Source organism: Triturus cristatus, chromosome 8 (assembly GCF_964204655.1).
Source record: "Triturus cristatus chromosome 8, aTriCri1.1, whole genome shotgun sequence".
NCBI classification, from domain to species: Eukaryota; Metazoa; Chordata; class Amphibia; order Caudata; family Salamandridae; genus Triturus; species Triturus cristatus.
Window position 1 is genome coordinate 694,046,262 of NC_140591.1, and position 144,179 is coordinate 694,190,440.

A 144,179-nucleotide genomic window follows, 5' to 3' on the forward strand; every position below is an offset into this window, starting at 1 on the left:
TTTATTATTAGTTGTTAATAGTAAGTGTTTTATTATTTTAGAGTTTAATTTAGGTGTGTGCTGTGGATATCATAGGGTTAAAGTGTGTGTAGTCAATTAATGTTTATTTAGTTTTATTAATAATATTTTTTAAATTGATTAGTAATTATGTTAATTTTTGGGAACACATTAATTACAAATGTTGAATTGTTTTGTTATTTTTGTGCTGTTATAGGCTAGGAAATACAATACATACATTTAGGTATTAATTAATTTACCTGTTTGTAAATATTTTCTAGTTTAAAATATGTTTTTAATAAATGCATTTAGTATTTTATACTGTATATTATTTGTAGGTTGTTTATATGTAATTAATATTATAATATTTTTTCTTTTTATATATTTAATATATATTTGATTTTTCATTTCTAAATATTGTTCATTTATTTTTATGATTTTTTAAATTTTTTAATGTTTTTTGTTTTTGTTTTAACTGTTGGAGTGTGAAAAAGTAATTTTTGTCTCTTCGCTATCCAACGCTTTCCCAATTGTTGCACTCAGTGGAGTGGGAATAGTTATTTTAACCTCACCGCTATCCAACACTTTCCCTCTTGTTGCACTCACTGGAGTGGAAGTAGTCATTTTTACCCCTCTGCTATCCAAAACTTTCCCTACTGTTGCACTCACTGGAGTTGGAATAGTAATTTTTATACCTCCGCTATCCAACACTTTCTCTACTGTTGCACTCGCTGGAGTGGGAGTAGTAATTTTTACCCCTCCGCTATCCAACACTTTCTCTACTGTTGCACTCACTGGAGTGGAAATTGTAATTTTAACCTCACCGCTATCCAACACTTTCCCTCTTGTTACACTCACTGGAGTGGAAGTAGTCATTTTTACCCCTCCGCTATCCAACACTTTCCCTGCTGTTGCACTCACTGGAGTTGGAATAGTAATGTTTACACCTCCGCTATGCAACACTTTTCATACTGTGGCACTCACTGGAGTGGGAATAGTAATTTTTACCCCTCCGCTATCCAACACTTTCCCTACTGTTTCACTCACTGGAGTTGGAATAGTAATTTTTTACCTCTCTGCTATCCAACACTTTCCCTACTGTTGCATTAACTGGAGTGGGAATAAAAAAAATGTACTCCTCTGCTATCCAACAGTTATTCTACTGTTGCATTCAGTGGAGTGGGAATAGTAATTTTTATCCCTTCGCTATCTTACACTTTCCCTACTGTTGCACTCTTTGGAGTAGGGATTGTAATTTGTTTCCCTCCCCTATCCAACACATTCCCTACTGTTGCTCTCACTGGAGTGGAAATAGTAATTTTTACTCTTCCGCTATCCAACACTTTCCCTACTGTTACAATGTTTAGAGTGGGAATAGTAATTTTTACCACTCCGCTATCCAACACTTTCCCTACTGTTGCACTCACCGGAGTTGGAATAGTAATTTTTATACCTCCGCTATCCAACACTTTCTCTACTGTTGCACTCGCTGGAGTGGGAGTAGTAATTTTTACCCCTCCGCTATCCAACACTTTCTCTACTGTTGCACTCACTGGAGTGGAAATTGTAATTTTAACCTCACCGCGATCCAACACTTTCCCTCTTGTTGCACTCACTGGAGTGGAAGTAGTCATTTTTACCCCTCCGCTATCCAACACTTTCCCTGCTGTTGCACTCACTGGAGTTGGAATAGTAATGTTTACACCTCCGCTATGCAACACTTTTCATACTGTGGCACTCACTGGAGTGGGAATAGTAATTTTTACCCCTCCGCTATCCAACACTTTCCCTACTGTTTCACTCACTGGAGTTGGAATAGTAATTTTTACCTCTCCGCTATCCAACACTTTCCCTACTGTTGCATTAACTGGAGTGGGAATAAAAAAAATTTACTCCTCTGCTATCCAACAGTTATTCTACTGTTGCATTCAGTGGAGTGGGAATAGTAATTTTTATCCCTTCGCTATCTCACACTTTCCCTACTGTTGCACTCTTTGGAGTAGGGATTGTAATTTGTTTCCCTCCCCTATCCAACACATTCCCTACTGTTGCTCTCACTGGAGTGGAAATAGTTATTTTTACCCTTCCGCTATCCAACACTTTCCCTACTGTTACACTGTTTAGAGTGGGAATAGTAATTTTTACCACTCCGCTATCCAACACTTTCCCTACTGTTGCACTCTATGGAGTGGGATTTACTCCTCTGCTATCCAACACTTTTCCTGCTGTTGCATTATTTGGAGTGGGAATAGTATTTCTTTCACCTCCACTATCCAAGACTTTCCCTACTGTTGCTCTCACAGGAGTGGGAATAGTAATTTTTACCCCTCCATTATCCAACACTTTCCCTTCTGTTGCACTCACAGAGTTAGAATAGTAAATTTAATTATTTTGCTATCCAGCACTTTCCCTACTGCTGCACTGATTGTATTGGGAAATGTAAGTTTAAACATTTTTTTAACAGTTTAGGTGCCAATTCCGATCCGGGTCGGAAAGCACTCTGACCGAGCCGGATCCGGAGTGTTTTCCGACCGAGCCGGAGTCCTGCAGTCCGACCGAGCGAGTACGATGCGGCCGTATGCTGCCGGTCTCGGTTCGGTCGGACTCCCCTAGAAGTCAATGGGAGCCGGTCATGCGACGCGTACATGGGCTCCCATTGACTGAATGGGTACGTCACGGACAAGTTCTCCCCTACAGTGGGTATGCGTCGGTGCCATCTGCACCGTACATGCCTTTGTTGGGGAGACCCATGGGTCTCCCCCTGCGTCAGAGTCGTAGGGCTGCGGGTGACAGGGGGTCCGACACGGACCCCCAAAGGCAACCACCCGGACGATTTGCGAGCCGGACACTCCGGCTCGCACAGGCTGTCGGACGCGTGCATCGTACTGGCTCGGTCGTGAATCGCATCCATTGCACGCCACGGTTAGCTTACGACCGAGACGTACGGAGCGGTTTGGACCCGGAAACGACTCGGTCGGTGAATTTCATGTAGCTCGCATGGTACTAGCTCGCTCGTACAGCTGTACGAGTCGGCCGGAAAACACACGTACGGCTCGTAGTTTTTCCGGCCGGATCGCGTTCGGTGCCCTTCCGACCCGGAACGGAATCGGCCCCAAAATGTTTACATTTATTATAGATTTTTTTAATATTTGAAATTATTGATATATATATTTTTTTATTTTTATATAATTTTAAAGTTTTAAAATAAATTAGATAATAGTTTATTAATTATTTTAAAGTAAAAATATATATATATGTATACATTATTATGTATGTGTGCATATCTTTTTTTAATTACATTTATTTGTTATATTTTGTTAAAATGTATATTAAATTTAATTTTATTTGTTACAATATTAATATTTAATATATTTATATTATTTTATTTTATGTAAATATATTTAAATCAATCTTTTTTACATCTATATTTTTTACATTGATATTTTTGATTCAATATTTTTGTACTTACCTGTGTAGGTATGGGAGTCGATATTTTTGTAGTCTATATATTTTTCGATATTTTTAACATCAATGTTTTTGTCATCGATATTCTATCAGTGAACCCTGTGAGTAGCATTCTTCCTATAAGGTGAATTGCTTGGTACTGTTATGTGTGTTGGGTCTGGACCTAAGTTTACGGTCTAATTCTGTTGTCAGCCACAGATGCACACCATACAGCGATTTACTTCTTGTCTTGGGACTGAAAACGAGCAGTTATGTTGCCATTTATTTATCTCCTTAGACATGCACAGCCTAGTGGTGTGTGATAGTGTTACAAAAACTTGAATTGGTGCCAGGTAGCATACTACAGCCCTTCCAAATGCAGATCATAACTCAGACCAACAAAACAGATAGGCACATTGAGACGTCACACAGAGAGTCCTTTAGCCTTTAAAACAGTTGGCAGTTTGCCCAAAGACTACATTGGTGACTCGCTAGCGAGGACTGGGTTTCTTCCTTGCCATTTGGCAAGTTGGCAACATTGTATGCTTGCGCAAGCATCGCACAGAGAGCCATCCCTTGATCACAGAGGATAATTCATCTGAGGATGGACGATCAACAGTCCTGAATAATTTAAGCTCTCATGTTCCTGATTCGATCGTCATCAGTGTATGTGCTGGCTAGCTTGCAAAGCCATACCTCGAAGGAATCAATCCTTTTGCATCTCTTTGTGATGCTTGCTGTGGTTTGGAAAATGTATAGTCTGAGTTGTACTGTAGACTGAAGTGTGGATCATGATCAAGATCAGATATGGCCCTCTTGTAGGTGTTCTGGAAGACATTGAATACATTATTGCCTGAAAAATGCAGAAGTAGTGAGCGTTTCACTGTGGTGTTGGATTTCCTGGTGCATAGGCATAATTTGCCTACTCACCCCGATATACCACTTTGTGTCAGCAGAGGCTCGAGCAGTGAGTTCACTAAATGGTGGTAGGGGCAGATTGAGGATCCTGTGTGTGGAAAGGCAGGCCCTTGTTTTACTTGATCTCCTCTCCTGGGATAGCGGCTCCTGAACCGCAGCGTATCCACCAGCAGCATTATGGGCTTCATCCGCTGTAAATCAGCAGACACTGTCTATTGGGATATTGGATTGTGTTCGGAACAAAGCAGGTGAATTATTATTTAGTCCCAGTTGAGTACTTCTTATTGTCCTAATCTAGTTAACAGTGATAGCGCGGATTGGAGCCAAAATTAAATACTATGGTTCAACCTTTCTATAACCATCATTTGCAGGGTCCTGCACTGTTCCTGCGCTGGTTTCTCCTTGCCTCAGGTGATGGATCTTTGCCACTGTATTTTGATACAAAGAGCTATTTCAGCATCACAAATAAATTTCACATACAATTCCAAGGTCACTCAAAAATGATAGTTTGAATACATTTTGAAAGCTTTATTCTCATTAAGAAATTAGTAAGTGTCTTTCTATATTTTTTATTCAAATTAGTCAATAAATCTTTAGTAAGTTTACAGAGATCTCATAAAAGGTTTGGCCAGTTCCCACTCGCTACATTAGTAAGTACAGAAGTGGCTGACCTCCCCGCAAGGGAGTTCCGATGGAAGTGTGATCATTTCCGCTATCTAGGAATCCAGGTGGCGCTCTCAGCTGATATGCAACAAGCATTGAATATGGGGGTAGTAATTACAGGTTTACAGCCATCCATTAGTTTCTGGAATCACCTCCCTCTTTCTATCATGGGTCGAGTGGCCCTGGCTCGCACTGTGCTCCTACCATGCTGCCTGTACACCCCACAGAATTCCTTCTGCATTATCCTCAGATCTACCTTTGAGACTATTAATAGCCTCCTACTATCACTGGTTTAGGGTGGAAAGCGCACCAGGGTAAAATTGGAGATTCTTAAACTGGATATGAAACGGGGGCTGGGCCTCCTGAACCAACATCTTTACTATCCCACCGACCTTCTCCAATATGCGGTGCTCTGGTGTGCGGAGGGCCCCAATGTAGAGAAGGACCTCCTGGCAGATTGGGGACGGGAGAATAGTCTACCGAGATGTCTCACGATTGGAACTCGGACACCTCGGAGTATTCTTTTGTGGTTCATCAGTTCGCGGGAGCTTGGGAACGGGTGGTCACATTGGTGCAGCGAACTGCGTCATATGCACGAACTCTACCATTGCAATGGCTGCGCAATTTTTGCCATATACAAACCATAATGAACTTGACAGGGTGGTTTGAGGAAGGGTGCCTTACCGCAGGTGATCTATATTGTAATGGGTCTTTTCTCTCATTTGCCAACATGTGGTAATGCTTCCCGATCCCAATGGGACATTTTTTACAATATGCACAAATCTCATGCACAACAAAGGAGATATGGACTTTTTCCCCGACGAACCTACAGAGTCCCACTCATTGCTGGAAAATCTTGACCCAGGCACCCATAGGGGATTGATCTCGCTCTTATACCAAGCACTCAAGGCCGACCACAGCAAGACTTGAAACTGGAATGGTCTCATGGGAGAAAATGGCAATCATGGCACTAATAAGATTCTGGCAATGCCTAGGTTGTGAAGAGGTGCAAAAAGTCTCCTTTTGGTGTAAATGTGAGTTCCTACAGAGTGAAATGAAGTTGGCAAAGGGGGTCAGAGAAACAGTGACTATGGTGTTTAGGGTACTGAGGGCTGATGTATGGCAGCAGAACTCTCACCCGACTATAAGTAAGACGGAACTCAGGACAGCAAGGAAAGAAATATCATGGGACATGGATAGGCATTACTTGGAAGGGAAAAGATCTGTATGCTTTATGATGAAACCTTGGCAAAAAGGTCAACAATTCCCATACATGGATATTCTTCCCAATCGCTGGTTAAGGAGAGAATTATTAACAATAAGGATTGGGATTAATCCATGTTATGAGAGTGATAGGATTAAGAGGGCTGTGATTGACCCAGAAGGGAAGTGTACCTGTAATATAGGGACAAAATGCAATATTGTGCACATCTTATTGGACATCTTGATGCACGAAAATTGTGGCTACGTCCAATCTTCCTAAAATATGAGGTTAGGAATCGTGACCAGGCAGGAGATCTGTTATTTGATATACACGCATTAGATGTAGCACGGGCAATAGGAAAGTTTATGCTTGCAGTTAAAAATGTTCTTAAAAATGTGTAGAGTGGATGTTTTAGCACCAGTACGTATTTCATGAAAAACACACCAGTTTTTATTATCATTGCTGGCAATTGCTGGCAAATCTTGACCCAGGCACCCATAGGGGATTGATCTCTCTCTTATACCGAGCACTCAAGGTCGACCACAGCAACGACGTTTCCTGCATTTGGGATAGGTGGTCGACAGACCTACCGATACCACTCACAGACAGTGAATGGAAAAAAGCATTTGCACAGGTCCTGGAAGTGGCAAGCAAAGCTCGCTTCAAACATATACAATTTCATTATCTACACCACACATACGTAACCCACCTGAGATTAGCACGCTTCAATGTGACGCGCTCCCCAGAATGTTCCCGCTGTGTGGCCGAACCGGCTACATTCTGCCACATGACGTGGGATTGATCTCAGCTTGGGTCCTACTGGTCAGGAGTGCGGGAGACACTTCGAGAGGTGACGGGCCTTCAGATCGGGTGAACGATTAAGCACTGTCTTCTCGGGGTCCTACTGACCCAATGTAAATTTGCGAACTTGGGACTGGTGCTTGCTAGGTGCCGCATAGCGATACACTGAACACAGCTCATGCCCCCTTAACTGCTCAGATGGACAGCAGATATGTGTGAATGGGGGGTGGCCGCGAAGCGATGTCTGCACATAGTTCGCACAGATGGAATGCCGAACAAGATTTGGAGACATAGGTATTATTGCTGGAGAAGCTGCGGACCTTCGGGCAGACTGTTGTAGGAGCTGACAGCCTCTCACAGACTGAGACCTCTGGCACACGGAAGGGGGGTGGGAGAGCTCCTAACAGACCGCATAATACCAACTGACATGGGAGTTTTAGGTTTCTTAAGGTGACAAGGGATCTTGATTGGTTATTGCAGGCAGAGGAGATCTGTGGTCGTACTTTGTTGGTGAGCAGGTCACCCCTACTGCCTAGGATGCCACCCAGCTACACAATGCAGGAAATACATAGGGGCAAGGCCTCAGTACTTCACTACCAAATACACTAAAGATCTAAATAACCTAAAGGTCAATCACATCGGTCCCTGTTGTTAGAAGATATATGAGAAGTGCTATTCTGCCAACCGCTGCCCAGTTTTCTCTTTCCTCTTTTTAATGGTTACATGTTTATTGATAACTGTTTCGCTGTTACTTATTTTCCTAAAAATAGGCATGTGCAGCTCGTTTAGCATTTTGACTGTAATACATGCTCTGGCAAGCACTTGCCAAACGTTTGCAACTACAAATATGTACTGTATATATGATGTATATGCTCGTACTGTATACTGCTGCTGTGTGTATCCCGAAATAAAAACAAGTTTAAAAATAATTTTTAAAAGGTTTGGTCAGAACAAATAATCAAATAATGTATCAACCTCGTTCCATAAAGGAATAAAACCCTATTCTAAAGAACAGGACCACAATTTCAAAGTTAGCAGAACTCATGAAGAGTTCAAGTTCAAAGGAAAAAGAGTGAGATAAAAGGAGTATTAAGCTCAAAGCCAAATTAAAGCGGCAGAACATCCCTTAAAGAGTAGTTCATGTAACTCAGTGAGTCTCGGTAGTACAAGCAAAAGATCATACAGTTGCAGTAACAATCTGTAAAAAATAAAGCAGCAAAATGAAGTAAGGTGGAACAGAAGGAGCAGCACCCACAACCATCAGTCTAGTACAACAAGGTAGGTTGAAAACTATTGAAATTAACCAGGAACATGCACTAATATAAAAGAAGTGAATGCATGTTGCAGACATTGTAGTAGGCTTATACCTCTTTGGACCAATCGGATGTCAGCACTCATTTTGAGTAGGTTCAGCTCTTCCTTTCCCACAAAAATACATGTGGCTTGCAAAGCTTTATCACAATTTAGCTGCAGATATTCTTACATAGTTAATTTCAAGAAACATAAGCCTCAGTTCCATAGGCATCGAACACAGGTTGGCCTTCTAAATGTTAAATGTTTCACTGTGTACACAGTGAACTATGCTAAAGAAGAGAAACGTCAACTTGCAAATACTGTTTAGTAATGCATTTCATTTATACGAACAAGAAATATTGTTTCAAATGTGCAACTATTCTATTCAAGCATTATGTATATGGTGAGAATCGGAATTTAATCATTACAAATCATATGTTGCTTAGTAAAATAATACATTTATTAAAACCGGAACATTCTGCAGTTATGACGAACATTTCTAAGAATGTCACATTAAGGTCAGACTTCTAAATTACTTTTGTGCACATTTCAGCAATATTAGGTTTACCTCTAATGAAAGGAAACTTACTTCTTAGCATTTCTATGGCCTATACAAATAGCTATGACTGCCTATTGCAGTTTACACATTTTAAATGTGTCAGCTTTTAATTTTTCATTAATCATTGCACACTTTAACTGCTAATCTAAATAATTTGCATTTTACTTAGTGACTACTTCCTCCAAGTACGCTGAACAGCGTCAGAGCAGGGCCAATTGTATGGTGAGTGGCTTAATTTTTTATACTGGGCCCAGAGAGTATGGACAAGTGTCACTAACCATTCAACCAAATGTACCAGCCAAGTCTTGAGCGCCATAACAAAGATTTGTCTTGGCAGCACCCAGCAGATGGCTTTTGCAGACACCTGCAAGCAGACGAAGATAAACATATGGTACAACTCCATTAATCCTATGTTGCAATGTGTGTAGTCCTGGACCTTGGGTTTAGGGCTAAAAAAAACCACTATCAACCACAAATACACACCACACAGTGGATTACTATCTCGGAACTGGCCATGGACGGTCATGTCTGTTTTCCCAGTCAAGGGTCAGAACTGCTTCCTTTGGAACTAGGAAACCAGGTTGGCTCAACATATACTTGGGCATAATCTTCCCATACCTATAAATAACGAATCTGGCCTTGTGTGAAACAATCTGGTGCGTGTGTAAAGCACTATAGGGCACATGTACAAAGTTTGTGCTATATAAAACTGCACTAATAAAAATATTAAATGGTGTACAATACACATGGCACTTAAATAAGATATTCTGGCCACAACCCATGACCGTCCAGCTCTCCCATACCACGATGGGGATCCCCACTGATCAAATATATATTGGGAACTTTCTCGTTAAAGTTTTTAAGACATTTTAACTTTTACCAATCGTAAGTCAATAAAATAATTTCCATTTCATTATAGAAACTACACTTGTAAAATATGCATTAACGAAACACAACACCAAAAATATTTTATTCATTTCATCCAGGCAGCAATCTAGGATTTTTTGTAAATTACAGGTTCCATTCCAGAAGCATGTTGCGCACACAGCTGCCCATCGTTCGCCACCCTCCTGATGCAGAGTTAGCACTCTGACTTTACAATTACAATTATGTGATTTTTAGGTCTCGCCTACGCAGCGCACATGCACTGATTAGGAATAAGACCCTTAGCCATTAATTCCCTTTTTGAGGCAAAAACGTGCACGCGTTGCATTGCTTTGAATGGCAACACGTGCACGTTTGGCGATTCCCTTGCGGGAGCGAGCGGCGCCATCTGGTAGCAATTATCGCGCTTGCTCCCGCAAGGGAAACGCTGCGCATCCCTGCTCTCGGCTGCACTCCCCCCACTTGTGAGTGCGAGGCGCGCAAGCTTGTTTTCGAGTAATGCCGCCATGCTGTCTGCTTTCAAGAACTTTGTCATTAAGTAAGGTGAGTCCCCAGTCTTCACATGAGTTAGTCATGCTTGAGAACAACATGGTGTCATTTGAAGTAAATTAGGTACATTATTTCAGCTTCTCTGCATGCGCAGTACAATATAAACGGGGTAGAACCATGCTTAATCATTTTCAGGATTTCATAGAGTGGCTTGGCGGTGGTATTACAGGAGGAGTACTACTGAAATATACACACGTTCATACTTACTTTGACCAAATGCTGATGCTGAAGGTGCTTTGAAGTTAGGAGTAGGCCTATGTCACGTGACACACCTGCACTGGAACCCGGGGCTCCAGTTGTCTCAACTGGAAGATGTATTTCAAAGAAGACTAACTCAGAAAGGGCTTTCACTTCTTTCCTCCCAGGAAATAAGTGATTTGCGCAGAGTCACAGGATCCGTCGTGTCGATGGCAGGATTCAAACCTGTTTCCTAGTTCCAAAGTCTATAATTTTGCAATTTTGGACACCGGTGGGCCGCAGTAAACACAGGAACGACAGCGCCCGCCTCCATCTTTACAGGTACCAAGTGTATTTAGCCTTAAGGTTTCAATTACAAATTCAAAATAGCTAATTTTCCCCGCAGCATTTTTCTTTTAAAAAATATGACCCACTACAAAGAATCCCAATTTAAAGAAACCCCTTGTTTAGTTTTCTTACATAGTTACAGTTTTTTGTAGTTTCATATAGAGCGAACTCAACCCGAAGGTATTGGAGCACTTTAGATGAGCACAGGTTACATTACATCAGGTTACATTTCACAAGGACACATTCATTTTTGTAGCCACGGGGAGGTTACGAGATTTACCCAGAATCACAGAACGTTGAGCCGACACCGAAACGAATGAATTCTTCTATTTGTGTGGTAACTTAAAACCTAAAACTCCGAGGCCGAGACGAGAGCCTGGTTCCCCAGCTCCAAAGTCGGCAGATTTTGGTCTGCCACTCTTTTAATATTCAAAAATCTATATCACCTCAATAGACGGTTCACTGAGTATGCGGCTAAAATTTGAAACTAGCGTTTCTTTGAGTGCTTATGCGTGATCTGCTCACTCCGGGTGGTTAGTGATTCCTGCTCTGCGCATGCATAGAGGGTTGACAAGAGTCTAATTCATCTGCTCCACTTCCGCCTCTGCACAGGGAGTGGACCGTGTGATGTCCGGGGTCCGGTGTCCGTATCCTCCATCCTCTCTTCCTTGACAGGACAGCACAGTCCACCAGTGGGAGCACAGTGTTCAGGAAAGAAAGGATGGCTCGGCACTCAACAGAGAAGGTGAGTTGTGATGCTGCATGCCTTAGAATTCTGGCTAATGGCCCCTCATAGCTAGTCCTGATTTTCCAGTCAGTTTGGGGTTGCATTCTGGGATTTGTAGTTCGTGTTTCCCTAGTAGAAGTTTAGGTTTAGAAGTCCCGGTGTGCAAAATCAGGTCGGTAAATAGGTCATCCATAGCAAGTGGTGTATCAGACTGCACTGTCCATGTGTCGGATATGAATACATGCATTAATGAAGGTCCCATAGACTGTTATCGTGGCTCAGTGTGTTAATGATTCTGCCCGAGGGGCCCGTTGGGACCATCTCCAGAGCCCCCCCAAGTGGCTCCAGGTCTTCTGGTATTTTCTGTCAGTAGTGGCATTTTATCCAGTACCATTAGGCATGCTGGCGTCTTCAGGCCCTGTTTACAGTGTCAAAAACGGGACTACAAGTTCCACAATTCAATATTTGTGGAGGGAAAAAGCTAGGCGTAAGTGAAGAGGCCACACATGCGTTGCCACTGGACACCTTGTCTTTGGTGTAGATGGTAGTCCTGCAGGGTAGGCTCAGACATGTATCACTCTAAGGCTGCTAAAATGACTAGCGTTGGAGCCAGCAATTGTCATGTGATGGACAAAGGACCATGAAGATTTTGAGAGTGCCTTGTGATTTTTTTTTTACTATGTGAGAAGACGTGACCCCGGGACGTACATTATAAAGATATATCAAGACGTCAAAGAATACTTTCCTTTTTAGGTCATAGAACTTCAGGTAACTTGTAATACTCAGTAAGGTGAGGTGGCAGTATTTTATTTATTACACCACAGGGTCACACCTTCACTCAGACCCCCTTTGCTTTATGAGATCCTTGGTCTCTTTAACTTATCTTGTCAAAAGCAGGTCTGGTTGCAGATAACCTGTAATGCACGTGTTGGATGCACTGTGAATATAAGCACACCCAGGGCTTTAAGTGGGATGAAAAAACTGGCGTGGCTTAAAACACGTAAGTTAAAAATCTGTGCTTAGCATAGTGTGCCGTCCGACTTGCATTTTGCTGTTTCTGTCACTGCATCCAGATATATGATACAAGCAACACTACACCTTCAACAAACCAGGACTATTGGCTTTGTCAATGGTTGTTAGTTGCATATAATAAATAAGCAACGACTATGGCTTGTATATAATATTGAGAAATCTTCCACTTACAGTCCTGTGACACCACGACAATGTTGCTGCTCCTGAGTTTCAAAAAGAGAAGGGAAATCCAGAGAGAAAATGACTCTTTAAAGGATTTTCCTTCCCTCCAACGCTCACCTGGCATGACTTCATGTCGTAACTTCTCCACTAGTGAGAAGTGAGCAGTGTGAGGACGCGCACATTGATGTGCCTGTTGTCACTGCAGTCGGAAACAAGCATTGGCATAGCCAATAGGTCTCGCTTTTGGGACCTTATAAGTATTTAGTTATGCAGCACAATATCCATGGTGCAACAACATCAACTGTTGCATGGCTAAACCCTTATAAGGTCCTAAAGGCGAGACCTATTGGCTATGCCAATGCTTGTTATTGAGTGACACTCGTTAGCCGGATTAGGTATCGGGAGACCAGGGAAAGGGCGGCACAACGGTGCAATGCAATATTACGTAAATCCCAAACACTATAATCACCGGGCGTGCAAGGTACGTGGGCGATAGGAACATTGGGAGACGTCAACTATACTGAGGATGTGGCCTTGCGGACAGAGCTGCAGCCCTTGGAGCTGCTGAACCCGGTTAAAGCCTCGGTGTGGGTTCAGCATCCTATGACTTTGAGCAAACCACTTAATCTCCCCATGAATGTGTCCTTCTGTAACGTAACTGGCGATCATGTAAAGCGCTCCAACACCTTCGGGTGGAGTTCGCGTAATATAAATCTGCAAAATAAAATGGGTAGCTTGTGCGGTCAACGTAGACTCGTCCAGTGGTTTCTGTTCACCAATGAAAACGGTTACTGCTACCCTGTCAAGCTTCAAAACTTACAGATGGAGTGTAGGAGGTGACGAACGCATTGTTGCTAAGGCTACAGCTAAAAGGCGGGGCGTAAGGATCACTGTCAAAGAAGCCTAACTACAGAACATGATCACCGCAGAAGGGGAAAAGTAATAGCGGCAGCCATCTTCTTGTCAGGCAAATGTCATTTAGGGCTGTAAGAAAAATACGTGGTACCAGTACATCAGAGAACTAATTTGGCTGACCGCAACATGGCGTCGCTCAGTATCCCTTGTGCGCATGCGTAATTGGATCTTCTCTTTCGTCGGGGAGCTTTAACATTCGATTGCCTGCTGTCTTTTTCGTGAGCGCGCTTGGTTGCGCTGGAGCGCGCCGCTCGTCCGGGGAAGGACCGGCCGGCGCACGCGCACACCAGCAGCACCGGCGCGCGGTTCATCATTCGTTGTGTGCAGCAGTAGCCGCAGCCGCGGGGGGGTCCGTAGGGCCCGCCCATGCCGCCTGGGGGCGCCGCTGCTGCTCCGCGGTGGCGGGGGGCGGGGAAGGTGTGAGTGCATGCCGCGGGAGGCGAGGGAGGGGGCGCGGGGCTGGGGCCGGCGGTGGTGGTGGTGGCGGCGGGGGGACCATGCGCGAGTACAAGGTGGTGGTGCTGGGCAGCGGCGGTGTGGGCAAGTCCGCGCTGACCGTGCAGTTTGTGACGGGCACCTTCATCGAGAAGTACGACCCCACCATCGAGGACTTTTACCGCAAAGAGATCGAGGTGGACTCGTCGCCCTCGGTGTTGGAAATCCTGGACACGGCCGGTACCGAACAGTTCGCCTCCATGCGCGACCTGTACATAAAGAATGGCCAGGGCTTCATCTTGGTCTACAGCATGGTGAACCAGCAGAGCTTCCAGGACATCAAGCCCATGCGAGACCAGATCATCCGTGTCAAGCGGTAAGCAGACTAGGGAGCCCAGACCGACCATTGGGAGAAAGGAGGGGGAACTAACCAAGTACATAAAAGGAGAAAGACCATATCAAACCACCTATTGGGCGTAGTGGAGCATCCAACTATAGGTTGTGGTGTAGATGCAGGAAGGTTTTGGTCAACCACCTCTAGTTGAAATGGAGATCAGATTAATCTTGTGGTGGTTGACGAGCTCAGATGGAGGGAGACCAGGTCCACAGCCAGTAGAGGCGTTTGGTCAGACCAGTTATTGTTTTTAGGTGTAGGCCCTAGTCAACAGCTTGCATTTAGGTGGAAAGGTTAATTAGACTAAGTGTATGCAAAGCAGTGGTTGTGTAGAAGTTGAGACCAACCCCCTCGTGAGGGTGGTGAGTGAGCACTCCCAACCACGTAGTGGGTAGACTCAACCATAACATCCTCTAATGGAGATTGGTCTACTGGTATGCATTACCTTCAGTGAGTGTGGCACACAGATGATGCTGGCATTCAAGACAGGTACACAGAGACAACCAGTAGTAGAGGAAGTGAGAGGTGTGGGCACCAGCTGTCTAAGGGAACACAGGAACAGAGATGGGCACCATCCCTTAGATGTTCTGATAAATCAAAGCTAGATGGAGCCCTTCACAGGAGCCAGGTTTGGATGGATGGATAACTGTTAACAATATGTGGATGAAGAGTACCTATTTAAGTGTTGGTTCTCTTGGTGTTTGGTTATTGTAGAAACAATCTAGTCCTTGGTACAGTATGATTGACAGTGCAGCACCGTTAATACCATAGATGGCACATTCAACCTCGTTGTAACAACCTAGGTGCAGAACAAAATAGCAAGAGAACAGTATAGTATGACGCTAATGGTATTGTAGAATTTACATAGTTCTTTACACCCTCGATGAAGTCACAAACATTCAGACTTTTCGGAGTGCCCTTTTGGAGTGTATGATTTGAAGGATGTAGTATGTCCTGTGTGGGACTGTTTGGGTAAAGGATATCCTGTTTAAAGATTGCAACATGGTGCTCTGTGCATCCATACGCATAAATAAGCATGAAACTTTGCAGGGAAAATTATAATAGGCGCATTTTTGCATATTTGCTTTTCAGCTTGCAGTTTATCCGTATCCTGTGGTTACGGGAATGGGAAAATTATTGTTTTTAGTACTATTCAGAATTCAATGTGATTGTCCAGTTATCTTATTTCTGTAGAGATAAAGTTTCAGAGCTTTCCTGTCTGTATAGAGGGTGAGCCTCTGTCAGTTTGCAACTGTTTGAAGAGTGGGCTTGTCTTGTGGAGCCAACCTGGGCTTGTCTTGTGGAGCCAACCTTGAACATACTGGTCCTATTTGAAAATAGCTGATGCATTTCTGTTGAAGGGAGAGAGGTGCACTCCATTAGACTACAAGAAGAGCAGTACTTTGAAGGTGATATATTTGGACATTTACTGCCAGTGCAGTGATGTGGTGCCTGGTGTGATGCAAGTCCAGATCTGTGGTTTTTGAGGCTGTGGTAGCTGCATTCTGAATTCTCTGTAATTTTCAAAGTATTATCGGACCTTCTTTCAGGAATATTTTTATGGCATAGATAAGGTAGAAGATTATAACGGCAGTAAGTAGTAGTCTGAATTTGTTTTGAGAGAAACCAATTTATGGAAATATTCGCTGAAGGCATCTATCTATTCGTGTAGATGTTTCTTTTGGAGGCTTAATTTACTTGCAGTATTAGCAGGAGATTGGTGTCCATAATTGCAAGCAAGTTGCTCACTTCAGCTAGTGGTGGCCCTAAATGTTGTGCCCAAATCTTTTACTGGTGATAGCTGATCCATTTGCAGCATTATAGTATATTGGTTTTTGTGTTTTTTTTTTTTTTTTTTTTTTTTTTTTTTTTTTTGGCATGAGGTGGTAAACTGATTGGCAGGGCGCAATTATCTCTATGCATTGTTTAATGGTACTTGAGCCAAGAGCCGATTGATTTTCCATCTTTAGTAGGACTTGAATGCCATAGGCACAGTTGTGGCAATTAAAATTATGTGAATGGAGAAGCTCGAGTAGAGGGCAGATTTAAACATTGAACAAAATAGGGGAAAAAATCAGTCTCTGGGTATGTCAGCTGTTGGTGTGAATGGTGCTGCTAAGGGGGTGAAGTCAGGTGATGAATCGGGTAAGAGGCAATCTGTTTTAGGACAGTTCCTTTTATTCCTCTGTTGTCAAGACCTCATTGGGAGGATAGGATGATGAACGGTGTCCAAGGGTATTGAAGTGTCAAGTAGGAGAAATACCGCTACTCTATTTGAGTCTTGATCGCTTTTTTCTAATCCGTTGTGGCTATCAGTGCTGTTTCATTAGCACAACCAGAGTGCAGTCTAGATTGATTGTCCAAAAGAGGGTTGTTTTATTTTATGAAGGCAGGTACTCAATTGAAAGCAGTTGGTGAGTTTACCAAGGAATGGGCCTGTAGCTATGTCCTATCTTGGTGGCCAATCATGGGGCCTTTTGAATGAATCTTTGTCAGTCCACTGTTCCTAACTTTTGGGAAAAAGCTAAGTGAATTCCGGTGCTGAAAAAACCTTTGGCCGATATGTATATCCTGGGCAATTACAGGCCTATTTCACTACTTCCAGCTGTCTCAAAGATTCTTGAGAACCTGATTAATGTCCAAATACCTGAACTCCAACCAGTTGCTGCATTCTTCTCAATCGGCCTTTCGCCCGCTATATACCTCCTGAATCTACTTTGGTACAGTTCTCTGACCTCATCAAACTGGTTGTGGAGCAAGGGAAGCAAGTTGCCCTATTGCTTCTACAATAATAAGCGGCGTTAGATACTTTCCCATCCTATCCTCATTCAGCGTCTGAGGGACATTGAAATTGGTGGAGCTGTTTTGGCCTGATTTGGATCTTTTCTTTCGAACAGATGTCAATCTGTATGGATGCTTCCTTATGCATCTGATTCCAGATTTCTAAAATTTGGTGTTCCCCAGGGATCTGCCTTTAGTTCAGTGCTGTTTAATGTCTATATGACTCCTTTGGCATGTAGCTGGTATTGTACGCTGACCACATGCAGATCCTTCTTATCTAGATAAAATTTGCTACAGCAGTGTAGGTCCTAACATCGCACTAGTGTGTCATAGTGAAAAATATCTCCAGTATTCCTACGCTCAACTCTCTGTGGCCCCACTGCCTTGAAGCCACAATCCACCAGAAACCCCCAAAAATATATTGAAAAGGTGCGTAATTATATCAGAAAAAGTTTCTTTTATATAGATATTCTATTCCAAGCACATATTGTCAACAGAATCACCAAAAAGTCTAAAAATCAGTCCAACATATGGAATTTCACAGAACCAATCCTCCAGGAGTCTTATGAATATGTACAGAATCCAATTTAATTTATGGTCCCAATATACAGTGCAGAGGCACATGTGGACAAGTAACTGACCACCATCAGCTTGAAATTAGTAGTGAAGTCAGTATTCTACTGCAGATTACGTTGCAGAAAGAGGCTTATTTGCAATCTTTACCTATCGAGCAACATATTTACAAATCTAATGCGTTGAAATAGTGGGTACAACACCATCCAGGAGAAGAATTGAGGATAATTAAGGAAATACAAGTTGAAGCTTCATTTCGCGCAAACAAAAAAACAATAGACAATCCAACCCTGATGAAGTTCTAAAGGGACGAAACATGCTGGCTTGGGCTGATTGGAAAATCTGTTTATCATGAATATCAATAAAACTGGATTCTGTACATATTCAAAAGATTCCTGGAGGATTGAGTCTGTGAAATTCATATGTTGGACTGATTTCTTTTTTTTTAGGTGGATGTTGGTAATTTGTGCTTCGAATAGAATACATGACAGAAACATTTTCTTTTGTAACTACGCTCCTTTGCAATATATTTTTTTGGCCTTCTTACCTGGGACAGTAATATTTCTTATGCCCAGAACAGATTTGAAGTATCTGTCAGCAGTATTTCAGTGGATGCAGTGGAGCAATCTCCATCTAAACTGAAATACTAGTGTTTGACATCCACCCCTCTTCTTGGGGCGATGTATTTTGGCCCAGCTCTGCTCCTTCTTGCGTAACTATATGTATTGTTTGGGTGAAGTTCAACAACAAATTGTCCTTCAGCTCCCAGGTGGACAGTGGGGTAGGTATGTAATTTGGCCTTATTAGATCCTCAAGAAAGTTTGTTCTTGCTTCCTTCACACTGCTGGGAGATGGTAATCCATGCTCTCATTGCATCCCGACTGGGCTTAGCCAATGTTCTGTATTGGGGTCTCCCACTGTACCAACTTTAAAGATTCCAGTTGGTGCAGATTGTGACAGCCCGGCTCCTCCTAAATACTCATACACAACTCATTTCATGCATACCTAAGGAATTGCATTGGTTGCCAGTTCGGAAGAGAGTTCATTTATAGTGGCTTGTGTTGGCCCATAGCGCATTTTTATAGATCAGGTCCTGCCTACCTGGCCAAAAGACTCGTACATTACCATCCAGCCAGTTGTCTGTGCTCCTCAGATGCTGATGGCTGTTGTTCCAAAGTTCAAGAAGAAGAACTGGGGAGGCACCTCTTTCTCTGTTCTTGCTGCCCCTGGCTGGAATGTTCTTCCTTTCTACCTCGGTTCCACTAAAAATAAAGGTTCTTTTAAACGGAGCCTAAAAAACTTGTTGTTCAATTCTGCCTTCTAATTTACTTTTTGGATAGATGTTCGATGAACCTTTAGTGCCTAGACACTCCGCAGAGTAGCTGTGCACTTGATTAACTCTGGCCTGCCATCGAAACCTAGTACATGATCCCTTTTGGACAGCATATCTTTTTAATCTATTAACTCAGGTTCCTTGCTGGACGCTTTACCATCTAGCATGCTCAGACAATTGGACTCTTGCCTGCTAACCATGATTTTGGATCTTCTTTATGCCTAGCTATGTGAGGTGTTTGTCCCTCAGAAGTGGAAACATTGCATGGCTTCCCACTCCTCAAAAAATCCAATGTGGACCTGGCCAATCTGTCAAGTTTCTATCCAATCTCTCTGCTACCCATCTTCTCCAAAGCTTTGGAGAAATCTGTTGATGGTTAACTGACCTTGTCCGTGGAGGCTCAAAACATTTCTCTGTTCATCCCAGTCTGGCTTTAGGGCTGGACATTTGACAGATTCTTTCCTTTTGGGTGTAGCTGAACACTTAAGGCAGCCCCTGGATGAGGGCGTTGCAGCCAAGGTCATTTTGTTAGACCACAGCGAGGCCTTCGATACCATGTCTCACTTCATCTTGGTGAAAAGACTGATGGCAGTATGACCTGGAAGGCCCAGCTTTGGAGAGGTTCAGATCTTTCCTAATGGATCGGTCCTTTTAAGACTTTTCTTCTAGTGCCAGGTCTGAGACACAAGCGGTAACCTCTGGAGTCCCACAGGGTTCTGTGCTGAGCCCGATGTTTAACATCTACATCCGTCCTCTGGCGGATGAAGTAGAGAGCATCGGCTTGACCCTTTTTTCTTATGTGGATGACACTCAGATTATCTTAACTTTGCCATCCCTTCATAATCATGGACCGTCTGATCTTATCCTGGGCATGAGTCACATCTCCTCATGGGGTGAATAAAAACTCACCCAAGCTCAAAGGAGTTAAAACTGAGGTCATGATTACGGGCAAGAATCCTGCTTTCTGGGCGCTGCAGCATTGGCCTGCTTCCCTAGAGGCTCTGCCTACTCCAGCCTCAAAGATTAAAAACTTGGGTTTCCCTGTGGATGATAGGTTATCTATCCTCCCTCAAGTTCACATGGCGGACACGTGTTTTGCAGTGCTTAAGTGGCTAAAAAAGATAATTTGGCTGATCCATGCTTCTGCACAAAGGACTGTGATTCAGGCCCTAATCCTCTCCAAATTAGACTACTGCAACGTGCTGTATTTAGGAGTCAACAAAGCCAGTGTCCATCGGCTGCAGCTAGCGCAGAACGCTGCTGCCAGGCTACTCTATTGGCTTCCCAAATATGCCTTGGTCTCGAATCTCTTCCAGGAGCTGCATTGGCTTATGATTTCTATTTGCTTCAAATTCAAAGCTTTGCACTACATGTTAAAGGCGAAAATGAGACTCGAGCCTCACTATATCCAGGATTTGGTGCTGCCATATCGTCCCTCTCCTTGAGATCCACACACCTTGCCTTGTTCACTGTGCCTAGGTTCCGCTTGTCTCGCATGAAAGGGCGCTCATTTGCTTATCTATGTCCAAAACTATGGAACTGCCTTCCTGATTATCCGCGGAACTGTTTGCCACTTATTGCCTTTCGCAAGGGTCTGAAAACCTGGCTTTTTAAATCTGTTGCTCCTATGCTCCCCTCCTATCTTCTCTGCGCCAGGGAACCCAGGGGTAGCTGTGCGCATTACCCATTTTTGAAATAATCATAAATACCACATGATTACTTGTATATTTATTTAGTTTTGGGAATAGCTTTTAAGTGAGCGGTTTGTATTTCACCTAGAAAGATTCTAGTCATCAGTGACAGATTGATGATGGCAGCAGAGCTTGTGAGGTGAATGTGTTTGATAATGAACCTGACTCTAGTCAGAAGGTTTCCAACTAAGGCACAGTCTTTTGTGGTATTGACGTTTTCAGAGGTTATGGGTTGTAACAGAGTAACTATGGGCCTTGACTTGCTTCCTGAGTCAAAGGTCTGATCGTGGGAGTTTGCTTATCCACTTAGTTTTTCAAAAAAAAAAAATTCTGCTCTTCTGCTCTGCCGCTTATGTAATGAAGTGATCAGCCAGAATATCTCATGGTTGTTGGAAGGCAGTCATGTTGGAGTCTGCATTACGGTTCTGGAATTCACTAATTTATGTAATTCTCTTGACATGCAAGTGGCTTTTAAGATTCGGTGTGGGTAGTACAATGTTTTTGGTTGGTTTGAGAGTTTGTAGTTTTCATTGCTTTAATATTTATTTGCAGGTGTCTTTTGTTTGATTTTTGATTTTTCTTCAGTGGCCAGGTATGTGTTTCTTAGTGGGTGCGACAGATTTGCCTGGGATAACCTTTTTGAGGGCACATGTCGGAGATCAAACTGTGTAACTTATTTATCTGCTGACTAAAAAAAGTGGATACCTGCGATTTAAAAAAAAAAAAGGTGCATACAGTATCATCTGAAAATTATTTCAAGCTTCGTGGGATTTACTCTGGAGTACAAGAACTCAGTTTATTGGGACCATAGTCCATTAAACTTGCAGCACAATATTAAAAATAAAAGCATATACATGAAATTACCAGAAATACTATGCAATTTATGATTTATCACAAACCAACTATATATATATATATATATCCTTTTAAAATGTTACCTATTTTTCATAGCCAGACATTTACATATCTGAAAATCCCCAAAAAGTGAACTAAAAGTAATTTCTTTCCTTCTTATTGTCTGTAGTATGCGCTGTTGGGAAGTTTTTGCATCAAACATATATCAAATAAAAAGCTTAATGTTACCTGACATTATTATTCAGTATACTTATTCAAAATTGGTCTTAAAATTCTTAGTCTTTCTACTTTAAAAAAAAAAAACAGTGCAATACTCAATGTGCACTCGAACATTTTACACTCAAATCACACTTGCAATGCCCCCTTGCGAAATTGGACAACATTGAGGTGGTAAATATAGGGATGATAATCCTAAATTTTAAGATCGAGCATCTCATTTAGTGGTCTGGTAGCGAGGACATAAAGGAAAACGTCTCATTAATTCAAGAGTTCATCAAATGGTATACCCAATTTGAATTTTTTTCCCCTGTAAATATTGTAAATCCTTTCCACTTGACAAATTGCTTTTTTCATATTTAGTTCTTATCGTGTAAATTTCAGCATCAGGAGTGGGAGAACGTAGCGAGATCAATTATTGCTTTTATCTGTCTACTAAGACTCACAGCCCATCTTGTTTAGTTAATCGAAAGTTTGTTTTAAAGTAATAAACTATTTTATCATCAGATGCTAATAATCTATTCCAAAAGTTTAACAAGAACGCTACTAATATAAAATACCAGGACACCAGTCTTGTTTCCTTTCTTATTGCATATATCATGAAGGTTTAGAAGAGTTTTAAACTCTACCCTCCGCTCTAGTCCAGTTCTTATACCTATAAAAGATTTCTTCTATTCTCATTCTTTCCAGAGACCATTCCTTCCTTTTCTTTTTATGGACAAAAAAGATTGTTTTTTTTTTTCTTCATATTTATCACAAGTTTTTTTTCCTTAAAGGTTATTAAAAAAAACACACATCCACTTTCCTTTGTAGACCAATTTGTGTTACAAACATAATCACCAGGTCATCCATATATATTAAGCAGGCCACATCTTCCTCCTACCTTAGGTTATTATATGCATGGGTGCTCCATAACCGAGAAGGTAAATCCCTTTGATGAAGAGCAAATTAGGCTGGTGCCAGAACACATCCATGGCATAATCTACTCTTTATTTTTTTGGAGCGCCACCTTGTGTTAATTCTAAGCTGGCCCAGTTCTCTCTATGGATTTCTCATATCTCTATCCGGGCTAGAGTAAAACAATAGTCAAGTGTTGAGTGACCTTTTTTTAAACCCACCTTGTTCCACTGAAATGGGGCATTCCCCACAGCTACATTTAATGTTAAGGTTGGGAAAAAAACTGTCCCCTCCGATCGCAATTGAACTTTGTTATCGCCGGGAGATTGTCAGTAGCTGCTGCTCTTTTAAGCCTAGTGACACTGTTACCGTCTTAATTACTTTCTTGGTCAAACACATCAAAAAATCTCATCACACTCAAACTCCACTAATAAGGTTTCACTATACTCTGTGCTATAGACCTCTTCCAGTTAATTTACACTCTGATCTTCCGGTACCATACAATGTCCTTCAACTAATTCACCTCCCACTCCAGATTAAAGTAATTTCCAAAATGTTACTCCTTTAACTGGATTACTGACAAAGTTTTACCAATTATTTTTAAAGTATTCATTTTTTTCCTATTATTCAAGAATTCTATTTAGGGTTTACCTTTACAATTTCTTCTTTAGTATTTTTACCAACCGTGTTTTTAATCCCCCTTAAGTTTCCTCAATTTGAATTTTAAAGCTGGACAATGATTATCAAACCATCCTATTTTTTTATTTTTTATTTTCTTTCTATCCCTTCAACTTCCCTTGTACCTTTTTATACATTCTGTTTTTTTTTTAAAGTTCTCCCTTCAAACAGTTCACAACATTCTGTACAACTTTATTATACCAGGTATTTAAATCATTCGGATTTTTTTTTATATTTTCAAAACCATTCTTCATTGAAATTCAGCAAGATGGCATATCTATTCTTCGCCCATGGGAATGACAGTTCTTGAACATTCTACCTGTAATGGGAAGGCTGTCTTTTTGTGACTCAACATATCCAGTCTCAATTAAGCGCTTATTGGGAAGTGGTCACTGCACCACTCCTTTAATACACTAAACTCCTCTATTAATTCAAAGTGCCAGAATGCAAGGTACATATAGTCTATTGGACATTGTTGCATTCCATATTTGAAAGTTGGAAAAGTATTGGTCATAAAACGGCCTATCAAATATACCAAGCCAGCATGTTTTCACAGCACAGGTAAATAAATCCCTGTCAAATTTTGAGAGCCTGCAAGTGAGAAAGTTCCCATGAGGGATATTATACACTGGTTTGATTTCGTCCGGGCAACTATTTTCTTTCGGGTGTAATTTTGTTTCAACACCCCCACCCTCAATGAAATAACTAAGCTGTTGTGTGATACGTTTAGAGTCCTCAAATCTTCTTTCAAATAATTCAAACTTTTTTTTTGTTAAACCTTTTTATTTGGGTTTACAATAATGAAAGGAGCATTACACATATACTCTAAGCGGAAGTGTAGAAATAACATGCAAGTTACATGTCTGACGTTGAAGCAACATTGCATGTAATGATCAAGTATCGAGTTCACAGATAACCATGGAACGCCTTAGGGGGGATGAGCCGCTCCCAGGAGAGGTGCGTCTACTGATGTGTATACCCAAAGGAATAAAGTTTGAGGAAAAACCTCATACTAATATAAAGTACTGAACCATGGTTTGTAGCTGTGCAGTGAGTGGTTGGCACTGTAAGCATAGGCGGGGGAAACCCTTAGTGAGTTTGTGGGGGGTTTCTGGCTAAGGGGGTTAGAGGGCGTTCGTGTGGGTCTCAGGAAGGCGGGGTGTCTGCGACCTCAAAGGGGGCTGCGGCTCGTAGAGATGCTGCAGGGGCATCCTTGTGACTGCGTGGGTGTGGTGTCTTGATCAACAGTTTGGTGAAAGCGCAGGACTAAGATGGCCCATTCAGGGGAGATGGGACGGCGACAGACTCTGCGCACCTCATATCGAAGCACATTTTCTTCTGTAGCGCACCACTTACGGACCACCCCAACCAAAACTGCTAGGGGGGGTCCCCTCAGGTGCACGCCAGTACATTGTGATTCCACGTTTGGCCAACAGGTGGGCTAGCGCTACGAAGCGCAATTGGACCTTGTAATGTTTGCGTCATTTAAATCCCAACAAGCAGGCTTCCAGGAAGAAATATCGGGGAGCTTGGTGACATCGTGCAGTGTGGTGTGTATAGTGTTCCAGTAGTGCTGCCGGGCAGGCCCAGAACATGTGTAGGAAGGTTGCTCTAGGGGTTTGGCAGCAGGAGCAGGCAAACTGTGACTCGGGGTATTGGCGCTGAAGCTGCGCTAGCATCCGATATGCGCAGTGCAATATATAAAATTGTATATTTTTGAAACGGGATTTCCGGAACACCTTCGGGAATTTCCAGGGTGCGTTCCCACTCTGTCATGTAGTGGCCTCTCAAACTCCTCCTCCCACTTATGTCGCAACTGGGCGTGTGGGGCAGGGGTCAGTTCCCGGATGGCTTTGTATATCCAGGTGATAAGGTATCGGCCAGGGCCCATAGTTAATACTGTATGAAGTACTGGATGGGTCACAGGTCCCAGGGGTGTTGGCAGTCGAGTATGATTCGCCAATGGAGCAGGAACTGCCCCAGAGGGAGCCCGTCCTCCTCCACCAGTTGGCCCTCGTAAAATAGGTAATCTATCTCCAGACGCGAGTGATCCATCTAGAACTGTAGCTCCCGGGCAGTGTAATAGCCCCTTTGGGGGCAAGCTGGCCAGCGGCAGCAGTGGGGTATAAAGTGGAGCTCCTTGGGACAGACTGTGAATGCGTAGCATACAGGCCATCGCAATAGTTACTTGTATGGGGTAGGTTATGGCTGGCCGGGGTCCTGGTAGGAGCAGGCGTCGGATTGCCAGCAGCGACCAAGGTCCGCTTTCGGAGCAGGCCTCTTAGATACCGACCCTCTGTCCAGCGAGATAACCACTGGATCTGCGAAGTATGCTTTAAACTATGGGGCTGCCAGACCCCCTTGATTCACGGGCAGGTGGAGCTTGACCAAAGCGACTCCTTCGGCCATTCCCCACAGATAAGGGAGCAAAGCAGTGTGTCGAGCTCCTTAAAGGAGGAGCTAGAAGGGATGACCATTTTTGCCAATGCCTTTTTCCCTTTAGGAGCCAGGAGAAGGGTTTTCTAGAAGCCCACCAATGAGCGTATGCCCACAAGCATTCTGCGGTGGTTACCTTCATAGAGATCCTGAGGGGTATGGTACAGGCGGACTCCCAGATAGCGTGGTGCCCCCTCGCGGCAGGAGAGCCTCGAGTTGCCAACATACACCCCCGTTAGGGGAGGTGAGGGCTGAGAGGGTAGACTGATTTCGCCCAATTAACTTTCGGCCCAGCTGCATCTGTGAAATCCAACAACTTGGCCCATAGAAGTCAGAGGTCGACCACGATGTTCCGCAGATGGAGATCATCTGCATATAAGGACCCACTGTGAATCTCTCTCGCAAGGTGAATTCCCCACTCTCTTCCTCCCCCGTCTCCCCCCCTGTAAGCATGCCGCCAGAGGTTCTATCGCCAGGGTGAAAACAGGTGAGAGAGCGGGTCCCCCTGACTAGTGCCCCGAGTCACAGAGAAGGGGGCCGAGATGTGACGCCCTAGGTGCACCCGTGAGATGGGGTTCAAGTATAGTAGCTTGGTGTAGGCTAGGAGTTTGGGTCCTACTCACAGGTGACTAAGCTTTGTGAATAGATAGGACTAGGACAGTATGTCAAACGCCTTCTCCAGATGCAGGATCAGGCAGGCGGCACCGGGGAAGAGGGCCTTCATCCTATCCTGAACGTGGAACAGGCGGCAGATGGTTTGAGACGTGCTCTTACCAGGCACAAAGCCGTTTTGGTCCTTGTGCACGAGAGCAGAAAGCACCTGGGCAAAGCAGTCCGCTAGTATTTTGCCAAGGATCTTGTAATCTGCTGTCAGGTGATCAATTGGTCTATAGTATGCCAGTATGGTGGGATCTGTCTGGCTTCGGAATTGAGACTAGAACGGACGCGTGGAGCGAATAGGATAGCTCATCTTTGTGGAGCACCGCTTCGTGCATTTCCGCTAGTCAGGACGGCAGCAGGTTGGAGAAAGTCTTGTAGTAATCAACAGCAGGCCATCCATCCCTTGGGTTTTGTTACGAGCCAGGTCTAGGATCGCCTGTTTAACATCTGCTGATGTGATCTCTGCATCCATGGAAGCCTTCATCTGAGAGGGGATCTGGGGATGAGTAAGAGTTGCGAGTAATTGGTTTATAAACTGCTAAGATTAGTGCCGTGGGGCCCTATAGGCGCAGCGTAATAGTTGTAGAAGGTCTGCAGAAAGTAGTTTCTGGGCATGGATCGCGACGGAGGATGTGGTCACTTCAGTTATGGGGCGAGCATCAGAATCCTGGCAGATAAGCCACACCAGGAGCGCTCCCAGCTTGTTCCCTTGTCGGTGCACCCTGGCAGAATATGCTTTGAAGTTGTATCATCGGAGGTCTGGTAGCACCGCCTCATGGGCGGTTTGTGCCTCTGCCAGTTGTGTCACAAGTGCTGGATTAGCGTCTGCCGCCTTGCTGAGAACAGCAAGCTTGTGCTCGCCCGCCTGCAGGTCTGGTTCGAGTGTACGTCCAACCCCTACTATCTGCCAGTCGCACGTCCCCCTGGTGACTACCTTAAAGGCGACCCATTCCAGCATTCTGGTGGACGCCATATGGGAATTTTCAGAAATTTTGTAGCAGATATGTGCCTCCTGCTTGTGTCCACACACCGGGTCTTCAAGGCAGTCACATGGCTGCCACCAAACGGGGTGGGGGGGGTGGCGCCATTGCAGGGCCTTGAGGTGTGTGCGTTGTGGTCTGACAGGACCCGCCCCATGTATTCCGCGCATTGGACTTGGGGGAGTATGGTGGGTGAGCACAAGAAGCGGTCAAGACGTACATAGAGGTTGTGTGGGATAGAGTGAAATAAGTATAGTTTAGCCTTGGGGTACCAGGTTCTCCAGGCATCTGCAAGCGTCCAGTGTTGCGCCCAGGCTTGGAAGCGCTCCGTCTGTACATAGGGTGTGGAATGAGGAATAGGCGAGGAGGTCTATCCAGGGAGAGCTCAAGCACACAATTATAATCTTCCCCCTAGTACTGATGGCAAGCCTGTAATTTGGGCCAAGACGCCCGACAAGTTGTCCCTGAATTTCCCTTGCTAGGTATTGGGCACATAAGACACTTCCTATAATCATCGACTGACCATCCATTAGTCCTTTGAGTAATGCATATCTCCCCATCTGTGTCAATCACCCTGAAATCCCCAGCTCCCTGAAATCCGCGGTAATTGTGCCCATTTTGAAAAAACCGGGGGCAGACCCTTCTGTCCCAGCCAATTTCCGCCCCATCTCCCTTTTGCCATTTTTGGCTAAAGTGCTCGAGCGCCACGTCACTCGCGCCCTGAGTTCCTTTGTGGAGAAGCACGGAGCCCTTGCCTCCCGCAAAGCTGGCTTCCGCCCCGCACACTCTACGGAGTCCGTGGTTATGTCGGTTCTAGACACCCTCAGGGAGGGCATGGATACTAATCAGCACCAGGCCCTTGTGCTCCTCGATCTCTCAGCCGCCTTTGATACAGTGGATCATGACATTCTACTCCCCCGTATCGGGGCGGCGGGGATCGGGGGGTCTGCCCTGGTCTGGCTATCCTCCTTCCTGAGTAACCGCACCCAGGCTGTCCGCCTGGGTGAATTCACAGTGGACATCCGGAAAGTTCAGTGCGGGGTCCCCCAAGGTTCCTCTCTCTCTCCCCTTCTGTTTAATTTGTATATTGCCCCTCTAATTTTTTCTCTTCAACAGATGGAGGTCACCGTTTTCAATTATGCGGATGACCTCCAGCTGGTCTTTAATCTCTCTTCTCCCTCTGCTGTTCTTAACTTCCAAACTGTCATGCTTCATATCAGGGACTGGATGAACCACAACCACCTGAAACTCAACCCTGATAAAACCGAGTTGGTGCTGACGGGCGGTTCATCCAGCCCCTGGTCCCCCCTCTTCTGGCCCCCCGCCCTTGGTCCCTCTCCTGCTCCCTCTTCCTCAGTTAAAACCTTGGGCATAAAACTTAATTCTCAACTCACCCTTCACTCCCAGGTCAGTTCTGTGGTATCCTCTTCTTTCCTCTCACTGCGCACTATACGCAGGGTGTCCCGCTTCTTCACTTTCTCTGCCCTCAAACTCATTATCTTGGCCATGGTGATGTCCCGCCTGGACTATGGGAACGCCCTGTATGCCGGTATCCCCGCATACAGTTTGCGTCGCCTACAACAGATTGAAGACCAGGCGAGCCGCCTGGTTTTCAATCTCCCTAAATGTCACCATTCCACCCCACTTCTGAATTCACTACATTGGCTCCCCGTGCGAGCTAGAATTCAATTCAAGCTCGCATCCATTACCTTTTTGGCCCGATCGGGCTTGGCGCCAGCCTTCATTTCTTCTGAAATTGCCTCATATATCCCCACCAGGACTTTACGTTCCTCCTCCCAGTCCCTCCTCACCATCCCACGCTTCCGGAGAAAGAAGTGGGGAGGATCTAAATTTGCTATTCTTGCCCCTACCCTCTGGAATTCCCTTCCCCTTGAACTTCGTTCCATCACCCTCTATTCACAGTTTCGCAAATGCCTTAAAACCCACTTATTCACAAAATCCCTTGTATAAACGCTCCCCCTTCCCTCCCTGTTCTTAACCTCAGTTTCCCGTCAGCCATAGCGCCAAGAAACCGCTGGTATACGTGCGCTCTATAAATACTTTCAAACTCAAACTCAGGTTTCCTGAAAGGTAGTACTAGGTCACAGCCATATTAATACCCCCGAGTTAGTGGTGGCACAGAAGGATCCCCGGCCATCGCTTGCCCAGAATAGCTTGTTCTCCAACCGTAAGGTGTGTCTCTTGCAGCAGAGCTATCTGTGCCTTGTGATGCTTGAGATAAGAGTACAAAGCAAACACAAGGAGATAGACTGAGCGTTGAAACTTTTCAGACACTCTCCCCCAGTCACAGATCTGGGTTGAGTCCATCGTACTTTAGCTCACTTTGCCACCCCAGTTCAGACCCACCCATATGCAAATCAGTCTTGACCATGTGCCTCATGGGAACAGTCCAGCCTGAACTGCCAAGCCAGATCTTCAATGGACCAGAAACGAGCACCCTGGGACTGGTTTTGAGGTAACACCCCTCATCAGTCAGACTAGCTTGAATCCAGTGGCAAAGTGAGAATGGGACCCATGTCTGGGCATACCCTGCCAACTTGGGGTGAACAAAGCAAAGAGTACACCATGTATTTCTTACAAGCAGTGTGCAGGCCCCGTATGTTCAGGGTGAGGAAACTGACATCAGCGGTATGGGTCATAATAAGATGAAAAGGATATGGTGGGGAATGCTGGGGTTGATGGCTCATTTGCAGCCTCTCCCCTGCCAAAAGGGTAACACCCCCCCCAAAGTATAGTGGCACCCGCCCGCCATGGTGTTGAAGTGGGAAGTATGAACATAACTGGGGAGGGACAGAGTCCCAACACTGGGGACCTACTGCAACTAGCAGTATGTCCAAACCAAGCATGGCGCAAGTACTTTAATGTAACAAGGGGGATCCGGTCGTGCGCAGTGTGCACGCGTTGTGTATGGCCCATGTGGATCCAGTAGAATTAAGAAGGTGGGGGCGCCTGAGGCAGTGGAATGTGTGGGATCAATAATGTCTGGATTTGCAGCTTATGGCGCTATCAGTTGTAAAAGAGAGGTGGGAGACTGAGCATGGGGCATAGATAGAGTTGTCCAGTCGGACACCCAGGTTTTTAGCCATGATCTTTGGGGTGGGGGTTAGGCCCAACTCTGCCGGCCACCAGTTGGGGGACCACTGCGTTTGAGCAGTGCCAAATAGCATAATCTCTGTTTTGGCTGCATTGATCTGGAGGAAAGTTTCTGTCATCCATCCGGAAATTGTTCGCATTCCCTCAGCAAAGAGTTTTGGTTGAGACTTTATCGTTATGGAACGATGAGGGGAGTTGGGTATCATCCGCATAGGAGTAGGGAGTTAACTCATGTTCTCTGATGATCTTAGCAAGGGGGCTTCTTAAACATGGGCGCCCCTCTCGTCCTCAGGCCGCTAAGTCCGCTGAGGCCTGTAGAAACGTCCGATGCTCGGCAGTAATTTATAATTTGCTCCAGATGGCAGACGTGAGGCCTGGGGACAAGGATCCGAAACCGGACGCTATTCCCCCCCCCCCCCCTCCTGTTTCGGGGTCCACAAAATCGCTGGATGTGACAAGTCTCTGAGTGCTTGAGTCTATTTGAGTGTTGGTCAGTCTAGTCCGACGCCTCAGCTTGGTCTGTGAAGGAGGTATCGCCTCAGAGTATCATCTTGAGGCGTGCTGGAAACAACAGTGAGTATTGCATTCCTATCTGTTTGAGGCATCGTTTGACTTTCGGGAAAGGTGCTGCTGAAGTTGCACAAACAGAGTGTAGGTGGGGAACAGCATGAATTGCTTGTCTTCTACTCTGAGACCCCCGCTCTGTCTGGATGCGCGAAGTATTGCATCTCTGTCTTGGAAGTGCAGGACTTTTTCCAGTAATGTTCGGGATGGGGGTGGAGCTTGTCGCAGGCGGCGTGCTGAGCCATGGTGCACGCTCTCATGGGGGAAGAAGGGTGTTAGGTCGGAGGCTGGGGCAAAGGATTTAAAACCAGGTCTCTAGGTAAGTGATGGTGTCTGGTCCCTCGGCTCCCTCTGGCAGCCCTAGTATGCATATATTGCTCCTCCGGTATCTGCCCTCCAAGTTGTCTGCCTGGCTTTCCAGTTGTGCCACATGACTGTGAGGTCACGCAGGGCTCCCCGGTGGTTGATCGTAAGTGGTCGAAGAGCTAAAAAGGATTTCTCTCCTTGAGTAACCCTATCTGCAAGCTTTCTGCTGTCATCCCATAGAAGATTAAGGTCCGTGGCCAGAGATCTGAATTTGCCCTCCATGGTGACCTTAGAGTGCTCTATAGCAGCTAGCACTTTATCCAGTTTCTCAAACATTGTGCGGGCAGCCATGACGTCCTCCTCCACCCGTGGGGCACCTGATGCCAAGGGAAATCTTTCCGTTGAGTTGGAAGCCTGGGCGCCGGTGTGAAAGCGGAGCCTCCCAATGCGGTAAGGGGGAGCGGTTTATGTTGGGCGTTAGCTGCGGCCTCCTCGCTGTAATCTCTGCTGTCCTATGAGCACTGGTACGCCCCCAGGCACGTCAGGTGGGGCTTTATCCCCCCCCTTGCATCTCGATTGTGAGGCCTGCGCAGCTGGGGGGTGCTCAAGGCCTCAGGCCTGAGGTGCCGCACCCGCCCAAGCACGGAAGTGGATCGGGAGCAGAGGGTAAACTCCAGTGAAAGGCCCCGGTTCGGAGAATGGCGTTGTAGTCCCTCTCCCCTAGCAGTCACAGCACCTGATTCCGCTTGGGCGTGGGCGGAAGGAGGATCCAGTGTATGGCCCGGCTGCAGGTCCAATGGGCGGGAGGACCACGACAGGGTAGCTAAAGTAGCAGCGCTCACTCTGTGCCTTCTGCAGCCCTTCCTCTGTATCTCAGTCCAGGTACTGATGTCATGGGCCCACAGCTGGGCTCTTAGCTAGTCTCTCATATGGGACTCCGATGTCCCCTCTCCTGCGCAGGTCTTAACTACCAGGTGTCGCCGCCACCTGCTGGCTCCGGTGATCAGTGTGCGCAGAGCAGCATCCACCTGAGCACAGCAGGCTCCTTGCATTGGGTCAGGAGCAGGGGCAGCAGCGGCTGGTGACAATTGGTGAGGCGTAAAACAATTGTCGTAGTACACTTTGGCGTGCGTAGGGAGCGAGCCTGAACCACCTAAGGGGGGGGGGGGGGTTCGTGGGGCCCCCAACCCCAAGGATAATTTTGAAAAAAGAGTGGGCAAATGGTGCATTTTCAAGCAGTAATGAGAAGAACAGACGGAATTGGTGATGAAAATAATGGAAACCAAAAATGAGATAAAGAGAAGGGATCAGGGTGAGGCCTGTAAGCGATGGACAGGTAATGTCAGGTCAGAGATCTACAAGTAGGGACTGAAGAAACTGTGTGATGGACGCAGGCAGGCAGGCACAGGGGTGATGGACCGACCTTGTGACCAGGCAGGTAGGTAAGTGATGTACATATCTCGTGTCATGTATTAGAACAGGAAGAGACAGATGGGTGATGGAGGTACAGTATTTGCCGGAATCAACAGTGTATCAGGCCCTTAGACTGTGGGTTGTAGATAGAGGGACTGACCGAACAGGCATGGGGTAATTGATGGACAGAACGCGTGTCAAGGTGTCAGGATAGGCAGACAGATGCTTTATACAGGGGATGTTGGTGATGGGCAGAGGGGGGGTCAGGACAAACAGGATGCGGGTGACATGAAAGTTCCAGAGTGTCCAAATAGAGAGCATTCAATGACAATACAAGTAAGGTCCAGTAATCACAACCTAACTATGCATTAATATTTCAGGTAGGGTGCAGTAATCGTAATGAATATGTTACACTGTCACTCTACCTCTTTGTGAAGATGTGAAAAGAGCACTAGAGTTGCAAATTTACACTGCTGTCCATAATTTCTATTCGAATCTCTCAGGCTCAATTAAATATCTATATTAAGTAAACAGAGAAATGGGTGAGCAGCGCTTCCGCACGTTATAAGAGTCGAACAGAGACTTTTAGTGCTACTGTATGGAAGGGAATGCACGCCTTTAGCATGTGCGAAGCCGGGCCTATGGGCTTTAGGGACCCACTGAACCCTAATTACGGCTGTTTTTGAACTAACAAATTAGCGGATGGTGGGCAGTGGCATTTCTGTGTTTGCACCAAGGCCCTTGGCATCCGTGCTCTGCTACCATGTCAAGGCAGGTCCTTAAATGAATAACTCGGCGTTCCCTGCCGCACGTGGTCCTTGAACTCCACAGAATAAACACATCTAAATATTGAGAGGAACCCTTGTATACGTTACAGGCACAGAAGAATGCGCATCGCGGCCTCACACACACACTGCCCTAATAACAAGGGACCACGAGATCTGGGCATCACAACCTTACAAACGCTGCCCCAATAACAGGGGCACAGCGGGCACTGGAGGAACAAGGGCTGGGAATCGCAGTTTCAAAACTGCACACTGTGCCAATAGCAAGGGCAGAGCAGGCACTGAAGGAACAAAAACCCAGGACATCACAACCTCCCAAATACTGCTCCATTAACAAGGGCAGAATGGGCACTGAATATATACTTCCCCTTGGCATTAAAACCTTAAAGAGGCGGTGCCTTTTATTAAGGATAGAGCATGCACACGAAAATTAATGACTTTTACATCCCACCTCACTCCCCCTGTCCCAATAATAAGGGTAGAGCAGGCACGGAAAAAACACGGGACCCACATCGACACCTCACAAACACTGCCCCAGTAACAAGGACGTGACAGGCACACAATGCCCGACTCGTGCTTTCCCAGCTGCACCATTCCCGGCCTAACCCTGTGGCGGAGGCCGCTTGACTGTCTGTGAATATTTTATGTGTTATCCACTTAATGGCCACATGTCCACGTCCCCGTTTTCTATTGGTTTACAGTCCACAGCATAAATCAAAAACCTGCCGAGGGAGAAGGCTTTTCAGAATGGTGTGATTAACTTCCACCGGGTACTGTCCCCCAGCACCGTTCACTTAGTGAGGGATATTAGCAAGATGAATGGCATTGGAGGCAGAGGAAAGGATTCTCCAGTCACGGCCGGCATGGCGGGTGGGGGGGTGGAAATGGGGTCGTTGCGTTTGGCTGGAGGTGTTTTAATGAAAAAAAAAAATAATAAAACTTACCGTCCTGCACCAGCTTCTGGATGGGTCCCAACTCCCGCCGTCCGGTCTGGACTCCCACGTTTTCCAATTCCGACTGGCTGCAGCTCTCCTCGTCATCGGGAAAGGCAGCCTCCCTTCCTCCCCTCTGCCAATCACAACACTGCAATGGCAGCGTTGTGATTGGTGAGGCGCAGCAGAGAGCGCCCTAGCCGGGCCGTTTTCTCTATATAGGCTGCTGAGAAAAAGGGAGAGTGGGCGATCCTGCTCGAGGACAAGGGGGGGGGGGGAGGGAATGGCTTGCCCAACTGTTTGGTCGGCCCCAGGACCGACCACACGTTCAGTATGCACCAGGGCCGACCAAACAGTCAGTATCCACAACAGTGGGCAAGCCACTCCCCCCTGCAGGGCGTAGTGCGCAGGGTGAAGACGATAAACCTCTGGGAAACTCCCTGTCCGACTGATTGAGCATGAGTTGGTCAGTTTGTGGCAGGCCAGGGCACGAACAGGGCGTGGGAGTCTGTGCAGGAATGAGGCAAATCAAGGGTGAAGACCCACAGCGTTCGTGATACAGAGAGAAGGTCAGTAATGAAGGGTGAAGCGCAAAATGGCGAAGCGAATGGCAATATAGCAGACCTACTTTTCCACACCAGGGCCGCCAGTTCCCATAACACGACTTCTGGTGCACAGTCCTAGCCTTACACTGCACACCCCATGGCTCCTTCTACACATTTCAAGGCTCCCTTAGCCCATCAAAAGTCTGCCACCGCAAAACCAAGGACTGCCAACGTCTATAACAAGGCTACCGGTGAGTTTCCCAGGCCTCCTAGCACCTATAACCGTGTTTCCAGCACAGCCGCTGGGCTAAGAGTGTAAGTCATAGGGCTCCGTGTGCCCATGAAAGGCCTGCCATTGCACATCCCAGGATGGCCAGCCTCTGTCACAGGGCTGCCAGTGCATGTTCCGAACCTGACCGTGCACATCCCATGGCTTCAAGGGAACATCTCAGGACTCTGTGTGCCTATTGGAGGGCTGCCAGTGCACGCCCTTGCCTAAAAGTGTGCATCCTAGTGCTCTTAGTGCTCAAAGGGACTTCAGTTCACACCACTGAATTGACAGTCCACATCCTATGACTCCTAGTTCATGTTCTAGGGCTGCCATTGCACATCCAAACCAGCATTGGCATAGCCAATAGGTCTCGCCTTTGGAACCTTATAAGTATTTAGTTATGCAGTACAATGTCCTCTGTGCAACAACATCAACTGTTGCATGGCTAAACACTTATAAGGTCCCAAATGCGAGACCTATTGGCTATGCCAATGCTTGTTTTTTTTTTTGGCAATGACCTCGTTTTTCGTCACTTTAAAAAAATGTAAGGGTTATGAATAGGAGCAGGGTAAGGAGTTGATTTAATGTATAGGGGTGCAGATTAGTAACGGGGTTAGGGCTGTTAAATACGTTTGTCATTTAAGTATGGGCAACCACTGTTTCTTATCACTGCAATGCTAAATGGATTTTTCGCCATAAAGGATTTGCCTCCATGGGTTTCTTATCCATTGCATCTTCAATATTCCATTCAGTGTTGCATGTACACCATGCAAAGATGCTGCAAGCGCAGTCCACGTCCTATAAGCGTGGCAAATTTAGCCCCCAATGTGGTGCATGTGGCACATTCCCTGACCACGTGGCAATCAAGGATTGGGTGAAATTTAGGATCAGGTGCATAAGTTAAGGGCAAGTGAATGAGACCAACCATTCATAGTGCTTCAAAGTAAAGGACAGGGGACATTATAAGGCTTCAGTGTCAGATCAAATGAGCAATCATTGCTAGAAGCATATATGGCTAACTTTAGATCATTGGGGGCAAATTTAGCCCCCAATGTGGTGCATGTGGCACATTCCCTGACCACGTGGCAATCAAGGATTGGGTGAAATTTAGGATCAGGTGCATAAGTTAAGGGCAAGTGAATGAGACAAACCATTCATAGTGCTTAAAGGTAAAGGACAGGGGACAGTATAAGGCTTCAGTGTCAGATCAAATGAGCAATCATTGCTAGAAGCATATATGGCTAACTTTAGATCTTGGACGGCCCGGCTATCGGGAAACATATGTCCATACTGTTCTAACTACAACTTCACACTGTAGTAAATATGCTTTGACCTAAAGAAAAGGTTATGGTGTTGTTTAGAGTCGGGGTTAGGTCAAATCCTTTCATGCAGGATTTTTTTGGTCCTGTTTGACTAATAGCATAACACGGTACTCTGTCATGGGTGGAAACAACATTCGCATTCCCGAGGTTGCAGCCCATCAACACAGTAGAGCATTGAAAGCAACCATCAACAGAAATGAGTCATGAAAGGAGGGCATATGCTTCGCATCAATAATGTAGATTAAGGTGCACTGCAGGAGTTATTTCAGTTAAGGAGAAGTTTCAGTCTGCAGTTGTGGGATGTGTCCTCCATTCATTTCCATCCATCCTAACTTTAATTCAGATCGTTGTGTTGACTAGAGATGCTATTGTGTTTCAAGTGTATGTGATAATTCCTTTCAGGGTTTGTGCTCCCATAAGGTGATATACAACTAGCACCAAGTAATGGTAACAAATAAAAACAGAAAGTGTAACAATTGCCTTTCCTTGTCTGTATGGGGAGAAACCCAAAGGTAAAATTGCATTTTGCCTTCAGAGGTGTTTTATACTTTATAAATGATGAAAGTACTATAAAACTCAGGCCTACTCGAATACTGTTTCCACCATCAAGTCATCTATTTGAAGTATTGCTGTAGTATTCTGAAAGCAGGACTCTGTGACAGGCTTGCACCGGCATACAATTTAAAGGAGACGAGGAAATATTTTAAAACTATTACTCTTCTCCAATGAGATATTTGGCAACCTAAACATTTATGCAAATACAAAATAAAGTACAATAGAAAAAGATGAAAAGCACAGCAATTCTAAAGTTATTACACAGAACCGTTCTGGGGTATCAAGATTAAGAAGAGAATTACATATTTTTAAAACATTTTAACTCAAGCAATAAATGTTATTGAGTAATCTAATTCTCATAAGAACACAAAGACTAAAATAGACAAAAGGTGAGAGATCTATTATGAACACCAAGAAACAAATACCAAAACGAAAAAACAGATAAAATGCAATATTTCCCCAAATATAGAATCATATAAAACTTTTGAATAGGTTTTAACTTTTTAAAAGTACTTGCCACCTCTGAGCATTGAAACCGTTTCACAGATGCCCGCTCTCTTCATGGAGATAACCGACAACCCTAAGCATATGGCCGTTGGCTATAAGTAGAGAACGTTTCAAATGTGCACCATCCCTCAATAAAGTTCAGGGTTACAAGGATCATACTTCAATCAAATTGTTTTTTCCAAGCAACTCGCATGGTCATTCACAACCTATCCACATCATAGCCGGAGAGGTTTCATTGAGAAATGTGGCCTAGAGCTGCCGACTTTGGAACTGGGGGACCAGGTTGGAGTCCTGGCAACAGCTTTGTGTTTCTAGGAAAAATAAATCCATCGCCCCATGCCTTAAAAAAAATATTTGCAATTCAATAGGTCTCGCATTTAAATGCGAGACCTATGGCATTGGAAAGAAGCACGCCATTGTCCCGGCTGCTTGAAAAGAAAATGCGCGCACGGTGCGCTGAATGTACGCAAAGTTTGTCATCGAGCCTGCAGTGAGAGAAACTCAATAAATAATTTTTGGGGTAATGTTAGGGAAATCAACAATAAAAACTGACTTAACAGACCATAACAGGCCCCCAAATAACAGCCCATACACACACTGACCTGTTAAACCAGCTCTTTTGGCACTGCCAGAGTGCCCTACAGGCCAGTCCGACCGTGGCTTGAGCTAGGCCTGCCTGAGACACTTCCTTAATCTGAAGGCTCACACATGTGCCTCGTTTGATTTATGCTAAGCGCCTTGATACCTCAGCCACTGTGCACTATAGAAAATTCCAAAGATAAAATATCGGATAATCCGCAGAAATTTCACAAACTGCTAGTGCATCCTTATTTGAGAGTGCATGTGGGATATGTGAATAGAGCTAAGCGTGCTTTTTGGATTTTATGCACAATAGTGAGAAGAAAAAGAAAAATGTTGAGGGAATTCAGCACAGGAAATGTTTCACAGGCAGCCGTTCCCTTCACTTTGCGCATGGGCATTGGCGAGAAACCCAAACAATGCTAAATTTAGATTTTACCAGAAATCGTAGTAGGCATGATCTAATGGAAACGACGTTTCCAATTTTTTTCTTTTATTCTAATTTTTTTTAAAACCGTTCCCCTACTTTTTGTTTCACATACCTGCTCCTAAACAGTTAAATCAGGCTTGAGTTGCACTCAATAAGACCGTTCCCATTCTTTTGTCAGTGCCCTTCAACCGCTGAAAGCCACACTTCGACTTACTGTAATGAAATTTTAAAAAGTTGGAAAATGAGGGAAGTCTTTTTCCGGTGTTGCTGGGTAGCTACTCCCATCCAAGGAGAGCACGTGTGAGAACCAGCACTGAAAGCTGTCCCCAGGCTGTTTGGAAATAGCCTGCTGTCAAGCGACTCTCCTGGGTCCGTTAAACAAATTTTCACCCATTTCAAGAGCACGTACTTCACAGCGGGGTTTGTCGCACTGATTCAATGTTCCACCCCCTGTGTCATACGCTGGTGTAAGGGTTACTTTCTTTCCATTCCGTTCTTTTGTTCATGCCAATAGGTGTGGCCTTGGCAAGCGTGCAATACGTTTAATTAATATATATTATTATTTTGCAAACATGCAATACGCAAAAAAAAAAGAGTGGTTTGGTAGCCCTGGGATTGAAGCATACCCCTTTCAGGCAGCTGTGCACTCATGATAAGACAAAAATTAGTCACTCGCAGTGTAGCCAATGAAACCCCATGCTTTATGCCATGTTGGGAGGACGCGAGGTATGAATTACACTCTTAACAGACCAATGGATAAGGAGGGCAGATTCAAAGTCAACGTACGTGTCCGAATATGGATGTATTCTTATTATGAAGGTTTCCGAAAATTGAATCTGACAAGACAAAATGATTGTTAGTATACTCGGAGTTAATGCAATCGGAGAGGACGAGTACCGGGGGCACCAAGCAGGCAACGTCACGTGCGCGTTCTGCGGGCCGTGGCCTATGGCGATTCTGTGTTATCAGCTGTCATTAGGATAACCAGCATTGGCCATGAAAGTCATCGCGATCATGATCGCTGTGAAAGCGAAAGTGATCGCGATGACGCAGAAAGGCGTTCCTGAGTGCAGCTGGCTGGCCTAGCGCATGGCGGCTGCGTGCGTGCACGCTCACATGCACGCAAGTGCTAGGCCAGCCAGCAGCACTTAAAAAACTCACATACAAAATGTCTCTCCGAGCAGCGCATGTGCGCTGACTCAGCGAGACCTAAAAACTGTGAACACCTATAAGAGCTGACAGTGCACATTCCCACGCTGACAGTGCAATTCCTAGGGCCCCTTGATATGGCTTCCATTGCACGTCCCGCAACAGCCAGCAATCTTCCTAGTGCAGCGACCACAGCTCTGCCCGCACCTGTGCATGCACGATCCATGTGCCCCTGGTTTTGTGATGTACAACCACGCGCCGCTCCATGTGTGAATTGCCAACAGCCAGCCAGAGCCAACGATTTGTTAAACGCAAACCCATGAATTAAAAGACCACATAATCTGAAGCAGCACTCCAATTCCACATGACAAATTGTACTTGGACTAAACAAGGTAAAAAAAATGATTTATGGATTTTTTTTTGTTGCAGTTTTATATATAGTATGTACTTTATTATTATATATAATACTGCAAAAAATGTTTTTTTTAATAAAGCTCCTGAATCCACTGTCCAAGTCCTGTGCGAGATTAAGTGATAACCCCAGAATAACAGGATGTTGAGCCGATGGCGAGGCTCGGATCTGGTTCCCCAGTTCCAAAGTCGACCGTTCTGGCCGATACGCCACATACTCTTCATACACAACTTCCTGTACAAGTGAAGGATTGAGTGTGGGATGGTTAATGCTAGTGTTTAATTTGGACATGAACTTTCTGAATGAAAATAGTGGTTGAAGTGCGGCAGTAAATTCGAGATTTTAAGTTGGTATGTTTGTAGCTGTCGTATGGAAATGGATAGAATCATTATCACACATCACTCCCATACCCCTCCCCCCTCCCCCCTCCCCTGTATACATTAGCCCCTTCTTACTGTCTTTAAAGAGCCAGGTAATGTCTAAAACTGCAGGCGTTTTGAGTCTGTTTTGCACACATGTAATCTTTCCGCCACATCTTTTTTCCTTTCTCAAATTCCACGACACTAGTAAGTGAAAAACCACACTAGTTTAGTAGAATGCTTTTAGGTCGACTGATGACTTGGCTGCAACTCTCACAACGACTTTTTGAAGGGATGTTTATTACAGATTATCCTGTAATAGTAGCATTTGTTCACTTTCAACCCAGTTGGTAATGCTAGAACACGACTGCGCCGCCATAAGTCTTCTCAGCCAAGAATCCCCATTATTGACAAGGTAAGCAAGGTAATCGTGCGACACTGGCACAGTTCTCTGCTGGCACCTCCCCTTAACACCCAGAGTCAGAGCCATAAGTGTACCTGCTTGTAGCGTGCACCTGGGTTAGCGAAGATATACAGCGATGCTCAGGGCCATGGACATTAAATGCATTCCTGAGTTTATTTACATGGCTGCAGCGGTGGTAAATTGGTCATCTCCTCGTTGCCTGAGCAGGCGTAGTGATTTCGATCAAGGCAAGCAGTAACTAGAAGCTCCAGTTCCTTCAGGTTGAAGTTGTTTGAATTTGGTGGGCTGAACACCTTTTTCTTCTATCCATTATTCTCAGACTGCAGGATGGACGGACCCCACTCGAGGAAGACTTTGAGTAGATTCTCTGTTAAACATCCACATTGTTAGACCCCCTTCTCTGCAGTTTTAGTTAGTTTTGATCATACGTTCATCAGCATGATATTCTTCTTTAGAGTCAAAGGTTGCTCTGCCTCCATCCTCGAAACATGTTGAGTTGGATTTTGGTGTCCTCAGATTTAGCTCTAGAAATCAGAGGCCTCACTGACGGTGGGAGATAATGTGACCGTTTGTGACATTTACCTATTTTAATGACCTCGGGTGGGAAGCCACGTGATCCTTCACTAATATAAACTTTCTTTGTGGGTTGCGTTTTGTCCTAATCCTGTTAACAGTCGTTTTTCACGTGGAAGGATACCACGTTTTATGACTAACTGATAATTTGTTGGATTATACAAACCTCGCCTCTTCAGATTGGTGATTTACTGTAAATATACACTTCTCCTCCTCCTCCCTGCTACCCAGGTCTTTTTGGCTTGTGGGATTTTCTGGTACTTAGCAGAAGGGTGTAGGTCATTGCATCATTCCCCTCTCCTTTCACTTTTCCTTACCTCCTCCCCTTCACTACCTGCATCACCTCTACCCCACTCTCTTTCTCTCATGCTCCCTCACCTTCGTATTCACTAATTCTTTATTTCCTCACAAATGCCTTTCAGTAACTTCCTCTCCTTTTCGTCCTTTTTCGTCTTACTCTCTTCCACCCTAACCACCTACCTTCTTTTACTCTATTCCAACAACTCTTCCACCCTATATCCTTTCTTCAAACCCACCTCATCTTCATTATAACTTGGTTTACTATGAAACACAACACCACACAGTTCCACACTAAACAATTCACCAGCACACAATTCAAAACCACCCAACATATTGACACTACACATACCACTCAGCACAGCGTACTTCAACTCCACCTAATAACGCTTCTCACTACCTCATAAATACACCCCACAAATAAACCAGTCTATACCACATAGTAACAATCCACATAAATACACTCCACACCATGCCACATAATTCCAGGCAGCATAATTTCACTCTATGCCACACATTACCACGCCACACAAATCAACTCAACAGTGTTCCATTCCACACCACATAATTCAACAAGAAACCTCATCATTCAAATCAACACCACAATTGGATAACACACCACATACATACAATCCACACCACATATTTCCACGTCACACCCCAAAATTCAACAGCACACCACATAATTAAATTCCACTACATAACACTCCACAAAATACCATACCACATAATTATTCTACGTAATACACATTCCCAGTTTAGTTGTATTGTAATGTAATTGCGTGTACCTGGGGAATTTCTTGTTGCTTGCTGTACTGTCGATTTATAAACTGAGATAGTGCGACTCTTAGGGTCTGGGTGTTTTGCAAGAACTTCCTGGCTCTGGAGAAACAACCGTAGGGAACATTTCGTTGCTCCTTGCATGACGGTGTTGATGCTTGTAACATTTCCGAAAGCAATGCGATAGTGGTATGTGTGGCATCTCTGGGTAGGGCAGGGATGATGCTTGTCCTATCTCTGAATGTTGGGCTGCGTGGGTAGTTGTGGCAGCTCTTCTGCCAGGTTGGTGTGGGTTCCTGCAGCATCTCTGACAGGGTATGTTTAATGCCTGGGCCATCTCTGATCTTAAGTCAGTGGCATCTCTGGAATCCGGTTTAGTGCTTCAGGTATCTCTGATCGTAGGGCAATCTTGACCTTTGGCATCTCGTGGACATGGCTGGGCTGGCAGCAGAAACTCTATGGGGGTATGAAAGTGCTGATGTTTGTGGCAACTCTGGTCTCAGGTGCAGCGGTATTTCCGAGTACAAGAATATGGTGAAGCGTGTGGCATATTCGGGGAGATGGTGGTATCATCTTCGGCAGGGAAATGTGAGCTGTGGAAATGCTCCGCACTGAAGCTTATAATAATAACCTGCTTTTCCATATCACTTCAAACTGCACTTCTGTCGTATCCAAGCGCTGTACCTAACAGGTGTGTGTTGTTACCAATTTAATGGTGCTCCATTTACTGACCTTGGAGATGGAAGGCTGAATTGACCTTGCCCGAGTACAAATGTATGTCCTGCAGACCAAATCGGATGTCAGCAGAGAATGTTTAATCAGTCAGCCATCTTGTCATGTCTCCTTATGGCATTTGAGATGCCAGGACTTTTTTTTTTTTTTGCATTGGTGATTTATTTACATTATGGCAGGTTGTCGGTGCTTGTGACATTTCTGATCACAATGCACTGGTTGTACATGTGAGTTCTCAGAGTGCAGTACATTGGTGGTGAGTATGGCATTACATTAAAAACATTGGAATGTGTCCGTAACTGTTTCCTGAGGCAAGCATTTATTTCTGAATCAGACTGCCAGTGTGTAGTAATTGTAGGTGCTAGGATAATGTGCTGCATGGCTAAACACTTATAAGGTCCCAAAGGCGAGACCTATTAGCTATGCCAGTGCTTGTTACATAAATTGTCAGTGCCATTTGTAGTGTTTTTTTTCTCTCTTGCCATTAATGTCAGTAACGTTGGTGATTAAATCCTGGAAGAAGAGAGTCACCTGGCTGCTAAGAACATCTAAATAAACCAGACAAATGAGAACTTATTCCAATCTTTCAATTCTTACCTAAAGGGTTGTCTCTCTATATTTTAACCGCATATAGAGCCTTCTTATATTAATGGTTCAGTATGAAACTTCCTAAGGAAACATCCCTTTCAGGGTAGTATTTCTTTTTTTGCCTTTATAAAGGAGCGAGCAGGCGGAGGTGTGATTGCCAATTGCTTCAACTGAGGCGGTAGCCTTTTTGAAGCTGGGCCATGTGTTGCCACTGCCTGGTGCTCATATGTTTCGAGAAGGTCACAACTCCACCCCCCCCCCCCCCCCCCCATTAGCAATTCCTGGTTCTCCGTCCCTGGGGCAACTTCACACTTCCTAGTGAGGGGGGGGGGGGAGAGGTGGGGGACATGTTGTCTCGGGTGTCAACTGTTGCAGGTCAACAGAAAAAGCTACTAAAGGGTTGGGCAACAAAGGGTTGACTATCTTAAGTCACCATTCTATTTGTTACCTTAAATTTGATCTTAGCAACGAGTCATTTTTAATATAATAATTAATTAGATACCTTGGAGTAATATCTTTGATGGTTTCCAATGGAAGTTATCACTTAGCGCGGTGGCTAGTGAAACTCCATGTTAGCAATTGGATCACTGACCTTGTTACAAAAAAAACTGCAATTTTCTATCTTCACTGTTGGGGCTTGTTAACTGCAAAAGAAACATGCGTTTCTTTTAATATTAAGTACTCTGCTTGGTGGACTTCCCTAAAGATGGCTTACTAATCTAAACAAGCATTGCAAAGCTAATAGGTTTCGCCTATGCAAGAGCTGTTCGCTTTGCCAATGTGTTTTATCCATGTTGTACACCAGTGTGACTGCTGTTCAGCATGGCTAATGATTAGTGGTGTGGAGTGTCGTTTCGTAGAGAGGAGGGTTGTAGATTAGAGGGTGTAGAGTAAAGTAGCGTCGTACAGTGATAGGGTGGAGGAGTGGCCTAGAGTTAAGTGGTGTAGGGTGGATTTGCATAGAGTGGGATTCATAGAGTGGCTTAGGGTAAAGTGGAGCAAAGTGTCTTAGAGTGGTGTAGCTTGGAGTATCAAAGTCTGTAGTGTAATGGAGTGTCTTAGAGTGGTGTAGAGTGTGCGGCCTGTTCTATGTACCACTGTTGATCTGATGGAATGCCTTATACACTGTACCAATGGCAATTTGTTTTTGTTCTTTTCATATGTAAAATGAAAAATAAAGTTCTAAAAAAAAGTGGTGTAGAGTGCAGTGGTGTAGAGTGAAGTTTGCGTGGTGTGGTAGTGCACTGCCATTACAGGCAACACATTTTCAATTGAAATGACCATTACATTTGCACAGACAAAGTTTTACTGATAAAACTATACAGCGCACAAACAATGTGTGATAATGGCATCCCCTAGTGTATTGATTTGTTGTGATCGTAGTAAAATATGTGTACAGCACACTTAAGAATTACGAACAAATATGCTTCATTTTGCATTCCTAATTCTGATTGTTTTCACAGTTCATTTGGACATTTCCATTTTGTGTGCTGGTAAAAAGCCATTTTTCACACCCCCCAGATTCTCAGGTAAAACGTCTCATTTTGAAGTCAGAGAAGGAAAAGTAAGCACCAAGTTCCCTTAGAGGACAGTCTGACGTTTAGCCTCCGTCTTTGAATGCACAGGAAATGTGACATTACAAAATGTAAAGGCCTGTTTACTGAATACAAACACTTGTGCAGGAATATAGTAAACAGGATTGGCTCCCCAGGGAAGACAAAGACATGCTGTACAGCCTAAAACAAATAAAGCAAGCAAATGTGAGTTACAAACCACAAAACCAATGGTACGGAAAGGGTGAAATGCCTTTTTAGGTCGGCTTTCAGAATGTCCCCTAGAAGTCTATAGCTACCACACAGCTGTGCTGTCTGGTAGGCTTTGACCTAAAAAGAAAGGTTTTGACCCTGCAGAAGGATTTATTTTGCCATGTTAAGTTGGCTGGTTTAAAGTTGTCCAACTAGGCTGCAGTGGTTCAATATTGAATAATGAAGGAACAGAACATATTAAAGTCCCATCCCATATTTCTTATTAGGTCATAAATAATTATTGTCCAAGTTAGCCCCAAGTGTCAATGTTTCAACCTTGCCTAAGCCATTATCGAGGTAATCATCAGGACAAAAGAGGTGGCGTTTGAACATCGAAGGTGACACAGTAGTCTCTTGGGCTACTATCACAGGAGGTGTGCCTGTTGGTGGCACTGGTTCAAATTAGCACGTCTGTTATTGCTTAGCACATGAGAGGAAAGGTGGAGAGGTGTCCAGGCAATGACATTTCTTTGTTCCAAAGGTCCTCGAAGGATGCATGGTGAACCATAGCATCTGGCCGGGATGAGTCCATGCCAAAGAGGATCATTAAACACCTAGGTTATTTATGCTAAATGTGTTTCATTTATATGATTGAAATATATTCAATGACATTCTTCATGTCATTTATTACCTCTCGCGGCTAACTGGGAGCCCTCAGTATTTCTTTATTCTTTCTTAATGACACCAATATGAGCCACTGTGGTTGATTCTATTTATTTCCTTAGGCTCCTACACGGTTCACTAAAGCCGCTTCTGTTACATTTTGTTTTTACATCAATGGCCTTGCTGACATGACTAGCCTTCTTTCACCAAAATAACTTGAAGCGAACATTCTGACCTAATATTCTATACAAATGTCGCCCTCTAGGAGTAATGCATACCCCACTCCTACTAAGTGTTTGTTTCTCACAAATATTAACTGCGGTACCTCTATCATCTTCCCGAAAGCTAAAATTAACCTGTAGCTGAGCCAAACGTATTCTACAGTAAGAAGCCTGCACAGCCATCTACCCAAAGTATGAGACTCCAAGGCTAATTGCACGCTAGTCTTTAAACTCATGAAGTTGCTTGTTACTCTCCATGCAGTTCACTTGATTTAAGGGGCTGTACTCGACCTGGGCATTAACATTAAATGCACAGCTAATAGATTCTCGTAGTACATACCGAGATCATGACACAACTGACTTTCATTCACAGCAACTCTTGATTTTAGTAATAAGCGTGTAGGAAGTTATTTCTTTTATTTTCAATTGACTTGAAAACTTAGTTTTATAGCTGTTGGCCAAGTTCCATAATTTCATTTGTAATCGCAAGTATCCGCTTATCTTTTTGAAAATGTGGAAATAATCTAGTACCATGTTCTAGAACTGAGGTATCTTCCTCTCTCCTACTGCACTATGATTTTTAGATCTTGCCTAGGCAGGGCTAGCGCTGTCTCTTCGAGATATGCTGTATTCAGGACATGGGCATTAAGCTCCGCCCATGTTCCTCATTGGCTCATGGGAATGTTCTTTTATCTATGGTGAATTTCCTTAATAGTCCCTCCTTGTCTACAGTTGTAACCTTTCATAAGGAATGACCCTTTTACAAGTGACCATACTCTAATTGTTTATTTTCAATTTGTGAGCACAATTTTGTTAGACATTTTGTTAGCTGGTGTTGCAGGCAGGACATCTACTGACTTCCCCTACCGCAACGTATTTGATGGCACGATAGCTAAGGACTTCTCAGCTTTTCAATTATTAATGTCTACTGCTACAGGCAAGAACAGCAACAGACTTTAGCAAGCGTATTTCCACGAGCAGAAGCGTCACAATAGCTATGGACTTCACAATATTGACATTATCATACATTTTTAGCTCCTGGTGCAGGCATAACCGCTACCGACTGTAGTAAGCCCATTTCCACAAGTATAATGCTTTTTTAATCAATTTTTTTCTTTCACTGGGGCCACCGACCTCTCCTCCAGAATAGCCGACGCTGCCTTAGAGCCCTGCCAGCGCTGCAGCTGCTCGGCAACGGTTGCCCATGCAGACTACACCCACCATACCTCCAGCTCCGACATCCTGGGAACCACAAAATACACAGAATCATACATGTTTAGCTGCTGTTACAAGCACAACAGCTACATACTGTACAGAAAGCATTTTTGTAACTATAAACCATTTTCTTTCACCCGGGCCACCGCTCTCCTCTAACCGACACAGCCTCTGAGAAACCCGCCAGCGCTGCAGCTTCTCTGCATCGCTTGCCCATGCAGACTTCTTATGCCATATCCCCAGCTATGGCTCCAACATCCTGGGAGCTACAAAATGTCACCGTCCACAAAACACACCAGAGGGTGCAGCTCTCCTCAGGGCAGAAAACGCTGCCGTAGAGCCCCGCCAACACCACTGCTGCACAGCATGCCTGTGCAGACTCCACGGCAACATACTGGGATTCCACTGTACCTTGGGTTTGTGGATTCTCCAGCAGAGGACTGAGAAAGAAGCAAAAATAAAGCATTTTTCAGGGGGTGGTGGTGGGGGGAGGGTGGAAGGAGCAGGGGATTGGAAAAAGGGGTCTTTTTTTTTCCCCCCCCCCTGAAAAATAGCGTCAAAAAAAGGTTTGCTATGCTAAAGTCACAATTTTCCTTGCTTACAGGAACATGAAGAGCTGAATCAAAAAATATTTCCTACCACAGTTATGTTATTTTTCAAAGAGGTAACACTGTTTACCTAATTTATGCTTTCAGCCTTCTTCCAGTTTGTGGTGGAGACTAGGGTGAAACCCATGGGTGAACCCAGAAAGTTTAAGATTTTTGAAAAGTAGATACAAATTCAGACTTCGGCATTCATTTGTTTAGCTCCCTCAAGATTTTCCCCAGAAAACTGTTGAAATAAAAAAAACATTGAAAATGAGTAGGAAACCACTTCCATTTGTGACAACGTTTACATTTGTAACTTCTTGTCATGATGGGCCATGTACAAAAACAATATACAGTTATGTCCGCTTGACCCTTCTGGTTGCAGGGATATATAAGATTTGTAGGTTTCCCAAGAATCTGAGATCCCCATACCCAACAACTGAACAGCACCTTGCAATGCTTTTTCATTGTGCACGGAAAGAGAGCAATTCATATGGTAAAATATTGAGTCAAAAATGGGTATCCAAGGAAACCCATGTATTTCTGAAATAAACCCCAAATACTGGATTAGGGTGCCGTGATTATTTGTACATCTTTGAATTTGTGGGTACCCTTACTAGCATAAGATTCAGAGGGCATTTTTCAAACTGTCTTCTTTCTTACACACTGGCTTACATTTGGAAGGCATAAGTGGAGAAATGCAATTGGTAATAACAAATGTTCTACTACTCTGTATTCCCACATGCCTCCAAATAACAAGCATTTGCAATGCAATAGGTCTCGCATTATTAAAGTTTGAGCTATTGGCCGTGCTAAATAATCCAACACCAATAGCTCAAACTTTAATAATGCGAGACCTATTGCATTGCAAATGTTTGTTTTAGACAGGTATGCATATGTGTTTAGGCAAAATGCAATCACTCCAAGTGTGTGGGGCAACGGATGAAGTGAGCTGACCTACAGCCCCATGCTATGAATGGAAGCAAAATGTGAACGACAGATGAGCAGGCCAAGGGATGAATGTTTAAATTTATGAATGTTTGATTACACGAGGTCACCAAAAAGCTGAAGCTCTGTCTATGCCAGAAGGAATTGGCGTTTCTCAAAACCAAATAACCTGTGTCTCTACGTTACATAAGTGAGCCACATCTAACACAGCTAACAGCAAACTTCCATATAATTAGTTAAGGTGCCATCACAAAGACGTAAATCACCGAATGTTGTGTTTTTCCTGTATGACTAGCAAACAACTTCCTGTCTCAGCTCTCAGAGTGTTAATATTATTAACAAGCAGGCTTCCCATGAGTTTATTTAAAACACTTGCCTTGAGCATGCGCAAAGGAGACCAACTCAGGATATTTTGGGAAACTTTAATAAAATATAAAGAATTTCAATTTTATGTCTCAATTCGATTTTTGTGAGTTTTTCTTTATCCTTTGGCATTTTCTGCCGCACTTTTTCTAGAGCAGTTTAAGAACAAGATGGAATGATATTAACAGTGAAGAATTTACCGTAATTCATTGCGAGTGCAAATTTCAAAGGTAGTTTATTTGTAAAACCCAATACTAATAGGTCAGAGTGCATGTGCCAGAGATCTTTTGGAAATTAAGTGGAATGTGTAACATTATGCAATGCAAAAAATATTGGGACCCCCTCGGCACAATTTACTTTTCAAAAGGTCAGGGAGAAGAGGGGCAAGAACAGCAAACAAACCAAAGAACAATACTCCCTCACGACCTATATATTATTACTTATACTTTTTTTTAATTAAAACATGGGCTATTGAACAAGGAATTCAAATACAAATCCAACTTATTTTTTTTCTTTTCTTTATTTTGTTCTGATATTATTATTTTAATCATTGTTCATTGGCAACAATATCAAAATTACATATTTCTGTTTTACAAAGAATCTCGAATACAAAATTATTTTCCTATACAACCCCATGTAGAGAAACAACACCACACATACTACTCATTCATACATCCACAACTCTGTATAGCTATCCTAGTTAACACGTTAAGTTGGTTACAATCTCTGTGACCCTAAAAAGGGCTACTGCTAAAATAGTAGCATTTAAAGAGGACTTGGTCAACGCGTTTCGGTGGCATAAAGAAACGTAGAAGCCACCTTCATCAGGACCCGCCACTTATCACACCAATAGTTCTCAAACCCTGGGATTTCTGTATATGAGTATGGTACTGGAATAAGATACTTCCTAATATTGTGTAAGACAGCAACCAAAAATGTAGGAATATGCCAGTGTCCAGTGAGTAACAACCTTCTTTATGCTCCTCAGATATATGGGGGTAGACCACTGCCCATCCGCTAGCCGTCTACACATGGACTCCGTAAACCTTTATAGTGTATTCCTTCCTGGGATCACAATGTGATTCTTCTCTCGTTAATGTCAATGGTCAACCTTTTTTCACATCAAGATGGGAGAGACTGGAGTTTTGAGGCACGTGAATTGAGGACGGATACGCCGACAAGAAAAGTGACACAACGAATAGATTAAAAGAGGGTGACTTAATTCGTGGTCTTGATGTGAAAAAAGGTTGACCAGAAGCACACATTTTCCTCACATTTCTGTGAGGAAATGCCTGGAGTCTGAGGGGAGCCACACATTCCCTACCACATAGCATTCCCCAAGTTTCACATTAAAAATAGTACTTCACTTGTGTGGGTAGGGCTAGTGCCTGCAAAAGGAAATGCCCCAAGACGCAACATGGACACATCACATTTTGCACTGAAAACTGACCCTTTTTAGTTCTCTCCTAAGCAGCCCCCGAGAGAGCCCCCGATGCGGAACTTGTCCTTCTCCAGCGGGGGAGGAAGCGTAAGGCCATTTTACACTTCTGGCAGCGGTAGACTCCCAGCTCGTCCATGCTGACCCCGGGACAGGCTCAGTGAGGGGAGGGGAGGGGCGGGGTAGGCGGGAGGGGGTGCTACCTGTACTCTGGGAGCTTCCTGGGGCTGAGGTCGTGGTGGTCGGTTGTTCTTGAAAGGGGGCCTGTCTCTTCTCAGGGCCTCTGTCCTCTCTTGGTGTGCTGCCTCCTCTTGTGCTCTTGGCTTGGTCTCCTTTTTCGGTTCTCTGTTTCCTCTCAGAGGCTCTGTCTCTTCTGTCTGTGCTCTTTCCTCCGAGGGACTCTGTCTCTGTGTTCTCCCTCCTCTTCAGGGCCCTGTCTCTGTTATCTCTCTCCTCTCAGGGGCCTGGCTCTTTGGAGGCCCTGTCTCTGGGAAGGTGTACTGCCCAGCCCCTCTCTGTCCTCTCTTGGTGCGCTGCCTCCTCTTGTGGTCTCGGGGCTGTCTCCTCTTTCAGCTGTCTGTTTCCTATCAGTGGCGATCACTTCTATCTGTGCTCCCTGGCCCCTCTCTGTCCTCTCAGGAACTCTGTCCCCTCTGTCTGTGCTCCCTCTCCTCTGAGGGATCTGTCATCTTTTCCGGAACCTTCTCTCCTCAGGGGCTCTGTCTCTACACTCTCTCCTTCCCGGGAGGCACTGTCTGTCTGTGCTCGCTCTCTCCTCCTAGAGGCTCTCTTTTTGCGCTCTCTCCTCTCAGGGGCTCTATCTCCTCCATTTCTCCTCTCAGGGGCTCTGTCTCTGCCCTCTCTCTTCTCAGGGGCTCTGTTTCTTCCCTCTGTCCTCTCGGGGGCTCTGTCTCTCTGCTCTCTCTCTCCTCTCTGGGTCTCTGCCCTCTCTCCTCCCAGGGGCTCTGTCTCTGCTCTCTCTCCCCTCAAGGTCTCTGTCTCTCTCCTCTAAAGGGCTCTGTCTGTGTACTCCCTCTCTTCTCGGGGTCTCGGCTCTCTCTCCCTCGGGAGGCTGTCTCTTCTGGGAGGGTGCTCTGCACTCTCTCGGGTGCGCCCTCTCCGGAGTTCGCTCCCTCTACCCGGGATCTGAGGTGGGAGTCCGGTGTCTCAGGGCGGCGTCTCTTGTTGCTGTGGGAACGAGAGCCGTGCCCTGCCCTGGGAGAGGCCTCTGAGCCGTGAGCCCGAGGGCCTAGGACACATACGACGACTTGTGTAGCTCTCAGTGTGAAATTTACAGAAAGGGCGAGTGTGTGTTTAACATCAAGCGTTGGCAAATCCAATATGTCTCTTTTAAACAGTAATATACCACCACGATTGAAACAAGCATTTGCAATGCAATAGGTCTCGCATTTACGCGAGTTTGAGCTATTGACATTGCAAATAACAATGCCTTTTTTTTTTGTTTGTTTTTAAAACCTAAATAAAAGGCAGTGTAATTTACAATGCCAATAGCTTAAACTCATGTAAATGCGAGACCTGTTGCATTGCAAATGCTTGTTTTACAATGTGACTAGCTGTGGATTTTGTGCCTTAGCTGAGCCGGTACCTAGGGAAACCTAGAAAACCTGGACATTTTGTAAAACTAGACACCCTGGGGAATCCAGGGTGTGGTGACATGCATGTCTCTCCCCAGGGTTTCTTACCCTGAAGCCCTTGCAAACGTCAAATATTGACTAAACAAAAAACACATTTTCAACACATTTCTGTTGTGCAAAGTTCTAGAATCTGCAAAGAGCAACACATTTCCTAACACCTACTATTCCCCAAAGTTCCTGATAAAACTGGTATACCTCACTCATGTGGGTAGGCCTAGTATCAGCAACAAGAAATGCCCCAAAACCCAACATGGACACCACATTTTTCCACTGAACACTGGCACTTTTTTTGCAATATGGCTAGCTGTGCATTTTGGGCCCTAGCTCAGCTGGCAGCTAGGGAAACCTAGCGAACCAGCACATATTTTAAAACGAGGCAACTACAGGAATCCAGGGTGGAGTGATCTGCATGGCTCTCACCAGGTTTTCTTACCCAGAAGCCATTGCAAACTTCAAACTTGGACTAAACGCCTTTCCTCACATTTCTGATAGAAAGTTGTGGAATCTTCAAAGAGACACAAATAACCTACCACTTAACATTCCCCCAAGTTTCCTGTAAAAAATTGTACCTCACTTGTGTGGGTAGGCATAGTGCCCGTAACAGGAAAGGCCCTAAAATACAACGTGGAGACATCAGCATCCCCTGTCACAAAAATGATCTGATTTGGCAATGGAGGGGGGGGGGGGGGTAGTAGCAGTGTTTTTCTTTGTCCCGCGTTGTCCTTTTCTGACTTGATCTCTTCCCTTGTCTTACTCTTGACCCTTCTCTCTCTTAGCCTTATTGCCTTGAACCTAACTCTGATAACAAACCTGTGGCTTACTTTATTGTAAATTTGATGGCACATATCCCCCCCCTCCCCCTTTCTTAAATGTTTTTATTGACCGGATACCATATTGGTTTCTAGGGCCACTTATGTAAAATATGGTTCAGAAAGAGCAATTGTGTGACCTGGTCTTAGAGGGGAAAGCAAGTGTATGGAATTTGAGGGGTTAGAATATGTGGACGTGGGAGCGAAATCATGGTTGTTTGCTGGACAAACTGATAGCTAATTTGAAAAGAACTAGGTTTTAGTGAGTGAAGGATGGTCATGGGTTGTAGGGAATGGAGTTTGTCAAGTTTCGTTTTTAATTATTTTTTATCCCTAATCAGTAGGAGAAATTTGTTTGCATTCACCAAAATTTGAAAAATAATGTAATACTACCTTATGCCATACAAATGGGTAGCTTTGTGTACGTAAATATATGTATATGTTGAATTTTAAACCCTCTGTACACCATAAGATCGTAGAAACTCAACATTTGCATATGGACTTTTCTGGATGCTAAATGTTTTATCTTCGATTTTGATTTCATGGCAACTAAAGTTTTAACTGTAACCAAAAAGTAAGTCTCATTTTGCTAAATATCTATGACTGTACAGAAGCTTTTCTGTTTAAAGCAGTCATGTTTGCATATATACACTCGGTGCATAGCACCTGTCAAGGAATGCTTTTTAGTCAACATGTTAGGAGTTAATTGAAAAAATCAAAGTCCAATTTAATATACTTATTTATTGTACATTTTGTTGTAGTGTATCAAGACCCTGGGTGAAAGGTGATAGAGCAATATACAGCCTCTATAGCTTCCCCGCGTTTGCATATGCAAAGTGCACATGTTCTGCCTTTCACATGTAGTGTACATGTGTGCTACAGTAAGCTTAGCAGGAGCAATTGCTTCGCCAGCATGCAGGATCATTACACTGCAGGGCGCCATACTCGAAAATAAGATACGCTTGCGTAGTTCAGCAGGGATCCGATCCCCTGAGCTAATCACTCCCTGAGAACAGGGGGTGACCGCTCTGGAGGAAGCGTTGGCAGTCAAAACAATACATTAAATCGTCGCAACTGGAGAGAGGAAGGAAGCACACCTCAGTGACTTGGCAACATGCACCACCCACAGTCCACTCTATGCACTGCTGTCATTACATCTAATCGCAGTAAGCATCTTGGTAGTAGAAAATCAATAATGCCATTCCACATTGCAACAGCCATGCCTCTGCAAGCTTGATATGCTATTGCTGTTTTCCGTTGCCCTTTGGGCTTTCCATTTCACGGAAGAGGGGGGGGGGGGTGGTGGCAACATAGCCTATTTCTCCTGGGGCAGTAATCAATAACTATGCACCTCTGTTGCATTTCTTGTGGGAATGTGGGAGCTAGTTCTTTGTGGGGAGCGCCCAGAAAAATGGCTAGGCTACAGTTGTGACAATTGAGGGCTTCTATCTTTGGTGTCCTGGAATCGCTTATTAATGGGTTCAAAATGAGCACCAATGAAGAGGGTCTTGGCTCCCTGCCCTTGGAACCTTGAGTGATCACAGATCCTCGCTGTCTGCGGCTGCACTCTTCCTCTGGCTTCACATGAAATGCCGCAGAGCAGTTTATAGCAAAAACCAAAGGAAATGATGAACGGAGTGTTGAACATTGCAAGCACTCACCCCCAGTCAACTGATCTGGGTTTAATCCATCACCATTCTTTAGCCCACTCTGCCACCCCAGTTCAGACATGGCCATATGCAAATCAGTCTGACCCTGTGCCTCATGGGAACAGTCCAGCCCGAACTGCCAAGCCATGTCTTCCCTGGACCGGAAACAAGCTTCCTAGGACCGGTTTCTGGCATTTCAGCCGTCTTCAGCCAGGCTTGCTTGAATCCAGTGGCAAAGTGAGCAAGGGACTCACGTCTGAGCATACCCTGCCAACTTATGGCGAACAAAGCAAAAACCAAAGGAAATGATGAACGGAGTGTTGAACATTGCAAGCACTCACCCCCAGTCAACTGATCTGGGTTTAATCCATCACCATTCTTTAGCCCACTCTGCCACCCCAGTTCAGACATGGCCATATGCAAATCAGTCTGACCCTGTGCCTCATGGGAACAGTCCAGCCCGAACTGCCAAGCCATGTCTTCCCTGGACCGGAATAAAGCATCCTAGGACCGGTTTCTGGCTATCAGCCGTCATCAGCCAGGATAGCTTGACTCCAGTGGCGTAGTGAGCACGAGTCCCACGTCTGGGAATACCCATCCCACTTAGGGCGAAAAGCGTTACAACAAACAAATGATGGACGGAATGCTGACAATGCAGACATTCTCCCCCAGTCAAGAGATCTGGGTTAAATCCATCGTTCTTTTGCCCACTACGCCACCCTTCCTCTGGCTTCACATGAAATGCCGCAGAGCAGTTTATAGCAGCTGCTCTTGACCATCCGGGGTAACAGAGCAGAACAGTTCAAGGCATACTGAGGGAGGTAGTGTGAAGTAGAAACTCGGAACGCCACAAAGCACACAGTAAAACAATGTCAGGCTATGTCATTTACTTTAAGAAAAGAAAAAGTGCTTCAATTCACAAACCACTATATACTAAAGTTTTTTGTGGGATTGTCTTGGTGTTAAGCAGTGTAAATCCTCATCCTATAGTGTTTGTCACAGAGGACACAATATAAAACTCTTTACCATTGTATTTAAGTTGCACCTTGCAAAGCCCATTCCTACTGTATTTGATGCAGGTTCTGCAGAATTCTTTTTTTTTTTTTTTGGCTTTATTTCGATAAAATCTTATCTTAAAAAGCAGTACATACAATATAGTAAAAAAAAAACACAAACAAAAAAACAAAGCCATAATAATACAATACAGTCAATAAAATATACCATAAGCAAATGACATTAATAAGTTACCTTGAACACACAGATTTAAAATCCTCCAATTAATCAATTAATTTAAGCCTTCTTGATCTGATCACCCAAGCCCAACTTAAAAACTTTGCCATGCCACACACAATTAGGGGCCGTGAGTCTGATTTCAATGTTCTCAGGGCTACCATATAGTGCCTAGTACCCAACTCCTTACATAATGGTTTCAACCATCTAGATCTAGGCGCTTTGTAGGCAGGACACTCAAACAATAGATGGGCAACCGACTCAGTCCTCTGTGAGCAGAAAACACACAAGGGACTAGTTTGAGCCGGGATTTTCCAGCGGGCAGTCAATTCTACCTCAGGTAGAACACCAATTCTAAATTTGAAATACAAGGCCCTGTCTCTGGATTTTGAAATTATGTCGAGATAGGGTTCCCGAAACGACACCTCCTTAACCAAGAAGAATTCGCTGGAAGATCTACATAAATTTGGGTTAGAATTGTTCCTACCCACTACCCAATTCCAAAAAATCTTCTTCAAGGCGGATTTGGGAGGGGCAGACCTGGAATACCATGACTCCCAGAGACCCAATTCCCCCAGCAAAAATTTAACATCCCTTAACCACCCAATTTTTGACCAGCCAGGCAGCGATAAAATCTCCCTCAGCCCATCTGCATAACTCACTAATTCAGGGACTCTCCATAGGCGAGCCCAGAGGAGCAAGGGGCGAAGCCTGGCCTGATCGCTAATAGAGCGGCAGCCCATATCCATGAATAGAGGTAAGGACGGGGTACTATAAGGGAGGGACAACAAATCTTTGAGAAATTTACTCTCTGAACATGCTAGTAGGTCAGTGTTCTGCAAACCCCATAGCTCAGCACCATACAGGGCCGCACTAACCCCTCTGGCTGTGTAGATGTCCAACACAGGAGCGATGGGTTTTGAGGTGGAAAATCGTTGCTCTTTAAGAAGAGCCCCTATCACCCTTTTATGACTCAGCAACATCTTCTGGAGATGGGAAGCCCTCCGCATGGTATCAGTGAGACGGATACCAAGGTAATCAAACTCCTTGACCCTTTCCAAAGGCACCCCATTTAAAATTGGAAATTTTCCAAGTTTCTTCGGGGGATTAAGGATCAGATATTTAGTTTTATCTGTGTTAATTTGAAGACCCCTTTTCTCGCAAAAAGTTTGGAAACTGTCAAGGAGACTTTGTAAGCCCATCGGGGATTTGGAGATGAGCAGGTTGTCATCTGCGAATAGTAAGGTGGGTATTCTCCTGCCCGCCAGGGATGGTGAATCGGTAGGATTTTCCAAAAGATGCTCCACCGCACCGTTCACATACAAAGTGAACAGAGTGGGAGCAAGCACACACCCCTGGCGGACACCCCTATTCACCGGAATTCTAGCGGTCTTCTCCCCCTGCTTGCCCCACCTCACCTGTGCAAAATTTCCTGTATGGAGCTTCATTACCAAGGATAATAAATATGCGGGCCTTCCAATTTCCGACAGAACCTTCCACAAACAGCCCCGAGGGACAAGGTCAAATGCGGAACGTAAATCAATAAAGGCAAGATAAAAACTGCCTTTACCCAGGACAACCACTTTCCAATACAAAAGCATCAGTCTAAATGTCTGCTCAATAGTCCCGGTACCTGATCTAAACCCAGGCTGTAGGTCTGAGAGAATTTTCATATCATCCACCCACTGAAGCACTCTCCCCAGAACCACCTTCCCCGCCACTTTCTGGGAAGAGTCAATTAGGCTTATGGGCCGGTAATTGGCTGGGTCGTCCCGGCCCCCCTTCTTGAAGATCGGAACGACCTCAGCACCCATCCAGGAATCAGGAAGTGCTGCACCACAATACGAAGCATTTAATAATGAAGAGAGAAGTAACCCCCATTCCGTTAAGTTAAGACGGAACAGATCCCCCGGTATCCCATCTGGGCCTGAAGCTTTGTTGGAGACAAGAGTTAATAACCTTCTCCACCTCCTTAGGCGTAAAACAAACATCTTCGCTCGAACCAGGAGGGCTCAGAGAAGGTAAGACAATCATCCCACTGGTATCGTCCTGGGAGGGAGAATAAAGTTTGGAGAAATGATTAAACCACATCTCCTCAGAGATGTTACAAGTTAACAGAGACTCAACCGGCCTGTTCCTCGACCTAACTAGGTCCCAAAAACCCCTCGAGTCCCTCCCAGCACTAGCCATTTTCAAATCACACCAGAACTTATCGTCCCACTCTTTCTTAGCGATACTAATAGCATACCTATATTCCATTCTCGCCACGCCAATCAACTCTGAACTCTTGGACTTCACAGCTTCAATTAAAACCCTTTTCGCTCTCCGACATTCCTTGGAATACCATCCATAGTTGCCCCCAGATTCCCTACAGACTCTTGTTGAAGAACCCTTATTCCGTATCACAACTCTCCCAGGGCTTCAATAGTGTCACAAAAGATGGAGGAAACGTCAGGGTAGGTCAGGGGGCCGGTTCCTAGTCCTAACATAGCCTTAGTCAAGGTCAGACCTATTTCCTGAACCTTCCCCACGTCCAAAATGACCTTTTGCCACTTAAGACGCCTCCCACAGTTTGCTGGACAGACTTCCCCAGTTGACCGCAAAACTGGAACTTCGAGAGTGAATACGGACTGACAGCATAGGGGAGAGTGACAAAGAAAGCGGGTAATGATCGCTGTCTATAGATGGAAGGACAGCCATGTCAATCATATGAACCCAGAGCTTGAGGTCCAATCTATTCTAGAGGAAAGGCCGACCCTGTTAAACGTATGTGCTCCACAGCGGTCCGAAGTTGTTCTGCCATTTGCCGCCCTTAAACCATATTCCAGAACAATTTATCACTTAAGAAGAATTGCCACTGCGTTTTTACTTTTAGGTGGACTAACACAGATGCTGCCAAATCATGACGCTGAAAGGAAGATTAAATAAAGGGACAGGCCCAAATCCTCTCCTTATACTGCCTTTAAAACTTTTTTTATTGATTACTTGAGCTCTGGCAGACAGCTGAGTTGTCAAACCAGACCACCTACAGAGGTTATCTACCTTTTTCTTTGGAGTCATGCACTTTTATAGATCAGTGAAAAATGCTCAAGTGTGTGTGTTCTGGCAAGATCAGTGTAGTTGGTGTTGGCTGTGGAAACGGGCGGACATGTAAGTCGTACTGAATTGTAAGCTGTTTTTTTAGGCCGAGCCTAGACAGCGCTTGCGCTGTTAAAACCCGGTATTTGTAAAGCGCAAACTAATCACCCCCAAGGGTCTTAAGGCCCTGTGGGCCGTCAGGAAGATTAAGCGAGTTATTGCCCAGAATCACATGGTGCTGTGCTGAACTGCCGCCGGGCATTGAACCGTGAGTCCCGTGCTCCGGAGTTGAGCCCTGGCCGCTGCGCCACACCTCCCCACTGTTAGACCATCTGTTGTCTGTCCTTTTTGGGGTTTGACTCCTCCCACGCTTTGTGTTGACTTTTGCATGTTTCATTTCAAAAGTGTAGCCTGCAAATGGTGGGTGCATGTCCCACCTTCTCTTGCAAGTTCACTCACCTGGAGTATTGCTGCGGGAACGAGCAGGGACGCGCATGCTGCTTGCATGCCTTTATCTTCTTGTCATTTATAACAAGCTCTTCTTAGAAGTGCCTGCACCTTTAAATCCTGTTTACAGCATTCTTTATCCCAGTCACACCCTGCCAACCCCCCCCCCCCCTCCCCCCTCCACGTGATAATGACTTAGTTCGAGCAGGAAGCAGGTAGGGCTGCTAAGGTACGGGACGAAGCTCGCCCTGTCCCTAACTACTGCTGCCAGCTGGTATCACTATTGTCTGTCCTTCTGACTGGCTGCTTCCCTGTCACTCTCTTCCCCGGCTTGTCTCTTTGATCGGCCCTCACCACTGGCTGCCAATGCCATGCCCCCCCCCCCCCCCCCCCCCTCCGGTGTGTGCTACTCCTGCTCTGGCTGGTGCCCCTAGAAATTTGCAGGGAGCCAAATGACTGCCTCCTGGTTAAGAAGAAGGACCTCCACGCAAAGCACCTCTACAGCGCCCTGATGTTCTCTGTTTGGGTTGGCAGCGAACAAGTGTTTGCACATGTGTGTGTGGGCGTCGTTGTGTGAGCCTCCTTTGTTTAGGCCTGATTAATATTCTTAGAGCCCATGTCGCAAAGAGCCGGATGGTCCAGGCACGGATTGCTCCATCCGTGGTGTGGGAAACTGCACGCCACAAGACTATCACGTCTTCAAAGAGCTCTGCTTCCTGCGGGCAACTGAAATTCAAATGCAATTTTTATAAGTCTTTTTTTTCCATAGCAATACTTTACAGGTGAGAGTTGGACCATGTTTTATTAAATGAAAACAAACAACAACAACAAAAATCAGGAAGAAATAATGAAAGTGAAACTGCCAGAGGGGTGCACTCCATTGTTTTGAAGTTGTTTTAACCCCTTCTGTGCCCATGACGAGATGGTCTCGTCATGGAGCACAGTCGCGCTGTGCCCATGACGAGACCATCTCGTCATGACACCCACCCACGGGGAAGCGCTGGCGCTCCCCCCCGTGAGTGGTCGATTTTTTTTTTTTTTTTTTTTTAACTGGGAAGGCAGGGGAAGACCTTCCCCTGCCTCCCCCCCCTCCCCCGAGGCGCGCTGACGTCACTGGAGGTGTCCCCTTTGCTCTCCGAGGCGCAGGAAGCCATTTGCTTCCTGCGCGTCGGAGAGTAAAGGTGAGTTTTGGGGCTGCGGAGGGGGGATTTTAGCGATCGGTGGGTGCTGCTAGCGTGGGGGGTTGGGGGGCGAAATAAAGTAAGACAGAGGGGTTGCAAAGTGGCCAGATTGTTTTATTTTTTATTTTACATCCAAATTCACCAGCATCACAGAGTTTGCCAGTGAAGCGCTACTTTCGTTTTCTCGTCTTCCTTTGAACAGCATTGTTCCCAGGGGGGAGCGAAATAAAGTAAGACATAGGGGTTGCAAAGTGGCCAGATTGATTTTATTTACATCCAAATACACCAGCATCACAGAGTTTGCCAGTGAAGCGCTACTTTCGTCTTCTCTTCTTTCTTTGAACAGCATTGTTGTTTCCAGGGGGGGCCAAATAAAGTAAGACAGAGGGGTTGCAAAGTGGCTAGATTGTTTTTTTTTTACATCCAAATACACCAGCATCAGAGTTTGCCAGTGAAGTGCTACTTTCGTTTTCTCGTCTTCCTTTGAACAGCATTGTTGTTTCCAGGGTGGGAGAGTGTACCATTCCTGGAGGTACTGCAATACCTGGTTGATGAGTGAATTGGAAAACACAATGTGCATCATGGCTCTGTGTTTATGGATGTGGTCTACCATACTGCTTATGTTTTGTAAGGATGTAAGCAATGGACAGTGAAACGGTTCCCTTCAGGGCCCTCTAGTCATGTCCATAACTTTTCAGGTGAAACCACTCGCTGATTTCTGAATAGTTAGTGAGAGATCATTTAGGTAACCATGTTGTTTCTGCTTACATTTCACATGCTTTGCATTCCCTATAAGTGGTTGCTTTTTTTAGGCAGCATATTACTCTTATCAAGTGCATAATTTGAATTGAGCCACATCCAAGTGTTTATAGCGGGCACAATTAGGTTACAGCTGAAGGCAGTGCGAGTTTCAGTGGGCAAGTATGGTGTTCAGTGGGGATGTGGCACTATGGCCAGAGCTGTGCAATTTGGAACTGGGGAACCGGGTTCTGCATTCATGACCAGCCCACCACACCACTGTACTGAGGGAGCACATTCCCATGCTAGACCGTAGAAGGCCCAACTAGACCTTAGAAGGCTTGATGTCTTAGCACAAGCAGGTGTACCCTAGTGGTGTCAATTGTGGGTTAACCTTGAAGGCCTGTCCACCACAATCCATACTGAAGTCCATCTCAAATTTCTCACCTCCCAGCGTTCCCCTGGGTCTCCCGGTAAAAATGGTGCCTCACTTGTGTGGGAGGCCTAAGGACCCGCCAGGGGCAAGGGTCCAAAACGTAGTGAGGCGCACTACGTTTAGGACCCTTGCCTGTTGAGGTGCACTACTTTTGGACCCTTGCCTGTCGCGGGTACTTGGGCCTCCCACACGAGTGAGGCACCGTTTTTATCGGGAGACCCGGCGGAACGCTGGGTGGTAGGAAATTTGTGTCAGCCCGGTGATGCCACAACTTTCCCACACACAAATGTGTGAAAAAGGTGATTTTTTTCCAGCTAAATTTGAGGTTTGCAGGGCATTCTGGGTAAGGAAACGTTGGGGGATCCACGCAAGCCATACCTCCCTGGAATCCCCCGGGTGTCTAGTTTTCAGAAATGTGTGGGTTTGGTAGGTTTCCCTAGATAGCCGCCAAGCCCGGGGCCAAAAACCCAAGTGACCCCCTTTGCAAAACCAGGTTGTTTTGTGATAGGTAATTTTGATGTCTCCTCAATTGGTTTTGGGCCCTTGCCTGACACGGACACTAGGCCTACCCACGCAAGTGAGGTACCATTTTTCTCGTAAGACTTTGGGGAACGCGGGGTGGGTGGAAATTTGTGGATCCACGCAGATTCCGGAACTTTCCACTACAGAAATGTGGGGAAAATGTGGTTTTTTTGACAATTTTTTAGGTTTGCAAGGGATTCTGGGTAACAGACCCTGGTGGGAGGCAGTCAAGTCACCCCATCCTGGATTCCCCTGGGTGTCTAGTTTTCAAAAACTTATAGGTTTGCTAGGTTTCCCAAGGTGCCCGCAGAGCTAGGGTTCAAAAACTAGAGCTAGGCACTTTGCCAAAAAAGGGTAAATTTTCACTGCGATATTGAGTTGTGACCACGTTGCGTTTTGCGCAGTTTCCTGTCGCGGGCACTATGCCTACCCACACAAGTGAGGTACCATTTTTATCGGGAGACTTAGGGTAATTCAGATTTGTAAAGGAACTATTATCTATTGACTTTCGATGCATTTCTGCCTTCCAAATGAAAGATATTGTGTAAAAAAGAAGTCATTCTAAAAAATGACTGATAATTCTCATGCTAGTATGAGTATTCCCAATTTCAGAAATGTGCAAATATCTATTGTTTCTAAACTCTATATTTTGTTCCCATTTCAGAAATACATAGGTGTCTTTCATACCGATTTTTCCATGTACACATTTTTACAGAATAATTACTATATACCCGGTACATAATAAAAAACCATTGCAAGTTGCTGCTCAGTTTTTGGCTCTGGGTTCGTTGGGTTCTTGGTGAACCTACAAGTCCTATATATCCCCACAACCAGTAATGTCCAGCTGATGTAATGGTATATTGCTTTCAAAGATCTGTCATAATTAGACGAAGTTACAGGTGAAAACGTTGACACGAAATGCTGTTTTTTTTCAACTAATTTTCAATTTATCCTATATTTAACTGTTAGTTTCTATAAGAAAACCTTGATGGATCTACACAAATGACCCCTTGCTGCATTCAGAATTTTGTCTTCTTTTTGAAAATGTATAGCTTTCCAGGATCCATTATTGCTTTTGTACCCATTTCTACCATTAACTGGAAGGAGGTCAAAAGCACAAAAAATAGCAAAAATAGGCTATGTCCCAGAAAAATGCCAAAACTGTGTAAAAAATGTTGGGTTTCTGACAAAAGTCTGGTATCCCCGAAAAGCTGGGAAAATGGTGATTTCAACCCCACAAACCCTTTTTTGATAACATTTGCAGGGAAAAACCCAGATGCTTTCATTTGCAGCCCGTTTTTCCGAAAAAAAACAAAATGTTGCTGTATTTTGGCTCATTTCTGTAACCCCTCTAGGAGAATCCACAAACCCGGAGTACCTTTAGAATCCCCATGATGTTGGAAGAAAAGGACGCAAATTTGGCGTGGATACCTAATGTGGTCAAAAAGTTACAGGGGCCTAAGCGCACACTACCCCAAATAGCCAAAAAAAGGCTTGGCAAAGGAGGGGGAAAAGGCCTGGCAGCGAAAGGGTTAATGGGCTGTATCCTTTGAGGGCAAAAGACTGCTCTTCTGGACATTACTCATGTTTTCGTTCCAGATTCATTGCCCCAAACTTTGACAGCTTGCATTAAGATGATTTAGAAGACAAATGTGTGTCTCTGTTTGCCGTCTAGAACAATAGCGTTGTCACCTGTATTCGATGTGTGGGCGAAAGAGGTTTCAAATTGTGCTGGTGTGGTTGTTTTTTTTTACCAAAAATGTCAGGTTGTTTGCATATAATGTGTGTACTCGTGTGTGCATGTGGTTGACCGTGGTCTTTGTGTGTGTGTGTGTGTGTGTGTGTGTGTGTGTGTGTGTGTGTGTGTTGGCATGGTTTTGCCCAATACTGTCACTCTGCAGGACTAGGTAATATATACTTTTTCAGTTAGATAGCTAGGAGCGTACTAGGAGGTGAGAATCTAATAATGTAGAGTCTGAGGGATGCTGGGGATGGTTTAATCTTTGCTTACATGTATGTGGGACTTAACTGAGCATGGTCACTTAATGGTTGTTCATAGGAACGTGATAAGTGAAAAGGAAAAACCCGAATACTAGGTCGAAATTGCATAGCTATCCTTTTAAAGTCCATTTTTAGATCTAGAAAATATACGAGGTCTGTTTGCTGCAAGTGGTAGCAACAGTTCATAAAAATGGAAATTGCCTTGTTTCCAGTAGCCATCAGGGAGGGGCACCAACTCGCGGTTAGGCTATTACGGACATGTATTCAGCATACACACAACCTGATATGGGGAGTGCGCAGGCACTTTGCCTAAATGTTGAGTGACAGGTGGTGCAGTGCGAAAGGACACCCTTTACAGAGATTAATTGTGCAAAACTTCCAGGGTTTGAAAAAGAAAACTCCTGCATGCCATAAAGACGACGAAATTAAACTATGAGAAATCTGTATTTTAGATCTAACGGTATACTTGTTTTCATCGGTGATCGCATTGATGTTTTTGAAGCTGCACAAACAAAACAAAAAGGCCATGTTGGGTATAGTTTTGCACCGTTTACTTCCAAGAAAGAAACCAGGAGAATTCATTGCACGTCATTTTAGCTGTATGCACTAAGGGCAGTATGAAAACTACATGTGCCTCACGGAGCAGAGGTTTAAAAGTTATACATAACCACAGATAACTTTACTTGATGTTTCCTGGTCCTTTTCACACAGTGTTTCATGTTTAAGCAGTTCGTGATTAATTCGTGTCCTAGGTTCTCTGACTGGCCATTGCCTGGTGATTCCTGTAGTCTGTGTTCTGCCCTGCCATCAGTGGCTTTCTAGTGCCAGCTGGTTCCTGAAGTCTGCACACTAGTCCTAGGCGAGCCCTGCTCTCTGTCCCGCTGTTAGTGACTGGAAACTATGATTATTAGGCAGGACTTTGTTCAGCCCTCCTATGCGAGAGATATGCATGAACTGTAAAAATGCCATTTGTATCTGTGTGTATGGGTAATTACACAATTAATGATTTTAAATGGCACTCACAAATTAATTTCTCTTCTTCTTGCACAAGCTCTTATCACTCGCCCACCTCTGATCTGCTCTTCTCTCCCTACCTTATTTTGTTTCTCTCCCCATCTTTACTTCCTTGTCCAGATTCTTATTTTCCTCAGCTCCCTCTCTAATTCCTATCCCTCTTTCTCTTCCTCGTTTCATCTTCCCTCTTTCTTTCTTCCTACCAATCCCTCTCCTTCGTCTTCCTCGATCCCTCTCCTTATGTTTCTCTCCATCTTATCCTCTCTTGCGTGCACTCTTCTTTTTCTTTCTTCTGTCTTCTTCCTCTATCCTCTTATTCCTTCATCTCTTTCTGCCTCTAACACTCTTGTTTATTTCCCCCTCTCTTTCTTGCCCTTAGTGTTCTCACTTTCTATAGATTCCTTTCATTTTGCTAATGTTTCCCCTCCTTGACGTTCCCTCTTTTATATCTTCCAACTTTCTCATCTTGCCTTTCTGCTTTTATTTCTAACATTACCTAATCTTTTAGTTTTCAAGCATTCTTTTTATCTCTAATAAACATCAGTTCACATTTTTGTTTCTTAGTCAGTTTAAACTTGCTCTCCTAAACTCCTTTGGCTTTTTCTCCCTGGTTTCTTTTAATTTCCTCATTTCCCCTTTCCTGTATATTCATTTCTCGCTCTGTTGCACTTCCCCTGTTACACTTTCTCTTTTTTCCTTTTTCTCTCCCCTGTTTATCTCTTTTCACTCTTTCTCTCAGCATTTCCCCTCTCCTCTTTTTCTTTTCCTCTTTACTATCTTTTTCTCCCTCTGGTCTTCTGCCTTCCCTCTTTCTCAGTCTGACCATCACCCAGGCACTCATCCTCTATTTCTTTTAATCTCTCCTGTGGTCATTTTCGTTATGACAGGCACTATCTGTTCCCCCCTCTGTTTCATTCCTTCTGTCTCTAGCTGATATATACACACACAATTTCTTACTCTTTCTTGTCTCTGTTACTCTGTCATTCCTGTGGATATCATGCTATCTTTTCTATCGCTCTCCTCTCATACAAACTCAGTCTGCCTTTCGCACATGTTTATTTCTTCCCCCCTACTCACACCCTCCTACCTCAGTTTCTGATTCTATATCTCTAGCTTCAATTCTTCTATATATATTATACTGATTTCAGACTCTGTGTACACAGTTTTTAATGTGTCTCAGTGCCATAAGTGAAGTCTGCCCTCGGAATCTATCTGGCTTCTATTGATTCTTCCCGAGTGTCTGTCCGCTGCTTGTGTATTAATTCAGGTGCTATTTCCCAATCTCCGCCCTCCTGTTGTTTATGTTCCACCCTCCATAACAAAAAAAGTTGTAACAAATTAGCATTAGAACAGGCAGGAAGAAATTGTCAGCATTGCAAGGACAAAAGAAAAACTAGAAGACATTGTTCTTTTTAATGGAGTCTTGGTTATATATAAGGTAACAAAAATGCTGATAACACTTTTTTGTTATAACTTATCAACATGCTGCACAGCAGCCACTCTGCACTACGACACAATTTAAATACAGCAAAGCCAATAGCTCTGCCTATACACTTATAAGGTCCCAAAGGCTAGACCTGTTGGCTATGCCAATGCGTGTTTTAGATTGTGCTTGAGGTTTTTCCAAAAATTGGTTTGATTTTTCAATTTCATGAAATAAACATGTCCTCACTGATATTGCTACCTCAAAATGAATCTGCGCAGATCTAAAGATGGGTCCAAAAAGAATTCTTTACACATGCATCTGTTGTGGCCAAGCTAATTCTCCCGGAAATTTGGAAATCTCCATGTTGGCTTTCGTTGGACTGATTGAATTGCAGTCTTTTGTAAACTAGCAACACTAAAGGAACGTCTGTTTGCAGTAGGATTATTATTGATAAACCTAAAGTTTTATGGTGTGAATTAAACAACCTGTATGGCTGATTTATTTGTAGTTATTTAAAAAAGCAGACAAGCTCTGATTGCTAAAACAAATCTTTTTTTTTTTTTATCTTAACTTTACAATGCCATAATTTATTTCTCCCTCTCTTGCCTTTGTGTCCTTACATTGCTCCTTGCATGCACCCCGCCGCCCCCCCCTTGGTATGTGTCCTCATTACTGTGTTTTGCCCAGCATCATTGGCCTGATCCTTTCTCCTCTCCCAACAGTGCCTCCTTGCCCCCCACTACCAGCGTACTCTATGTTGCTCCACTGCACTTCAAAAAAACAAAACATTTTTTTGCAATATTTGTGTGATTTTTATTTATTGCTCCAGCTGGGTAAAGGCAATGGATCTTGCCTATGCGAGAGCTATTGGCTTTGCCAATGTGTGTTAGCCATGTTTTACACCAGCGTGGCTGTTAGCATTCCTAAAAGTTAGTGTTGTGGAGGGGCGTAGAGTAGAGTGGCTATGGTGTGGTTGTGCACTGTCTTTACAGATAACACATTTTCCGTTTCAATGACCATAACATTTGCAGACATAAGTTTTGCTGATCAAACTATTATGTGTGAAAATCAGCATCACCTAGTGTATTCATTTGTTTTGATCGTATTAAAATATTTGTTTCCACCACACTTCAGAGTTTAAAAAGAGCTTTATTTGTGCTTTCCTAATTCTGATATATGAAATATTTGTACAGTTCAACTATTGGCTTTTACATTTTGCTGTGTGCTAGAAAAAAATGCCATTCTAAAGTCTTTCCTTTCACATCCTTGACCAGATTGTCACATACATCCTCTCACTTTGCACTCATAGAAGGAAAAGTGAACACCAAGGTCCCTGGAAGACAGAGCCTAACGTTTGACCTCCATCTTGGCACAACAAATGTGACAAGGAAAAAACAAAATTTAAAGGTCTGTTTATTGCTCATTCACTTCTGAACTCCAGCATGGTTATTTTGGGAGTGCTTCAGCAAGCTATACTCCCTTACTTCTAGCGCATGGGCATGAAATTGAGGAAGGGGATTGTTTAAGTTTTGCTATTAGAAAAGAGCACTGACCCAAATAAACAAACTCTTAGACAGATAATGGTTACTCACATTCATGCTATATCAATGTACTTGCAGAGATAAGTAGAATCAGTCAAGCAGAAAGATATGAGGCAGGAAACCTTTTCATATAAGTACAGAATGTTTACTGCTTCTAATAAGCAGCATAGAGGAGACCAGTGAAAGCACATGTACTCTCCTGACCTGCCTCAAGAAAGAGTTCCTAGAAAGTAAGCACTCGTGGAAGAATACCAAGAGCCAGTCAGAGAGGTAGTGAATGGACCATGCTCTACGGGAGGGACAATGACATGCAGACAGCCTAAAACGAACAAAACCAGACAATAGAAATATATCAAATGTGAATTACAAAGCCAATGGTAAGCAGTGGGTAGAATGCATTTTTAGGGAAGCTTTAAACACGTCCCCAATATGTCTGTAACCAGACCGCTTTGATGTCTTGTAGGTTTCGGCCTAAAAAATTGCTTGTGTAATTTTGTAGGCTCATGTGTGGTGTGCACACCGACAAAAGTGATGTGACCACCGCACAAGGGTTTTTTTTTTTTTTTTTTTTTTTTTTCCTTTTTTTTCTTTTTTCAACAGTTTTCTTTATCCAGTGTTGCACAACGTGGGGAATGCAGTACATCACTGCTAAAAACTTGACAAAGCCAATTGGTCCCAAAGTTGAAACCTATGGGCTTTGCCCATGCTTGTCTTAGGTTGGGAGTTTGCCTCTTCATTTACTGTCATTGAAGTGTTATGTAATTGTGATCAAGAAATATGCAATGTAATCTCCATATTATTTGGAATACAATAGCCCAATATGGACAACCTGTGTCCTAATTCTGTAATCCGGAAAGAACCTTAACAAGCATTGGCATAGCCAATAGGTCTCGCTTTAGGGACCTTATAAGTATTTAGTTATGCAGCACAATATCCTTGGTGCAACCACATCAACTGTTGCATGGCTAAACACTTATAAGGTCCCAAAGGTGAGACCTATTGGCTATGCCAATGCTTGTTCTTTCTTATGATAGTCTATATAGGTTTCAATTTAAAACATGTCTTGCATACCTCCAATGTGCATTATCTGTCCTCACTGTACCATCATCTCTAAGAATCAAACTCCAGAGAAAGATATGAGTAAATTCTTGACCGGCTTAAAGATCCAGAACGTTGCATCTGAATTACAGTGTACAATCTATCCTTGACTGCTGTATGTGGCTCCTCTTACAGTGCAACTAAAACAATGGCAAGCATGCAGTGTCTTACCCTGTAGTGTGCGTCCTGTGAAATGTCCTATTCAGAAAAGTATGCCACAAGCTCTCTATCTGTTGGGCATTCCAAGCTCAAGCCCACCTACGTAGCGACCTAATTCTTGAGTTGCGACATGTTAGTATAGTGCTACGCTTGCACGTTGCACGCATCAGATACCACAAGCCTTTAGTTATCCAGGTCCCAGTCTTATGGGGTTAGTAATCGGGGACGTAAATGGGATGAAAGCAATGGCTGAGGGTTTTTGGAAATAAAAAGCAATGACGGGAGGGTGAGGGGGTGCGGGAACTGAAAAAAGTAAGGAAAGGTTGAAAGCAGAGTAATTGAACACAGCGACGGGAGGGGGCACGATTGAAAACAAAGACGGAAAGGTTAGAAAGCAGCGACGGGAGGGGGCACGATTGAAAACAAAGACGTAAAGGCAGAAATGTTAGAAAGCAGCAAAAAATAATAAATGGCAAAATCAGTAAGATTGTAAAATCACCAAGAGCACTCTGTAATATCACATGGTGATGCGGGAAAGCTTAAGTGTTCTGCTTAATGAGGAATAGGGGGGGCGGGTTGGCGCGGCCCTGAAAGTGACGGCGCGCGCGCGCACACCAGCAAAATTGAAAGCAGGCTGGCGAGTGGCAAATGGCAGCTGTGCACGTCGCGCGCGCTTGTGCGCGTAACAGCAAGCTGGTGGCCGGCAAAAGCCTGTGGGTAGCACTTTGAAAACCTGCTTACTAAATGTCTCGCCAGTGCAGCGCATGCGCTGGCTCGGGCGAGACCTAAAAACGTACATGGTGCTGTTTTTGTTGCTGAATAGCACCCTATGAGCTCAGGCATTAGTTGGGTCGTAAGAAGGTTCTTTTTAGAAGTCTGTGACTAAAGTTTCCAAAGAGTTATTAGCTGCAGCTCCTCCTAGCACACTGACCACTCATTGACTTAACCTGTGTCATCTGTGCTCAAGATCCTAAGCCTTTGATTTCAGTTTATAAATAGCTTTGTGTCTTAAAAGAGTTTTGCGCATGACCTGCAAGATCTTGTTCTTCCCTTGACTAAACTCCCTGTTCTCTGTTGCTCTCTCACTAACTTCTCCCCTGCACTCTGTGTTGCTTCTACCTTGTGTGCTGCTTTCCACACACACACACACACCATATTGTTTCCCACCCATGGCTGCTCCTCATTACTTTCTCTCTACCCCACTCTTTCATTTTTGTATTTGGACGGCCAGACAGCACATCGCCCCTGACCACTCTGCCTTTAAAAAAGAAGAAAGAAAAGAAAAAGCTTTCGCTTCACTTCAGTTTCCTTTTTTTTCCTTCTATTACTGATCTATCTCTGATTGGTAAAGAAAACAAAATGGCACCCACATCATTTTCTAGGTACACTTGAGTAGTGAAACAAAATGACTTGATCGGCTGCATCCTTGTGGCTTTTTTTCACTGTTTAACTAGTGGCGGTTCTGCTAAATATCTTGTCCGTGCGATGCAGCATTACCAAAGGCAGTGGCAAAGCTAATAAGTTTCATAGGCAAGACCTGTTTGCTTTGCCAGTGCTTGTTTTTTTCAAATGACTAGCAGCAAAAGTAGCCTGCTCAAAACTGCTGCTGAACGAAGACCTAAAGTGAACATTGAACCACGAATTTTCCCACTATCTCCTATAACTTCAGCTCCAACATTTCTCCTATATTCTTTAGTAGTTCAGCTTTACTACCAGACCATTTGGCATGCGTGCTAATGTTTTATGTTAGGTTCGCTGATTTTAAGTTTGAGCTGTTTTATCTGGCCCTGAAGTCGTTTCCCAGACCAGTGTCGGCTAGTGCATGCCACATTTGATTCTTTTGAACACAGTGGCATCCTGTATCTATTAATTTTACTAGATTATCTCCATGTTCCTGTAGGGTTAGCCCTATGTTGTGACAGACTGCTCTGTCCCAAGAAGGATGTGTAAATCAGCACTGAACTTGCCTTCTCTATTTTCCCCTTTTTATTCACTTTGCTCACTTCCCAGGACTGTTTCTTTTTTTTTTTTTTACCTGCTTCGTGGAAGTCTGACCAAGTAATTCCTGTGCAGCATTTGTATCTAATATTTTTCCTGAAATCGTCTTCCTTCATAAATTAGCAGGCTTGAACTCCTGCGGTGTTAAACCAGGCACCAGTCTCCCTAGCGTTGTCAGCCACCCATTCCATCCTTTACTCCTATTAGGCAGTAAGTAGTATTTAGGTCTGGCTGACAGTACTTTTGTCGAGGTACCTTATGAAAGTTTTTTTAGTGGGCCTACTGAGAGAGATGCTTTAGCTTTGCCAATGTGTTTGTTCGTAAGTACAGTATTTTATTGTGCAGATCTTGTATGCTGCTGAAAAGGTGATTGTTGCAGACCTGCTGTCTCCTGAGAGGTTTCCCCTCTCCTTAGATGGCCACCTCTCTTGTGGTGGGGTGCTTGGGGGCACCCTTCATAGTGTTAATGCTGTTGGCGAAGAGGGGTTTACCCTCATCTGAGAGGACTGCTGTGGAGAAACAGTGGTGTCATGTATACAGTGGTATTCCTTTTATTTTTAGACTTGTGTTGGTTATAGCTGTAAGGTGGCCACCTGTCTGCTGCTTAACACGGACCTTCCTTAAATTAAGCCCCACTCCGTTTTCTGCTATTAATCTATTTAGAAAGACCTTTTTCATTTTAGTTCTTCGTATTGCATGTCAACGAGTCCCATAGCTGATCATATTCTCGGGAAGTGGGCGGGATCTCAATGTGTAAGATGAAACTGTATTAAAGCATTGCCTGGACCTCAGCCAATTATAGTGCACTAGACATAATTGCGTAGTGCTCATTGGCTGTGGCGTCCACATGTGCCTCTTTGGTATGTAATCGTTGTCTGGTCCGTCCTATGCCAGTTAGCGGGTACTGCACAGTTTATAGCAGACTGGTCTTTGCTGGCAGAGGGCTAAAGCTGAGTCAGTCATGGAGTTGACAGTCTTTGTGACTGTACTAATCCCTGCCAAGTACCATGCATCCGAGCTGGTGTCCACCGCACTACAATAAAATGCATTAGTCCCGCATATTAAAGCTCCTAGATCTCTAATGTGCGACAGAGTGCTGTAGGACATAATTAAAGAAAAGCTGCCAGAGTTCTTTAGCTTGCTCGGTGCTGCAGTCTCAGGCAAATAATAGGCAAATCGCCATCAGGCCTGCCAAGATGCCTGAGCCTACAATCGGCATGGTCTTCAAAATGATGGACCCCAGCCCTGCCCAAACCCACGGTCTGGATCAGCCTGGTAGTCACTGTGGAGGCACCTTTGTCACAGGTGAGTCCAGTAGTGTACTGAACTCCTCCTCATGCAATGGGACAGTGCCAAAGAGTTGGGTCTAGATCAAAGACATGGCTAAAAATTAGGCCTGGGGGGATAACTGCGCACCGTTAGAGGTGTTTTCTGAGTTTTCTGTACGCCACGCTCCACGGAGTGCAGAAAACTGCTTCGCATAGTGCAGCAGAGTTTTTCCTGCGCTCGCCAACGGCAAGTTCGCGAGCTGCAGCTCAGGTAGAATATCTACGCGAGCGGCAGGAAGACAAGCCCGAATGGCAGTTTGCACTGCACTCTGCCACTTGTGGAACTCCGTGGCCTTTTTTTTTTTCTAACTTCGTGGAGTTCTGCATAGCAAAACTCCGTGAACTACGCCCAGGCCTGCTAAAAATTACAAAATCTTCCCTATTTTGTTAAACTTTTCACATTGTAAAGAGGGGTTGTGGACGTTTCAGCCCTAAAGGTCTATTTAACCTTGGCCATTGTCTGGACATTTGTCAAAGGAAAAGCAACCTTAAAAAAGAGAAATAGAAGGCGGTAACCAAAGAGTGAGAAAGGGAAAACTCAGATAAGTGAGACAGCTGACGGCTTACATAGAGACTTGCTCTGAAAACTAAAGCAAGACAAGGTTGTAGAGTTGCAACTAAAAAAATCCACATTAGCCAGTGAAAATCCATTGAACATGCTCCAAGGCATACAGGTCAAGAGGCGACCTATTGGAAGGGGGGGGGGCGGTGTTTAAGCCATTTACAGCGAGTGCACCAGATATGTCACATCGGTCATAGGAACCAATTTCAGATTGCAAATTGATAAATTATCTGGTCCGTGTTAATCATAATGTGGTGCAGGCAATCAGAGACAGTTGATTAAATCTTAACAGTGGATAAGTAGAATAAGCTTGGGTGCTTAAAAAGGAAATTGGGCACAAGAATTAAATTAAACTGAGCCCAACTTGAGAGAAAGGCGGCCGTAGAAGGACCAACTGCAAATGTTAACCAGCCACATGAAATATGGCGGGTGATCGGGAGAACAAGTGACTCACAACAAATGTTGCCCAATGAGAGTGGCTATGAGAAATTTTGAGGCAGAGATGTCTGCTAACTGGGTGTCATGCAGCAAGCAACGCAGGCAGGTATTGATTGCAGGAGGCCAAAAAGCGGTGGCGTGCTTCATACCAACTGGCTGGCGAATGCTTAAGGGTATGGGGAACTGGAAAGACTAGCACAGTCAACAACCTGTGTGTCGTAGCTCTAATGACGGGGGCATGCTAGGCACGCCACTCAAGAGATGATGTGAGTTCAAATTCACAATACCCAGTGGAGGATCTAACGAAAGGGCATGCAAAGCATAGCGCAAAGGGGGTGATGGGAAAGAAAGTTCACAATACACAATAGATGAACTTTCAAAAGAAATGAGGAAACCTTTTGAAAGAATCCTAGTATTACAAAATTGATAGGAATGCAGTTAAACAATCTGTGACATACATTCTATAAAGGAAATAATTGAGAGTTCATTTTAACTCCACAGAAGTTCTACATTGTCCTGGAGTACCAAGCATCACAAACATTGTGTGAATGTGAAAAAATACCATGCCAGAGAATAGAGTATGAACCATGCAGAGAGTAGTAAAAACACCAGTACATCCAAGTGGGTAGTCTGCATACTTACATCAGCAATGTTTAATCAAACATGCATTCTGTCCAGTCAATCTATCCAGCAGCATTCCAATGTGAGGAGAGCCCTTTGCATGTCTGCTACTCATAGATTGGATGTAACATGAGGTAGATTCTGACTAACTCCCACTGTGTCCAGCTGCAGACCAGCCAAAACTGAAACATGAGCCAGCAAGGCTTTGGGTTACTGTGGTCCTGTCCCTAAATAACCAAGGCACTCGACAAACAGGCGGACACCTCTGATTCTGCCAAGTTACTCCCTCAGTAGCTCCAGGGTGTTACACAAAAGCCAATAAAAGAATGAAAACCACAGAGCACGATTTTTTTCTGTTGCTCGTCCAGCTGAGGGTTACAGTCACTCCTAAAAAATGTATTGTGTGAAGTTTTAACTGGATATTTTCAGACTCCCTTATGCTGTTCTATTTAACATGGATGCTAGTGGCTTAATATCATTGTGCTTATCTGCCCCACTAAAGAAATAAGGTGGAAGTTCTAATGACCCAATCAGGGCTGATCTGACTAAGGGGTTTTTGAAGAAAGTTTTCCAACTCCTAAACCTTGATGTATTCTGGAAAAGGACCCTTAGTTTCTCTCTTCTCAACTGTCTGTGTCCACCAACATCAGTGTGACAACATACGTTTAGTCCTTCACACTGTGGCCAAATACAGCTATACTGGAAGTGTACCTAACATTTCTAAAAACTGATTTGAGGACTCCCTTCATACCAGACAGGCAGATTATAGCAGAGGGAAAGGAAGTGTACAGAAACTTAAAACTTCAGGACTCCTAGACAAATTCTCAATAGAAATTCATTAGATTAATAAAAATAATTTACATGTATTGGATATTGCCTTAAATTTGTCTGACTTGCTCGTCGAAAGCTTAGTTACGCTACGATGCATTGTGTAAGGAGCAGCAATGGGAGTTTTTGGGCTGCATTGTTAATAATCTTCCAGTGCCAAAGAAGCATCTGACTGAAGCATTTCAGGCCATTGTGCTGTCAAAAGCTGCCTTTCCCAAGGTACCTTTCTTCAGTTCAGCATGACCTGGCTTCTTATGGCAGTGGATTGGATACAAGACTAAACCACAAGGTGTTCCCTTGTACAGGCTTTAGATTGGTTATATCCACCCCCATGCACTACAGAGAATGTGACTCCAGGAGGCGATTATCTACATGATATATCGTTGTATGTGGTCTTTCTTAATGTCAAGCGCTCATTCTGTTGAACCCCCCATTTGGTGCACTCTTGCAGGGTAGTTACCTTGTAGAGAAACCCTTACCCTTGGATTGCTGCAAGCTTTTGTTGTACATACAGGTTTCCAATCTGTATTTTTGTCTACAACGTTCTATACACAGCATGGTTGAGTTCCTACTCCTGCCAGCATGTTATCTTCTTGGTGGTCTTTCACCTTGAGCTCTACTGGACACTGGTAGACAATCTTGAACCTCTAGCACTGGTTGGTGGTGCTGCAACCCACCTATCTGGGATAGCCTTTGTATTTGACCCTTGCAGTCCCCAGTTACAGCCATAAAGACCAGCGGGTGAACTCTTAACTGTCCTGTATCACAAGAAATAATTGGTACACCAGTGTTTCTACCTCTCATAACTACACCCATTTGGTTGATAGTGAGTACTCCAGTATAGAGAATGAGGTGTTCAACAAGGTCTGTGGTTTCATGCCTTCACAGCTTCACTGTTTTCACTATTTTTGATGTTCCATGTGCTAATTTTGAGTGATTTGTGTTGCAAGTAAATATTTTGGAGATCGTTAAACGTATTGGCTAAGCCTCGCTTGGCAAAAGCAGTTTCCATGCTAAAATAACAGTAGTTCAAGCCATTTAAGATTTCTTAATGTGTGTAAACTTGCAGTCTTATTGACGTTAGGTCATCCCAGTAAACGATTGTGGCAAGGAGTCACCATTCTCTCTATTTGCTGTCCCTGAGAAATTATAATCTTGTCAGAGCGCAGCCCACTTCCTTGTAGACTGCTACTATTTTGACTCGCTGCAATCTGAAGATGTACCAAGATCATTGCTGCCCCAAACCACACAACTATGAACTCGGTGCTAAAATTCCAGATGGGCATGATAGAAATGTTTAACACATTTTCACTGAGATTGGGATGGTTTAAAGTTGCCCTGAGTGACCACAGAAACCCAGAAAAAAGTGCCATACCCCAATATTTATTGGAGTGGTACTGTGTGGATAGGAATATTTCCTACATGGTAAACTGGTAATGTACCCCTGCACAGTGCCTGACTGCATGTGAAATCTTTATCCTGGCTATTTGATTGGACCTGAAGTAATACTAGTCTAGTGTGTGCTCAGAGGCTTAGACCTGACCTTGGTAATGCAAGGTCCAGAGCCTTTCTGTGACCTGGAGAGGTGCACCAAGCATGTGCTGTTATTTGAACTCCCCTGGAACCTTGCACTGACGTCCTGTGTGTGTAGGTGTGTGTAGAGCACCTGTTTGGTAGGTGTGTGTGTGTGACATTGGAGGTATATTACCTGCATTCCAAATCATGGAGGGTTGTGATCGAGACGCTAAAGTATTGGAGGATGGAGTCACGGCTGCCATTAAAAATTAAATGGGGCCTTGTTAGCGAAAGTCTGCCGAGTATCTCTTCCTTAGCACTGCTGTTTGGTAGATGATGGGGGTGTGCTTGGGACTGCCATTTCTGTTGTTCAAGGTGAGAAGGTTTCTAGACAGAGAGTGCCTTTTTCTCTGTCCCAGATTGTTGCTTCAAGAAGGCTGATGACACCCAGGTGCAGAGATGTCCTACTTAACACTGCCCTTGTTTTGGTATTCTCCTGCTAGGAGACAGCCCCAGTGCTGCCTGCTTTGATAGTCCTAACTTTACACAAAGGCTGTGCCTGAGTACCAACCAGAAAAAGATGTTTAAAAGAGAATCAACCCAAACTGTTTCTGAAGTTTGAGACAGTGGGTCCCTTTTCCCTGTCTGGATAATGTGTATAGAAGTGATATCTAAACCATCCCCCTTTGTTCCAGTTATTATTCAAATCAAATCAAATTTCAAAGCTTTATTCGACGGCATGTCATAAAAGCAAGTATACATCCTAACACAACACTATAAATACTACACAATGGAATTCATTATATATTTTTTTAAAACTCATTAAATCGTGGTGCTGTCGATTACAAAGATTAAAAAATTTAAACAACAATGAATTAAAACGATTCAGAAAAAACATAATTTTAAAAATTAATCATACATTATTCGATGTCATAAAGTTCATTTGCTATCTTCTGGAGGCTTTAAAGTGCGGGTGCGTATAATCCAGGCCCACCCTAAAAATTTTGCGACCGCAATTGCCATACAGGGTGTGCAGTCTGATTCAAGTATTCTTAAAGCCTCTGTGTACCTACGTGTCCCCAGATTTATACACACTGGTTTTAGCCACTTGCGACGAGGGCTAATGTACAGGGGACATACGAACAACAGTTGGCCTATATCCTCAGTCAGATCTTTACAACAGTGACACTTAATGTCCCGAGTAGATGACCATTTATGGGTAAACGCTTTTACAGGAAGAGTCCCAATTCTGAACTGGAAATACAGTTTTCTATCAAGGGGTCTTTCTATGATGTCCTAATAAGCCTCACAAGATAGTAGGGGTTTAATGTCAAGAAAGCGATCCGTTAGCTTAGCATTTAAACCAAAACTATGGGCAGACATCAAAATCATATCCCAGTAAAAAAAATTCAAAGTTAACTTTGATGGGGAGCTTGAACCATTTGGGTTGACCCATAGGTGGTCTAGTTCCAACTTTAACAAACCCCTAATTTCCTTAAGCCATATAATGGAATGGAAACGATCTGCCCTGATAAAATCCTTCAGGGCAGTAGCATAGTGGGCTAGTTTGGGAGTTGCCATAATCCGTCTCCAGAAAAGTAGGGGACGTAACCGTGCTAAATCCTCTATTTTTTTCCTGCCAAGATCGTATGCAAGCGGGACGGTGGGGGTACTTTTGGGAACCCCAACTAGACAACGTATAAACTTGTTCTCTGCCAATGTTAATTGTTTCAAGTTAGTAAAACCCCACAGTTCTGAACCATACAAAGAGGCACTTATGACCTTCATGTTGTAGATTTCTAGGGCAGGAGTAATGGGCTTGGTTAAAGAAGATTTATGCTTGGAAGCAATTACACCCGCCAGATGGTGAAATTTTAAAACGGCCATATCAATGTGACTTTTCCAGCTCATATTACTCTGGAGAGATATTCCTAAATACCTGAATGCCTCAACCTGTTCCAATTGGGTACCATTAAAATTGATCACACCTTTGAATGTTTTCCGCTGATTCAGGGACATGAACTTGGTTTTGGAGGTGTTTATCTCAAGTCCACGTGTTTGACAGAAATCTCCAAATGCGTTTATTGCCTTCTGGAGCCCGCTCTGAGTCCGGGAAACTATCAGCATGTCGTCTGCAAACATGAGGACTGGCACGCGAGCCCCTGCTAATACCGGGGCATCCGTGGGGGAACAGCTAAGGTGATCCACTATGCCGTTGATGTATAAAGAAAACAACGTGGGTGCCAAGACACACCCCTGTCGGACACCACGCTTGACAGGAAATGAGTCGGTCACCTCTCCCTGTGCCCCCCACCTGATTCTTGCGTAATTGTTCTCATGCAAGCGGACAAGAAGCGTTAGCAATTCCGGCGCCATCCCTGCTTCAGCGAGAACCCTCAAGTTTGGAACGGGGGACTAAATCGAAAGCTGATTTCAGGTCTACGAAGACCGCATAAAGTGTCCCATTGGTCAAGGTCACGTTCCTCCAATAAAGTGCTAAAAAATAAAAAACCTGATCAACAGAACTAGTACAGGGTCGAAAACCAGCTTGATATGGGGACAAAATGTTATTTTCTTCTACCCAAGATTGCAATTTATTTTGCACTAGTCGACCTATAAGTTTTTGGGCTGAGTCTATAAGACTGATAGGTCTATAATTACTAGGTAGTGATTTGTCACCCTTTTTAAAAACCAGAATTATTTCCGCACCTTTCCATGAAGTAGGGATAGGCGCACCCTTGGCCACAGAATTAGCTAACCATTCAAAATACTGACACCAAGATAATCTATCACTTAAAAACACATCGGCTGGAATGCCATCCATTCCTGGGGCTCTACCCCCAGTCACGCAGTCTAGTGCTAGGTTGACATCTTTGGTCGTAAATAGCTGACTTTGATAGAAGATAGTGGGGGGAAGTGGACACTCTCCTTCAAATCGATTACGGGCGTATTGCGGTCTAAAAAAATCAACCCACTGGTGTTTGGCAACATTATTTTGGGGCGGTTGAGCTGTCCCTCCTCTGTCCCACTTGACTATAGCCCAAAATTGCTTTTGATCTTTAGCTACACAAGCCGATTTCAGATCAGGCCACTGTTCCTCATCCCACTGTTTCTTGGCCACTTTCTGTATGTGCCTGTATATCTCTTTAGCCTTTCTCACACCTGGAATATTTCTAGTTCTAAGTTCAGCATTGAGGTTCTGGCGGGCTACTTTACAAGCTTTATTGTACCAACCCGCCTCAGATATTTTTATTTTATTTGCCTTATCTGCTTTTGTGGTCTTCATAAAGAACCCTTGAAGTTTAATAAAGAAGTGGGTATGTGCCTCAATCATGGCTTGGGGGAAGTTTTGATTGGCAGATCGAATATTTATATTAGCCACTTCGTCTATCGCCACTTTTTAAGATCCTCCAACTTCTCTGGGTTCTCAATGAATCTCCCCCATTTAACGTGGCGCATATTATTTGAGGCTACAATATCCAAGGCGATTTCCCCCCCCCTCCCCTAATTTAGGTTCTCTAAACCCCTTAAGTGCTTGGAATTCCATGCAGAGAGGATTGTGGTCACTTTCCACCCTAGATTTTATGGTCCTATCAATCAACCTATGCCATTCTCTAATATCCACCAGGAAGTAATCTATACGACTGGAGGACCTGCCGTTATCAAATGTTTTTACTCCCTGGCGATCAGACTGGGTACGCCCATTGACTGCTCTGAGCCCTCTCTCTAAACATAAAGCTTTGAGTTGGATAGCTACTGCTGACCATCTTTTAACTGCCGGAAGTTCCAACTGAGGGACACCCCATTTACTGTCTTCCTCAGCAGCAAGTAATTGGTCCTCATGTCCAAGAGGCTCAAATGTAGTATTAACATCACCTCCCACAATAATAGACAGCTGAGTTGGAAGTGCTTCGAGCTGGAGGTCGAGAGCAGTGATTACATTGGATGTTTGTCCCCCAACCATCCCTCTAGCATAAATGTTAAAAATTGCCATTCCATGGCCAGAGGCCCATGTGATGTTCACTGACAAGATATCATTTGATAGAGAGCTATGTTGCTTAATTTTGCAGCATAGTGATTGGCGGATCCAAATTATCAAGCCCCCTGATGGCCGTCCTTTGTTTTTTTTGGTAGCGGGTGCCTGAAAATTAAGGAACCCCAAACGATGTACTGGAACCAATGACCAGGATTCCTGAAATAGGATAATGTCGAACTGGTCAACAAAGCTACACCATTCAGGAGACGTTAACTTATTACCAATTCCAGCAAGGTTCCAAGAAAGAAAAGTCAACCCTGCCTCAACTGCTGAGAAGCAAGAAGGATCTTGTATTGTTAACAAATTTTGGATCTCACCCTCCGTCTCAGACTGATGCTCAACATTAGTAAATGAGCTGCCAAGAGGCTCTGTTGTTAATACCTCAGATCCTAAACTATCACGTTTATCTAAAGAGTTAGAGCAAATCGGTTGGACTGGGTCAGTTTTCTCAAACTTTCTCTCTAGATGGTTAGATACTCCCGTCATTTCTGGTCGAAGAATAAGATCAATATTAGATTAAATTAATCTCTGCACTATAGGAGCACACAAACTATCAGACTTGGCTTGGTTCTTTTTCTCCTGTCTGTCATCCCTTTCAAGTCAGTCACATTCATTCAGATCAGACAAGACCCCAAACCTATTTTCCAAGCTGATACCCCATTCGCTATTTAAGTCGCTCCTACCCCGTTTGTTAGAGACAGGAATCCGCTTTGATCTTAATCTCATCGGATTCACTTCTCTTCCTCCCTTACGATAGAAATATTCTAGCGTTAGTGGGATTATGGCGGTGCCCCATCGTTGAGGGGGGAATATATTTGCCAGGACGTTGGGGAGTACACGTGAACTTGAGAAATTGAGAACTATACAGTCTCCCGCAAATTTTTTCGGGTTATTCCCTAACCATGCTATTCTTCTTTCCATGATAATTTACTAATCAAAGAGGATGTAGATTCCACTTTGCCAGGCGACAGGGTGGGTGCATTAGCAAGGACTAATACGAGGGGGGAAGCCTCGGCAATACATTGGAATGGGTCTCTCTCTTGGTGCGATGCAGTAGGTCTTGATGGGGGAACTTTTTTAGCTACGTTCTGACCATCCTTACCTACTATGGGTTGAATGAGGGGAGGATTCAATGGATTCGATATCACTTTTTCTTCAGCCCCTACCCCACACCTAGGGTGCTCCACATTTAGTGCGGCTCTACTTGGCACCAGGGTTGATATACTACCCACCTCCTCCACTGTCTTATTTAGAAGAACGCTCAGTCTTGTTACCTCTGCCATGAGCTGATCAATTTTGGCCGCCAACGGTTTAATAATACACTTAATCTTTAAATCGATCATGCTAGCTATTTTTTTGATTTGCTCATCCTCATTCTCTTTATTACCATGTAACCCATTTACCTCAACCTTGTCCAAACTTTTGGGTGCAGAGGTTGTCTTTTTTTTTTTTTTACATGAACGTGACCCACCACTTTTGCACTGGGCTTTTCTACACGCTCTGACTGCTCTAGTTACAGGCATAGGGGCGGGAGGCGGGGATTTCTCTACTTCAGTGTCTACTTCATTGTCTGGATCTACATCTACTTCGAGATTGATTTGCAGGTTGACGACAGAAGACACACTTTGTTCGAAGATGTCACTAGCTAGAACCTCTTCGTCAGGAACGACACTACTATTAACCTGCAGTGAAGATTCTAGCGAGGGTTCTGACAAAGATCTCTTCGTGGGGGAAATAGGACAACTCAACCCCAATGACGCCCTTCTCTCATTATTAATTTTGCTTACAACCTGCACCAGATAATTGTCCATGGTGTTAGACACAGAGGGAACCTTTTGTTTAGACATACCCCACAAATTAACTAGCTAATGCCACACAATTACTCTACGCTGTTTGTATCAACCAGTATGTGACAAATTTGGTTGAGAGAAAAAAAAACTCAATAGGTGGAAATACCACAAGAAATATACAAGTCTCCCTATTTGGAACTCACGGAAGAACAACGGGAACAAAGATCATAGTTCCTGGCCCAGCACAGTCCCAACCTGTCCCGGACTGTCCACCCTTTGTCCGGGCTTCGTCCGGTGCAGTCCGCGAGCGATCCCGCGACGCGGATAGGATGCGGGATTTAAGCGCCTCCGGCCGCAGCTGTTCGCGTGGGCAGCTCCTGCCGCTGGATACCCTGGGAAGTGTAGTCCTCCACACAGCGACCGCGTCCTGATAAAACTGCGGCGGCGGGTGGACTACGGGAGTTACAGCCCAGGTCCCGAGGAAGTGCCCAAGTACTACAGCCAGCAAAGGATTACTCCGGGAGAATAGTGGGTACTCCGAGCTCTTCAAGAGATAGGTATATTGTCCAGATATCACCTAGTTTAATACTCTTGAACGTGAGATGGAGTCATTAAATCATGGTGCTTCATTAGTTCGTGAAGGCGGTAATAATAACAATCCTTGAAACAACAAAGGCTCCGGAAGCTCAGCAGATACTTGTTTATCCCCAGAGGTTTTACCAAAGTTTGTGACCTTAAACAAAAAGCGGACTGGATTCCTTGTACCCAACTCACTTTAGTCATTCAATGATAATTGTCCACGACAGGGCGGTCATGCGGGATGCAGAGTTTCTTCACTCCACGAGGATTAGCAGAAACAAACAGCGTTGCGCCAATTCCTGGGGAGAAAAACGAGAAAGTCAATATCGAGCGCTCCTCCGCGCTGAACTCGTAACCACAGCGACTCTTCAACAAGTGGCGGGGAGGCTGGCGGTAACGTGTACTCGTGAAACCGGGAGCAGGAAGTAAACGATGTAGGGAGGCAGGTTGAAATCCGTGCAGAGTATAATATGCTATTCATTGCTACTTTTGAGGGACAAGACGGACATCATCGTCCACTTTGCCTCTTGTGAGTCATACCCGTCCCTAGACAAAGGGGCAGCTTCTTCCACAAATAATAACTTGAAGCCAGCCGGTGCTGTTCCTCAGATCCCCATTTCCCTTACAGGGAAAAATCCATATGGTCCTCTTTAGTTAATTTTCTCAAAGGTTGTCAGCGCAACAGGCAGCAATTTACGCGATACCGACAGGTCTTTGAAGAAATCATACGTGATTTATGGCATCATTGTTTTCCACAGGAACCAGTTTCTGTATCCAGACCATCACAACCGGATCTGTCTATATGCACTTCTGATCAGATCCCAGGAATGCGTCCATCTTTTCTGCTTCACGTCTCATATGTAGGGCTGGCTTGAGTTATTATTACTAACTTCTTATTGACCAGAGATGGATGTGTTCCACTGAATCCTTGAAGGGCTGCTGTGTTACCAGGACTGATGCCAATCTTCAATAGGTAAGAGGACATTGCCTGAAGTCTGCACTTTCTGCAAGAGGAGCTGAGGATCTGCCTAGATCCTAAAAGCCTGCCTGCTAAGAGGGAAGGACAGTGCCTGACCTTGCAGGAGACACTGCCCAGTAGAAGAATCCCAGCGTAATCCTTGTTTGAGGAACATCCAGAAAAGAGCTGACTACAACAAGAGCAGAGCCTGGTCATTTGGCATAGTTCCTGCAGTGAACTGCACCAAGGCTTTGTGAAAACAAGCATCACTCCGTTATCTTGCAATCCGCATGAGTCTGAGAGACCGTTGCAGATTTTAAAGAGAGGAGCTGAGCTATCACTGCTGAAGCGGAAGCCCTGATCAGATGGGGGCGGGGGTTGTAACTGCAAAGACTCGCCATTATGATCAATTCAACCAGGAGGCCGCAACTGGCATACCTGAGCACTTCTTTGCACCCGGGAAGGAAGGCTGCAACTGCTGAAGATGAATACCACTGCATGGGCCTGCCGTGCTGACTCCAGTCCAAGTCTGTTGTCATACAAAAGTTGGTGGATATAGACGGCGGGGAAGAGAGAAACAAAGGATCCCTTTCCATAATACACCATGGTTGAGAAGTTGGTGCACTTTCTTCAAGAAGCCTTCAGCTAAATCTGACTTATTAGGATCATTGTAATCCCCACCTTAATTCTTAGGCAGGGCAGATCAGCAGCAATATTAACCCACCAGCATCCACGTTAGATTTGGCAGGACAACATGCAGGAGTGTGGGGGAAAAATAATTAGGTAAACAAATACTCCCTAGAATAATTCTGAGTTGCTGTAACCCACAGCTGGAAGTACAGCATAACGGAAGATACCAGGTTGTGCTCTTGATGTTTTATTTTACTGGGTTTTGTCCTTGCTTCCTTCTGATATCTGAGACCACACTTTTCAAGAACTAGGTAGCCTTTCCATAACTCTCCATAATCTGGACACTAGCCAGATGTCCCCTGTTCTGCTTTTAGAAACCACTGGTCCAGTAGTATTCCAAACTATTTTATAATTGTAACATTTCCAGCACACGTCTGCCAGTTTCACTTACAAGAAGCACCATGCAAAAAAAAACTGTTGAAATACACGGGAGACATGTATTTTGAAGTATATATGGAGATGATATGAATTTTAATTTAGGTTAAGTGAGGCCAGGAAGTATCTGGTACTTGGACAACAGACCACTCTCTTCCCTGGAAAGGCAATAACAGAAGTAACTGTTTTCAACACGAGAGTAATTAATTACATTTCACTCAATCATTTACTGCTAGACAAGAAAGAAACCGGTATTTGAGCAAAGAGGGGAGGAGGAACAGAGAATAGCGAACTGAATACATAAAGCAACCTTTAGCAAAGCCAATAAGTCTGGTCTACCAGGGATATAGCAATATTTTGTAGCCATGATGTACAGCAAGTGAAAGAGGGTGGGGTAACAGAGGGTGGGGTGGCTGAGGTTGGAGGGAAGCAGACGGACTACAAATAGGGTGTGGGGGTAAGCCCATGGACAACTGAGTGCAGGATGAACTGAGGTAACGTCCCTTTCAGCATAGGTGGGCTGGGCGGCAAGCAAACTGACAGTGGGGAGTGGGAGCGAGGGGCTTGGGGGCAAGTAGACGGACAACGGAGGGATCTAGGGGCAAGCACATCTAGGGGACAACGGAGGGTTTTGCGGTGGGAGGCTGGGACAAGCACACATACAATGGAGGGAGAGTGGCCGACAGACATAGGGAGGAACACAGGAAAAGAAGTATGTAAGTGAGACCGCTTAAAAACACATTCTTGTAGAGTACTTAAACAACAAGCATTGGCATAGCCAATAGGTCTCGCCTTTGGGACCTTATAAGTATTTAGCAGCACATTATCCTGGGTGCTACAACATCTACTGTTTATTAATGTGGAAACTTTGCCACTAATAGTATACGTAATAATGAGGAAAAAAGAGACCAATTCTCCTTATGCAATCTGCTTGAGGTGTAACAATCAATCACACAAGTGTCAACTAAGGCACAGAAATGCACACCAGCAACTACATCCTCAACAATAAGTGTCAATTTAACATTCATGTAAAAAGCACTCTTACCCACCACACTTTTGTGTCGATGAAGGTGGTCTCCTAGTTAGGCTGGAGCAATATAAAATAAAAGTGTATGCCTGCAGGATAAATCTGAATTTTCTGTTGAAAGAGCAGGTGCTCTTATAAAAGGTTCCTTGTTGTTAATTATGTGAATTGAAACATGTGTGCCTCTCTCACAGTCCTGCTGGCCTGGCCTGTTTACCTTCCACCCTCTGGATATGAGGCATCAAGGAGCAGGGTATCTGCTGAGACTCTGTACTACCCTCCGAAGCTCCGAGCATACCTTGCCACAGCATTACAAAATGTTTTTAAAAAAATGAAAAGATCTTAGGTTACTGCCTACCAACTGTCCTTGTCTGCTTCAGCCCTCAATGTCTGTGAAAATGGGCCGTATAGGAAAGGTTCAATTAAGAATAAACCTCCCACCCCGTCTTATAGTGGAAGCCACTAGTTGGATGTTGAGATGGTGCATCCCTTGTTCATTTGCCAATCAATGAGTTTCTAAGAACATGTTTTATTGCAGCAGGAACAGCACTACTTAGACGTGTGGCACCTAATGTCTGTGGAGACCAGATTATGAGGTAACAAACTGTTTAGGCAATGCTATAATATTGGTGTCCACCATGCATTGTAATAAACATTCAAATGCAGATTAAAATTCAAGTGAAAGGAAGTTGGCGATTATAATGAACAACACACGGTTTTTGCATTGTCATGTCGGGCCAGCAGATTAATACCAAATATCCACTTGGAGGCGGACAGCTTTGAATTAGCCATTAGATGGTGTTTGATTTACTGTGGGAGATCGAGTGCGAGCGCTGCGATTGCTGTTCATCACGTGCACAACGCACAGCCAAGAATTAGCAAATATTAACATTGTGCAATTACTCACAGCAATACGCCGCGGCAAGCAAACTCTCACGCTTTTATTTTAGTGTCCGTTAGCCGCGTGAGTAAAGAAAGGCAAAAATAAAATCACCTTTGCTTGCCTTTCATAGGCATTTGAGGAATTTACACAACTGAGAGCCAGCAATGTAAATAAACAGTGTGGAAAGCACAAGGACAATTATTGTTTCTGGACGCTTAAAGTACACACGTGCTTACATCTAATCACAAAAAGGGCTCCACTACATGTGTGGAGGAGGGAACAAGAGGCATGGGGTTCTAGGAGCTAGCAGCCTCCAATACTTTTTGTGGTAAACACACATGCGTACACACATAATCATTGCATGTTGCTGCTGTGATTTGACCAACATTTTGAGCATTTTTTAATGGTCTCTGATGGACGTCTGATGTACACGTGTGCTCACTCACAGAAACCAACGCGTAGATTAAAATTCAAGTGAAAGGAAGTTGGCGATTATAATTAACACGCGGTTCTCGCAAGGGAATGCTCAAAGTGCACTGTCGTGTTGGCGCCAGCAGATTAATACCAAATATCCACCTGGAGGCGGACAGTGGTGAATTAGCCATTAGATGGCGTTTGATTTACTGTGAAGGAGCTAGCGCGAGTGCTGTGATTGCCGTTCACCACCCCCTCAATACACAGCCCTGAATGAGCAAATATTCACATTGTGCGATTATCACCGCGATATGCAGCTGCAATCAAACCCTGGTGCTTTGATTTTTTGTGTCTGTTAGGCTTTTGACAAAAAAGACAAAAAATAAATAACATTTGCTCACCTTTGATTGGCGTATGAGGAATTTACACAACTGGGAGCCAGCAATGTCAATAAACAGGGTGGGAAGCACGAGGCCAATTATCGTTGTTGAAAGCTTTAAGCACATGTGCGTACACACATATTTATCACGTGTTGCTGTGGTGATTTGACCAACAGTTTGAGCATTTCCAGTGGTATTGGATGGAAGTCTCATGTACATGCGAGCTCACACACAGAAATTAACACCAGAGTCAAGCATATAGTGTGCCCCCAATGTCGGAATGGTGAGCACCATTTAAATATCCGAATCACTGAAATAAAAGGAGGACAGAGTTCAAAGCCCCTGGTGGGAACAAAAGAGAGCACTAGAGTGGGTCCCTGCTTCAGCCCCAGAGGACCGAACTAAACATTGTTTAATAACTCTTACCAAGCACGTGGACAGGCAGAAGAATAGACGCCGGTACTTGTAAGGAGAAATGAAAATGAACGAGTGGTGTGCGATGTGCGCACGCTGTGAGGGTGAATCAAGCAAAAGCGCAGCTTGTTGTGTGGGAGGAAGAGAGGGGAAGAGTGAAGGGTAATCTATCATTCCGGATCATAATCTTCCTCATCACGGTCCTTACATTCTAGGGTAAGCATAGTTTCAAAACCCCAAAATACATCGGCCACAGTTCGAATTAATCTGCCACGGCCAATGGATGTCGAAGGACTACAATGCCAGCAGAAGACTGCTGACATTTCCCAAATTCATGCATAAGCAATGCGTTTAATCACAGTTTTCGCTTTGCTTTCTGTGAATTGTGGTCCTGGTTTATAATAGGCTAAAAAAAAGGTTACAAACCTCAGCCTGCTAAGCAAAGATCCGGACTGGATCGCCTAGTCATGCATTGACTTGACAGCCCTCTTGCACACAAAAGTGAGAGCGCCGCGCTTTAATGACCCGTGACGACGGAGGAAAGACAGATGGCGGCGCGTGCACGCGAGCGTAACCGCACGCTGGTGGCAGGCAACAGCCTTTGGTAGCACTTTCAAAAGCCAGCTACTAAATGTCTTGCGTAGAGCAGCGCATGCGCTGGCTCTAGCGAGACCTAAAAAGGACAAAAAAAGCACCGGAGAAATAAGCAGTGGAAGGACACAGGTAATGCGTCCATGTGCTAAGGGATGGGTAAACACACGAAAAGGAAGGAATAAGGCCTTGCAAGAGACAGCGCATGTGTTTGCTTAGGTGAAACCTAAATAGGACATGGTTTGAGGGTGGACAAGCTTTTTCCTCTGTGGTTATCCTGTGACCCAATCACTACGACTAACTGCCTTTAAAATCTACTTTTTGAGAATAACCTGAGACGATGCCTTTCACTCTGCTGGTCCGAGTCAGGATGGTCGGGTGATTATGAGTGTAGAGTGAGGCCTAAGCCATCACAGGACTACCGTTTGTAAAACGATGTGGGTAAAGGACAGGTTATGGTTGTAGTTATTTTGGACAACTGTCCAGTTTATTGGTGATTTGCCATTTGGGATGTCTGCTCCGTGCCATTCACTTTCCTTGTGCGGGAAACCAAATGTCATGCTTTTTTGTTTCTTACCGCAGATAATACCAAGTGAGAATTGTGGTCCAGAGCGGACAGGTGACCAGCTTCAAGGTCATAAAAGTAGCTCATTAAAATGAATTAGCCAAACTGAGCTCTAGGCCTCCCCCCCCCCCCTATCTCAGACCCCCTGTGAAACAGAGTAAATATGTTACTGAGCGGACAAATGGAAAATACGCTTTGTGACTTCACCGGTGTTCGCACTCTCTTCCACTGCTCTGGGATGTTGGAATTTTGATATTTTGACTCCTCTTTATTATATCAATATTGGAAGAATAAACACAGAATGAGAGTTATGGTGCACCGGGTGGAGGGAGTATAAAAATGGTCATTCTCAGTCAACTGTACCCATTTATATTTAGAAATGTGATAAAATCGTAATACTCTGTGAACACCGCAGTAGGGCTAAGATCATTCCGTGTGTTCCAAGTGGTAAATTGGTTTTGTCTACATCACATGCTTTTGTTTCCTCCCTGTTACCAACGCACAGATAAACTTATACTATCTTTTCATTGAATTAGGATACAAACATTTTGTGTGACACTATAAAAACTTTGCCAGTCCTTGCCTTTGTTTGTTACAGTGAGACCCTTTCCTTTGATTTTGCAGGTATGAGAAGGTGCCGGTGATCTTGGTTGGTAACAAGGTGGACCTAGAAAGTGAAAGAGAGGTGTCTTCGACTGAAGGTAGAGCCTTAGCTGAAGATTGGGGCTGTCCCTTCATGGAAACATCCGCCAAAAGTAAAACCATGGTGGATGAACTTTTTGCGGAAATTGTTCGGCAAATGAACTATGCGGCTCAGCCAGATAAAGATGACCCTTGCTGCTCCGCCTGTAATATACAATAACATTCACCGAGGGAAGCTGCAAAGACTTGGCTAGGTATAACGTGCAGAATTTATCAATGGTCACTACCTGTTGCATCACCTTCCACGATCTGCTAAAGTGTATGTGAAGTGAAGCTGTGACTTGGAGTGGACCTGTGAGTGAGAAGCCATGTCTGGTCATCTGTATGCTTTGGGTAACTGACGTTCTTGGCCACATTTGAATCTGCAACTTCAAGTGCATATGTGATCTTACGCGTCCCTTGTTCAAGTTTTGTGGCATCGTGTCCGTGCGTTCATGAGTGAATTTTTTGACTCCTGAGAATGTTTAATACCACAGGAAGACCCCCAACCAACCAGTCCTTTCCCAGTTGGCATTTCGGCCTTCAGAAGGCGCATCAACACGGGCAGGTCACACTGCCACGCTGAACCACTGTTGTTTTTATGTCCCTTTGCTGTTTTTAAGTAATTTTTGGGTCGCTCACATTTCACCAATGGAAACCTGGCAAAAATCAAAATCGCAGATTTGAGATGCTGCCAATCCATTGAACAAGGAAAGCCTACAGTGTTAGATTGAAGTATATTTTACGTTGCTGCTGTCAATGCAAGGCTTGCTGCAAAACAGTCAAAAATATCAGCTGCTCACTTGCAGGGCCGGAAATGCCATTACCTCTCAACTAAACCAGGAGGAAGCAGCAGTGACTAAAATAGACTTGCCTTATTTACAAGGGACATTTTCACCAGTTCCATCCTGAACGGAAAATGAAGCCATGTTGCGACCATATGTTCCCCTCTCCACAGAAACCTCATGAAGCAATCCAAGCAACCGTCAATTTTCAAGCCAACAAAACACTACTGATTTACGTCATACTTGCCTTTTAAGGGCTCTGATTTCTGAAATGCCCCCTCACCGACCATCCAAGTTTGCTGTTTCCCTAGCTTTAACGATGGCAATTTTTTATTATAATTATAACTGAATATACCCACTTAACTATTTTGATGAACACTAGAATGTATTGTGTGTGATATAAGAGGTGAAAATTTGTATTTTTTTTCTTTTAAATCTTTTCCTCTAATTGACTAACATCAACGACAAATGTTGCTGTAAATCATATAGCCCAACGCTGAAAAGGCACGACGAGAGGTGATTAAAAAAAAGCTTTTAGTAGCTGAGATGTTGATTTGCCTTTCTGCTTTGCGTCACATTGAATTGTACATTATTTGCATGACTAATAGCAGTAACATTTCTATTCAGAAATCTTGAAATGGGACGTCAACTTCTCAAAAATGTTTGGCCCATTCAATCATCAATGTTAAAGCCTTTTATATTTCAAATTGTCCTTCGAAAATGGGACCCCATTAAGCTGGCAGTCAAAAGAACAGACTTGTTCTTTAAATGGTGTTCAGTATTGACGTGCATGTGATCTTCCACCTCTAAACCAACGCTTCCTTCTGGCAAGTTACTCAATCTTATGGACTTGAGCTGTGTTTGGTGAACGTTTTATGGTTCTCAACTTTTTATTTGTGTATTTCTGAAATATATTTTGCATACATAATCATTTGAAATGTCATTTTCTGCTGCTGATGACCAATGAAGTTAGCTTTAGCATAATTGAGTCAGTTAGAAATCAAGGCAACAGGATACCAGACCTGCAACCATTATATTTTAGAGTTAAGAATTCCTAAAATGGAAAGACTGTGTTGGTGTTTTTAGCACTTGCGTTGTATGAAACCGTACTCGGTTAGCTTCTCAGTGCCTCAGTTCTTTTAGAAAAGTTGGTGTGTCGGGTAAGCCCACCTTTAAAGGATTGCATGTCAGTAAAGTGGGTAATGTTAACTTTGGGGACGTAAAACAGTTAACCATGAGCAGATAATGACCCACTTAGGAAGCATATGCATAACTGCAGAGGCCATTTTTTGGCTCCTAGTGTGAAGCCGAATCGCCTGACTGTGTTTTGCACTGCACATTTTGGCACTTCATATCCATTTGTAAACCTTGTGAATAGAGGGCAGTATGGAGTTTAATGTGCATCTGGACTGGAGTTCAGTTTTACTTTTCTAAGCCTTCTTGGTTTATGTGCAAGGAGTCTAACTATGATAACGCTTTTCTGCACAATGCCCCTCTTATAACATTACAAGCACCTCATTGCTCAGTTGCTAAAACTCAGAATTTTTTTTTTTGTTGTGTACACCCATTTTATTTAAAACTTTGTCATGCATACAGTTTATCACAACTTCACAATTTATATTTTGCTACCCCAAAATAATGGGTAATAACAAGCGCCAAAAATCTAGTCCTCATAAAACCGAATAGGAGCCATCAACATAGTTAACAGTACGTCATACAGTACACATGACATTGTCAAAATTCATACTCCTGTTCCATGGACAATAAATGGTAAATAATTAGCAGCTCTGGAAATCCCAGCTATATTCTACGTGAGGACTCAAAATATGATGGGAGATGGGGTTGGCTTTTGTAGAACACAACTACTGAACCTCTGTAGGATATGGCCCACAATAAGCATATAATCAAACTGTTCTGAATATCCCACCACTTGGTTAATACTGTTATTTTGACCTGTGACCACTGCAGTTTCCCCGTCTATCATATTTTGACAACATAAGTTCTAGCTCTCTCAGTTTTGTGCAGATTCTGTGACACAATTGGGTTTTAGATCTTTTTATTTCCATGTGCTTAGTCTTCACATGGATTAGTTGTATGCCTCAAACCTGATTTATAGCGCAGCACAGTATGTGAGAGCCCACTTTAATTGGCTGACCTTGCAAGGCCTTGGTATCTAATTTGCTTCTGGTAGTGGATTACAAAGGAGTTATCCTCTAAAAACTGACGTGATTGGGCGACAAATGTGCTGGTTGCAGTCCAGCTGTTGGAAGGGGGTTTGACACATTCCGAAAAGCACTTACTTCACCATGACAGTTTATGTACCATTAGGCGCTTTACCTGCAGCTGAAGGTTGTTCCACCACTTATGTCAGTTACTTCTGAAAGTGACAGAAATTCTGCTTATTTAGTTTGGCTGTATCCTAATGGAATCCTCAGCGAGGTTGATGAGAGAGTGATCATAGATTTATATTGGCCTCTTGCTGCATCATTGTTCTGACACCCAGTGGCGAAGAGGTTGATCAGTCCCTTGCCAAATCATTCTCATGCGGGTCTTGATGCTGGTGTTCCTGTAACCTGAAAAATGCAAAGTGCAAATCCCTAAAGAGACTTCGGATTCAAAGTAAAATTTTACAGTGTTGCCTTCTTCCTATTATGCCGACTCAAGAACATCAAGAAAGTGAATGCTGACATACAGAACCCTTGTGTCCATGATCGCAGGAGCTAATACATTCCCAACCATTTTTACTCCTCTACTTTGGTGATATTTGGTTTCCCAGAAAGAATGATTTTACGTTACGATCTAAAGCATCATTGCCATCAGTAATGGTTTTGTTGATAACCATTATCGTCGCCTCATTCTTGCAACCTGTTAGCAGTGCCATTGCCTCTGGAGGCAGAGTCCCATCCCTGTTTGAGATACCTGTATTTGATTCTCTTGTCAAACTTCCAAGGTGTAGCAATCCCACTACTGGTGCCTCTTATGCACCCTGGTTTACAAAAGCATTGATGGCACAAGTTTGTCATCCTTTCCTACACTACTTCTCTCCACTACTTGCGGATCCTTTTTATATAGTTTGTAAGTCATGGTAGTTGTATCGAGACACCCTGTGAGGAGAGGAGTATCAGTACAGCAGAGGCACTCCTTTCATAGTTCTAATGTTAATTAAAATAATTATTGTGTCATGTAATTGCAACACTTGTATAGGGCACTGCAGAATGCTAAACCTCAATGGCACTATTTTTTCACTCTTGCTTTCACTACGATAATGGATATTGAAGCATTCCACCGGCAAGTGGTCTGCTCGGTCAGATTTGCATTTGTTTATTACTGTGCTAAAAAGCTCTTTTATCGGGGAAAGTTGCGGAGTAGACCCTGCTCCCAGTACTTCTCAAACCCCACTTAGTTTCTATGGTAATATTCCAAATAGTCAACAATGGATTTTTCTAAAGGCTGTTAACAGTGGTATCTGTCAAAGTTCCCTTAGTTCAGGTTGTTATATCATGAAAAGGAGTGAGATTACCAGAGCTTCGTCCCAACGATCTTTGACTACCATCACATAATCACAGCAGTTGTGGCTTTTTTCACGTGCTTGTTTGGACAACAAAACCTAATGGCTTCTGTCTCTTGGAATTGTCATAAATTCTGAGGCAAATTCTGAAGGTGTCCAAGATCAAACATCCCGGAAACCAGATCACCTTTAGAAACCCTGTTTTTTTCCCCCACGCCTCTTATAATATATGGTTTGCTTTGCTGTAGAGAGGCAAAATGCCCACTCCCATTCATTGGGTTTGGAGCAGCGAGGCAACTTCAAGCTTTGAAATTCTATCCTAAGTGCGTTAAAGGTCAGTGTTTGCCAATGGGGCAGTTTTTCAGATGCTGAATAGCTCTAACTCCTTTGCGATGTGTTTATTACATACGCATACACTGTTGCTGTAAGGAGACCATCTTGGCCCAGTTTCTTATCTGTAGATCTGGATACGCAGGGCGTGGTCCTTCTCCAATGGATTTACAGATCCAGCTTTTTTGGCACTGCCATGTTTGAGGTTCTCGTTCTTGGCCTATCCCGCACATGCTTTGTACCCTTCAAACTGACTGAGGTTGAAAAATTATTTCTATTCCATGCCCCTCACAAATGGGAATTTAACATCGTTGAATCTTCAGAACTGCCTCAGTGGGTCTTTAGCCATTAAAGGTTGGCTCTCCCTGCAGAATGTATCCAGCATGCGCGAAATTGTGTATGAAATTGTTACCATTTATAAAGATATGCTATGTTATGTTGCCCACAAGCTTTAAAAACCTGGATCTAGCAACTCCATCTTGACCATCATCCGTGTAGTTGAACTTGGAAAGCTGACCGTTTTCTCCAGAAGACAGTTTTTTCAGTTCATCCTTCAAGTGCTGAGCTTGCATGTTTTGTTCCCCATGAACTACCTTTTCCCATCAGGGCTGGTCTTCATATACAGAATTTTCAAAAGCAACAGGGAAAGACTCCACACCAATTATCTCACTTCCTAATTTAACCCTAAACAATTATCAAACCTGTCACTGTGTTGATGAAATGTTATCATTTATTCCTCACTTAGTTCTTCGAGAAATAAAGGCTTAAATCCTACCTATCTTTTTGGCCACCTTGAGGAGTCCCTAAAATTAAGTTGTGCTCTTTAAGCTAGTTTAAGTTTAAATTTGAATGACTGTGTAGGTTTCCTGTGGTGATTTATTTGATCCATATTATAGCAACCTCTTTAGAAATGCAATGCATTCTGTGGTTGCTGTGAGTGACGGACAGCCTTCATATTTGAACTAAATGTAGTATTTTGGAGATACAGTTGTGCTTTAAACAAAGTCTCCCTTTGTTAACATAACATTTTCAAGTACCCTTGTAAATCGAAGTGTTTTCCTTTTAGGTTGTTTTTTTCTCTAGATTCAAGGTATCGATATACAACCTTAATGGAATGTGCTTTAATTGTGTTAAGGGGCTCTGTGGGGGTGTTGTGCGTTTCTTTACTTATGTATGTACTATATGTGGTTTAATATAGCTTCTAACCACTGGCACAAACGTACATGTTCCCATTCATAGAACATTCTATTGCCTTTTCTCCACAAGGGTGAAGCTGCCTTCTGCTTCAGTTAAGATTAAATCCATTATTTTTCAAGAGCCTTTGAACACAGTCTGCAAGCACTACTTTTGATACCAGTTCCAAATTAAGCTCCGTTTGCTTGGCAGTTAATAAAATTCTGTTGACAAAATATCTGACCTTTGTCTATCCTATTATGGTGTCTCTTTTGATAATCTCCTTAAAATGAGACAGGATGAATTACAGACGTAGGAGTAAATTAAGTCAACTTTTTCCTCCTAACCTTCTCCAGCATGCCCAAAAGCCATCATCTATTTCTACAGTTTCATTTTTTTACCCGTTGACTTTTCTTGTCTGCAACTGAAGACTGAAGATTGGCCAGGTTAGAATTTAAGATACAGGTATGCATATGACTGATGCATTATGATCGTGAGCTCCGATTTAAAAATCCAAGGCACAATTTCCAGTCTCTTTTCCTTTCTGTCACCATCACCCGCCAGAATGTCGGTGTTAAATTCCCTGGGCTAGGAGAATCTAATTTACTGGCAATTTACTCTATTGCTTTCATAAGTTTTTGGACTAGTTGTGGGTTCCTAGATTCACAGGCATTATGTTGTTTTGCTTCATCGCAAGTGCCTGCTACTTGTAGTGGAAGACCAGCACTATCAACTGTAATACCGGACTAGAATGTGCACTTGGAGAATAGTCATTGAAGGATAAAAGCAGACTGTTTTATAACTTCTTAAAGTACTCTTGTAAGTAAGCATTTCCCATTTCCACTCCTCATTTCTGACCGTGACATTTCCAAGATTATCTTTGATGATCCATGAGTAACTTTCTTAACCTGCTGAGCAATTTTGGTTGCATTAAAACACTGTTGCAAAAGAATTGATTTCATACATTCAATCATAATACAACATTGGACAGAGGTGCTTCTACGGTTCTGATGGTTTGCCTTCATGCCGCGAATGAACCAGAGAATGGACTTGAGCCTTGCCAGCCAACACTATGGAACTCACCTGCTGGCACATAAGCACATTTTATCCCTGCCTCTGAATTGCACAATATTAGGGCATTCGTACTTTTGTTCCAGTATTGAAAAGGTCACAGCACGTCATATGCATCATGCAAACTGGCCGGAAATTGTAGACTGATTTGCGTAAATGTATATGCCTATTGTTGGGTTTGGTTACATATTTGGTTGGTACCGTGTTAATGAAGTGGTAAAATCCTATGAGGGCTTGTTTAACAACCAAATAGGAAGAGTTAAGCAAGAAAATACAAGCACTCGTATCGACTCTTCTGTAGAATCACAGCACATAATATATCCAAGTATTTGGAAAAGAGTCATTGGGTGGAAGTGAACAAAAAATATTCCCAGGCCATGTTTAATTTTAAACTATCCTATTGTGAGAAATCAACATGCCTTAAATATATGGTTTGATCCAAAGACCCATTCTTTTATTTAGCTCTTCTAGTTTTGTACTTAAAAAATCCCTTATATATTCATATTTATGTTATAATTTTACTCTCTGAGGCTGTGATTTATTTCCACTGTCTAAATGCACTGGAAAGCAATGAGCCGGCATAGGTGAAAAGTATTGTGCATGACCGTCCCATGTAAAAAGATTTGAATGGATTCTGTTCCGGTTGTGCGAATTCAAATGGGCTTGATGTAGAAGCCCCATAACTCCAGTGCCATCATTTTCTTGTGGGGGCAAACAGGTTGCTTTTATTGTAGCAAATGTTGCCTAACTATAAAAGCCATTTGTGGTGTGCATCGAATCAAAGTGTTTCCACATTGATTATTAGCCCTTTGCTTGACTGCCAGAGCTTAGAATTGCTTTACCGCACCTTTTGCCCATATTATAAAAGACCTCACATGAAGTTGAAACTAGATTTAACAAATTCGTTTGGGGCTTCTGGGAGGTAAAACATTAGACAATAGTTTATAAATAGAGCAGTCAAATTGTTTTGCTAACTTGTCATTTGTTCTACCCGGATGGGTGATGGAAACAAGAATTGTACATAAAACATGATGCAAACTGAACAGTTGTATTTGGAGTTAAATTATTTTAACAAAATAAATTTATTTAATGAAATCTAACTTGGCGGTGTTTCCTTGCAATGTATTCGAATGTGTTTTAGATGGAATAAAGTAATACCCTATCCACATCCATGTTTATATTCTCAACTTTCCACTCCTGTACATATGCCTGTGGATGCCCTCTTTGCTCTTCAACCCTCTCCCAATGACATTATCAATTACATTTTCTAACTCCTTTCGTAGTATTTATTACACAGCGTCTTTCTTGGTCTTTAACCTTAACAGAGGTCTGCCATTGACAAATCTGATTCATCCATTCCCACTTTACAATCTCTTCTGATTTGGACTCAATTATTACACTAACCTCCTTTGGTGCTGAAAATGCTCTGCTTTTTTTTCTCACAAACCTCTCTTTAGCCAAATTTCCAATCCTGTAGAATGAGTTAACTACATTATGTTCTTTCTCCACATGCAGCTACTGTTTCCTAACAAAAGATCACAGCCTTCCAGTATTAACATGTATATCAAGGACACCCAACTTTGGCTCCAAGTCCTCTGTGAATGATGTTGGGCTGCTTAAAAATGATCTATCAGAGACCCTGATTTCTTACCATTTCTCCAAAATAAACCACACCAAAACGGATTTTCTAACTCCACCCCTCTAACAAATTCTTTCAAAACTTTCCTTGCTCATGCGAGTTAGCTCCTCACCTTATGCACGGACTTCAGCGTTTAAAAAATAAATGATACTCTACCGGTTTTAAACTGCACTTTGTCGAAAGAGCAAAATCTTGCCTAATCCGGTGCAACTGCTTGGGGAAAATCAGTCCATTCCCTAATCCTATACCTTAATTGCGCTGCTTTTCTTTTGGTCTTTTTTTTCCTTCAGGGCCATCCTGCCATCTATGCCCAAGCCATCACTGGGCCACTAAACACCAACACATTACACCTTTTTCTCTTAACCATCTGAAGAGACAGTTAGTTATAGATTCCCTACCTTAGAATTACCCCCAGGGGTCCTACTGGATCCATAGAATTTTTTCTTAGCAGTACCCCTGCATGTTGGTGGGTGGTGTCAGTCGACTCTACGTCAGTCGTCGGCATCGTTGTCGCCGGGTTTACGTCTCGGTATCTACTTAGACGCTGCCCCGGCGTGCTGACGTCCGTTCTTTCTTTAAAGATCCAGAGAGAGCTACCCCATGTCACTTTTTGACTAACTTTTTTTGACGTTTTGTTGACTTCTTTATCGACTGCAGGTCCGCAAGGGATGTCCCAACGCTGGCCCTGGTTCATGCCTTGCGGTTCCTGCCACAAACTGATTTCTGTGACTGATCCACACCTCGTGTGCCTTTTGATGTCTGGAGCACAACCACGACTCGAAGTTGTGCTCCGACTGCCAGGCCATGAATCCAAAATATTTGCGGGAGCGATGCCGAAAGCTATTGGAGGCCCGGCGGTGGGCTCTGCATCGTTCCCATTCCCGGTCTCCTTCGAGAGGAAGGTTTCGACACCGCTCGTGAAGCCACCACACCTCGTCGCATTTTCAAGTCTTCGAGGTCTTCCTGTAAGTCTTAGAAGAAGGTGGCAAAGAAGCACCGGCGCTCTTTGCCTTTTCTCCAAGGTCGGCTGACGAGACGTGGGACATGGTCGCTCTAAGGCTCCGTCTCTGGTGCCTGATTCAGGGACGACTTCGCGCCTCCCCCTGTTTCCGGGAGCTGTAGCATCCCCTGCCCAACTTTGTACATTTTATGAAGTCCTCCGTCACATTTCTGGGCACCCAGACTCCGCTTGCGCACCTTTTGGACCCCGCGAAGCCGGTTGATGTTCCTGGGCCTTCGATTATGGCTTCGGCCCCAGCGGCGGAGGGCCTCCGGGGATCCGGTCCTGGATCCGAATCAACGCAGCTCGTTCTTACTCGACCTTTCCTGGTGCCAATTCCGACGACTGCGCTGGCAGTGCCACCTGTCGCCGCTGCCATCCTCACCCCGAGATGTACCTGGAACCGGACCGACGTCGAACCAGATGCCAGAGTGTACTTTTGTTCCACTGTTCATCCCTGGTGTTCCCTATCAACCAGGTGGTGGTGATTTGGACTGGGAGGGGTCGCTGGACCATTTAGGAAGCCAGCTTGAAGAGCCAGACTTAAGAGAGGACCTGGGTGATGCCAGTGGTCTGGAAACTTCCCCAGACCTTAGCATCCTTTCTCCCCCTACCGTGGCTACGGAGGCGGGAGCGTCCTACGCTGTGGTGGTTCAAATGGCAGCCGAGGCCTTGGGCCTGGAGCTACCTTCAGTGGTAGTCAAGACTAATCTCCTGACAGAGGTTCTTCAGCCTGCGGCAACCTCCTCTGAACCCCTTCTGCCCTTCAACAAAGCCCTCATTGATGTCCTTCTGGGCACCTGGTCCAAGCCCAGCACAGGGGCTCCTGTGGAACGGACAATTGCCTGCTGCCACCGCTCAGCTCTGGGCAACCCTGTTTTCCTCACCCAACACCCTTTCCCCAAGAGCTTGGTGGTCCAAGCCTCTTCTTCCAAGGGCGCATTCCCTTCTGCTCCCACAGACAGGGAATCCAAGAAGCTGGATCCTCTTGGGAAGTGCACATTCTCTTCCTCCAGCTTGGCACTGCGGTCCGTGAATACCACATGCCTCTTGGGCCGATAATCCCATACTATCTGGGATGCGGTCTCGCAAATGCTGCCTCAGTGCCTGGAGGAGGTCCAGGCCGTTCTCTCCTAAGCAGTGGCAGATGGGAGAGTCGCAGCCCAATTCACGATTCAATGTGTATTGAATACCACCAACTCTCTAGGCAGAACGATTGCCACGTCGGTAGCCCTTCGGCACTATGCCTGGTTGAGGACAACTGACTTTTTGGGGGCTGTCCAGTCAACTTTGCTGGACATGCTCTTTGATGGCCGTCGCCTTTTTGGCGACACGGCAGATTTGGCGCTGAAGCGCTTTAAGGATTCTCAGGCTATGGCCAGAACCTTAAGCCTAGCTGCGTCTTCCCGTCCACCCCAGTCTGCTTTTCGCCCTTTTCATGGCTAAGGAAGGGGCACCCCACCACGTCCGGCCCAGTCTGGCCACTGGTTCAAGTAAGCCGCTCAGCCTATTCATGGTGCGGATATGGGGCCCAGCAACCTTGCGGGTCTGGGAGCCAGCAAGCGGGCCAGTCCCCTCCCCCTCCCCCCGCAGCATCCTCCAAACCCTCCTAGTCCGACCTTTCAGGGCCATCAGCGGCCAGTGGGTGGCAGGATCCGCCATCACGTCGGACAGGTGGGTTTTGCAAATAGTCCGAAGGGACTACTCTCTCCCCTATGAAACTGCCCCTCCCTCCATGCCACTATCTTTCGATCACATGTTGGAGGATCATTTGATGCTTCTCCGCCAGGAAGTTTCCACGCTCCTGGCCAAGGTAGCTATCGAAAGGGTCCCTGTGCCAGAAGTAGGTCATGGTTGCTATTCCTGCTACTTCCTGGTGCCCAAGAAGGACAAAGGCCTGCATCCTATTCTAGACCTCAGGGCCCTCAACCGCTTCCTCCGGAAGGAGAAGATCAAAATGCTCATGTTTGCTCAGGTCCTGTCTGCTCTCGACCCTGGAGCCTGGATGGTGACGTTTGACTTGCAGGATGCCTATTTACATATTCCTGTCCCGCCAGCTCACAGACGCTAGCTACAATTCAAAGTAGGCCACAAGCACTTTCAGTTTTCCGTGCTCCCCTTCGGCCTTACCAGTGTCCCCTTGGGTGTTCAGTAAGTGATGGCAGTGGTCGCAGCTCATCTGCGCAGATCAGGGGTTCCAGTCTTCCCCCTATCTCGATGACTAGCTGTTGAAGGCGGGCTTGCCCCAGGCTGTCCTCTCCCACCTCCACCTCCATACTCTGCGACCTCCTGCACTCGATGGGGTACACTAAAAACGTGCTGAAGTCACACCTGATGCCCTTTCAGACGCTTCCTTTCATTAGAGTTGTTCTGGACACAGTGCAGTCTTGGGCCTATCCTCCCAAGCAGCGAGTCTGGGATATTTGGGCTATGATACCGATGTTTAAGCCTCTGTCCCAGATTTTGGTGAGAATGACCTTGAGGCTCCTGGGCCTCATGGCCTCCTGATGGTGGATCATGCCAGGTGGCATATGCGGGCTCTGCAGTGGGACCTGAAGTTCAAGTGGGCACCTGGGCGAGGTGGAGATCAGAGGAGTCTGGTCTTTGGAGGAGTCAGGGCTCCATATCAACCTGTGGACCCTATGTCAAGAGGCTCTTCGACTTTGAACATGGCTGGAACATCAGCGCATGACCCCGGTGGTTCAACACCTGGCAGGTTCTCTGAACTCATCCACCGATGCCTGGTAATTCCCGAATGGCGTCTTTACTCAGAGGTAGTGCAAGGTCTCTTTCAGCGGTTGGGAGAGTCTTGGTTAGATCGGTTAGCCACCGAAGAGAATGTGCATGTCAGCAGTTTTGTGTGCTGGAGTTTCCAAGGCGGCACTCGCTCGGCTACAATTTTCGCCACAAGTGGAACGGCAGCCTCCTGTACGCCTTTCCGCCTGTACCACTTCTGCCCCAAGTGCTGTAGAACATATCCATTAACTAGCTACATATCCCTTCACTCGTTGACTGTATGCTTGCCTTTGACACTACAGTGCCACATTGCCTTTGTTTTGCTGGGTTTTCACTATACAAATACCATATCAATAACAAAAATTAGAACATTCATGGGAGGAAACACTTAAGCAAATAAAACAAAAAAAAAAAATAAGCCACTGTCCAAAAAGCACCCTAGATAGTATGCAATCTCCCTTATCCACTTCTAAACAGTGGATTGCCTTCCTGCTCTGACTGCAAGCTCTTTGGTCTACCCACACCCTACCCTCTTCACTCGACCCTCCCTTACTGACTGTTGAATAATTACACCCCCGCCCCATCATCAAAGCACAGGTTTAAGCTTGTGATCTCATACTTTCCAATATATCATGATCTGCCTTTCCCACTTGTTCATTTGTCAATTCTCCAATTGATGATACTTTATCCAAACCAACCTGGATTTAACCCAGATCTATTGACTGGGGTTGAAGGTTTCATTTGCTCTGCATTCTGCCCATTATCTGTCTTTTACCTTTTTTTAACCAAACATGTATTTTATCATTTATGAACCATATTCACCATAATCCCTTCCCCACCATCTTTGACTCCACAGCCAATAAGCTTCACCACTGTAACTGAGGTCATCCCCTCTATCTGCTGAGGTAGAAAGTACCAAAATACCAACATTTTGATGCTTCTAAACTGGCCCTAAATGATGTATTTGATCTAGGTGCAGCTAACTCTGCAGGCTTTGAGGTCCTCATTCAACGATTATAATCCGGTTTAGCCTCTGCCTCCAAACCTGCCTCTATTCCTCATCCAAAACCAAAGTTAAGAATTAAACTGCCACTCTTCTTGCTGCTGCTTCATCATCATATGTATACCCCATTTTGCACTTTGATTAATTCATTATCTTTCTCTTTAAATGTCATTGGAATTCATCAAAATGATCAAGGGAGTCAGTCCTTTGTTTTCTCAAACCCAACAATGCTACCAGATTATTGACCATCTGGTTGTCTCTTCTAGTACATATCCTCAGTTTTTCTAACAACTGTGGTCCTACAACTTCTTAAGAAGCATACAGCTGATGATTATCCTTCCATCAAGTATTACTTGCATTTTAAAACCCCCAGTGGTTTCTGTGATCCAACAATTGTTTAATCAACTCCTTTTCCCCGCTGCCTGCAAATATTCAAGTTGGTTTTCAGGCTCTTAACTCCACAGAGACCACCCTATGAATTGAGCGTCTTCACTTATGCCCACCATAACCATTGCTCTTTCATCCTTATTTTTCTAATGGACACTTTCAATATGTTTCCATTCAACCAAAATATCTAAAACCTCTAAACATGGGGGTGGGGATCGTGGCCAAGATGGTGGCCGCTCTTACCTAAGTACCTGTGTTTTTGCAGACACAGTACTCCCCCGCCCCTCCCCCACAACACTGCTGACAGTGGCCCACTACAAAGCGCTGAATGCGTGTCCCGAACCCTCCCGGGCCTCCCCCACACCAAACTGGGTCTTGCCTGATCCGTTGGAGGTGGTGGCCGTTGCAGAAAAGAGGAGTGACAAGATGACAAGCACAACTTTCCCATGAGGCTGACGCTGTGGTGATGGTCTGCGCACATGTGCAGGGAGCTCAGACAGCAGCTGAGTTGCTACCGGAGTCCTCCCTGCATGGGCCCCACATCCAGTGGAGGAAAGGCTGACCCAAGGGGCTCTCTGATCCGAGTGGTGTTGGTGGATTCTTCTGCCTAACCTTGCGCCAATACCGTATATGGCTCCTGAGCACCTTTCTGGGACTTGGCTCGGGGCCTCTCCCTCATTGGTCTTTCCCTGCTCGGCGACCTAACAGGTGGGTCCTGGTGACAAGGTGGCATTTTAGGCCTTCCCTCTGCTCTGAGATGCGGCCCCCGGATCCCTTGGGACACACACTGGCTTTTCTTGCCTCGTTTGTCCCAATCCTTCCACCGGATTTCCTGTTTTTGGGGTGCCACACAGAGCAGTTCCATAGATTCACGCATCAGGTGCCCTGGCCGCATGTAGATTTCAGAGACTGCCGAAGCTCTGCAGCGGTGGTTACTGGACCGCAATTGGGTAAGCGGCAAACCCCTCTTCCTTCCCCAACTGTTCCTCATAGTGGTGACCAATGAACCGCTTCTGGATTGGGGTGGCCACTTGACAGAGGTAGAGATCAAAGGCCACTGCAGATCTTTTACAGTCTCCTCTGAAACCTGCATGTAGTCTGAGAGATCTCTTTGATGTTGGGCCCATTGAGATATCAGATCGCCCTGCAGAGACAACATATGTCATCTAGTGTGCTTGACGAGCAGGATGCAGGAAGCCATAATTCTCAGCAGCCTTGAGTCGACCTCACTGAAATCTAGGACCAAGGCTGAAAGAACGGAATCATAGCCTGAATGTCCTGGACACCCTCGGGGAAAGGCACAAAACTGAACCTTGTGCATAATGGCTCCAATGAAGAGAGTCTGAGGATTCGGGTGTGACTCCTGCATGTTGATTGTGTAACCCAAAGAAGACCGGATGTTTGCCAAATGCCTAAGAGAGCCTGCCTTCAACCGCCTGTCGTCCAGCTAGGGTAAGACTAGGAAGCCTGACCTCTAAAGGTGTGGTGTTACCACCACCATTACTTTTGTGAACACCCGAGGGGCACTGGTGAGACAAATAGGACCACAGCAAACTGAAAATGCTCCTGTCCCACCACATCTTACAGATGCAGCACTGCCATCCAGTCAGTGGCTGGACCAGCCCTCAATATTTAAATTACCAGCTGTGATGCATTTTGTACTTTTACTTGGTCCTCGCATATTTGATGTGCACTCACTTTAAGCCACTTCACAGCTTTATTTTATGGCTTCTCACTCTCAAGACTGTGTTCCTCATCCCTCTACCATTAGTGCGGCGAGTAAGTGAGCTTCAAGCTCTCTCTCAACCTGCCATACACCACCAAGTTCCCAGATAAGCTGGGTCTGTGGACACTTGCATGTTTCTTGCCCAAAGTTGTGATGCTATTCCAAGTTTGTCAGCATATCACCTTGCTGTTGTTCTTTGCTCTGCCTCACCCCTCTAAGGCTGAGGGAAGACTCCACTATTTGGAACCCAAGAGAGCACAGAGCTAGTACATCGATCGTACCAGAGAACACCTGGTAGGGTAAATACCCTTTACGACGAATACTTTCACCCCGCATCCCATTATAATGCGTAGTTGAATATTACGATTTGTTTTACCCCGCATAGACTTTCACCCCGCAAACCATTACAACGAATATACTATTACAAAGAATATTTTTTGTAATGGTTTGCAGATATAAATTACGGATAAGAGCCACACTGTAATGGACAAAATGTTGCTGTGCAAGGAATCGCTGAGACTCCCCTTACTGGAACCAACTCACACGAAGAACGACTTGCTGGGCAGGGCATAGTGTTTGGAAAAAAAGAAATTAATTTGCTGAAGAATTCTAACAATCATGAATCTCACACGTAGGAGGACGACTTGCTTGGCAGAGAATCGAGTTTGGAAAAACAGCAATGAAGTTGATGAAGAGTTCAACCAATCATGAACAGCGTTTAAAGGTATGCGGAGACAGTGGTTACTTAGTCCATTTTTTATGTTTAAGAATATGACGAAAGCGGTAACACGTAAATTAGTATAATTTAAAGAGACTGCAAGGAGAACAGATGCAGGAGAGATCTGCTTAAAGGTAAGAGAATTTATAACGTTTTATTTATTTGGATAGAAATAGAGTTAAAGAGTAACGAATTAAAGAATGCAAAAAAAGTGTATTCGTATTATAATATTTATTTAGAAGTTATATTTATAAAAAGTGCTAGAGTATTTATTTAATTACTTATCCAACAAAAAGCCCTGTTTTCCCTGGCATCCCGTGCAAGTAGGTAAGTGACTAAACAAAAAAAAAAAGACTTCAGCATTGATTTTTTTTGTTTGTTGCTCTAGCATGCGTAGTAAAATACAGCGTGTTAAATGTCCTTTGAAATGATTGCATTAAATTTTCGTTGTGTTTGACTCGTAATAAAAGCATGCTTTGCGTTGTTGAAATTTCGTTGTGATGGTATGCGGAGTGTTTGGCTGCGGGGTAACGTCATATATTCCCTGGTAGAGAATCAGCTCTTCGTAGGATTTACTGGAGTGAAAAGGCAAGGCCGTGCAGAGAAGGAACATCTCCCACTGGATCATGCTCTACATTAAGATGTGCTACAGATTGGCCAAAAACAGCCTCCCAAAAGACTGCAAGCTCATTCCACCAGGGCAAAAACTGCTACCACTGTATTGGCACATGGAGTTCCTATCTGCCAGCCAGCTACATAGGCATCACACCATTTGTTCATGATGCACTATTATCTGGATAGTCTGGTACGCTGAGAGGGGCATTTTGTCTGCTTGGTCCTACAGGACTTTCTGGTTTGAGTCCATTCACCAGTGGTGGCTAGTGGCATTTGACAGTGGTGGGGGTGTAAAAGTTGGGTATGACTTTTATGCAGCGAGCGAAGCAGGCAAGCTTAATGGGCAAACATGGGCCAGAAAGGGTCCTCTTCCCAGGAAATAATTGAAAGAAGATTGGTAAATCTTGTATTTTAAAGCAAATACATTTAGTGAGAAAGCAAGGTTTATAAAGGAGTGGGAACCTACAGTCTTAAAATATTAGAGACATTAAAAACTGCCCCATTCCTTAATGCATTAATAAGTTCAATCGTTACTGCAATGTGCAAATTGTACAGCGCGACAACTTCAGTCCCTTTAACGTATGTGCTTGCCCAGTGTCTTGCAGTGCATGTGGCATCAACTTTGGAAGAAAATGCTCTAACCAGACTATGGAAAGACCCCACTGCTGGTGGCTGCAATCAGTCTTATGAAAATGTGGGTAGGCAGGTCTTTAAGTGGGATGAAAAAGTGGAGGCTCTCTAAAAGGGAACATGTAAAATACATTTCTGTGATTCCCATACTATGCCAATCATCTGGTATTTTGATTTATTTCAGAGATGTTATTGCATCCAGGTATATAACTGACATACACCTAAAACCTGCCAGTAATATTGGCTTTGGCAGTGGTTGTTAGCTGTTTAAGATAAATGAATAAAAACAGTGATTTGTGATAAATAATTAAGATAGGAAATTAAAGCTAAGAGGCAAATGGGACCACGATGTTGCAGGCCTGGACGATGAGGAGTGGCAAGCCGCAGTGGCTTCGCCCCGGGAGGTTGCCATTTCCTCCAGACTCCGGCTGGTTCAGCTAAAAATCCTCCCTAGAACGTACCTGTCATGTCCCACTTTGGTTCATATGGGATACACCCAAGATAGTGGCTGTACACGAGGTTGCGGGCAGGAGGGTACTTTTATTCATACACTTTGGGAATGTGAGATGATTCAGAAATTCTGGGAAGTGGTGGTGGCAATGATGGAAGTTTTGGGGCAACAAATACCATGCAATATTAAATTGATTTTGTTAAACGTATGGGACTCCACTGATCTTACGGCCAAAGAGAGGATATGGGTCACACTGTGTTTCATGGTGGCAAAATGAAATTTCGCTAGATTGTGGAGGGCTCCGACGTCACCAAGTATCGCAGAATGAGCTTAAGACATGAACTGGTGTATGGTGACGGAAATACCTATTTATGTCTCCAGGGGATGCCTGAGGAAGTGGTCTCACATCTGGGGGCCTTGGTATACGTTCCGGGGGGAGATATGTGAGCCGCCTGGGGGTCGGGGAGTGGGGGTTGACGATGTTGGATAAGGTGCCATTCCCAAATGCTCTTAAGTTGAAATGTGATAAACGAGACTCTAATGTTTATTGTACCTTAAGTTATCATGTGCCTGTGGAATGTTGGATCCACGCTGTATAACATGACAAATCTTCCAATAAAAAGTTATTAAAAATAAAAAAAGATAGGAAATGTTTCAATCCTGAAATTGTGTGACTGAATTCAATATTATTGAGGACTATGAAAGGAGTATTGGCCTTATGTGCAGTTTGTTAGACATGCATTCTCTTTTTCTCTGCACATCTCGTCCATCTGCACATCTTCCACCTTAGCTCTTTCCTCTTCAGCGCCCTCTTTTCACACTCCCCCCAAATGCACTTTCTCGCATCTCCCTCACTTCTTCACCCCCATACACTGCACTCACATTTAGGCACTTTATTTTCTTTTCCCTTGTAAATATTTTGGCATGTGCGTACCCCCTTCACACACATTTACACAGAATTTCAATTGCAACTGGAATATGACCATTGTTTAGTGTGCGCTGAAGAGAGGCCATCCCACTGACAGGCACTTTGCTTTGCCTTTAGTCTCCGCACCAGAGCTCTCAATCAAAGCCCTTTGTAAACACCTGGCAGGCTCAAAGTATGCACTATGCAAGGGTAATAAAATGCACACAAAAATACAGAAACTCATCAGACTTCACGATTAAGTAAAACGTGAAATAAAAGAGGAACTAAATCCCTTACATATATTACTTTAACGTTTTTAACATTCATTATTCATCAATCAATCCATGTTTTAGCCATAACTGTTAAGAGTACAAAGATAGGGGAAGTTTGTTTTAACACCATACAGCTTGTAACTGTCTTTACTATAAGCACATATTTTTCCCTTTGCTCTCGACTTGGATATGTGGATCAACTTCTCAAGGGTACAAAAACCCTGCTCATCTTTTGGATCAATTTCATGGGGAAACAAATACAGCAGCTCCAATCCTGAAGGGGCCAGCGACCTGCAGCCAGGGCCTGGGGTTTGGGAAAAAGGGGGTGGTGATGGACAGAGTTTCTGAATGATGCAGAATACTCTTACCAAGTCAAGAGATCATGGTTTTAATCCATCACCGTTTTTTAGCTCACTGCACCATCCCAGCTCAGAACCTGGCTACATGCAAATTAGTCTGTACCTGTCCCAGTGCATGATGGGAACAGGGCAAACCAAACTACCAAGCCAATTCTTATACTGGGAAGGAAACAAGCTTCCGGGGACCGGTTTCTGGCATCACAGCCTTCGTCGGCCCGTCTTGCCTGAATCCTGATGGTGCAATGAGCAAGGGACTCACGTCTGAGCATACCCTCCCACACTGAGTGTGGATAAAATCGATTTGGGAAAAAGGGGGTGGTGATGGACAGAGTTTCTGAATGATGCAGAATACTCTTACCAAGTCAAGAGATCATGGTTTTAATCCATCACCGTTTTTTAGCTCACTGCACCATCCCAGCTCAGAACCTGGCTACATGCAAATTAGTCTGTACCTGTCCCAGTGCATGATGGGAACAGGGCAAACCAAACTACCAAGCCAATTCTTATACTGGGAAGGAAACAAGCTTCCGGGGACCGGTTTCTGGCATCACAGCCTTCGTCGGCCCGTCTTGCCTGAATCCTCATGGTGCAATGAGCAAGGGACTCACGTCTGAGCATACCCTCCCACACTGAGTGTGGATAAAATCGATTTGGGAAAAAGGGGGTGGTGATGGACAGAGTTTCTGAATGATGCAGAATAATCTTACCAAGTCAAGAGATCATGGTTTTAATCCATCACCGTTTTTTAGCTCACTGCACCATCCCAGCTCAGAACCTGGCTACATGCAAATTAGTCTGTACCTGTCCCAGTGCATGATGGGAACAGGGCAAACCAAACTACCAAGCCAATTCTTATACTGGGAAGGAAACAAGCTTCCGGGGACCGGTTTCTGGCATCACAGCCTTCGTCGGCCCGTCTTGCCTGAATCCTGATGGTGCAATGAGCAAGGGACTCACGTCTGAGCATACCCTCCCACACTGAGTGTGGATAAAATCGATTTGGGAAAAAGGGGGTGGTGATGGACAGAGTTTCTGAATGATGCAGAATACTCTTACCAAGTCAAGAGATCATGGTTTTAATCCATCACCGTTTTTTAGCTCACTGCACCATCCCAGCTCAGAACCTGGCTACATGCAAATTAGTCTGTACCTGTCCCAGTGCATGATGGGAACAGGGCAAACCAAACTACCAAGCCAATTCTTATACTGGGAAGGAAACAAGCTTCCGGGGACCGGTTTCTGGCATCACAGCCTTCGTCGGCCCGTCTTGCCTGAATCCTGATGGTGCAATGAGCAAGGGACTCACGTCTGAGCATACCCTCCCACACTGAGTGTGGATAAAATCGATTTGGGAAAAAGGGGGTGGTGATGGACAGAGTTTCTGAATGATGCAGAATACTCTTACCAAGTCAAGAGATCATGGTTTTAATCCATCACCGTTTTTTAGCTCACTGCACCATCCCAGCTCAGAACCTGGCTACATGCAAATTAGTCTGTACCTGTCCCAGTGCATGATGGGAACAGGGCAAACCAAACTACCAAGCCAATTCTTATACTGGGAAGGAAACAAGCTTCCGGGGACCGGTTTCTGGCATCACAGCCTTCGTCGGCCCGTCTTGCCTGAATCCTGATGGTGCAATGAGCAAGGGACTCACGTCTGAGCATACCCTCCCACACTGAGTGTGGATAAAATCGATTTGGGAAAAAGGGGGTGGTGATGGACAGAGTTTCTGAATGATGCAGAATACTCTTACCAAGTCAAGAGATCATGGTTTTAATCCATCACCGTTTTTTAGCTCACTGCACCATCCCAGCTCAGAACCTGGCTACATGCAAATTAGTCTGTACCTGTCCCAGTGCATGATGGGAACAGGGCAAACCAAACTACCAAGCCAATTCTTATACTGGGAAGGAAACAAGCTTCCGGGGACCGGTTTCTGGCATCACAGCCTTCGTCGGCCCGTCTTGCCTGAATCCTGATGGTGCAATGAGCAAGGGACTCACGTCTGAGCATACCCTCCCACACTGAGTGTGGATAAAATCGATTGGGGAAAAAGGGGGTGGTGATGGACAGAGTTTCTGAATGATGCAGAATACTCTTACCAAGTCAAGAGATCATGGTTTTAATCCATCACCGTTTTTTAGCTCACTGCACCATCCCAGCTCAGAACCTGGCTACATGCAAATTAGTCTGTACCTGTCCCAGTGCATGATGGGAACAGGGCAAACCAAACTACCAAGCCAATTCTTATACTGGGAAGGAAACAAGCTTCCGGGGACCGGTTTCTGGCATCACAGCCTTCGTCGGCCCGTCTTGCCTGAATCCTCATGGTGCAATGAGCAAGGGACTCACGTCTGAGCATACCCTCCCACACTGAGTGTGGATAAAATCGATTAGGGAAAAAGGGGGTGGTGATGGACAGAGTTTCTGAATGATGCAGAATACTCTTACCAAGTCAAGAGATCATGGTTTTAATCCATCACCGTTTTTTAGCTCACTGCACCATCCCAGCTCAGAACCTGGCTACATGCAAATTAGTCTGTACCTGTCCCAGTGCATGATGGGAACAGGGCAAAGCAAACTACCAAGCCAATTCTTATACTGGGAAGGAAACAAGCTTCCGGGGACCGGTTTCTGGCATCACAGCCTTCGTCGGCCCGTCTTGCCTGAATCCTGATGGTGCAATGAGCAAGGGACTCACGTCTGAGCATACCCTCCCACACTGAGTGTGGATAAAATCGATTTGGGAAAAAGGGGGTGGTGATGGACAGAGTTTCTGAATGATGCAGAATACTCTTACCAAGTCAAGAGATCATGGTTTTAATCCATCACCGTTTTTTAGCTCACTGCACCATCCCAGCTCAGAACCTGGCTACATGCAAATTAGTCTGTACCTGTCCCAGTGCATGATGGGAACAGGGCAAACCAAACTACCAAGCCAATTCTTATACTGGGAAGGAAACAAGCTTCCGGGGACCGGTTTCTGGCATCACAGCCTTCGTCGGCCCGTCTTGCCTGAATCCTGATGGTGCAATGAGCAAGGGACTCACGTCTGAGCATACCCTCCCACACTGAGTGTGGATAAAATCGATTTGGGAAAAAGGGGGTGGTGATGGACAGAGTTTCTGAATGATGCAGAATACTCTTACCAAGTCAAGAGATCATGGTTTTAATCCATCACCGTTTTTTAGCTCACTGCACCATCCCAGCTCAGAACCTGGCTACATGCAAATTAGTCTGTACCTGTCCCAGTGCATGATGGGAACAGGGCAAACCAAACTACCAAGCCAATTCTTATACTGGGAAGGAAACAAGCTTCCGGGGACCGGTTTCTGGCATCACAGCCTTCGTCGGCCCGTCTTGCCTGAATCCTGATGGTGCAATGAGCAAGGGACTCACGTCTGAGCATACCCTCCCACACTGAGTGTCACAGTGGGGTAGGTTAGTGTGACCAGGGGGGGTCTCAGCACAATATACATTACGCACGTTTAGCATTATAACGTTTACCATTTCCAAGGACAAGGCTTCAAATCATAAATGCCTGCATCAAATCTTACCGTGTGATGAATGGAAAAGGTTGGGATGTCTGGCCTCACGCAGGGATGCATACTCCGAAACCATGACGCTGACAGCATCACAGGCCTATAGTAGATACCATCATGGATTACAATGGCAATGAAGGGCTTTAGAAAGGTAAGCCCTGCGGTGTGCGTCACATTGCAGAAAGTTGATTTACTGCCTGGCTTCTGTCTCCTGCTTCAGAGCGAGGCAAGGCAGGCAGAATGGGACAGATATCTTGGTACAGAGCCCAGACTTAAATACATCTTTTTTTTTTTGGGAGTTACAATTGTATCTCTAAAAAAAATCGATCTATATGATATTTTTTGAGGTACACGTGTAGGATTTTCATAAGGACGCAGTCCCAGAGCCCTAATGGAGATCTATTCTAAAGGTGAGTAATCTATGGTTTGAAGTCTCTCTCTCAAAAGAACAAGTTACCCTACCACCTTCAATAACATCTTTTCTGGTAGACAACTTATCTACCTGCAGATCCCTCACCAACCCTCCTATCTTCCCTGTTCTGAGATTGGACTTTACCTATGAATAAGATCACAAGACTAGGAATCTACAAACTGGTCACACCAATTTGCCGTTGGAGGTCAGCGTTTAGGGATTCAGACAACCTCGCAATCAACTGACATCCGCGTGCGGGAATTGCACTTACGTATGTTCCACATGTCATTTCTGGAGCAGAACAGAGTCCGAGTGGAGCACCATGGAGATCCCTACCGGCATGCAGAGGGACCGCTGAATATGCTTCTGGATGCAGTCTGACGCCTGGGGAATATTCTAAAAGTGAGGAATCTGTGGTCAGGTAGGGTCTCTAGCCGAAAAGGCATTACTGAAGTGAAGTAACTTGTTCTTTTGCAGTAGAAAATGTGTGTTATCTGTGTTCTCTCAATATCTGACCTTGAATATTGCTACATTGCGCAAGCAGGTGGCAAAAACCTTTACAATAAAAATAAATTGCCAGAAACTTTAGTCCACTCGACAGCTACAATTAATGGTAGAGACAGATCAACCGTGCGTCCGCTGTAGGATCCTTGCCCCTGGACATCATTCTACTTCGACCTCCTTAGGTAAGTCTCGGAGTAGGCGGTCGAAGTTGTGGCGCCTCCTGCCTTCATTGCCTACCGCTGGTCCCCGCTCTTCTGTTAAAGTGTCAGGGCATGAGTTCGTACTGCGCCTCCCACCTATCCTGGTGCCTTGGCGACTTAGACCCAGATGAGAAAATATGATCTCTTCATTCTATTTTTGGGTCGTCACCTTCCTTTGGAGTGCCCTTGGGCCCAACGGAGGTGCATGAGGTTGTGCCTGTGTCCCCGCTGGCGGGTTTTCCCTCTGCTTCAGGTCGGTTTCTGGTTTTGGACCCCATAGTGATGATGGTGCGCAGCCTGCCGAGGCTACCACCTTCGGCTCCTGCTTCTGGTCTGCCGACTCCTATGTCGGTATAGGGTTCTTGTCTGCAGGTTCCGATGGTGGTGACGTAGACATCGCTCGATGCTCCTTCCGATGTCGAGGTGTCGACTGGCTTCGGTTGCAGCACTGATGAAGTCGACAGTCTCAGCCTCTTTTCCTCTGCTCTCTGGAGCCCTTGTTCCGGTTTATCCTTCTGAGGACCATGATTGTGGAGATACTAAAGAAGGTGTGGTGTCACCATCCCATTTCAAACCTGGGTCAACCTCCTATGCTGTCTAACTGGTTACTTGACTTCGGTCTATCTTCCCCAGCCTTCTGTCTCCTCTTGGTTTGGCTACGTAGGCGAGGTCCGCTCTGGTGGGCATTCACAATCGAGTTTCTGTTGTAGTGGATTTACAGATTCCTTCTGTGGAATTGTCAACAGACCCTTTACATGGAATTCTACATCCTGACCAGTCTCACATAGAGCCTGTCCTTCCTTTTGGTGAATGTCTTTTTGATATCCTGTTGGGTGCTTGGGCTAAACCTGAATTAGGGCTCCATTGCTTTATTTCTCACAGGCAGTGCCCGGCCCCGGAAGATCTGTCCTATCTCCTTAGATCATCTAATCAGAGCTTTGTGGTACAGGCTGCTTTAGCCACCAAAAATATTGGTTTTATTCCTGCTGTTCCTCCTGAAAGAGAGGCCAGGAACCTTGACGCTTGTTGTAGGCCTATTTTCCCTTCTTCTAGCTCTGTCCTGCGATCTCTGAACACTTCTTGTGTCCTCGCCCCCCTCTGCCATGCCTTGTGGAACTCATTGGAGTGCCTCTTGCCCTCCCTTTCAGAGGAAACCTGGAATGTTCTTGTTCTAATGGTAGGAGATGGACAACAAGCTGCCAAACTTAGCACCTGCTGTGGTATGGATACCACCAGTTCTGTTGGTTGGACTATGGCCTTTGCTGTTGCTCTACGTCGGCGTGCATGGTTGCATACTTCCAGATTTTCACAGGCTTTGCAAACTTCTTTTATCGACATGCCCCTTTTGTTGGAATTTTCCTTTTTGGCAGCAATGCTGACATGGCTTTACGCTGGTTCAGAGATAGTCATGGTGGTGCTGAGTCTTAACTCGGTCGTTGTATTAGGTTTGTCGGGACAATTTGTTTCCCCTTGTTTAGGCTCTGTTTAGCCTTCATAGGGCAGAGACTTCTCTCCCTTCCAGGGTTACATTCAGTGTGGTGTTCCTGCTTGCTGCAGGTGCTTTTCTTCTAATCTATGCTGTCAGTGACCGGTTTAGTTTCCAGCCATCTGGAACATATCTCACTTTTCGGTCTTGTGGGAACCTGTTCTTACAGCTTCTTTTCGATGCTTGATTATTTCTACCCGAGTACTTACTCTGTTGGATATTCTGTTATGTTGTACAGATGCACTATGTCCTTGTTTCCTGTTTTTTCGGGGACCTTCTTTTGTACACCTTTTGGGCATTTTGTGACCTACCTATACACTTAGTTTTCCTTTTAGGAATTTTGACTTCATCTTTTCTCTTCTCCTTATGTCCATATGGCAATAATGGTGCCGCAGGCAGACTTACTGCTTTGTGTAAGCCCTTTTTTCTACTTTATTGTGCTGTTATTCTTCAGTAGTTTGGTGATCTTTTTATCTGTACCTTTAGGTGTTCTACCTACCTAATTGGTTTACAGCCATTGCTGATGCTTCCTGCGGGGGGTTTATACATAACTGCCATCGCACCCGTGGGGTAGCTGGTGTATCTGCTGTTGGTTTCAGTTCTGTTCCCCTGAGACACCAGTCCCTTTGATTGTTTGGATCATGTCTTGGTATCCTTATTTCACAGGATGCTAGGTTTCCCTTTCTTTCATGTAGCTTCCTTCCCCTTCCTAGGTGGAGATACTGTTCTCTCCCTTGCAGCTCTGTATGCCACTCCCGCCTTTCGTGGTATCGTTTTCTATGCGGTGGACTGCTTTCTCTTTTTTTCCCCTCCTTCCTTTGATAGAGCTTCCGTTTACCCTCTTTTTTTGGTGGGGTATTTCATTACTTTTTCTTTGAGCGTATCCTATCTTCTGTGCAACTACGTATTTCTGCTGCTTCTGCACTGTCATCCAATGTTGGGGGCTTTTCCCCCATTCCCCATTCTGGGGTTTATTCCCTTCTTACTCTGTACTCCCAGTGTTCATCTAGAACTTTGGTTTAGGTAATTACCTGTTTCTCAAGTTTCCATGGAGTGTTGGTCAGATTTCTTACCTGTTTCTTAAGCTCCATGGTTGTCCTTAGTTTCCACCAGCCTCTTGTTTCACCCTAACTGTCTTCTTCATGGTGGACATGCCACTTACTGTTTATTCTTCGTTTCACCTGTTACCGCCTTCTGACCCCCTTCATCAGTCTGTGGCGTTGGTTCTTGGATGGTGGTCCTTGTTTTCCTGTAGTGAGCAATGCCTTCCACTTCCTAATCTTATTTGGCATTGTATTTACGGTGGTAGGATATATTATTTCCTTCCTTCCTTGGTTACCTCTGTTCTTGGAGTCTCCATCGTTCATCCACTCCTTATCACTGGTGGAGGGAGTGGGTTGCCATCGGAGGAATGCATATACTTTGGCTGCACCCTGTATGACTTTTGTGTCTACGAGAATTTCTGTTTTTAAATGGATATTTATCTTTATATACATTTATCTTTGGCTGTATATGTCCCTGCATGTATATACCTCTCTCTTGAATGGATCTCTTGTAGATGTCTTTTGCTTCAGGTATATTATCTATCTATATATATAAATATGTGTGTGTTTTGCACATATGGTCGTCTGGCCTTCTATAGGGTGTATGTCTCTGCATTTTACCTTCACCATTCCTGGTGACCTGGTTCAACCTTCTTGATTGTACTTTTCTGTTTCCTTCCTTCTCTTCAGTGAGCGTCTCCGTTACATTATTCCAGAGGGTGCCTTATATATCTATCAAGGTTCTCAGTATAAGAGTTGTTTCTTTTTACCGTTCTTGTTTTCCTGGCAATGCTCTTCAGCATTCATTGTTTTCGCCTTCTCTTTATTCCATTATATCATTGGAGGTCCATTTTTTTAAAATCTGTTTTTCAGGATAGTTTCCTCTGATCGGTGGGGGTTCTTTATTTGTTGTATGAGTTTGCTCCGGCTTAGCACGCTGTGTATGCTCCTTCCATTTGGTTTTGAGCCGTGACTCTATGGACTATTTTACTTGGCCCATTTGCATTCCCCTATCTTAGGTTGCATCCCATTTTGGGGCTGCCTCTTTTACTGGTTCTATACTGTGTTCCTCACGGTCTTATAGCTTTCTAGCCCCTACGGGCTTCCCAAAAACCTTCATGGAGATCAGTCCATTTGGTGGTCAGCATCTTAGCTTACCTTGTCATTTTTTGGAAAGTCTACTCCCTTCTAACTTTTGGACCAGCTTCTCCTCTTTGGGGATCTATGGTGAGATCAGTTTGCAGCTCCCCCTCCAAGGATGTTGTTGCTTGGGTATCTGATTTTAAGATAAGGACTCTGCGGCTAGATCTCTCCGTCAGAAGGACAAGTTACTTACCTTCAGTAACACCTTTTATGGTAGAGACAGTATCTAGCCACAGATTCCTTATCGGACCACCCATCCTCCCTGCTCTGCGGACTGAGGGACCTGTTGTCTCCAAGATCTCCTCTTTGCATACTACTACAGTTCTTTCAATCTGTACTTGTTGATACAAGATTTTTTCTTTTGCCACACTATTTCCAGTGTGAGTAAACAAATAAGAAGCAAAAGAGGGAATAAAACCAGGTTGCCCTCCACTCGTAGAATTCATACACAAATAACCTGGTTATGTGGAACACATATGTTAAGACCATCTTCGCTTGAATAGCTGACATGTTTCAATGCCCAAACACTTTTTGGCAATTTCATCAGGGCACAAGGCGAATCACCACCTCACTGATGCTTTAAATCTGTAATGGGTGATAACTAAAGGGATGATAGTGCCATAGACAAAGAGAAAAGAACACAAACCTTGTGAAAGGTTATCATATGCTGACACACTTCAAAATGCGACACAACTCGTTCTTTGAGTTTTCACATATTGCCATAATTACTGGGTGGTTGCCAGGTGGACTCCTGCCAACAACACACCAAGGGGGCTAGGAATCAGCCTCCACCGCTGGACACAGTACAGCACAAAACAATGCACCTGCAGATGAACATAGATATTTGTTATACCTTTGTCGTCCTAATGCAGTACTCCTAAACAAACTCTCACTACACCTCTGATGTCATCTTGAGGGAAAAAGTATGAGATGCAGTCAGATTTAGACACTATCTGTATTTGTAACCAAAACACATCCATTCTTTTTAGAAAACGTTCTCTGAGAAAATGGAGACCAGAAGTGTAAAGCACTGTATGTCACACAAAACACAAAAATCCCCATTTGTTTGGCCCACTGCTACATTCAAAGATCATCCTGCTTATTAGAGCGAGACAAATGAGGTACCAGGCAGCGGTCCACAGTAAGATGACCTCCCCACTTACTGCTACACCGGCAGTCTGTGCTCTGATACTCCACAGGTGCCGAAGACTCGAGCGCTCTGTGACGTACCGGACCATGACCCAGAAGTCAAGTAGAAGCCCCTCCCCAATCCCTGTAAGGGAAACAGGGGTGTGTCCTGGTTGTTGGTTGGCATAGGCAAAGGAGATAGTCTCTCTCTCTATTCGGACGTAGAACGAAAACCTTCCAGTTTCTTTGAAACATTCAGTGTAACAATACTAGCCTGCTTGTAGTCCTACTGTACAATAACGGTGGGCACCATCTATCAACAGCCTCAAAAACCACTCACCCACGTCCTGCATCATCAGTTTATATCAAGATGCCAGGACATCACTCCGGGATGGAGTAAGGACATAGTACCACACTGTGAGTGGAAGACCTTAGGGGACACGCTAGACTATAGAGAGACGGGGCAAGGGAATAAAGGATATATCCTTCTTATTTAAGTTGAAGGTGGAAATACATAGGTGAGAGACACTAAATAATCTGCCAACATACTTATGACCGGGGGGCATGGCTTGCAGCTGATCAAGATGGCCGCAGCTTAGAGGAGCTCCAAGGGAGGCGTAGGTTCCCCTAGCAATCCGATACACCATCCGGTCATTTATCCTGCCCCAAAGACACACACAGTGAGCGGGGTGTGCGGGGCGACGGCCGATCCAGCTCCTGGCCCGAAACGACACTCAGCGCGCCGAGGAGAGCGCGTAGAAGGGAGCGGCCTAGTCACGCAGCCACAGCTGGGGAATAACTTGAGGCAGAGGCCTGTCTGAGAAGTGCGAGACCCGGCGAGCAGCAGGCGGCGAGGTGGGCGACTCTGAAGGCGAACGGAGCCAGGAGCGGAAAGCGCCTACCTTTGCCTGCTTCATTCGGTCATCAATCCTGCCCCTGAGGCACACACAGTGTGCGGAGTGAATGGGGCTCCCGCTGAGCCAGCTTCGGGCCGGCATCGGCGCTCTGCGTACCCCGGAGAAAGCAGGGAAGGGAGCAGCCTAGTCACGCGGCCGAAGCCGGGGCCTAAAGTGAAGCAGAATCCACCCTGAGACGTGCGAGACCCAGCTCTGGCCTGAATCAACATTCAGCGCGCCCTGGAGAACATAGAGAGGGGAGCGGCATAGTCATCCGGCTGTAGCCGGGGCCTCAATTGATGCAGAGGCCCGCCTATGGTGAACGAATCCCAGTAGGTGACCTGGGGAGTTGAGCAACGCCCGGGACAGCACCAGACGGACCGGTGAGCAACTCAACTGATGGTGGATCGGGGGAAACGTTGCCCCAGGCCCCCAAACGGCTCATTTCCCGGCACCTGTGGCAGCGCTTACACGTGCAAAACATCGCCCAAGGCCACGAATATAGCCAAACACGGACCCACTAGCTGAAGGCCCCGAGAGTCAGAGAGAGGGCTCACGGGGTGGAAGTGTGTCACTATAGCATAAGTGCAGCCTCGCTGAACGCACATTAACGGTCACAGGCCCCACACATCATGATTTTGCGGAGCGACGGGGAAACTGACAGGCCGCGCGTGGCTTGTGGTCACGCGGCAGGCGGCGGCGGCGGCGACCGGCCAGCGCTGCATTATCCGGACGAGGATGGGGAGCAGAGGCCCACGCACAACCTCTCAGGTCAAGCTGGACAAATACGCTTTTGCAAAAGACTTTCCTGCCCTGCCTGAGCGCAAAGGCCTATCAGACAAGGCCTTTGCGCTCAGGAGGGAGTGGCTAAAGTAACGCTGGAAGATATTATGTCCGCTCTCACTAATGTGCAATCGACGGTGGGATCGATCTCCACTGATGTCTCCTTCCTGCGGGCAGACTTTCAAAAGATGACCGCCAGGGTCACAGAAGTTGAACATGTGACGAAGTCCCTTACTAAAGACACCAACACTCTGCTCCAAAAAGTCAGTCTTTTAGAGGCAGAAAATAGACTCAGGCGGCAAAGCTGGATGACCAGGAAGGGTGCTCGCGAGGGGGGCCGAGCCATGGACCTCTACATAGAAGACCTCATAAAAACTAGACTCCAACCCATGGGGCTCTCAACTTTCTTCTCCGTGGTAAGAGCGCACAGGGTGCCAGGGGGTAAGCCCAAGCCTGGGGCTCCCCCTAGACCCATCCTGGCCCACATTTTCAACTTCCGAGATAGGGATGCCATATTGCAAACAGCAAGGGTGGCACCACCGTTACGCATTCAAAACTCTGTGGTATCCTTCTTCCCGGACTATACGGCGGCGGTTACTAAGCGTCGCAGGAGCTTCCTTGAGGTAAAAAAAGAACTTAGACACAGGGAACTACCATTTTCAATGCTGTTTCTGGCAAAACTGCGTGTAGTAGCGGATGGAAAATCTTGTTTTTTTGAAACACCGGAGGAGGCCTACGACTGACTCGAGGGATGGCGATGGGGGGAAGAATCTAAACGGTCGGAGAGACGCCAACGGCAACTCAAAGAGGAAGAGGACCCCAGGGAACACGGACAGGAGCAAGAGGAAGAACACCCGCAGCGGACCGAGACCGAGGAGTGACGTAAGGCGACGTTGCATGGTCGGGATCTGCCCGAACCGAGGGACACATGTACGGCTTGAGCCCACACAAGGTGCGGATTTGACTAGTGGCGGAGTTTCGGCCGACCCGATCTTCCCCCCCAAGGGGGGCAAACAAAGGACAGGGGCAGCAAGATTTGACTAGGAGGTGTAGCGCTCCTTTGTTGCAAGATTGTCTTTGAGAATGGGGTAGACTACAGCGCCTCACGGACTTCTCCCTCCCACACGCAAGTGCTGTTTAATGGGATTGAAGCACTCTGCTACGTTGGGGTGGCGGGTAGTTGGGGATCCGTCTGGCAGGGGAGTAGAGAGGGGGGTGGTAGAGGGGCGCTGTTTTTCATTTTTGGTTTTTCGTGTTTTTTATTATTTTTTGTTGGTTAATTACCTTGAGTTAAGCATCCGTGTACACACACAGTGGGCAAGGTTGTTCCAGCGACAGATGAGGGATATGCTGGACACACCACAAGAGAGGACCATAAACTATGTCTTCATCCACACACACCACAAACACCACCACGACGGCCGCACATTCGCAACTTGATGATAACCACGCCCATTGCGCCCCCTTGGCCTTGATATCCTGGAATGTCAACGATCTGGGTAACAAGACAAAGAGAGGGTTAGTGTTACAACACCTAAAGAGACACGCCCCCTCATTCATTCTCCTACAAGAAACTCGCTGTAGGAGAGTAGGGTCTGCTATCCTATGGTCACCCCAAATTTTTGCTTTTTGCTTCACTGGTTTTTGACATACTGAGGCTGTGGGCCTGCCAATCAGACCCCCAGCCTGCTGTTCTCTCTACTAAATTTAAACTATGCACCCTAGGTGCATAACCAATTGGAAGTGGATCACCCTGTCAGCCCCTGTACCAGTGTACACTAGGTACCCAGGGCATTGGTGTACCCAAGGCCTGCCAGGGGCTGCAGCATGTATTATGCCACCCCAGGCTTGGCCTAACAATCTGACACAACTGGCTGATCACTCAGCTGGGGTAAGTTGGTGTAATCACCTCTTACTTAGGTGTAGTATACCTATACCTAACCTTAAATGGGACACCTGGTAACCTATAAGTCACTCCTATGGCAGGCCTTAACAATCCTGAAGGCAGAGTGCTTGGTTCCATGTGAGATGGTGCTCTGGCATGAGCTGAGCCTGTCTGCAGTGGTCGGAACAACTTCCTTCTACTGTTTCCAGATATCGTCATACCATATACTCTTAAGTGCATTATGAACCTCGCGGTTAAATGCTAACTTTGGTTTGGCTTTATCAAAACATGTCGAGTAAGGTGTCATACGAATTGGAATACTAACCCCTCGCCAATTCTGGCGACGGGGTTAGCATTCCACCCTTCTAGAGGGACACGACATGTACAGTACCTGAAACCCGGGTAAAATCAGACATAGCCTCAGCTCCACAAAATGGATGCTGCCACCACAGACACAAGTCTGCCCTCCTGCTGCTGGGAGTCCTTCCAGCTTGGGAGGTGTGGACAAAGGGTTTCCTGCCAGGGGAGGTGCATGCACCACCCCAGACAGGATTTTGTGTATTGGTCAGGTAGGGCTTGAAAGAAACCAGACATGCCTGTGGCTCACAAGGAGCCTCGGTGCATATGCCAGTTCAAACCGGTCCTGGGGCACACCAGTCCCGGGCCTGGGGCGAGCTGGACAAAGGATTGGGGGTGTAACCACCCCCCTTCCTGGTCCCACCCATAGGGAGGGACCTAGCAGGTAGTCCGGCCCCTAGAATCCGCTTAAAGGTAGGAGCTGTGTCCTAAGACTTCAGACATCCTGGAATCAACTTGAAACTAAGAAGAAGACGGGAACTTCGACATTCTGCTGCACAGAAGACTGAAGGAAATCTCCCCTGTGGTCAGGGAGTGACCACCTTGCTAACGCAAGCACCATCCAGCGAATCAACGTCTGCTTTGCCGCCGCCTCCCACCGGAGCCCGAGCCCAGAGACTGACAAGACCTGGACCTCCAGACCTCTCACCGCCCGATCCACAGTCCCTGAAAAGAGGAGACCCGTGGAGGCACCGAGACACGTGGAGCCAGCCACCTTGAAACGACCACGACAAGCTGACAAGTGCAACAACCGAGGCTCCCTCCAAGTTGTGCTTTGGGATCTGAGAAGCCCAACCCTCGAGCAGCATCTGCACCAAAGGTGAGCCCTCCAGCATCTCCACGATCTGCGTGGGGCCCTTCTGCATTTTGCCACTCGACGCGCCTAACCGGTTGCTGGCCCGCTGGCTAGTAGCCATCTTGGCGACGAACTTCACGAAATACACCGCTGGTCTGGTTGCTCCAGACTGGCCCTTGCTCCCCTCCAAAGGAGCAGTCCCTCTGACCTTGCTGGTCAGAACCATCAGCTTATTTCATCTCCTACAACAATTGCTTTTGCCAAGGCTTGTTTGCTTCGATCAAGTCACCGACACCGCCGACAGCGAGAGCTTGCGTGGGACAGCTCGTGAACCGACTCCTGGACGTCGTCGACCTCCAGGGACCACGTGGCTGCAGAGACAAGCTACACCTTTCTTCCTGTTTGCACCCGACATTGCCTGGTACCCACCTGGTGCCACGCCGGTCACTGGCTAGTGACTGTGAACACTGTCCCCTCTGCTTACAGGTCTTCAACATCTCCGATCCACTCTTGGATCCACCGCATCTCTTCCGGACCGGCCGCCTGCAGCATCTTTATCCACAGGCTCCATTGAACAGATAGAAGAAACCCGACGCACTTCGACGCCTTTGCACCCGCTTCCTGTGGGTGAGGTAAAGCTGGCACTCCGGTGCCCAAGTGTAGAGAATCATCTCTAGTGTCTGTGTTTCCAATCTTAAGTTCCTAGTCCATCCGGAAGATCCTCTTTGCAGTAACTTTGTACTTTTTACGCACCCATTGAAACCTATGGGAGCACGCGTGTGACTATTTGCTCTACACACGCAACCCGTGGACCTCCTGGTCACTAACTGAAGTTAGCTCCTTGTAGGCCCAGCGATTCTAGAGGCCCTAGGCCTTTTCCCTTTTCTGTTCGTGGTACTTATACCACTATTTTAGTATATGGTTTGAGTGGCCACCAGGGCCTATCCATATAACGTGCAACTTCTGTGTATTCTACTGTAATCTTGTTTGACGATTTGTGCTCCTGTGCTCATAAAGAGACTAGGGGTTACTTTGAGAAATAAATACATATATATTTTTAATATATATCTGTGTGGTGTCCTTTCATTGGTATAAAAGGGGGTTACTGTTGGTAAAACAGCTTGCTTAACACGTTTCACGAGTTTAGCCTCAAAGACTGCTTAGCCTACGCTAACACTAGGGCAGCTAGTCCGAAAAGGTTGACTTACAACCACACCATAAGGGTTGCTTGGCATGGTACAAGGTGGTCACTTTAACTAGTGAACATCATATACCAGGCCAACTTCTCACACTCGCCTTGTGGGTACGGCCATCAGGGCGCTCGGCAGATGAGGTTTCAAAATGATAGCGCACTCCGAATTCACATCTGGTTCCAGATGGTTCGGGATCCTAATCCGGAAAAGCTACCCCTTGGTGGAGACCGGGATGTGGGCAGATGACCAGGGACGCTTTGCAGCGGTCTCTGGCCAGTGGGAGGGGCGTATTTTAAATTTTGTCACGGTATACATCCTTCCCGGTGCTACACGCACTTGCCTTCCCGGCCTTGGGTGGGTTTTGGTTGGGCTTACCCCCCGGGGGAATTCATAATTGGGGGCAATTTAACACCACAATGGACGGCAAATGGGATAGGCATCCCCCGAGAGGACAGGGATCGGTTTCATCGCCTCTGTGAGACTTTACAGACGCACTGGGGCTGCTGGATATTTGGCACATGCGAAACCCCACAGAACATTAATATACACATCACTCAGGCGCGCATTATAGTCTCTCCCGTATAGATTACTTCCTCACCTCCCCTACTGGTAGAGATAGAATACAGGAGGTCAAACACCTCCCCAGGGGTATATCTGATCACTCGCCACTATTGTTAACATACACTTCATACCTCACGGGAAGGAGACGTATTTTCCACATCCACCCGGGGTATCTGAAGGTCCCTAGTGTAAGGAAAGCCCTGCATAAAACTTCGGAACACTACTTTCAAGAAAACATGCAGTCGGTGACCTCCCCAATTGTCCTCTGGGAAGCCTACAAAACGGTTATGCGCGGACAGGCTATCGCAGTGATCACGGCCCACAAACGAGACATGACACAACAGGTATCAGCACTAGAAGAAGCGGTTGCCGAGGCAGAGGGCGCGCATGCCAGAGACTCCAACGACACAAACACCCACACACTCCGCCTCGCTAAACAAGCCTATAGAGACCACGTGTGGGAGACGTCCAGGGCACGCACGGCGAAAACGCAACATACGATTTATGAAGTGGGGGACAAAGCTGGCAAATTGCTAGCATGGCTAGACAAAAAAGAGAGAGCCAGCCCCTGGGTGGCGCGGCTGAGATTGCCCACTGGGGAGACGGTGACGGACCCCGACGACATAGTGACGGCCTTCGCAAACCATTATGAAAAAGTGTACACTCCCGTAGCAACGACAACCATTGAGGAGAACTTAGCATTCCTAAAAGACTTCCAACTTCCAAGACTGACTCCACAAAATGTACAACTACTGGAGGATGACCTCACAGCAGAGGCGGTTGCCGCAGCCGTTAAGGGCCTCCAGTCAGGGAAGGCAGTAGGGCCAAATGGGATCCCAGTGAAGCTGTTCAAACGAGAGGCAGATACGGTGGTCCTGCACCTACTTAAAATGTTTCAAACAGAGAGAGAGGGACCCCTATACCAAGGAAGAGGGGTGCCAAGCAAGACCGTTAGTCAGAAAAAAGAAGATCTCCCTTGGATCTCTATATGCCAACAATCATTCAAACACATAAGACTTTTTTTAAACAAATTGCAGGGCAAGAATCGGCTTCAATGAAACAAACAAACTGTACAAAAATTCATTTATTAAAATAATTCACAATGGTATCCCACCTAGCAAGCAGTTGTACATATCAGTTAAAAAACAGTTGGAAAATAATTTCACCAACATATAAACAATTTAAAATCAATTAGAGTTTAACATATGAAAAGGTGGCACACAATAAAACAAAGTACCAACAGTGGAAATCAATCTCAATACATGATTAAATGATTCATAAAAACAAAAGAATTGGGAAAAAGAAGAACAGAGAGGGAAAATTATTCCCACTCAACAAAGAAAATCACTAAATCAGAAAATCATCGGTTGTGATCCCAATAGAGATATGATTACATTGCATATACGACACAACCCATATTGTCATAGATTTTATCCGATTTTCTTTTTTTGTTAAAGCATCGACGCGTTTCGGTAGGCCACAGGTTAAAGCCAACACCTTCCTCAGGATATATTGCTGATCCCAATTAAGTTCTGAAAAACATGTACAACAAACCAACATAAGTGTCTCCCCTTATTGTTGCGTAAATCAACATGTTTCAATGAACCCGACCATGCCCGCTCAAGAAGTTTAAATGAAAACACATATATATACTCATTCATACAACAATCAACACATTTACTGTGTTGTCTTTAGATGTAGAAATCTTTGGGTTAAGGAAAAAATCTTTTCTCCCCCAAGAGCCAATTATTTTAAATAAATTTATTTTTGGTAATATATATATTCATTTAGCTACTCGTTCATGATAATGTGAATTAGGTAGCTTGTGAGAGAATATTTCCTTTCTCCTAAATACGTCTTTAATATAAGACAGCATAGCTTTCAATATACAGTTATTTATTCCATAATCAATGTGGCAAACTTCTTTTCATTTATATATATTACTCCTCAGCACAAAGGTACTTTATTATGCTATTTACAGATAATAGATACGAGTGTTCTTTATGTATCTAGAACTTTAGAAATGCTGGGTATTACCTTAGCGGTTCCTTTTTCTTTTATGAGTTCTTTTAAGCTTGCATGAAAAGTGGCGCCATAGGGCTAGTATTCCATCGGTTGACTTATGGACAATATTCTCATAAAAGTCTGTTACCTATTAAAGATACCAATAACAGACAGATGTATGTTTAAAATTGACACCCACCCATAGGCTAGTTTCTATTTCTAATTAATCTGATCAAGTTATTCCAGTCATACGGTTCTGTATTTACCGATATGTCTTTAGTGCAGCCAGGTTGTATAAATGCACTTCCTTGACCAAGGTTTTCTGAACTTGAAGGAATCGTAGATAGTTGTCCTATCAAATATCTATAACAAATGAGGACACAAAGGTCTGTAACTCATAATACTGTCACACAGCTTTCCGGTGTTTATTCAACAACCACTGTCATTAAGGACTGAAAATTGTTTTCTTTAAACATCTAGAGTAGTATGAAATAGATTTACTTAAAAGGGCTATGTATTCACAAGTATTAAAAGCATCACTGCCATTGGAGGTGACCATGAGGTGCGTGAAGACCTTGATTTACGTAATTATTCGTAAAGATCGAATCCAGCCTTATAGTCAAACATTACGGGCATATTGATTACTGCTATGGCTATCAGAGGAACCCAAATTACAGACTACTTCCTCACTGTATTAATAGATAGCCTCCGTATTTATAGGTACCTTTAGGACTACTAACACACTTCCGACGTGGAGTGGATGGAACCTCCGATATAGAGTGTCCCTACAGAGAAAAGAACACAGAATGCCTCGATTAATCGTATATCTACCAGCGATTACATCTACACTAGTAGACACCCTCAGTGAAAAATAAGTACCTTTGACTAGTTCGAAAGCCCTTCCAGCGTGGTTAAGATAGACAATTAGATCCAATGCGTCCCTATAAAGGAAGGATACAGTGCATGAATGGCCATACTGACCCCTTATTAAACGAGAGTACGAGAAATTTTCTAATGCTATCTACAATCACATACCTTAGCAGGGCTCAACGCGGTCCACAAGATGGATTCCTTCAAATGTATTGAACAAGGAAATCGTCCTTTCTCCGGCTTAAATATCACCTAGGAGATACAGACCACGGAACTGAAAGAATCCACTTCCGGGTCACAGAGAGTAGACACAGAAATAGAAGGCTCGTATGTCAGCTCGTAAGTCTGTGACCAAAGACGCCATCTTTGTACTGCATCGATACTGTTAAGATCATGTATTAAAGCCCGTTCTTTCCAATATGTAGAAGATGTATCACCCAGTTCTGTAACTAAGAAGGGCATAGATCTTCTCCATTCTGCCAGGTAGAGTGAACCGACGATCACAACAACATGAGCGCGAGGGATTGTGCATACTGGCCCAAAAAGCAAAGGCAAAGAGAAGAGGGCAAGGCCACGAGATCGCCTTACCTCCTGAGAGCGAATACACTAGTTAGTTGGTAAATATCTAAATGTCCTGATAAAATGTGTAGAATAACAGCGTCACGTAATGGGGAATTCGCTCATGGAATCAACGCAGATTATTGTTATCCACACGGATACAAATAGTTGCCAGGCTAAGAAATACAGAATCATCTTACTAGCAAAGATTCCCACTCTTCACGTGAGTTGAGACCTTTCCTAGTGGTATTAAACTGAGAAATGTACCATTGTTCACGGGCCTTACGTTTACAGGTCATGTTGCCACCTCTCTTGTCAAGCTTAACTTTCTCTAGGATAAAGCAAGAGAAATCATTCTCTCCATGTCCTGCTTCCAGGAAATGTGCTACAAGGGGTGCTGTCACTTTTTTCATTTTTATAGCTGACCTATGCTCTTGCATTCTCACTCGGATTTCCCGACCAGTTTCCCCTATGTATCCGAGATCACAGGGGCAGCGTAAGAAATAAATCACGTTTTTGCTCCTACAGTTATTCAACGTTGTTGATCGAGTAGTAAAACCATTGTAGGAGATTTCTTTTGCTTGTATACACAATGGACACACATTACAGGTACCGCATCTCACATTCCCAACTGCTGGAATGTTGGTGATCGTCCTTTGTATCAAGTCACTCTCCTCACGATATGTATGCACCAGCATATCTCTTAAGTTGCTATTCCTTTTAAAAGCAAATAGCGGTTTATCCAATTTAGTTTCTTCATCATAATTAATAATGTGCCAGTGTTTATTGACTACATTTTTGATCTGATTGCTAAGATGGGAAAATTTACTGACAAAGACAACTTTGTTAGGAGGTTCTTTTCTGACTGCTGGTTTATTGACCAATGCTTCGCGATCATAAAACATAGCTCGTTTGAGGGAATGGGACAAGAGTTTATTCGGATAACCTCTGTCCTTGAACTTACGCTTCAAGTCTCCTGCATGTCTGTAAAAGTCCTGTAAATCAGAACAATTCCTTCGAAGACGAAGGAATTGGCTGAACGGAATACTTTCTCTTTGGGACTTTGGATGGAAACTAGAAAAGTGGAGGAGAGTATTCTTAGCCATTGGTTTAGTGAACAAATCAACATCAAGGCACCCTTTAGATTCTTTTATGGTGATATCGAGAAAGTCTACCTTGCTATTACTATAATGTGATGTGAACCTCAAGTTGGGATCACCCTGATTCAACCAATCCAGAAAGACATTTAGTTTCTCGGTGTCACCCTCCCAAATAAAGAAGATGTCGTCAATGTAGCGGTACCAGCCCGCTACATTTTCGAAAAAGGGGGCCACCTCATTGTAGATGTGTTTAGCCTCGAATTGGCCAACATAGAGACAGGCCAAGCTGGGAGCACAGGTAGCCCCCATGCTGGTCCCTTTGAGCTGTTTGTAATAGTTATCCTTGAATAGAAAAACATTATTTTTCAAAATCAAACTGACACAGTTGACAATAAAGTCAGCATTAGCTCCGCCTAAATCTTGATCCCTCAGGATATCGCAAATGACCTCAACCGTGTCATTTTGTGGAATATTAGTGTAGAGAGACTCAATGTCCAGAGTAACCAGACACTGAGGGCCTCATGTAGGTAGCCAAATACCGGTCGGTAACGGCCGATTTTCGGTAATTATACCGTTACCGACCGGTATTTTGGCTATTGGTATGTAGGGGGACAATTTTTGGTTTCGGAATTTACCGAATCGGTAAAATTACCGATTCGGTAATAATACCGAATCGGTAATGTTACCGAATCGGTAACTTTTCCGAATCGGTAATTTTACCTATTCGGTAAATTCCGAAACCAAAATCGACATGTAGGGGGAGTGTGTGGGTGTGTTTAAGAGTCGGTATTTACCACCAACTAATAGTTGGTGGTAAATAATTAATGGTTGTGTATGGGCATTTTGAAGCGCGTAGCAGTGTGCAATGTGGCATACATACATGCCCTTAGGGCATGTATGTGTGCCACATGTGCACACATGGCCGAATCAGGGGTGCAACAGGGTGTCAATGTGACACCCTGCCACCCTTGCATGTTCTCCACCATTACCGAATCGGTATTTACCGATTCGGTAATGAGGCATACCTTCCCCTCAATGGGAAGGTATGCCTCATTACCGAATCGGTAAATACCGATTCGGTAATTACCGAATTGTAACGAATCGGTAAAAAATACCGACTCATTACCTACATACGAGTTACAACTTCTAAAATACCGATTCGGTAACGTTCGGTATTTTAGAAGTGGTAACTGGTATGCTACCTACATGAGGCCCTGAGTCTCTCCACAAAAAGGAAGTCCCTCAACAAGCGAGATAATGTGAGCCGAATCTCTCACATATGATCTTAAGTTACACACAATGGGTCGTAAAAAATGGTCGACATACTTGCTCACGGGTTCTAGAAGAGAGTTAATGCTACTCACAATAGGTCTCATTGGTGGGTCAGTGGCATTTTTATGTATTTTGGGTAAGCCATATATGGCAGGGGTTTTGGGTTCCATATGGTTTAAAAACTTAAATTCGTCTTCACAAATCCAAGATTTCTCTCTAGCCTCTTGCAGAAGCTCCAGACATTCTCTTGCCACCACATCTAAGTTCTGTGCATTTGTGCGCTTATAATGTTCCTCAACATTAAGCAACTTGAGCATACGATGTTCGTAGTCAGTGGTATTAAAAACAACAACCCCCCCACCTTTATCTGCAGGTTTGATGGTCAGGCATCTATCTGCTTTTAAGGAGTTAAGGGCTTGTCTCTCATACCTATTCAAATTTTGTTCAGGACCAGTTTTATTCTGTCTGCCAAGGATGTTACTAATGCCACTCTCAACTGCTTTTTCAAATGCTTCAATATTTTTCCCTACCATGGCTAAAGTTGGAGTAAATGAAGATTTAGGTTTGAAGCCGGAAAGATTTACCCGTTCCTGACTTTCCCGATTTTCAAAAAATCTCCTTAATCGTACTTTACGAAAAAAAGAGCGCAGATCTTTTTCTAATTGAAATTTGTCAATGGTAGTGGATGGAACAAAACTAAAACCCTTACTGAGGATATTAATTTCCATATTGCTAAGTATTTTATCTGACAAGTTGATTACTGGTGCTCGGTCTGTCGCCAGTAACGTTGGCTCCTTGTCCGCATATATTCCTGCTGTTGTGGAGGGCCCCTGTTCATCTGACCCCTTCCTGAGTTCCCATTGTAGCGCTGTCCTCTCCTCGGGCGCGAGTCTAAAAAAGGAATGTACTCTCTAGTATTACCTCTATTTGTAGGATCATTTCTCATTTCATTCTCTTCTTCACTGCTAGATCCCGAGGTCTCAGAAAAGGTGACTTGTTTCCTTCCCCCTCTATTGTATACTTGTCTCTGTGGAGGTCTTTCCCAGATGTTATCATTTCTCTGTTGAAAATAATTCTCCCTTAAAGGGTAGACTTTTTCTTGGGAAAAACGATCCATGTCTTTTCTTAGTTTGTTGGTTTTCTTATTCAACAAGTAGTCCCTATAACCGTCTACATCTCTGTTGATATCATCTAATTTCTTCTTGGCTTCCTCTAATGCAGGACAGTTTTTTAGTTCTATTTCTAATTTGTCAATTGCCTCTTTCTCTATAATAATGAGCTCTTGGGCAGTCTCGATGATAAGGAGCATCCAATCACGGCTGCATCTATTTGAAATCAAGGCCCATGTTTCAAGAAATTTTTTATTTTCTGTGAACAGGCCTGGTTCATTCCGGACTTGAAGTCCGATGGGGATTGTACCCGACTTGACGTACTCTATCAAAAATTCAGCATGGGCTTCTGTACGTATTAGCTTCTTTTTGAGGTTAAGTAATTTACCCCAATTTTCACCTTTACTAGATAGAACCGTAATCTTATTTCCATTTTTTGTGTTGATTATCCTATTTAGTTGGTCTTCACTGAAACCGAAGGTTCTAAATTGGTCCATGAACAGGTCAAAGGATCTTGTTCAGGTTATCTAGGATTATTGAGTAAACTCTCCAGCCACAAGGGCTGTACTCAAAGTTTCAAACAGAGAGAGAGGGACCCCTATACCAAGGAAGAGGGGTGCCAAGCAAAACCGTTAGTCAGAAAAAAGAAGATCTCCCTTGGATCTCTATATGCCAACAATCATTCAAACACATAAGACTTTTTTTAAACAAATTGCAGGGCAAGAATCGGCTTCACTGAAACAAACAAACTGTACAAAAATTCATTTATTAAAATAATTTACAATGGTATCCCACCTAGCAAGCAGTTGTACATATCAGTTAAAAAACAGTTTGTTTTTTAACTGATATGTACAACTGCTTGCTAGGTGGGATACCATTGTGAATTATTTTAATAAATGAATTTTTGTACAGTTTGTTTGTTTCATTGAAGCCGATTCTTGCCCTGCAATTTGTTTAAAAAAAGTCTTATGTGTTTGAATGATTGTTGGCATATAGAGATCCAAGGGAGATCTTCTTTTTTCTGACTAACGGTCTTGCTTGGCACCCCTCTTCCTTGGTATAGGGGTCCCTCTCTCTCTGTTTGAAACTTTGAGTACAGCCCTTGTGGCTGGAGAGTTTACTCAATAATCCTAGATAACCTGAACAAGATCCTTTGACCTGTTCATGGACCAATTTAGAACCTTCGGTTTCAGTGAAGACCAACTAAATAGGATAATCAACACAAAAAATGGAAATAAGATTACGGTTCTATCTAGTAAAGGTGAAAATTGGGGTAAATTACTTAACCTCAAAAAGAAGCTAATACGTACAGAAGCCCATGCTGAATTTTTGATAGAGTACGTCAAGTCGGGTACAATCCCCATCGGACTTCCAGTCCGGAATGAACCAGGCCTGTTCACAGAAAATAAAAAATTTCTTGAAACATGGGCCTTGATTTCAAATAGATGCAGCCGTGATTGGATGCTCCTTATCATCGAGACTGCCCAAGAGCTCATTATTATAGAGAAAGAGGCAATTGACAAATTAGAAATAGAACTAAAAAACTGTCCTGCATTAGAGGAAGCCAAGAAGAAATTAGATGATATCAACAGAGATGTAGACGGTTATAGGGACTACTTGTTGAATAAGAAAACCAACAAACTAAGAAAAGACATGGATCGTTTTTCCAAGAAAAAGTCTACCCTTTTTTAAGGGAGAATTATTTTCAACAGAGAAATGATAACATCTGGGAAAGACCTCCACAGAGACAAGTATACAATAGAGGGGGAAGGAAACAAGTCACCTTTTCTGAGACCTCGGGATCTAGCAGTGAAGAAGAGAATGAAATGAGAGATGATCCTACAAATAGAGGTAATACTAGAGAGTATATTCCTTTTTTAGACTCGCGCCCAAGGAGAGGACAGCGCTACAATGGGAACTCAGGAAGGGGTCAGATGAACAGGGGCCCTCCACAACAGCAGGAATATATGCGGACAAGGAGCCAACGTTACTGGCGACAGACCGAGCACCAGTAATCAACTTGTCAGATAAAATACTTAGCAATATGGAAATTAATATCCTCAGTAAGGGTTTTAGTTTTGTTCCATCCACTACCATTGACAAATTTCAATTAGAAAAAGATCTGCGCTCTTTTTTTCGTAAAGTACGATTAAGGAGATTTTTTGAAAATCGGGAAAGTCAGGAACGGGTAAATCTTTCCGGCTTCAAACCTAAATCTTCATTTACTCCAACTTTAGCCATGGTAGGGAAAAATATTGAAGCATTTGAAAAAGCAGTTGAGAGTGGCATTAGTAACATCCTTGGCAGACAGAATAAAACTGGTCCTGAACAAAATTTGAATAGGTATGAGAGACAAGACTTAACTCCTTAAAAGCAGATATATGCCTGACCATCAAACCTGCAGATAAAGGTGGGGGGGTTGTTGTTTTTAATACCACTGACTACGAACATCGTATGCTCAAGCTGCTTAATGTTGAGGAACATTATAAGCGCACAAATGCACAGAACTTAGATGTGGTGGCAAGAGAATGTCTGGAGCTTCTGCAAGAGGCTAGAGAGAAATCTTGGATTTGTGAAGACGAATTTAAGTTTTTAAACCATATGGAACCCAAAACCCCTGCCATATATGGCTTACCCAAAATACATAAAAATGCCACTGACCCACCAATGAGACCTATTGTGAGTAGCATTAACTCTCTTCTAGAACCCGTAAGCAAGTATGTCGACCATTTTTTACGACCCATTGTGTGTAACTTAAGATCATATGTGAGAGATTCGGCTCACATTATCTCGCTTGTTGAGGGACTTCCTTTTTGTGGAGAGACTCAGTGTCTGGTTACTCTGGACATTGAGTCTCTCTACACTAATATTCCACAAAATGACACGGTTGAGGTCATTCGCGATATCCTGAGGGATCAAGATTTAGGCGGAGCTAATGCTGACTTTATTGTCAACTGTGTCAGTTTGATTTTGAAAAATAATGTTTTTCTATTCAAGGATAACTATTACAAACAGCTCAAAGGGACCAGCATGGGGGCTACCTGTGCTCCCAGCTTGGCCTGTCTCTATGTTGGCCAATTCGAGGCTAAACACATCTACAATGAGGTGGCCCCCTTTTTCGAAAATGTAGCGGGCTGGTACCGCTACATTGACGACATCTTCTTTATTTGGGAGGGTGACACCGAGAAACTAAATGTCTTTCTGGATTGGTTGAATCAGGGTGATCCCAACTTGAGGTTCACATCACATTATAGTAATAGCAAGGTAGACTTTCTCGATATCACCATAAAAGAATCTAAAGGGTGCCTTGATGTTGATTTGTTCACTAAACCAATGGCTAAGAATACTCTCCTCCACTTTTCTAGTTTCCATCCAAAGTCCCAAAGAGAAAGTATTCCGTTCAGCCAATTCCTTCGTCTTCGAAGGAATTGTTCTGATTTACAGGACTTTTACAGACATGCAGGAGACTTGAAGCGTAAGTTCAAGGACAGAGGTTATCCGAATAAACTCTTGTCCCATTCCCTCAAACGAGCTAGGTTTTATGATCGCGAAGCATTGGTCAATAAACCAGCAGTCAGAAAAGAACCTCCTAACAAAGTTGTCTTTGTCAGTAAATTTTCCCATCTTAGCAATCAGATCAAAAATGTAGTCAATAAACACTGGCACATTATTAATTATGATGAAGAAACTAAATTGGATAAACCGCTATTTGCTTTTAAAAGGAATAGCAACTTAAGAGATATGCTGGTGCATACATATCGTGAGGAGAGTGACTTGATACAAAGGACGATCACCAACATTCCAGCAGTTGGGAATGTGAGATGCGGTACCTGTAATGTGTGTCCATTGTGTATACAAGCAAAAGAAATCTCCTACAATGGTTTTACTACTCGATCAACAACGTTGAATAACTGTAGGAGCAAAAACGTGATTTATTTCTTACGCTGCCCCTGTGATCTCGGATACATAGGGGAAACTGGTCGGGAAATCCGAGTGAGAATGCAAGAGCATAGGTCAGCTATAAAAATGAAAAAAGTGACAGCACCCCTTGTAGCACATTTCCTGGAAGCAGGACATGGAGAGAATGATTTCTCTTGCTTTATCCTAGAGAAAGTTAAGCTTGACAAGAGAGGTGGCAACATGACCTGTAAACGTAAGGCCCGTGAACAATGGTACATTTCTCAGTTTAATACCACTAGGTTTAATACCACTAGGAAAGGTCTCAACTCACGTGAAGAGTGGGAATCTTTGCTAGTAAGATGATTCTGTATTTCTTAGCCTGGCAACTATTTGTATCCGTGTGGATAACAATAATCTGCGTTGATTCCATGAGCGAATTCCCCATTACGTGACGCTGTTATTCTACACATTTTATCAGGACATTTAGATATTTACCAACTAACTAGTGTATTCGCTCTCAGGAGGTAAGGCGATCTCGTGGCCTTGCCCTCTTCTCTTTGCCTTTGCTTTTTGGGCCAGTATGCACAATCCCTCGCGCTCATGTTGTTGTGATCGTCGGTTCACTCTACCAGGCAGAATGGAGAAGATCTATGCCCTTCTTAGTTACAGAACTGGGTGATACATCTTCTACATATTGGAAAGAACGGGCTTTAATACATGATCTTAACAGTATCGATGCAGTACAAAGATGGCGTCTTTGGTCACAGACTTACGAGCTGACATACGAGCCTTCTATTTCTGTGTCTACTCTCTGTGACCCGGAAGTGGATTCTTTCAGTTCCGTGGTCTGTATCTCCTAGGTGATATTTAAGCCGGAGAAAGGACGATTTCCTTGTTCAATACATTTGAAGGAATCCATCTTGTGGACCGCGTTGAGCCCTGCTAAGGTATGTGATTGTAGATAGCATTAGAAAATTTCTCGTACTCTCGTTTAATAAGGGGTCAGTATGGCCATTCATGCACTGTATCCTTCCTTTATAGGGACGCATTGGATCTAATTGTCTATCTTAACCACGCTGGAAGGGCTTTCGAACTAGTCAAAGGTACTTATTTTTCACTGAGGGTGTCTACTAGTGTAGATGTAATCGCTGGTAGATATACGATTAATCGAGGCATTCTGTGTTCTTTTCTCTGTAGGGGCACTCTATATCGGAGGTTCCATCCACTCCACGTCGGAAGTGTGTTAGTAGTCCTAAAGGTACCTATAAATACGGAGGCTATCTATTAATACAGTGAGGAAGTAGTCTGTAATTTGGGTTCCTCTGATAGCCATAGCAGTAATCAATATGCCCGTAATGTTGGACTATAAGGCTGGATTCGATCTTTACGAATAATTACGTAAATCAAGGTCTTCACGCACCTCATGGTCACCTCCAATGGCAGTGATGCTTTTAATACTTGTGAATACATAGCCCTTTTAAGTAAATCTATTTCATACTACTCTAGATGTTTAAAGAAAACAATTTTCAGTCCTTAATGACAGTGGTTGTTGAATAAACACCGGAAAGCTGTGTGACAGTATTATGAGTTACAGACCTTTGTGTCCTCATTTGTTATAGATATTTGATAGGACAACTATCTACGATTCCTTCAAGTTCAGAAAACCTTGGTCAAGGAAGTGCATTTATACAACCTGGCTGCACTAAAGACATATCGGTAAATACAGAACCGTATGACTGGAATAACTTGATCAGATTAATTAGAAATAGAAACTAGCCTATGGGTGGGTGTCAATTTTAAACATACATCTGTCTGTTATTGGTATCTTGAATAGGTAACAGACTTTTATGAGAATATTGTCCATAAGTCAACCGATGGAATACTAGCCCTATGGCGCCACTTTTCATGCAAGCTTAAAAGAACTCATAAAAGAAAAAGGAACCGCTAAGGTAATACCCAGCATTTCTAAAGTTCTAGATACATAAAGAACACTCGTATCTATTATCTGTAAATAGCATAATAAAGTACCTTTGTGCTGAGGAGTAATATATATAAATGAAAAGAAGTTTGCCACATTGATCACGGAATAAATAACTGTATATTGAAAGCTATGCTGTCTTATATTAAAGACGTATTTAGGAGAAAGGAAATATTCTCTCACAAGCTACCTAATTCACATTATCATGAACGAGTAGCTAAATGAATATATATATTACCAAAAATAAATTTATTTAAAATAATTGGCTCTTGGGGGAGAAAAGATTTTTTCCTTAACCCAAAGATTTCTACATCTAAAGACAACACAGTAAATGTGTTGATTGTTGTATGAATGAGTATATATATGTGTTTTCATTTAAACTTCTTGAGCGGGCATGGTCGGGTTCATTGAAACATGTTGATTTACGCAACAATAAGGGGAGACACTTATGTTGGTTTGTTGTACATGTTTTTCAGAACTTAATTGGGATCAGCAATATATCCTGAGGAAGGTGTTGGCTTTAACCTGTGGCCTACCGAAACGCGTCGATGCTTTAACAAAAAAAGAAAATCGGATAAAATCTATGACAATATGGGTTGTGTCGTATATGCAATGTAATCATATCTCTATTGGGATCACAACCGATGATTTTCTGATTTAGTGATTTTCTTTGTTGAGTGGGAATAATTTTCCCTCTCTGTTCTTCTTTTTCCCAATTCTTTTGTTTTTATGAATCATTTAATCATGTATTGAGATTGATTTCCACTGTTGGTACTTTGTTTTATTGTGTGCCACCTTTTCATATGTTAAACTCTAATTGATTTTAAATTGTTTATATGTTGGTGAAATTATTTTCCAACTGTTTTTTAACTGATATGTACAACTGCTTGCTAGGTGGGATACCATTGTAAATTATTTTAATAAATGAATTTTTGTACAGTTTGTTTGTTTCATTGAAGCCGATTCTTGCCCTGCAATTTGTTTAAAAAAAGTCTTATGTGTTTGAATGATTGTTGGCATATAGAGATCCAAGGGAGATCTTCTTTTTTCTGACTAACGGTCCTACTTAAAATGTATCAAGCCAGTTTGCAAGAGGAAATATTGCCGCGTGACCAAAGGGTGGCGACATTGATAACGATATTCAAGCCGGGCAAACCCCCCCCCCTCCAGGAGTGTGCCTCCTACCAACCAATTTCTCTCCTGAATGCTGAAGCCAAAATATTGGCGAAGGTTTTAGCGGCACGACTGCAGCCCCACTTGGCGACACTCATTCACCCAGACCAGTCAGGCTTTATGCCCGGTAGGAGCACGGCGATGAATCTTAGACGATTGCATGGCATAGTGGCTAGTGGGCCTTATATCCACAAGGATGCAGTCATCCTCTCCTTGGATGCTAGTATGGCCTTTGACCGAGTGGATTGGCCATTTCTTTTTGAAGTGCTCATGCATTTGGGTTTCGGGCCTAGAATCTGTGCCTGGATTCAGCTGCTCTATACACGGCCTCTGGCACAGGTGGTGGTCAATGGGAGACTGTCTGGGGACTTTGTACTGACTTATCTGAGTCCTTTCCACTTGAGGATCGTTTACTGACGGACCACCTTGCCAAAAAGGCTATATCACTAACATATCGCAAGCTGGTTAACCACCAGAAAGATCCTACAGCAATCCTCAAAGGTAAATGGGAGGCAGAGGTGGGGGAAATGGATGAACAGGACTGGCAGGAGGCGCTGGCGTCCCCGCGGGAAGTGGCGACCCCATCCAGAATAAAACTTGTGCAACTTAAAATATTACACAGGACATACTACACAAGACACACACACTACTTAAAATAGGGAGGGCGGACACTCCGCTCTGCTTGAGGGGTTGTGGTCTCCAGGGCTCCTTCTACCATACCATATGGGAATGCGCCGGCATTACTCAATACTGGAGGGCAGTCATGGCAACGATCTCCCGGGTAACTGGACACGACGTCTCCCCCCCGAACCACGGAGATGCTTGCTTAATGTGTGAGAGCCCACAGATCTTAACCAAGCAGAGCAAACGTGGGTAACCCTGGGTATCAAATTTTCAAAGAGGAATATTGCACAACACTGGGGAGCGCCGTCGATCCCCTCCCACCTGCAGTAGTGTCGAGACCTAGACAGTGCCATGGTCGCGGAAAGGGCGGTCTTTATTAACAGGGGTTGCCCCCAGAAATGGCAGCGGGTCTGGGGGAAGTGGAACACGTTTAGAGGCAACATCTGTGACCCCCCCCACCTGAGGACTCAAATCCAGACTTGAGCGAATAAAACGTAGGCAATGCAAGAAGTATGGGACACTGACTTTCTAGGGCGGGGGAGGACTCGCGACTCTATAAGATGGCGTGTTGGATTCCATGGCATGAATGAGTTCCCGTATTAAGATTAATGGTGTTGCCTTGTATGTTATCTATACAACAATTGCATCTGTCATAGAACTGACTGACATGTCTCTGTGTACTTCTAATAAAAATTGTTTAAAAAAAAAAACATACTCATGACCAAGTGGAGACTCGTCCTACATATATAGACATGCATAGGGGCCGTCCCCAGGTATAATCTCCCTGGTTTGCGCATTTTGCACTAAGGTTCCGCCCCTTAGAGGCTGATGTACCTCCAGCCAGCGCCAAAGGAAAGGCATCCTTGATTTTCTTATATATACCTTTTATATATTTATATATATATATATATATATATTGTAGATTTACCTATAGTGGTGGTAGCTATGTGGTCTATTCTGTAATGCTTCCCCCACAGTTATATACATGTCATGTAGATATGCCCTCCTTACAGTGTGTCACAACTAATGTAGCTGACATTATTTGCCCACCCTATTCCATTCAATAGAATTATTCAGATCCTCCTTGTCTGTTTTTTCAGAGAAAATCCAGCAAGCCTCCTTTTGGACCAACATGTTCTCAATAGTATGTGCTTCCCCAATTACTCTGTCCAATAATGTGCATTTTAAATCCCTGCAGTCATGGTTAGCATCTTGAAAGTGGCAGACAAGAGGGGTAGTGAGTTTTTTTGCCTTGAGGGTGCTAATGTGTTCTGGAACTCGCAGCTACATTTTCATTGAGGTCAGACCAATATAATGTAGCTCGCACTGATTTTTGGTTACAAACACAGATATTGTGTACATCTGACTACATCTCGTACTTTTACCCTCAAGATGAGATCAGAGGTGTAGTAAATGTTGGCTAATGAGTACTGCATTGGGATGAGAAAGGTGTAACAAATATACATGTCTATCCGCATGTGCTTTGTTTTGTGCTGTACCGTGTCCAGGGGTGTCGTCACTTGACAACATTGGAACCATTGTCGCTGAATCTAAACCAGTTTCTCTAAATGATGCCTTCCACTCAACTCTAGAAACCCACATGTCCGACCTACCTTCTCCCATAGTTCAAGAGAGTATTTGTAGTAATGCCTCTGGCTCAATAATCATTAACTACAACAACCTGAATATGGGTGGGGCTATCTATTGCCCGCTTTCTAACAATCACACACCATCTACTAAACTTTTTTTTATCTCTTTAATGTCTCACTCAACCACTACGTCTAAACATTCTGGTATCCTAGTAATGCCCCACTCGATCATCTTATCCTCCATCCCTCCCGCAATGACCGACCAACATCTTAAAATACCTATGGAGGACACCCTTTCTAATCTTCCTCCTAGCCCTTTTCTAAACATCACAGCTACTTTGTCATCCCCTAACCCTCTTTTCCCAACCACATACACTGATTCTTCCTACACTTCCAGTTTTATTGTAGACATTCCTTCGCTTGAAAACAACCTCACCGACCTCAAACACGACCTTCAACAAGTCAAGAGTGACCTACAGAATATAATACACATAACCATGAAGCCAGAGAAGCCTTGGAATCCCAGGTTGATTGCTGGGATTTCCAGAATACCAGTCGCTAAACAGTCTTCCCGCTGTTGATTGACACTCCTTGTCTGAATCACCAGCCATAAAGAAGCCACCCATCGAGCACATGAGATCACGTCCCTTTCTCAATCCTTACTCCAGGCCCGATAGTGTTACTGATCATTTATCTGATAACATTTACTCCCTGTTGCTATCATACCACACCACACAAAAAGACTCCTTACCCTCGCTGGTCAACATCCAAACTATTCCCTCCAGCCCACTGAGAGAACCCACTCTCAACCTTAGAATAATATAGAAACATAACTTACTATATGTCCCTATAACACACCAAGAGGCAGTAGTAACCAAATCACATATCAAGTCTGTGCTTCTTAACTGCAGATCAGCGGTAAAACATGCAGCTGGCATCGCAGATCTCAAACAAGCACAAGACCGTGACCACCTGATCCTAACTGAAACTTGCCTCAATGACATCTCCTCAACCATTCTTGACATTATTGTGCTACCCAACTATGACATCATCAGATTAGATAGATCTTACAGAGCTGGAGGAGGTATAGCATGCATCTATCGATTGTTGCTTACCCTAAAACATGCCCACGCTACCCCAATGTACTTCTGTGAATACCTAGGCTTCGAAATATTGAACAATGACCAGAGGTTATGCAAACTCCACTTGATTTACCACCCACCTGATAACCTTCCTTTCATGGAACAATTAATGGAGACAATCTCATCTAATGCAGACCAACCACCTAATCAGATCTTTCTTGGTGATTTCAATATTCACTCAAACGACACAAATGACCCCTCACTGAGTACCTTTGAGTCCTTCCTGGCTGACCTCAACCTTACTCAGTATTGCAATGTCCCAAACCATAATAGAGACTGCACCCTTGCTCTAATCATCACCAAGGATAATGTCATAAAACTAGAATTCATTTCACCCTGTGACTGGTCAGATCATCACCAAATATCCTTCCTTCTGGATACTGTACCAATTAGACTAGGTCAACCTCATCATACAAAACTATTTTCTAGCGACTTTAGAAAAATCAACATAACTGAACTAACTTCCTTCTGCAACAACCTCCTTCCTCCACCCCCAAACATGGCAAATGTGAATGAGCTCACCGATCACTACATGCAATCTATGTC

The 144,179-nt window shown here is 44.4% G+C and overlaps 1 protein-coding gene across 2 annotated transcripts; it reads left to right on the forward strand.

The window, feature by feature from the left end:
* The first annotated feature begins 13,893 nt into the window (after positions 1–13,893).
* Positions 13,894–92,410, forward strand: RAP2A (RAP2A, member of RAS oncogene family). Of its 2 annotated transcripts, XM_085622103.1 has the most exons (3): positions 14,126–14,485; positions 68,881–69,013; positions 91,018–92,410. In XM_085622103.1, the coding sequence occupies exons 1-3, from the start codon at positions 14,172–14,174 to the stop codon at positions 91,021–91,023; spliced, it is 453 nt and encodes a 150-aa protein (XP_085478229.1). In that variant the 5' UTR covers positions 14,126–14,171; the 3' UTR covers positions 91,024–92,410. The 2 variants fall into 2 exon arrangements, with proteins under 2 accessions (XP_085478230.1, XP_085478229.1); XM_085622104.1 differs by lacking the exon at positions 68,881–69,013 and having other exon boundaries at positions 13,894–14,485.
* The last annotated feature ends 51,769 nt before the right edge of the window (positions 92,411–144,179 follow it).

Excerpts from the sequence above, each read along its gene's own strand:
- RAP2A (XM_085622104.1), top strand. The coding sequence starts at position 14,172 with ATGCGCGAGTACAAGGTGGTGGTGCTGGGCAGCGGCGGTGTGGGCAAG. Across the intron at positions 14,486-91,017 it reads CAGATCATCCGTGTCAAGCG|GTATGAGAAGGTGCCGGTGA; the intron begins GTAAGCAGACTA and ends TTGATTTTGCAG.